The sequence below is a fragment of the Grus americana genome, chromosome 3 (assembly GCF_028858705.1).
Source record: "Grus americana isolate bGruAme1 chromosome 3, bGruAme1.mat, whole genome shotgun sequence".
NCBI lineage: Eukaryota > Metazoa > Chordata > Aves > Gruiformes > Gruidae > Grus > Grus americana.
Genome location: NC_072854.1, coordinates 80,090,704 through 80,230,921, shown reverse-complemented (window position 1 = coordinate 80,230,921; position 140,218 = coordinate 80,090,704). Strand labels below are relative to the sequence as shown.

Sequence of the window (140,218 nt, the reverse complement as noted above, 5' to 3'; positions counted from 1 at the left end):
CCCGCACCGTTCCGAGTGGGCTCGACGGGCCGCAGCCGGCTCCGGCCACCCGCTCCACCGCTGCCGCCGGGCCCGGGGCGCCCTTCCGGGCCCGGGGAGGCCGTTGGGCGGCGGCAGCGCCCCCCGCCGCCGCTCGCCACGTCTGCCGCCCCGCCGAGGCCCGGCCCGCCCCGCCCCGCTCACCATCTCCTTGCGGAGCAGGGCCAGCGCCGCGTCCAGGTTGGGAGGTTTCGGCGGCCGCGGCGAGCCCCGGCCGCCGCCGCTCAGCTCGTCCTGGATGCGGGACTTCTGCGCGTAGAGCCGCTCCAGGTCCCGCCAGCGCCCGCCCTGGCCGCCGCCGCCGGAGGAGGAGGAGTTCAGCAGCCCGCTCAGGCTCTTAGGCAGCGGCGGCAGCCCCGCACCGCCACCGGGCCCCAGGAGCCCCGGCCCGCTCATGCTGCGGCGGCGGCAGCAGCGACCGACGGAAAGAACCGCCTCGGCCCCGCTGCGGGAAGCGCCGCCTGGAGCCCGCCCCGCCTACGGGCCGGGGCGGGAGGGAGAGGCCCGGCGGGCGGGGCGGGGGCTGGCGGAGGCAGGCAGGCAGGCAGGCAGGCAGGGGGCCTTCGGTAGCGAGGAGGACGGGCCGCAGGTGCCCCGGGGGTGCGGAACGCGCTGGGGGCGGGCGTGGCCGCCGCTCGGCACCAGGCGGCTTTGTCGGAGGCGAGGTGCGGCGCGGTGGCCCGCGTCCCCTCGGGCAAGGCCCGGCTGCCTGCCGGCTGGTCTCCCGCCTCAGCCTCGGGGCGCCGGCCGGGGCCAGCGGGCCTGTGCCCCGCAGAAACACCCCCGCGGCAGCCGCCTGCCTAGGGACTGGGAGAGGCGGGAGGCCGCTGCAGGGACGGGGCTGAGCCTCCGGGCTCTTTTCGGGGGTGCCGGGATGGGGGGGATGAAATGCAGTGAAAGCAAGCGTGAAAGCTGATTACATGCTACAAGCGGAGGGTAGCCAGTTCTGTGGCGGTGGTGTTACTTCAGTCACCTGATAACACCAAGGTGCCGTCCCCTTCCCATCAAGGTGTTTCCCTTCACATCCTTACAGTCAAGCTTTTTATCAAAAAGCCTTTGTTTAGTTGCAATACCTGGAGATAAACTTCCGTGTATCTGCTTTGTGAATTAAATCTCTTCATCTGAAAGAGAAATAGCTCTCTGGTTTTATTCCAGGGTTATTGCTCTGCCTTACAGCATTACCCACACGCTTTTGTGAGAGGGTGGTGGGAAGGGTGCCACGCTGCAGGACAGGGTGGCTTTGGCCAGGGGGGATGCAGCACCAGAATCCCTGAAACTGCCCATGTCCACAATTCCGGTATCACGGGAATACAACCTCAGTGTGCCAACTCCGAGTGCTGTTTCTCCACCTTTTTTTTTTTTCCCCTTTTTTCCTTGAGGTGTTTGTATCTCTGGAGTCTCTTGAATAAATTATGCCAATTTCGCATCATTAATCTGACCCTACATCTTTGAGGCACACCAGATGTCAGGGCAAGCGGATATTTGAAAACTGAGAAAAGTTAAACACTAAAAAGCTTGTTGACTTCAAATACAGCGGACACGTTCTTGTATTATGTATATACCCCACATTAACTCTTATGGCTTCTGTTGCTCACCAAGTCTGACAGAAAGATCCCAAGGCTTTTTCCATATTTCTACGGCAATGCAGAGCTGGAGGCTAAAAAATCCAAACTGGAGCAGGGTATAGAATTGGAACACGCTGCCATTGCAAAGCCAGTTTTTTTAAAGGTGTAGTCCCGTTGGCACAACCCTGCTTTGTTTGTGGGTTTTCTCTTCAATAAATGACCAGATATGGCATTTTGAGTTAAGCCTCTACATTATTTTCAGGATTTTTCCCAGACTTGCATGGCTTCTTCATGGTTTAAATTCATCAGATTTTGTGACAATTGTTTTAAACCTGCTTATAGTGGAGGAAGCTTTTGCCAATCTTTAGCTGTGTTTGCACGCTACTTTAGGGATTGATTTTTTCAGATGACCTCATCTACTTTTTAATGCTTTGTACTTAGGAGTCAAGAATAAGTTTTTTCCCATTTGTCATGATGCCACTTCTGCCCAGATTGATTGTGAAAAATAAATTACTGCTGATAGCTTTTATGAAACTAAAGGCATTAAACCTCATTTCTGTTGTAGGTTAAAAGCATCAAAAACCCCTTGTCCTTCTAGGCCAATAGTGCCTGACAGCAAAAATATTGATTTGGTTTGCTAAGGATGTGGGCACTGTATTATCTTCCTGCTTATTAGCAAATACATTTATTTGTTCTCCTTCCACCACTCTCCCCCTTTTTTTCCAGATGACAGCTCTTTGGAAAAGCTTGTGAATATTCTCATTTTATCTAGACCAGCTTATCTTAATTATTTTCTCAGCTTGCCTGATCTCATTAGATTCTAAGTGCATTTTCTTCACACTTGGGTCCTTTAGGCACCTTGTTACCATATCGTTACTATTGCAAAAATCTTTATGCTGGCTTACTGCTCAACTTTGTCAGCTGAAAAATCAAAAAATTTACTTTTTGGGTTCTCAGTGACTCTTTTGTCAGACGGCAACCTTATCTAGCCTTCATTCATATTAAATTCATAACTGTCCTTTAAAATCTAAATCTACTGCTTTATTTAGTCTGACCTAGTTATAACATGGTGATAAGGGAAGCTGGAGTCTTTTGCAGTTACGTCTTTTGGTGATGGTGTAAGCTTTCATTAGCTGTATCAACCTCTCGGTCTTTGTTCCTAGATTTGAACTACAGAAATGTGTTACTTGTCTTAACCATTCTTTGTTAAGGATGTTACCTAAAAAAACCCACATTAAAAATATATGTAGTTTATGTCATAAAGAGTTAGGAAGTGCCAGAAGAGAGGTGTCCCATACCATTTCATTACACAAATGCATTATGATATATTTTTAATTTATATTTGTATATTCATGGGTGATTTTTTTCCTTTCCTCATTCATTAAGAGGATACACAATGCCTGTGTGACATTTGTACATCATTTACTAATATTCCTCTTTCCAAATGTGGTGATGTCTCTGCATTACAGCGTATGTTAAATTGATAAATTAAGACTGTTTCCTACAGCCTTTTCTATGATGCTTTCCACTCTAATAACTGACTTATCTACAAATGTTAATGAATTGGGCAACCTGGTCTAGTGGGGGGTGTCCCTGCCCATGGCAGGGGGGTTGGAACTAGATGGTCTTTGAGGTCCCTTCCAACCCAAACCATTCTATGATTGATTCTATGAATTCTTTCTTATGACATCCCTGCGATAGAAGTTATTGTTATCCACACTGGGAACCAGGACACAGGGCGTTAAAGTCGTGGTAAAAACATCTACTAATTCAAAGTGAATTAGTTTATGATTCTTAGGGATAATTTTCCCCCCGACAGAGCTGGCAGAAGGACGCGTGCCTCTGCTTCAAGCTACCCTGCACAGAGCAGCACCTTTGCTCAAAGCTGCCTTCATTAGAGATTTAAAGTAAGACTCTAGATTTTTCAGTGATGTGCAAAACATACTCTGAACATACTCTGTTTCTCACGAGGCCTATGGTTTTCATCACTGATGTGGAGGAATCACGCCGTTCTGTGATGAGGATCACGCTGTTCTGTGATGCTCTGGGAATGACGTGGGATTCAGTCCTTTGCCTAAGGAGAATTTAGACAATGCTGGGCATAATTGGCACCTGATACACAACTCCACATATTGGCATATCCAAACAGAAATTAGTTTTTCAAGCCAAAGATCATTCAATTCTTAGGCATCGTTTTTCATCAAAAAGTTGTTTTAAATAAAAATGGTCGAGTCCCATTTTTGACACTCCTCGGCAGAGCTCTCTCCTATTTAAGCTACCTGAATAAACAGGAGCAATAGTGGGCTGTTACCTTTTTTATGGGTCTGCTACCACATAGATACCCAAGAAGGACATCTCAGTCGTCGTCTGCGGGGTTCAGAACTAACTGCTAGAAACATAGAAATATGGAGATTTGGGGATCCAAGCTTCAGTTTGAAGTTCTTGATGAAATGTGTTCTTGGGTTATAAACCCTTGTGCATTCCACTTGGTCTCCCAGCTTCTTCCTCTTGCCCTTGTTGCTGGTTTTGCACCAGTTCCTGTCCTTGCATGGACCCTGTTCCAAACCAACATCCCTTAGCTGCAATCTCGATGCCTTAGTTCCTATCCCAGCCTTTTGCTTTTTGTCCCTCTTGCTTCAGCTGCCGTGTGTGCGCTCTCTGATTAGGACTGAGCAGAGCAAGGACAACAGATTCAGAAGGCAGCGGGAATCCGAGAGGTTACAGGTAGGGACTGGTATGTGGAGGTCTGTAAGTGTGTGTAAGGAACAGTTTCGCCACTGAAGGCATCTTCCAGCCAGCAATAATCTGCATGTAGGGTTATTTTTTTTCCCCTTTTGTTTGCAAGTGGCAGCTACTCAAAGCAGAGCTCTGTTGCCTCTCTCCTTTTCACAGTGAGGATGATAATGGATTTGTGAACTAATTTATGCCCAGCGTAAAGCAGTGAGAAGCAGCAGGGAAATCCAAAGAGCATGTGCATGTGGCAAATAGGCACTTAGATTTCTGCAATGACAAGGGCTCTAATTCCTCTCTCTTGCTTGTTTTTGGTGGTTGTTGTTTTTTGGGGTTTTTTTACATTGCAATCAGTTACCAAGTGCTGCTGGTTTGTGTTGTGAAGGGGAGAAAAAGAATCAAAGTCTGTATTTTCATATCAGAATTTCTGGTTCAGGATTAGAGGAAGGATCATGCTCAAGAGAAATAAGGACTTGATCTGATAGTAAAGTTGATGGGACTTACAGTTAAGGTAACCAACCATTTATTTTCCTGATGATGCCAAAATCTGGCTTGTTCACGTCTCTGTTTAACCTTAGATTAAACCATAAATCTTTTCCACGCTACATCACTCAGTGCTTTGCAACATTGGTTTTAAAATCTCCTCACTCTGTCCTCTCACTTTATTAAATTAGATGTAGCAGTATCTGTCTTTTTTTCCTACCTCTCCAGTCTCATAGATTCATCCCCATTATGTGAACTCTAGCAGAAAGAGAGTTGCTGTTTAGACCACACCAAATTCACATTCCTGCAATGTCCTTGTCTTCAGGATTTCTGTTGTAATTAACAAAGCAAGCCATTTTAGTATTTCAGATCAGCTGGTAAAAGCAAATCCACCAAAATTAAATGACACTGGTAGGTTGTAGGAGTTAATCATTTCAGTATTATGTGAAAATTCATAGGCATGAAAGAACCCAGCAGAGTTTCGTGAGATAATTATGTAATAAACTAGCCTCATGCCCACAGCTCTTAATGGCTCTGAACATCTTCCCTTCGTCTCCTTTTACTGTGTCAAAAATACAAAAGAAAAGGACTTCAAAGGGCCTTTTGATATTTTTTCCTCCCTTTCCTCTGAGTTCAATACAGTTCCGATAAGCGTTTGGCTCTTCAAAAAGACGGCTTGAGGGGGCATTTGTTGCTGCTGCTCTGCGTTAGTTGGGTTTGTTAGCCTTACAACACCGCGCTTCTTACTCTTAACGGCACCGACTTGACTTACAGTAACAGCTTTCCAGAATCTGATTACTGAAAGCAGATAGCTGGGGGATCAGAGCTACAGGCTTTAAGGGTATTTGTCTTATTATCCTAGTGACACTGAGCAGACCCTTTCCTTTAGTGAGATCTGCATCGGGGTCAAATCTGGAGGATGCTGTCTAAGCTGGGCTGAGGTCGTCTGAGGTAAAAATGATGGGAGTTCTAAATCTGCAGGCAAAACTGCACGGCAGAAAGCAAGCGCTGCTAAACGGGGATGGCTGCGGGTGTGCAGAAGTAGTAAGAAGGATTTGTGCTTGCAGAGTGCAGAGTATTGTACATTCTCCAGCAGTTTGATATCTGAGTGAGGAGTAGTAGTCAATCGTTTTTTAAAAAGAATTATTTCTCTTTAAAATGGTCAGTTGTAAGCAAACATGGAAGTTTCTATATATTGTTATGTTCAACTAATGTTAATAAAGAGATCGTATTTCTTACTTCTTCTTCCGCGTTCTCCCTTCATAAATGTATATATGAGATTTTTTTCCAGACTGAACATGGAAATCTGTTAGATAACATATTTCCACAAGATAGATGTAGATTACAGTGCTCAGGAGATAAACACTTCTCTTCAGCTATGAATTGCTATAATGCCCGCTGAGGAGGGGGGCATCGTTTTATATTCGGATGTACCTCTGTTCTTGAAAAATGACCTTCCTCTCCCACAATGCAAGTTGACAGATTTGTGCCTGAATTGAATTGCTGGATAATCAAATGCAAAACTGAAGCCATAAAGATTAAAAAAAAAAAAAAAATTCACACCCTTCAGTTCAGCTGGGCCAAATGCCATTATCCCATACTGCCCTCCGCCTGTGCCGGAGTGCTGCCTGGTGGTGGTGCAAACAGCCTGCGCTCCTGTGGGAGCTCTCAGAAGGGGAGAGTGATGAGCAGATTTCCGTAGGGCCTCTTCCTTCCAGCAGCTGGGGTGCACAGGGCGGATGGGGCTGCGGCGATGCCAGAGAGCACACAGCATCTGGAAGAGAATCGAAGCTGAGCCAAAGCTTGTGTGGAGCAACCATCGGGCATCCTTGTATGCACCTGGATCTCTTTGTCTTCTGCTAAAATTGAGCCGCCTCTGAGGTGGGACAAGGGCAATAATTTAACAGCGCATAACATTATTTCTAAACAGTTTAGAGGAGAAAAGTACTCTCTGTAATTGAAAGTTCATTTAGGTAGAGAGAATGTAATTACCTGGCTCAGTTAGAGGAGCAAAGCTATTGTGAGGCTCTGATGAAAGCTGTCATCAGTTATTTAATGGCCAACAAGTGATTAGAATTTTTGTTTCATATTTCATACAAGAACAGCACATTCAGCAGCCCAGTGACCCCTAAATTCAATGCAGGGGCATTCGGTAATTACTGACTCAGAGGCAGATGTTCTGCTAGCTGAACTATGATCATGGCTTCTTGCAGCATTGTAGTACGTGGCACCCAAACAGCAACAAGGCTGAGCCTTATTTAGCATGGGCAATCAACTTTTATAATGGTATAGGCAAAAGAATAACTTTAAAATACTGTTAGGATTTAAAAGTAAAATATATTCCATGCAGCAAATGTAACACTTGAAAATAACTTCTTGGCATAAGTACTTATGATACCAGATTTTTACCTGACATGAACCTGTCAGAGAAATACTATCAAAGCAGTTCACATTTCAAATAGCACAAAAACAATTTAACCACCACCTTCTTTCCCTCCTTTTCTATTAGAAATGTCCCTCTCAGGCCCTGCAAACTGCGTGGTTCCTTCTCTGCCTCCTACCCAAGTGCCTGCCAAGAGGGAGGGAGGATGCTGCCTCCCATCACGTGCGCAGCTCTTGTGTGCTTCACAACACGATCACCCTTCTCATTTTATTGCAGCCAGACATCGTTTTCCCAGACAGAAGCCTAGACTGAGAGAAACACGCCCAGAGCACTGGGGGATCCAAAGGCTCGGTTCATCTTCCCTCCCTGAGGTCCCTCCAGCTTTTCTGAGTTGTTCTTCCTTGGCGGAGCACGTGGGGAAGAGCTGTAATGCCAACAGCCGTCGCTGCTGGGTGGGAATTGTGCTGGAGAGCGATTCCTGCGCACACCTTAGGCACCTGTCCTGTCATCGGAAACACTCACACAGGTGGCAGGATCAAACCATACGATAACCCAGGCATTTCTTTGCCATTTTTCGACTCGGTGCCTTCTGGAGCATCGCACGAACAGAGCCTAAACACAAAAGCAATCTGCAGTATGTGTTAAGGTTGCAAAAGGAAACAAAAAACTAAAGCAAAACAAAACAAAAGACTAAAACCCCTCCAGGGGGAAATGCGATAACAAATATCCGCAAAGAAGGGAAGCTGTGAAAACCAAACATCTGTGCTGGAAATGAGATCAGATCAAGCCGATCACTGCAGCTCTAATCAGTCACTGACAGGAACAAACAGGTATACAAACAAGTTAGAAGGGAAGAACAGGGATTTCTGAAGTATTTTTGGCAAGTCTGGAAAAATAAGAGCCATTCTGCATGGGCAAATGCAAACTAAAGGATTCTTTGTCTGTCTTTGCTGAATTGGCCAAGATGGAAGCCTGAACAGGAGCCATCAGAAATACGATTGCTAACAAATCCAACGCTTACCATGCAAATGAACTGTTGATAACGTGACGTTGTACAAGCTCATTGTTTCATAGACTCCCGTTTCTTCATTTCTGTATGCTTAGTGCATCAGTAACTAGCAACTTTGTACTGATGTAGAAATGTAGGTAATAGTAAAAAATACATCCTAACAGTCATTTTTAAGGCCCATCACTAACTTGATTTCTACTTGCATCCCCAATGAGTGCTGAGACAAAAGTGGTGGAGATCCTTTGCAGCTCTTGAGTTTACAGGTCTGACAGGCAAAAGGAACCTTCTTCTATCACCTTCTTTTTCAAAAACTGTGGCAGGGTAAAATCAGTGTAGTTATACAAGGCCACAAACCCTTACGGTGTGAGAAAGAAGATTTGGAGTGCAAGGTATACAGGCTTTGAGTTCCACTTACCATTTTTACATGGCCACTTTTTGGAGTACAATGGCTTTTTAATTAATTACAGTTTTTCAGAACTTTTTGGAATACCAGTGAACTGAAATAACTTTAAGATACCTCACAATTCTTGTCAATTTTCAACTGTGAGCAAAAAATAATAAGAACCAGCTCCTTTATGTTTCAAAGATTATGAAAGTTTTTAGAATAGAATCAACATAGTTCTGTCAGTGCTCTGAAAACAGGTTACTTGCATCCCCTGGCAGTCGCTCTTTTGATGGAGCCATTTATATTTACCAACTTTATTCTTGCCAAGTCATTCTTTGCTCTGATATTGCTTTGAGGCAGAGACAGAGAGAGGTAAGAAGATGATAATTTTATATCACTTTGGTGAACTGTCACAGATCAGAAGATAAACAAGTAATAACTTCTAAATACCGTGATTTTTTTCTATCATTTCAGAGGTGAAATACTTTGCTGTCTCTGTTCTAGACTTGATTCTGAAAATGAATTAATTCTCATTCATCTAATGAAATATCAGCAAAGCTTAAACAAAGTTAAAACTGCAAGAAGCGTGCAATTGAAGATAGATAGTTTCCAAGATTTTTGTAGGAAGATGCTTCCTAATATGTTCAGGAGACCTCTGGCATCCCTAAGATGAGCCCTGCATAGCCTGATCCAAATCTCCTGGAAGTCAGTGACAGTCTGTCCTCTGACTTCAGCTGTAGAGGGAATCGGGTTAGGTCCTAGGACTGAAATAAGCTCCGTATCGAAGACCTGTGCATGTCCTGCTCATTGAGTAAGTGATACTCAACCTCAAAGACGAACTTATGCCAAGTTTTAGTGGGAGCAGCAGCCCGGTTGTCAAATGCAGCGATGCATTGCAGCAGCGATGGCTCTTCCAGCTGTTCATAATACTTAAGCACAGCGCAGTGTAGAGCCAAATCAATGCAAAGGAGGGATTTCTGAAGCCAGCAGCAGATGCAGCTGTATGGTCAAGGGTGGTATGGCCTCTTTGGCATTTCATCCTGCAAGTCCACACCTTCCTGAACTCCAACTCAGACTGTTCTTCGGGAAAATGGGCTTTGTGGGACTAGGGCAAACCTGTGACATAACAGGCTGGCACAGGTTCATACAGCCCTGCTGAATCAGTGCAGTGAGGGGCTTTGGGGTTTCTTGTTCACCTCTGGAAGAAACAAAGGTAGATTGAGCAGGAAATGGTTGGTCACACAGATCGTTGTCACCAACCACTTCTCCCTGCCCTTAAAAAGCGACTGGATGCCTGTGGTGCCTGAACGTTGAATGTTTCAGAGAAGAGCTGATGAACACACTTGCTGTCACACTCTTCCCTAGAGGAGCTAGGTCCTTAGAGCAACGCTGATTTACCAAATAGAGCTGGGAGGTGCGTAATAGTCACATAAACAAGGATCAGGAAAGAAGGTATCATTTGTGACGCTAGTCTGTGCAAAGATCGTTTTATAAGAGAAAATGTAGGGCACTTGAAGAAGGATTTCATTAAACTGAATATTAATAGGAATGTTTTATCACGTTTCACAATTAGCCACTAAAATGTTCTTTTTTTTTTTTTTTTTTTTTAGCTGAGGGCAAGCACTTAGCATGTGTGAAACATTTGCAAATGCTACTTCCCACAGTGGCAGTGATATGGACGATCTGAAGGACTGCAGGTGACTGTGCCCTGGATTGTTGGTGTATGATAACATCACTGTTTCGCTGCCAAACCCCCAATGTGTGCAGGTAATGTGTCTTGTCCTGATTGGTTTTCATGCTATTATTCCTAGTTGCTGATACAATTGAGTGTACTTCAGCCTTTCTCTGTTGTAATCTTCAGCTTTCCTCAGGTATTTATTTTATTTTCTTCTCTTCCCCCCGCTCCCCTTCCCTTTTTTTTTTTTTTTTTTTTTTGATAGCCATATAGCAATACCTTTACCATTGCAGACCGAAAACCCTGGTTTGATCTAATCACTCCTTTTCCTCAAAATTTCTCCTAGAAGTGCTATGTGTGCTGCCACATCCATTTGAACCTCAACATAGCAGGGCTACAGCAGAGCAGTTAGGTTGCATAATGCACTTCTGTAAATCAGCTTGAGCAGATGGGAAGGAAAATGGCTTCAGCTAGCAAAGCGCAACTCCCCTTGGGCACTTTTCAAATGTCAGTGGAAGCGTGGCCTGGCAATGCCCTACTGTCTTAATTTTGTCCTCTCGGATGACAGAAGCAGCCTAGCCTGTACAAAGGATTATGTTCCTCTGGCTCTTCCCCTCCTCCCAGTTTACAGAACTGTACAACTACATACTTTTAAATGTTGCTCATATGGTAATTTTTCTCCATCGTCATACATTGCTTCATTCCTATTGGTAGTTAGGCAAAAAATAAAATAATAGATAAATAAAAAAATAAACCCTCCAGTGAAATATAAACAAGAACAACATAGGTCAAATGATGATTAAAAATAGTGGTATCAGTAAGTCTTGTTTTATGCTTATCAGGTAGGGAGCCCACAGCTGTAAGAAGAAATTAGACCTTGTCAGTTTATTAAAAACCCATGACCACAACTGGTTAATTTATCAAAAACAGAACAAAGGGAATACTACCAAGCAAGGCTAAACACATCACTTAATTCAACTCCACTGAAGTCATTAAAGTCATACTGGCATAAATTTGTGTTTAGCTGGCATCATCTGTTCTCTGGTGTAGAAGCAAATGGTTGTATACAAACAGTGGAAAAATCAAGTTAAAGCTGACTGTTGTGATGGAGAAACAAGCTACATTTTGAGACAGTTGAAACAGACTCCATTGGTTTTGAGCAAAAACTTCACCTGCAGAATTTGCTAAATGAATCGCATACATGAATGTCAGTGGTGGTGTCATGGGTTTTAAAGTCCCAGGTCAGCGAGTCAGTGAAGGAGGGACATGTCCATGACCTGGATGGAGGTGCTGCTTGTTCAGGCTGCCTCGTGCTAAAAGGAGGAAGAGCTCAAATCTCTTTAGCACCCTTGCCCCAGAGTGAGCCATGGCTGTACCTAAGAACCTGTCCAAAGGGCTATGAGAAGATCACAGACTGTTCTCCTGTCCTTGCTCTGAAAAGACAGCAGCATTGCCTGCCCTCTTTTTCTTCTCGTACTTCACCCGAAGATTCAGTTCCTTTCCAGCCCACTTTCCTCATATAATTTATTGATGTCAGTGGTTGGGAAATTGCTAACTACTTTAAGCTTTTATGATTTTCGAAAAGACTACAGCCCTGTGTGCAAGGATATTCCCTTATGTGTGTCCTCTGTAACTTAAATTATGCTAGACCTAGTTTAGGATGATGGCAATATGGGCCAAAGAACTAATAAAGCTACAGAGGGTTTAGGGTGTCAAATATTTTCTAGTCTAGGGTCAGACATTGACTGTTAGCCTGGGGCAGCAAGGTGCCGAGACAGATTTAAGCCTTTCAAAGCCAGCTTGGTCCTGATTGCCTATATATGCAACAGTTGGGTTAACTTAACTTTGAATTTCCAGGCCCTAACTCCTCCCTGTCTCCTTTTTTTCCTATGAAATTTCGTAAGTTTTATGCCACTGCTCTTTAGCACGCTTGTGCCTTAACCCAGTGCTGTGTATTTCCTTCACATTTCTGAGACTTCTCTAAATGAGTCATTCTGCAACATTTTGCAGTTCTTCCTTGTCTTGCAAGGGTTGAATATATTTATCCCGACCTTTTTGAAGCTTCAGGGTAATGTGAAGCACCAGGGGAGCCCTTCTGGCTTTTATTTTCTCTGCGGGAGTCCATGCTTAGTTTATCGTCTTTGCAGGATACTATGTGAACAGCAGAGCTCATGATTGACACGGAAGGCTCGAAAGGGCTATCGCTATCAGTGCAGGTAGAGCCGATGCATATTTCATCACTTTGACAGGGGTTTCTATGGGTCTTGTGATCTTTGCAGGAGAGGAGAGTCTCGGGACAGGTTGGACGACGAGAAACATAGGGGCAGCTTTGAGGTGGTTGTGTTGGTGGTGGAAGAGCGAAATAATGACATTGAAAAAGAAGCAGTGAAATAAGAAAAAGGTAAAGAGAGAAGTGGTGCCTCTTGTGAGGTTAAGCTGAGTTCAAAGATCACTGGGGCTTTGGCTGGAGCAAAGATAATGGAGAGGAATAAGCAAATTTGAAGTGTGCGTTTGGGGGATGTCGCCCCTGCAGCAGGGTGAGGTGTGTAACCAGTGAGACAAGAAAGAAAGAAAGAACAAGAAAGATGTGGCAAAGGGAAAAAAGAGTTTGCTGGAGACAGTGCTGAGAAAATAGCACCCTTAAAACAGTTATTAAAATGGTCAGCAAGATGTAAAGGAGAAGGCAAAAGAAGGGAGGAAAGAGGAAAACAAGAATGGCTATGCTGAAATGCACGCCGCGGAGAGGGGGCTCTGATTCTCCCCTTTCTTCTCAAATTTCTGTTAATGTACATAGTGAAGAGCTCTTATTTTTCCATTCACATCTCTCTGCATCTTTGCCTGTAGCTTTTCCACGGTTACCCAGATATATGTGACTTAAGGATGGGGTTACCCCATTTTGCGTCACCCTGAGAGTTTCCACAGAAGTTGTGGCCCCAACAGAATACAGCTGTCAGAACCACCCGATGGTTTGCAGCCTGAGCAATCGGAAGGGCAGTAACTGATGGACATTTCTGACACCCTGATTCTCAGCAGTCGTAGGAGTTTCTTGTTTACTTCTGAATATTCCTCAAGATTTGATTTTTTGACTGCTACAGGGTCAATCCTTTCATTAAGAGCTGTTGGGGGTTTACAAGCCATGTGCCAAGGTCTAATGTGCCCACGGCTATGCAACGTTCCCAGCGAAGACCTCCGCTGTGCCACGTCCCAGTCAGGCAAGGACTGTGGAGTGGCCTTCAGGGCAAGGTTACGATTCATCTCTTTCCCCAGGTCTTTGTCTGCAGGAATATGGACGGATTGGGTAGATGGGGGGTGTGTTTATTTCAGGAAATACTGTCTCTTCTTCTGTATCTGAGAGGAAATACGTTTGGCAATGTGTTATTGTTAAAGTATATACGTGCTCTCTGGAGAGTCTTGTACACAATGTACCGTATCTGTCTGTAAGAGGAATAAACAGGTATGTGCTGGTACAAAGCTGGGATCTGTAATAAGAGCTCAGCTCTTCACTGGCAAGGACGGTGCAGGTGACATTTGCGCAGGACTTTGCAGCAGCTTCTCACACAATATTACACAGACCGAGAAAAAAACAGCCCCTGAAGAAAGAGATGAAGACATGTTCCTCAGGGATTACTGTGCGATGAGACTTCAGTGTGCAGCATCGGCAGCCAGCGTCCCGAGAGCAATACCAGTCCTCTTGCCCAAGGCACTGCCGTCACAAATGGGCAGCCTGGCTCTGTAAAACTGGGGAGAGAGAGAGAGTTAAAGGCAAACCTTGACATTTGGAAATTAGTCAGCCGCCCTGTCTCACTCCTGCTTGCCTGCCTGTTTGGCAGCGGAGCAGGCTGGTGAAAATGTTCCTCCAATCGCAGACGGTTTGGAAGCACACTGGCAGATCTACAAGTGGAGCGTGTGTCAGCATTACCTTCAATCAAAATGCTTCACTAAAGGATTCACTTTAGTATCACAAAAAAGAAAAGAAAGGCTTGACTTAATGTTTTGGCCCTCTCATCCTCGTCTTGCTCCTTCCCCCGGAGGAACCTCACGCACACCCCAGTGAAGGGGACGCTGTTTCAAACAAGCCTCTCACAAAAGAGCCACACTCCCCTCCCAGGACTTGTACTTGCCTCCCACCACTTCAGTCCCTTCCCACAAGTCTCCAAGGCATGCAAGTGATGTTCAGGACAAATCAATTCCAATACCCAAGTCTGTTTTATGTCCTTATATAGCCCAAACATGAACTCAAGGCTCTTTCTTCTCCAAGTTGTTGCCCATCTCTCTGTCAAATGCTGCCTTTGCAGAAGGTCTGATCCCAGTTAATCACTTTTCCCTTCTCCCTCCCTGTCCCACCGTTTTCTCTCTGCAGTACCACATGTGGCTCAGGCTCTTAGCATCAGCTCAGCCTCCTTCCCCGTGGAGGTCACAAGTCCTCAGGGTGGAGGAAGCTGCTGCTGAGAGATGAGGAAGAGCGGAGAAGCAGTGAACCCTTTGCAAACGTGAGCTGGAGAGGGCTCCTCTCAGCGCTCTGCTTGCTCTCAGGTGTGCCTCTTGTCAGTCCTACAGCTCTTGGGAGACAGTGGCAGCAGGGCTTTTTTTGTCTCAATTTGGCAGGCAACCAGACAGTCAGGTAGGGAAGAGGAGTGCGTAGCTACAGATTAAGAAACAAATAAATATCTGAAGTCACTGGAATAAAGTTGCATAAAGCCAGAGCATGACTGTGAGAGACAAACTTCCGACAGCTTCACTCTATGGTAACCTTCACCATGATGAAAGCATTTTTTTGCCATTGCTTTAATAGAAGTGTTGGGCTTTGACAAGCACGTCTTTCAACTGCTTGTTTCTTCTTCCTCTGACAGAACTCTCTTTCAATAATTCACATAAATTCTCCTTGGGAGCTGCATTTCTATACTGGAATAATTAAGAGCTGAAATTATTCCCGTGAACTGTTAAACAGCGTGGCATCAATCATGTCTGTCAGCAAGACTTAGCTCTGCCGCAGCAGCAGTGGTCTGCAAACACAAGAGAAGCAACATAGGTAGGGAGACACAACGCTTTTTATTAGACCAAATGATAGACCTGAAGAAAGGCCTGCGTATCAAAAGTTGACCGTTTCCTCCAATAGTGTGTACTGGTCTAATAAAAGACAGGATTTCTCCTTACTCGCCTTGTGTTGTGTTGCTTACATTACCTGTGCTTTGATCGGGCTCTGCGGTTCGCTTCAAACACTTCCCCAGGACGCTCACTTGTTTTAATCACCACTGGCTGTCTCTCTTGCTATCAAAGGAGCTCCTTTTGCTAGCTTTTGATACAGGGAATGCATTACAAAATCAAAGTGATATTTAACTCGTCCCTGAGCATCTGGAAAGAAACCTTGAATGGCAGTTACTGGCTAAATGTAAAATACATATTTATTAACAGCTGTGCAGGCTGAGGGAGGTGGGGTGTGTGTGTATATTTATGTATATAGTTTGTCATGCTGTATTTGTATTGTTGGAATGTGAAGGCAGGTGGTTTTTTATATTCCAGATTCAAGGCATACTATCTCTACTGTTTAAATAGAGATGTAAAATTTAAAAAAAAAAAATGCACAGGAAAAATAGTTTGAATTTCTTATTATATAATACCATTCAAGTGAGTGTCTTAGAACCTCACAAAAACTCAACTTAATACTTTCAGTGATCTCATGATTATCGTTGTAATTATTAGCAGAGGACTGACAAATGGCTCAGTAAAAATATTTGAAATTTTAAATATTAAAGGGGAAGAAGCAAGTGGAAGACAAGAGCCCTTCTGGTCTCACTGGGGTCACCTCAGCAGCCTCGTCCAGAAATCCTGCAGACCTCATTCACCCCCGATTCCCACCCACCTTCTCTGGGTTGTGATGGAGCTACAGAAAAGCAGGCTGAAATTATTCAGAGCTGATCAACAGGTATGTCTTAGGTATATATACTCACATAGAACAGATCTACATGCATGAAAAAAAATTCTACTGCTATTTTGAGACCTCTTTTGTCCCAAATAATGACTTCACTGATGATGTCACTACACGTGGGTAATAATACAGGCCAACCTGTGTATCACCCAAGTTTTAGCTTAGAACGTCCTGTCTTTTGCCTGAATGGGGGGTGTTTGTCAGTGGTAGTTGCACCTTGGATTGAAATATTGATAATTATGGCTTCTGCTGAAGAAACAGTTGAACACATCGCCCTACCCAAGAAGCCACCAAGTGAGCCACCCGGGATTAGTAACAATTTCTGAGAAGAAAAGGAAGACCAGGGGAATGTGCTGCAGCACGCGAGAGGTGACAGAGGGGAGGGGTGCCCTCGATGGGGCCGGGGCAGGACCCGCTCCCCGGGCGGGAGGAAGGCTGTATGGCCCTGCGGCTGCTCCTGGCCGCGTGCCTGCGACAGGCACCACGGAGAACCTACAGTCTCACTGAACCCCCAGGCAAGACGATGACGGGACAGATGAAGGGCTCTCCAGACAAGGATGCGTGGCCTATTTCAGTGTATTTATAGCGTAGCCTTTCTTCTGCTCCGTGTCCTTGAGGGATGAGGGTCAATTAAGTCTGAATGTCAGAGCTAGCATTGCTACCCACAGTCATCGTATGAACAGAAACGGCTGTCAGCAAGGCCAGAAACAACCTGATGCCCAGAAGCAGGCAGGACAGTGACTGGGGATTCGTTGTACTAACTGGTATTTTGCCAAAAGAACGATGCTCCCATCTCCTCCAGCGTTCGCGTCTGCAGTACCTCTCCAGCCCCTAGCCAGGGGTGCTGCTGCCACTTTAGCAAGCAAAGTCTCTGAGACAGCATTTCCCTCATCCAGCTTGACCCACCTGAAGGGTGGGTGTCAGCTCCAACCCCGCCAGCTGCCTGGAGCGGCACAAGAGGCTCCTGTCCCGCAGTGGGATGAGCCACGCTCTCAGGGTGAAATGAATCCCACCCTCCACCTCTTGATTGCGGACCCACACTGCGTGCAGATCATGAATGGAGACTCAGTTTTACCAAATCAGAGAAAAAGAAAAAAACAACCCACAACCCAAAAAACCCCACAGCAGCATTCAAATTGGAGATATTCCAATTATTAGGAGCAAATAGAAATCACCACACTCTCCTCATGCAAAGCTGATAAATGAGCCACTGCAAACATTGTAATGTTCCACTGATTTTCTGTTACTCAGCAACTACTGTGGTGGTTCAGCAGTGAGTAGGCTAAACTGAGTTTTCATAGCAGAAAAATAATGAAAGAAAATGGACAGCTCGAGATGTAGAAAGGGACTGATGGCACCGGTGGCAAAGCAGGACGGAAATGAGGAGCAAATGGACGTTTGGCAGTCTGGAAAGGTTAGGTTGCAGGCAGAACTCCTGGAAAGGGATCGGGGGGTCACCATCCTATTAGGAGATCAAGGGGAGGTAAGTTGTGAAGCCAAATGGAATAATTTAAGAGAAGCCTAGTGAGGAGGAGATATGAGGAGAGCACAGCATACTGCTAGGGCAGAGATCTGCCTGGTTTGGGACAAAGGAGTTTAGTAGGACTGTTACAATCTTAATCTTCCCGTTGGCTGAACCATTGCAGAAGATGCCAACACATACTTTGAAGATACAGGATTTCTGCTTGCAGTTAAAACCGGTTTAATCTTAGGAGCAATATCTCAAGTTAAAAGAAAAATAATTTAGAAACGAATGGTTGGCCAGATCCCCGCTGCTCTGCCTCTGCAGGCAGGAGAGCTGATCTCCATTGCTGCCGTCAGGTGAGGGAGCACTCATGCACAGCTGGGAGCACTGCTCCCTGCGAGCACCGCTCCTGCTCCGAGCTGCCTCTCTAAAATCCATGTGCGCTCATCCATGGGAGTAAAGCCTCGCAGGCACTGATACGGTGCATATACAGCCATCTGCAAAACTAAGGGAATTATTTTAGATCCTCCACCTGCCTTAGCCTATTTTTCCTCTTCCTCAAATTCTCCTTAGCATTTTTTTCCCATCTGTTTGTTGCACTCCTCTTTTGTAGTCTTCCCTCAGTATCCATTACTGGCTGTTGTCAAAGACAAGGTGGACCAGCTTCCTCATTAGGCTGATATGATATGACCTTTTTTAATGTTCTTCCTTGGGTAACAGATTGCTAAAAAATTAAATCATTTAGCAAAAGGACAAATTAAATAATCAACTGGGGTTCTTTTTTCCTTGGGTAACATAAGAATATGTATGTTACATTTTGTTTGAATTAAGGCTATAATCATATACACTTTGCTGAAACTGTTATGTTTTGTAAAGTGGCCTTATTATTTTCTGCATATTTTTCTTTGTGTGAGGAGTTTTTTCTTTCTATTAAATTGCATATCCATGGAGGATTTGGGGGCACTCAGCCAGTCAATCCAATTTGGAGTTGGATGGTGGTTGTAGTGGGCTAAGTCCCTTATCTATCCTCTTCAGCTGTTTTACTTCTCTGCTATTGATGGAAACATAAAATTAAAAGTGGAATCAACTCATAGGCAAGAGCCCAGCAAGAGACTTAGGAGGGAAAAGTTGAGGAGGGAGATTCTGACTAATCTCTCTGCAGCTGGGGTAATGTGCTGACAGGTTCAGTTTTAAATACGCATGCAGTAGATTGGGTATTTCACAAATACTGCCATTTCATTTATCTTTGTGGGTATCAAAGCAAGTATAAGAAGAAAGCTGAAATCAGATTGGTGATTGGTAAATGGTTGGGGTTTTTTTGGAGAAGTAGGATTTATGGAATTCTGTTTTCCCACTTGGTGTGTACTGGGAAATGATGGAGATCAAGGAATGAATAGGAGGCCTGAAAGTGGATTAGCCATTCCTACAGGACGATAGCAGTAGCATAAAGAGGAACTAGCCAGTGTATATACTTGATTCTGTGCATACTTCATGTTATGCACATGCCATGGTGAAAAAGCAGCTCAAGCTATTGCAATCAGTGGTTACAATGGTGCAAAATTGACATAAATAAGAATTTGATGAATCAGACTGCCTGGTGCGTCTGTAGGATTCATAGTTGTCTTTGTACCTTGACTCCGGACCAGAGAGGGCCTTGCATTTCTTCTAGGTCAGTACTTCCCAGTAGGCTAAATGGTGACAGCTTCCTACGTCCCTCGATGACCTACATTGCTGGAGGTGCACAGGAGTCGGGTGATGCTGCTTTCTTCATGCAAACCTCTCTGCTGTGCTTCTGTTTGGGGGCTGGCATTAGGCAACGCACACCGACAAATAAAACCTCTTATGTGAGGAGTTCTCCCCAGGGAGGAGCCTCTGCCTCTTGTATCACAGCAATGTGAAAAAGAAAACCTCACGGTCAGCATCGTACCCCATCGCTGGCTGCTCCCTCCCCAGCAGTGAAGGCAGAAAAAGGGCGATCCTTTAGTGCCTGAGGGACAGGTAGGCAAATCTTCCTTCTCTTGAATGAGGGTTTCTTGCCGTAGCCAGTACAGAGGACTGACGGGATAATTCCACCTCTTTGTGCGGGAATCATGTGCTCCAGGTCTCTTCCCTCTTGTTCGTGGCAGGGACAAAGGTGCACCCGGGGCTGGGATTGGCACGAGGTGGGGAACGAGGGGAGCACTGTGAGACGAGTGCTGGGAGAAGGGCAGAAAGGCTGAGATGGGGGCAGGAGGGGAAGGTGAAGGAGAAAGGGAGTTTCTTTGCAACAAGGGAAGAATGAAGAGTAGCATGGGAAAGCAGCATAAGGAAGAGGGAAGCAGAATCTCTGTACTTATTTAAGTATATTAAAAGATACTGTAATAGATGAAAGGAGAACATAGCAAAGGGAAAGAAAGGGCAAAGGCAGAAACAAGTTGTTTTAAATCACAAAATTTAATGCTCAATGAAGCAATAAAACACATTGCTGGTGCGAGTACGATTGATTTGGCTGACTTCCATTTTCCTCCTCCTACTGGGCAGCTGCTGAAAGAGAGGGACACATAAAACTCAGGTAAAAGTGAGGTGGTGAGTTGATGAAAAAAGATATACAAAGCTTGGCATCTTGCGGACTTGCCTCCCCACTTGATTGATGCTGACGTCTCAGGCCACGGACGTCGCTGTTTGGTTCTGGTACGAATTCTCAGTGGTGCTGCAAGGGGCCACCCCTCCCCACTCCTGTCCTTGTGCAGGCACTGGCATCTCTGAATCAAAGTGCTAACGCTGAAAAAGAACCGTTCCGGGCTGGATTAATCCTTGTGTGAAAGCTACCGTGAGCGCAGGAGAGGTGATGAGAATGGGTGGCTGGGGGTGGTGGCAGAAAGGACCTCCCTTTACAGCAGTGGCACAGATTTATGCCAGATTACAGTGCTCGTCTAATCGCCAACCGGCAGGACACGAGCCCCCGTGCTCGTAAGAGGCCTCTTCTGTCTTGATTCTCTGGTAGGAGTTCTTGGTTACTTAACAGAAACCAAATTAAGAAGAGAAGGGGAAGCCCAAGGCAGTCCCTGTTTCTGCAGCCCGTCAATCTGGGCGTCACTCACAGTCATCATCTCCTACGTTTCTCTGCAGTGATCCTGCTCTCTCAGCTCCTGCCCCTTGTTTCTCCGTGCAGCTTCCAAGTCTCCTCCTGATTTTCAATGCTCCTGGATGACATTGCAATAAATAGAGGAGGTTTTGGTCAAACCCACTAGAACTCCATGTAAATTTTGTCCCCATAGCTACAGCTGAGGCAGGTTTCACAGGTCTCCTGGTGTTTCAAATACGTGTTTGGGGTACAGTTTTTGGAGACCTTATGGGAGGTTCTGATCTTCAGCTACTTGCAGAATAGAAAAGCTAAGCCTATCTCTTAGGGGATTTATAGATCCTTTACGACTTGGGGAAATCTCTGCACTAGCTGTCTTTTGCTAAATAACAACAGCCTTTTTATCTTTTCTTACGTATAGCAAAGCTGTAGAAAAGCTACTTTGGCCTCCCTTCGAGCTAAAAGACCTGTCTCAGTGAGTCAAAATGGATCAGCTCCCTAGCCCAGTTCACAGAATACTGCCTGCCCTTTCAGGGACAAAAAACCACTAGTCCCTTTACATATGTATTTTCTTTACATGGGGAGAGATTGCCACATGGTGGCAATTTACCTCCACTTTACAATTGTATGTACAGATACTTAGCCCAGCCTAGCTTCTTTTCCAGCTTTTTGCCTTCAGCCTGTCCTGTGCTCTTGAGAAACGCTGGCACTTCAATTTTAAGATTATTCGCTCTTCCTTTGTTTTTGTTGGGGGTTTGTCCCTCTTCTATCTTCCCTCCCTCCCCCCAACACTTACTTTTTCCTACCTTCTTCCAGTCTTCCTGCCAAAAGAGAATATTGGGACAGGTTTGCATTTTGTATAACCCTTGACTAGTTTCTTTAAAAGCAAAATAAGCTTCTTTCCCTTTACAGGCATGAGTGGGATGAGCATGGGGACTGCTGGGGAGAGCAGGGAACCATGGCAGGATACAGAGGGTTGAGACAGACTGCAAGTCCGTGCTCAGGACAGCTTCCTATGACCCTCTCCTCAAGTGGGCATGGGGAACAAAATGGGGAGCCATAACCCAGTCTCTGCCATAATACCACTGAAACCAAATCAGCTCTGTGAGAATGTGTTGGGTTTGCGTGGCAGGGTTTTGGTAGCAGGGGGGCTACAGGGGTGGCTTCTGTGAGAAGCTGCTAGAAGCTCCCCCTGTGTCTGACAGAGCCAATGCCAGCCGGCTCTAAGACGGGCCTGCCGCTGGCCAAGGCCAAGCCAATCAGCGCCTCTGTGATAACATATTTAAGAAGAAGAAAAACACTTAGAGAGAGCTTTTGCAGCCGGAGAGAGGAGTGAGAAGATGTAAGAAACTCTGCAGACACCAAGGTCAGTGCAGATGGAGGGGGAGGAGGAGCTCCAGGTGCCGGAGCAGAGATCCCCCTGCAGCCCGTGGTGAAGGCCATGGTGAAGCAGGCTGTCCCCCTGCAGCCCATGGAGGAAGGATGAGGGGGTGTAGAGATTCCACCTGCAGCCCGTGGAGGACCCCACGCCGGAGCAGGTGGAGGCACCTGAAGGAGGCTGCGGCCCATGGGAAGCCCATGCTGGAGCAAGTTCCTGGCTGGACCGGTGGACCCATGAAGAGGGGAGCCCACGCCAGGGTAGGTTTGCTGGCAGGACTTGTGACCCCGTGGGGGACCCCACGCTGGAGCAGTTTGCTCCTGAAGGTCTGCACCCCGTGAGAGGGACTCCATGCTGGAGCAGGGGAACGATGAGAGGAGTCCTCCCCCTGAGGATGAAGAAGCGGCAGAAACACCGTGTGATGAACTGACCGTAACCCCCACTCCCCATCCCCCTGTGCCGCTGAGGGGGGGGAAGGTTGAAGCCGGGAGTGAAGTTGAGCCCGGGAAGATGGGAGGGGTGGGGGGAAGTGTTTTAAGAGTTGATTTTATTTTCTCATTCCTCTACTCTGTTTTGCCTAGTAATAAATTAGATGAATTCCCTCTCTAAGTTCGGTCTGTTTTGCTCATGACAACAATTAGTGAGTGATCTCTCCCTGTCCTTATCTCGACCTACAAGCATTTCGTTATGCCTTTTCTCCCCTGTTTGGTGAATGAGGGGAGTGAGAGAGCGGCTCTGGTGGGCACCTGGCCCCCAGCCAGGGTCAACCCACCACAGAGAAGTTTACACACTTCCTTAAAAAAGGGGCAGCAAACACAACAAGAGCTCTCTATAATAATCGTATTGTGAAGACGCTGACCATGATCCCATCGTCAGTGGTGTTCTGAAACGGGTCCAAAGCAGGGCACAATTTCCTTCTCTCTTTTACATGCAGCTGCTCAGGGTCCAGCGCTCTCATCCTCTCGCCTCTCACATCCTCCTCGCACCCTTCTGAGGATGCTTGTGAAGGAAAGGATCTCACTCCACTGCAGGAACAGCAACAGAGAGGGCTCCTCGCACAGCAGTAAAGCCAAGATGTCCCTGGAGTAATTCCAGAGGCTTGCAGGCTGAGGTATTTTTACAACATCGCAGAAACTTGAGATCTTATTTTTCAAGAGCCCTGATTGTAGGTTAGTGCCTTTTGTGCTTTCTTTGTGCTTTCTTTTCAATACAAATTTGTTAAGAATTGTTGAAACCGACCTTTTACTGAAATTTGTCCCTGCCAACCTACTACTTTTTGTTGGCATATATGTTTAAAGCAGTATTTTCCTCCGTACAGAACTTCGTTCATAGATTGCTGAAATGGATTTAAAAGTGTGAGTATTTGTCAAGCAATGTTTAGGATCAAGCATCATTTTTTGCCATTTAACCATCATAAAAAGCACACACTCAGCAGACAGCCTGAATAAAATTCCATTGTATAGCATTGTCTTCTGTTGTGGATTATATTTTTTATGGCAGATTTACTCCTCTGACAGAGAAAATTCAATATGTAGCTGCATTTCTATTACAGATAGTCTTCTGCTAGCCAACAGATAAGCTTTTTATCAGCAGCCATGCTTCTGTGGCACTCTTCTGGGCTCCTGCCAAGCTCTGCCTTCATTCCTTTCATGAACAGATCAATGTGCAAACATTTGAAAACCCTAAATAACATAATAGCTACTTGAATGCATGCTCAAAAAACCCCTCAAAAACCCCAGAACCAAAACGATTTCAAAACTGTTACACCTACATAATGTACCTAATGCAAATCTACAAAACCACGGAAAGAAGGCAAAGGGGTAGCACATAACTACCATTTCCAAAGCTGCCCTGCCCCACAGACCGTGTACCGTGTAGCTTTTCCTCTAAGCCACGGTGGAAGCCTACCCTCCCATGCCTCTTTGCCACATCACCCCTCAAACAGAACATGCAACACCGGCATCAGCTGGAGCTGGTAATGTTGGTAAAGAATGCGGTGAAGAACAAGCAGAGAGGAGAGATTACAGTGTGGTGTGTTGTTTGTTACGCATAAGAGCAACGCCAAGGTGAGTGGGTGGGGTGTCTGTCAAAACACACAGCCACTGGTTAGTACCCCAGCCCAAAACTTCAGAGGTGACCAGCAGCTGCAGCTGTGTTGTCTGCAGTGGTTACTGAGGGCATCCTCCGCTGATAACTGAGCACCATGCATTTATAATGAGGCAGCGAGACTCTTCGCCTTCCACTGCCACGCAAGCTGCTGGCATCAGCCCTGCTGCATTTTGTTTTCTCTGCTCTTGTGAACTCTCTCTCTATCCTCCTTTTTGTAACGGAGTAAGCACCTGTGGAGAGAAGATCCTTTTTTTTCCTCAGTTACCCTTCAAATGAGAGGATGCGTGCTTGGAGTGATGCCTGTTAGGAGGAATCATGCTGGAATACTGGAATCAAAAAGTTCCCCATGGAGAAACAGCAGTGGTAAAAGAAGAAAACTGAAGAAAGTGAAGTGACCTTGGTGGACAGCCATTGAAGGAAAAAAATGAGAAAAGAAAGAGGGAAAATTAATTGGAAAGGGGTTAATGCGTGAGGGCAATTTAAAATATAAAAAGGTACCTGAAAAGGAAGGGGAAAACAACAACCAAAAAACCCCAACCAAAACCAACAAACAGAAGGAGAAGGCATAAGCAATAAAACGAGAGGCAAAAAGATGAATCAAATCTCTCTCCTTACTCAGGGGTTGTACTGCAACCTGCCCTATCTTTTTTTTATATAAATTTATAAATAAACTTCATTAGCTTTTTTCCTGTCAGGGGGGATATAAAAGCTGCTAATAAGTTCTTACCAAGGGTAAATAGTTTAAGGGGATGATACTAGTGATACTAAAGTACTAAAATAAAGATCAAAGCCAGGACTGCCAGAATAGGGTTTCTAGGTTATCCATACACCGTTACAGCTCTAACAGATTAAAGACTCATTTGAACATAAAAAGAGGAAAAATCATAGGGATCATCTCCATTATAAATCTGGCTCGACTCCAAAACATAGTAAAGGCCCGATTCTATCAGACTTAGACTGAACAGTGCTTTATGAATAGCTCCATTAAAATTAGTGGAATTGACTCGGTGTGATCTGTTCCTCAGAAAGAGTAAGGGTGTCCAAAGTCAGTCTGCTCAAGCTCAGTGGCTTTTTTCAATGCTTAGATCAGGTTCTGTTATGGCTTCTGGAGCAGTAAGGATGACAGCGGTGTTTTGACTGTTGACCTCCATCAGCAGCAGTGCTATATATATCTATATATAGATAAATATTTATCATAAGGAGGAAAATCTGTGCTCTGCAACCTAAACCCATCAGAGCATTGAGTATTGTTACAGCAGGTGCTAGTTCCACCAGCAGTCTCTAGTGCCATGGGGATGAAGGTTTCTGCATTCAAACTCTACAATTCCTTGGAAACGAGAGCTCTGCTGGGATCAGTAGGATAGTTAAAGAGGCACACTGGACCATGCAGTTCTCCCTGCTCTCAAAGCCGTAGCTCTCCTGGGTGTAAACATTTCAGAAAAAACTTTGAAAGTAGGTGAAAAAAGACCCTGAATGAAGTAAAAGTCACATCACAGTACAGAGAAGACCAGACCACTTTTTCGTCTCCGTTTCAAATGTCATCTATTATGGCAATATGCTCTCAGGCCAGATCAGGTTTGTGGAGAGGAGAAGTAAAGTTCAGTTTGAAAAAGAGCGGTTGTACTTCAGAGATGGTTTCTTTCTTGTCATTTCCCTCTGTAGCCAAGCACAAACAATTCTAGGATTTTACGTAAACTCTAGAGTAGCATTCAAAATGGAGATGTAAAATTCAGCGTATTAGAACTGTGGAAGTTGTAAGCCCCAGCTAAAAAGCAGCTATAAAGGGGACCTGGTCAGGTTTGGTGTTCATAGCTTTACATTTCCAGCACTTCCTGTCTGGAATGTCCAGTTTTGCTCAGATGTCTCAGACCTGATGCTACCATTATACACGTTATGATCACTGGCACCTTACAAACAGGACAGCTAAAGAAGGAAAGCAAAAGTCCAGGAAAAAGCTACCGTGCCTTCCTAATTACCTTTAGGATTATGGCTTCCAACACAGACTTGAAATCTGTGACTTGGATTCACCTATAAGTCTGCAAGGCATCTTAGCATCCCTCCGCTCCCGCTGCTGACAGATGGTAGAGCAGAGAACAGAGACTATGAAGGTAACAGCATTTCACCCACAGCTTTTTCTTGCAAAGTAGTAGCATAAGGTAGCTGTGAAATCAATGGTGTTTCAGAACATTTCTTGCACTGCTGAGGTTTCTGGCTGGAGGTAGCCCAAACACACAGTCTATAACTCTCAATCTCAGCACAGAGGTCACATAAAAGAAAAAAAGATATCTACCCAGAAAACAGGCAGGTTTATGTGGGTCAGGGCTGTTTCTTTGATGTGCCAAAGGACAAACCTGGCCCTTTCCACCCTGAACTGGGGAACTACAAAGCTTTAAACCCCTCGGGACTTCTTTTCTCCTCAGCTTGTCATGAGAGCAGCTAGGCAAGATATAAGAAGGAAAACTGCAGAGAAGAAAGACTGAAAAAACTGGAAGCTTTAATATATTCCTACTCTCTGTCCCCATTCCTCCTTTTCTATGCATCAACAGTTTTAATAATCTGGCAAAAGCAAAGCCTGAAACTAGAAAATCCTTTCCTACCCAGAGTTACAAAATGCTCATCATGTACTAAGAAACATTGTGATGAGAGGCGATGCATTTAATATGTTCTCTCTTTTCTTTTTTTCATTTGACACCAGTTAGTTCTGCATTTTTTAAATAGCTGCTCTGAAACAACCTGCTCACATTTTGAAACAAACAAAAAATTAGGATCTGCTTAAGGAGCTGAAGTTAGTAGAGAAGTGGCTTTTAAACGAGATAGACGAATAAAAAAAAAAGCAGTGAAATCACTCTTATGTATAATCTCTTCACTATCAAAATAAACCACTGCTACATCCACGCTAAGCATATGTAGAGTAAACAAAACAGATGGGGGATTTCCCACTGCTGGTTTCTTTCTTCTAAGGATAGTTATTTTCAGTTCATAAACTCTCAGCTGTCATCCCTGATTTATCTTCACAGCAAATTCCTGTTGGGGTTATGCGGCTACGAGCTTGGGCGATGGGCACGTCTCCCTGCTCGCTACACTCTTCTGTCCCTTCCAGCCGCAGCATTTGTAACCGGGGTTCGTGCTTCCCTTTTAACCCCTTTTTCATTCTTTCCTCTAACCGTGCCTGACATTTTGTGCATCTGGGTTGTGCTCCAGCATGGTGAGATCCATACGAAGGAGAAGCACGCTCTTAGTTTGCTGGAAAGCGTCCTCCTTCCTCCTTTCCTCGGGAGGGGAGAGAGGGCTACTAAGGATAACGAAAGCCCGCCTGCGTTCAATCCGCTACCCAAACAATAGCTTTATTTAAACACATAAAGACATCGCTGTATAGAGATCCTTTAAAAAATGTTTTCGCCGTTCCCAGCCGTGGGGAGAGCGATCACTTATTTGCTGGAAAGGGCTCCTCCCGCCCCTTCCTACTCCTGCCCTCCCTCCTTCCCCCGCCTCCCTTCCCCATATATTATTACTCTATGCCACCAACGTTAAAACAGCCCCGCCGCGCTCCCTGCCCGAGCCACGGCCGCGAGTGAGCCTTTCCCTCGCCCCAAGCAGCCGCCAGCCGCCGGGCGGCTCCTCCGGCCCCGGCCCGGCCCCGGCCCCGGCCCCACGGCGCGGCGCGGAGCTGTCTATCCCCGGCGGGTGCTGAACCGCCCGGCGCGGGAGCGGGTACCGGAGCCCTCCCGGCCTCGCCCCGGCGCCCGGAGGCGAGGTAGGCGGCGAAGGGCGCCGCGGGGGATGGGGGGAGCCGGCGGCGGCGACCCCGCGCCGCCCGCCTGAGTCCGCCCGCGCCCCGCACACAAAGCCGCGCCGCGGCCATGGAAGAGGAGCTGAAGTGCCCGGTGTGCGGCTCGCTCTTCCGGGAGCCCATCATCCTGCCCTGCTCGCACAATGTCTGCCTGCCCTGCGCCCGCACCATCGCCGTGCAGACCCCGGAGAGCGAGCAGCACCTGCCGCCCCTGCTCCACCCGCGGGGCACCGCGCCGCCCGCCGCCGCCGCGCCGGGACCGGGAGCGGCCGCGGGCTCCGCCGCCTGCCTGGACTCGGAGTGCGCGGCGGGCGGCGGCGGGGACCACGCGGACAAGCTGAGCCTGCACAGCGAGACCGACAGCGGCTACGGCTCCTACACCCCCAGCCTGAAGTCCCCCAACGGCGTGCGGGTGCTACCGCTGGTGCCGGCGCCCCCGGGAGCAGCGGCGGCGGCGGCGGCTCCGCGGGGCGCCGGCCCCACCAGCTCCTCCCTCACCTGCCCGCAGTGCCACCGGAGCGCCTCCCTGGACCAGCGCGGCCTCCGCGGCTTCCAGCGCAACCGGCTGCTGGAGGCCATCGTGCAGCGCTACCAGCAGGGCCGCGCCGCCGCCGCCGCCAAGTGCCAGCTCTGCGACCGCAGCCCGCCCGAACCGGCCGCCGTGCTGTGCGAGCAGTGCGAGGTGCTGTACTGCGCCGCCTGCCAGCTCCGCTGCCACCCGGCCCGCGGGCCCTTCGCCAAGCACCGCCTGGTGCCGCCGCCCGGACCCCCGGGCGCCCCCGGCGGCGGCGGCGACGGCGGCGGGAAGGGGGCGGGCGGCGGCCGCAAGCTGCCGACGTGCGCCGAGCACGACCTGGAGAACTACAGCATGTACTGCGTGAGCTGCCGCAGCCCCGTCTGCTACCAGTGCCTGGAGGAGGGCAAGCACGGCAAGCACGACGTGAAGGCCCTGGGCGCCATGTGGAAGCAGCACAAGGTGAGTCCCGTCGGCCGGCCAGGAGGAGCTGAGGCAATGCTCGGCTCTGGGATTTGTTCGGCCCAATGCCCTGACATCGGGTTGAGTTTGTGGGACATCAGGACACTTCACATCCATCATCCTCCCAGACTTTTTTCCCCTTGGCATGATGCTTTTAGGTCTCCAGTCCTTCCTGACTGCCCCAGCGACTCCACAGCCTCTGCTCAGGGTTAGAACATCCACCAACTCCCTCCCATATTGGCCTCGCCTTCTCTCAGCCAGCAAATCTCAGGCTAAACCAAGCCCCCAGAGACACCTGAGATTGGCAAGTCGCCTCGCTAACTTGTTTGCTTTTCACAGGGTCTTTGGCCATTCCGTCCTCTTGCAGGTGGCAGCAGCCGCCTGTGAGGAGCAGGAGTAGGCAGGATGGTCATTCCTTCCTTTCATCACCTGCCTTTCACCTGGGGCTCAGTGGCAGCTGCCACAACCATTTCCTGCCACACCTTCCTCCCTGCCATGGTGTCAATGAGAGAGAGTGGCCTGGAACCACCCAAATGTTTTAGATGAGAAAGTGTGATAGGGAGGATCACGGGACATCGTGTTGTCTCCTGGGCCTCCAGGAGGCATCCCCTCCCACTCAGTTCCCAAAGAGGCCAGAAGGAACGGCTGTAGGGACCTTTATGACACAAAAATGAGTAAGGAAGTGTAGGATGGATGGGGTCTGGGGACAAGTAGAGCTTTTTCTGATTCACGTAATGTCACAGTCTGATTCATGCTTCCCTGCAAGCGATGCTCCTTAGCCCTCCCTGGAGCCCCCATGGGAAGACTTCGGAGCCAGAGAGCCAGCTGCTTTGCAGCACAGGCAGTTTGCGGGTTTCTAGTAGAGCTGCTGTGTCACTTGGCCATGCTCTCCTTGTGAAAAATAAGACTTCGCAACCATCTGAATAAAGAGCAAGACATGACCTTCAAAGTTGCAAAAGTGTGTGAAGTTAGCTCATTCTTGCTAAGAACAGTGGACTCTGGGAAAAATATTAGTTAAAACGTATGAATGTCCAGAAGGACTTCAATACCTGAGTGCTGAGAGCAGTCCCGCGGAGCTTCCTGCTGTAGTGGGGGAAAGGACTTCCCCCAGAGCTGTGCAAAGAGCACTCAGCTAGCTCTGCTGGCTGCAGGATTCCCTTCTTCTCACTCGCTGCTACAGTTAGCAGCAAAGGAAGCACAGAGAGATCCTTTCAGACACTGAAGGAGAGGACTTATCACCCCTCAGCCATGGAGTGGCTAAGCACAAGCCAGGCTAAGACATTTGGCAAGGAAAAAAAAAAATGACTTTCGATTTTAAGATTCAAAAAAGATGCCACTTGGGGTGATCTGCATCATTTCTCCATCTGAGAAAGACAAACTTCTTCAATACGTGTTTTAGTTTGGATGCTCTCTGTCAAGGGCTTAGCCTAATGTGACTGATGTTTGTGCAGAGGAGAGTTCCAGGATCCACTTCTGAGCAGAATTATTTTAACGAGCAGGGTCTGAGTTCACTGTGCAAGTGTGGCTGCTGTTTTGGAGTGTGAGAGACCAGCTTGTGCTGTATTATGGTCTACCTTGAGTTAAAACTGTTTGATGCCTTTTGAACAATGTGATAAACTCTGGTGTAATCAAAATGCACAGCCAGTAAATTTTCTTTCCTACTGTCAAATATTGTCAAAAGAAAGAACAGTGCCCTGTTGGTTTGTATTTTTACTGCATTTTTTTTCTGGGAGTAAGGTATCACAAAATGTGATCTTCTCTTGATTTACAGACTCAATCAATGCGAAACTTCTAGTGAAAGAAAAAAATACTCAAAATTAACTAATTTGTGGACTCTAAAATTGTGCTCTTGTGAATAATATTTTTTCCCAGAACCATGCACTTGGCAGAAAATAAATATAATGGAACCATATAGCCAGACAGCCTAAATCATCAGCTCACATTCATTTAGATAAATTGTTTTGGAATTAGATACTTCCACTTAGAAATAGTTCTCAGATACGGCAATTTCTACAAGTTTATTACCTGTACTTACTTTGGCCAAACCATAAATTACTTACATTGAGTGGTATGCCAAATCTAATTCAAGTTTTATGTGTTCTCTCCAGATGCTCCAGGCGTAGCTGGAAGAGGCAGGTGGAAGGGCTTGTCGATAAGCTTTCTTAGCCCAGTAAATTTGACAAACTGACAGTTGTTCATCATCAGCTGATAAACACCTGCTTATCTCCTTCTAAGACCACTGGCTGGTATTTTTCACCGAAGAAAGGCTGCCACAGCCATTTCCCCACCTCGCAGTTTCATCCCACACCATCAAATTTGAATCAGTTTTTCTACTGACTTCTAGAACTGCTTTTCCAGAAGTCCTGCCTGCCTTCAGCTTCAGAATCCATTCCCATTCCACTTCTGTATCATGTAGTTTTGTTCAACCTGTTTGACTGCTCCTTTGTCTGGGCCTTATAGAGTGATTTTGTGGTAAATAGAGTGTGTAACCTTGTCTGTACAGTGCTGCAGACCGTGCGATGAAACGTGCATTTACCCTCAGCTGTGCTGCTGGCACGAAAGCTGTACAACACTGATTGGCCCCTGTTCACGATGCGGGTTTCCCCTTTACACTGCTGTACGTAACTTCTTCAGAGAAATTAAAAATTGTGTGCAATAAAAACAGGGGCCCAATGACATAAATCAGTGTAAATCCACTGACTTAACTGGACTTTATTATAATCACTTGTATGAACTGTGCAGCAAGACCAACAGTTTATGAAGTAAAACTGTGTAAGTCTACTGCCAAAGTGAAGTCCTTTTAGGTCTTCATAACAAGAACAGTGACACTGTTGTCAGATTTAACTTGCTAGGCTTTTTGACCTACTAACATGAGGAATGATGGTGGACACATTTCAGCTCTGCCATTCTGAATGGGTTTATATATATATATATATATATATATATGTGCACCAAAACACCGGAAAAAAACCCCGCAGCTGGATAAGTCTGTGATGGGCAAGCAGGCAGGTGGTCAAAGGCAAGTATCAGAGCCTGAACGCCTGCTTTTATTTGCCAGTCTAAAGACGTGTGTTCCCAAAAACATGAGGGCTGTTTCAGAATTCAGCACCAGGGTAAGCTTATCTAATCAATAGTTAATCTGCTGCTAAAGAGAGATGGAGGGAAAACAAATTAAATGAGCATGAACTGTTTGGTTGAAAAAGGATGTTGGCATTATCTGGTTCATTTTCTAAAATCAAAGGAAGCATCGCTCTTCCATGCCCATCTGGGCTTAATTACTCACCCTCATTATCTCTCTGTTCGTGTATTTGATAGACATAGAAACTTGGTATCCATCTCCAGCATCCACATTTTTGGTTGCAAGATTAGGTATTCAAGTAAAGTGTCATGGTTTAACCCCAACCAGCAACTGAACCCCACGCAGCCGCTTGCTCATTGCCCCCCATGGTTGGATCGGGGAGACAATTGGAAGGGTAAAAGTGAGAAAACTTGTGGGCTGAGATAAAGGCAGTTTAACAGGTAAAGTAAAAGCCACACATGCGAGCAAAGCCAAACAAGGAATTCATTCCCCACTTCCCACGGGCAGACAGGGCTTCAGCCATCCCCAGGAAAGCAGGGCTCTGTCACGTGTAACGGTTACGTGGGGAGACAAACGCCATCACTCCGAATGTCCCCTCCCTCCCTTCCTCTTCCCCCAGCTTTATGTGCTGAGCATGACATCATATGGTATGGGATATCCCTTTCGTCAGTTGGGGTCAGCTGTCCCGGCTGTGTCCCCTCCCAACTCCTTGTGCACCCCCAGCCTGCTCGCTGGTGGGGTGAGGTGAGAGGCAGAAAAGGCCTTGGCTCTGTGTAAGCACTGCTCAGCAGTAACTGAACCATCCCCATGTTATCAACGCTGTTTTCAGCACAAATCCAAAACACAGCCCCATACCAGCTACGACAAAGAAAATTAACTCTCAGCCAAAACCAGCACGTAAAGATAACGCCAGGTAGAATATCGTTTGTCAGGAGTTACTAATTGTTGCAGTCAATGGAGCTTGTAACATTTCAGTTTGGCTTCCAGTAAATATTTCTGCAGCACGAAAGACTGTTCTGAGTGTACAAGGCATTTTTTATGGCTTGACTGGTTTACTGAGGGCTTAGTCATGTAGCTCCATTTGATTTTAATGGGAAGTGCATGACTAAATTCCACTGCTTTGTAAGACAGCTTTTACAAATGGTTGGAAAAACAAGGCTATTATCTCTAAGCGGGTTTCACAAATGATCTGGTCTTCTCCTCGGCTTCACGCTGCAGTTGCATTAATGCAACCACAGGTTTTAATGAACATGGCAATTTGCTTATGAGCCCTTTGAACAATGACATTGTTGAGTTTCTATTGCAGCTCTTTGCAATGGGAGTGTGCCGGGAGCTGGGCATGATTGTGCAAATTGCCATCGTACATATGCTGGTTACAGTTTGTCTGCAGTGATTCAGTTTTCAATGGCTGCTGTGATGCCCACATATAGCTTTCGGCTCTTCTTATCTGGTGAAACGCACTTTGAGATGATTTGGAAGCTAGGGCAGATGTTGGAAAAGTGGAAGTTTTACTTTTGTCGGGACCAAACATTGGTTTTGATTTGAAAGAAAGGAACCCTTGCCTCCCTGGGACAATTTGTTTGGGCCATCAATGGCAGAGCTTACCATGCTTTCACCACCTGTTTCGCCCTTCCTCGCCAGCCACTTGGTCATATGCCACTTCCACCTTGTCCTGCGTCAGCTTGGCAAACCAAAGACTCAAATGCGCCTTGTGGGTGGAGCGCAAAGTGCAGTCAAAAAGGGTGGGCTTTAAACTCTGGCAACCATGATCAGCCTGTGAAATCCTGATTGTCTGATCTGGCAGAAAATAGGGACCCTTCAAGGACTTAGAGTTTGGTTCTGTGACCTCAGGTACCATTCATTTCAAACATCATCGCTTAAAATTTTTGTGCAGTGACAGGAGTTTGTGTAAGAGAATATTAAATATTCAAATACTGCAAAACATACGCAGTAACGTGTCTTCCCGTTACATTTGTTACAAATGACTTGTAGTAAAGCATGTTTTATTTTCAAATTTAGCGCTAATGTAGTACCTACAGCTGGGCTAAAAGGGAGGAGTTTGTGTGAAGATGAGGAAAACAGAGTGGGATTGCTCTGTAGTTCGGTCCCAGCTTCCAGTCCGGGTTTGTACCCGCTTCCCGCGGAGCCGCGCGGGGTCAGGCAGGTGCCTCTGCCTGCCTAAGGCTGCCTGCCTCCGAGCTGGGCTGCGAGGTGCCCACAGGGAGCTGCCAGGGTTTGCTCTTCCCTCTCCCATGCGAATGAGCGAGCGCAAGGGGAGGATGAGTAGGAAGCATTCAGGCGGGAGGTAAGCTCCAAACTTTGGCAGCCTGAAGAAGTGAGCTGTGCCCTTTTCAGGGATGGAGTAATTTGCTTCCCTCCAGGAGCAAGAGGGAAGCAGAGAATGAGTGGTGACTTGCTGAATTTCAATTAGGACTGCTCTTGGAGGCTGATAACCTTTGTGCCTTCCTACATACAGGGCTCTGTCTCGAGGCACGCTCTAGTCCTAAGGAAACGAGACAGCAACCTTCTGAAAGCCTGACGTTAGCAAAGATGCTTCATCTTCCATTTCCTGATGTCAGTTGTCGTATCCATTTGGCAAGGATAATTAACTGGGCATCAGTAATCTGGTAGCTGCCAAGTCCATTTGAGGGGTAGACCCACGAAGAGAGTGTCCAACCTGCAGGACACTCATGCTGGGACCAGTCTGGTCTCTGTGCATTATGTTTGCATGGAGAAGTAATGCTGAATCCGGGCTTGCCATGGGCTGACAAGCAGAGCAACACGGTTCCTGTAATCCCAGCGAGCTTCTGGGGAACCCGCAGCGGGGCTGCTCTGGTCAGACCATGGTGGTTCTGGGTCTCCCGGGGCAGAACCGCCATTTCCTTCCCATCCTGGAAGTCCATCGAGAAGCCTGTGGTTCAATTTAGAGATCTCAGGTGCCAGATGAGGGAAGGGGAGGTTAAGTCTTCAGTGTAGACTTACGAAAGACATATTCCTTATGTCTCACCAGTCAAAAGTTAGAGGAATGTTTTTTTCCAACTTTCCCAGAAATACTCACCCTTTTGTTGGGTTGGAGCATGGGAAACTGGAGCCCCAAAGGGACATTATTATGAAGTCTGAAAATGCAGATTTATCCTAGTGTATCTCAGGTTTGGTAGGATCTACCACATTTAAAAAGAATTCAGGCTTTGATGAAAAAAAGAAGTGCCACTTTGGAAAGCAGTTGGGGATTTTTCAGCATGACAGATGCTACTGTGTAAGTGTAAGACTATTATTTCCCTATATATGTGGGTAGCTGTCTTATAAAAAGGTATTTTGACTTACCAAGTCACTGCAATAAAGTGGAATGTGCAGACACAATACATGACTGCCCCCACATGCATATTTCACCTTTATTAAATCTTATTACAATTAAAATCTTAACTATTCTTTTCTAGTACAAACACTCTGTGCCATGTAAGAATACATGCAACAGCAAGTAAGCCTTTTAGCACATTATTAATCATCAAAACCAAGGATTAGTAAGAAACACATTTGCATTTTATCTCTAATTTTTCTTGCCTTCCCCCCCCCCTTTTTTTTTCTTGCAGGCACAGCTGTCTCAGGCTTTAAATGGTGTTTCAGATAAAGCAAAGGAAGCTAAAGAATTTCTGGTTCAGCTGAAAAATTTATTGCAGCAGATCCAGGTAACTGTAGAATATTAGCTGTTTTGATAATACAGTAATCAATAGAACTGAGTGAATAATTTATTTGATGACTTTGTCTCCTATGCTATTCTCATCTTTCCTGGAATCATCTAACCTTTCTTGAATGGATTTGCTAGGCACAATTATTCATCGAATAATGCCTGCAAGCCCCTCTTAGCTTCTAGATTGTTTGCTGTTTATTGCAAGAAGCTGATACTCAATGCTGGACATCTGAGCTGTGTTGATTAGTATTTGATTGAATCCATTGGTCATGCTTCTAGTCTCCTTCCTGTCTGCAATTGCTTGAATTGGGCATTTTAACACATTCAGAATTTAGTACTTGTTTTTCGTCTTACATTTTCTAAAAATGTATTCATTTCTGGACAGAATCCAGTCAACCTGTTTGTTAGAGTATTTGCAGGAAGTAAAAAAAAAAAAAAAAGAAGAAATGAACTCTGCGAAATCAGTGTGGTCATTTATTGAAGCAGAAGATACTTTCATGCCTATAATTGCCCAGCTTTAATAGTCAGAAAAGGGCTCATGGTGAGTGCAGTAATTGAGGGCACAAACCCCAAACGTAACAAGTCCTGTTTTCAACCAAATTTAGACTCGTCAGTGCTGGAGGTCAGATGGTTCTTAAGGTCCTTCGCATCCTATAAAGTGTGGCTGGAAATGTGCTGCCATGGTTTGTGCTTCACAGCACCCAGGAGGGGACACTTGTTATCCACAGCAGCGGTGCTCTGTGGCAGTGGGGTTTCTATGGGATATACATCATCTGCTCTGCTGCTTGCTCATCTTTCATCAACAAGCAAGTCCCGTTCCTGTTACTAACAGAAAGCCACAGCAGAAGTTCAAAAATCTGTATTTGGTTTAGAATTTAATCCTTAAAATTCCACTTAACTCTCCAGATGATGAATCTGTACCCCAAATGCTGCCCAAGCTCTCAGGTTGCCACAGGGCAGTGTAGCTACCCACCCTCACAGTCTTCTGCGGCCATGTGGAGAAGGGAACAAACCAAGACTGGGAAACTGGTGGAAAAAAGCACATCTAACTGAAAGAAACCAGTGTGAAGCCACCGACTGGCACCTGTCACATGCCATGTTTTAGACACAGTGGGAGGTTTCTCTCAGCTGACTTTACCTATTTAAAAGTTATGTAGCTCGTCTAACCTAGTCAGTTAGGCTTCTTTCATTGTCGAAGGAGAAGGATAGGCACCTCTAGATATGAACAGTTATTTTAGGATGGAATAACTCATCCAAACCAGTAGTCTATCACCAATCTTTTCTTGAGTCACCTAGATCTATTAAAAATGTATTTTTCCCTCCTGAAACCTAAAGGTAGCCCATTACAACTATTTATGACTAAGCTGTAAAATCCTTTAGCGTGTTTCAATAAAATCACTGCCAAATCACTCTGCATAAGGGAGCTGCTACAATTAGATCAAAAGACCAAGCCATTTCTTTGAAGCTGCTCATTGCTTAAAATGCTAGAGGAGAACTCAGAATAGGAAATCGTTTCCAGCAATCACCCTCTAACATTTAGGCACGTCTGGGCGCAAAGCTGAATCTGACCCTTACATGTTAAGCCAGTCTCCAGCATGAGTCTGAGCGAGGACATCAAATTTCAGCAAACCAAAACAGCAGGACTAATCAGCTGCATATGTATTCCTAAGTAAAACAAGGCTGGGGCGCAGCTCCGAGAGGATCACCCACATACTTTAGCCCTTAGTGAGCTGCTTGGCATGGTTTTCTCCCATGACAAACTGCACTCTTCCAAGGTGATGCTTGAGCAGCATTTGATGATAGCACATACCAGGGAATACTCCTGGTAGGCAGCTTTGGTACGGCCACGCTATTTGAGGGGAAGGGGTTTAGATGTGTCGAGCTGATCCGTGTCTTTTGGCATCTGGACCAAAAAAGCAGTTTTTGGACTGTTATTTGGGGGGAATAGATGGAACCTTTGTGCATAGATTTATACCCAGGACCATGTATCTCAGAGCAGGTTATGTCTAGTAGAAGTCTTATGATGGTTGCCACACACATACAGACATTTACCCCCCAGAAAAAATGTCTTTAAAATGTATGTTGTTTACACAAAGGAGTGAGCAATATGTACATTTTATTATCCTGTTTCAATGCACAGCAGACCAGACAGCCATCCGCACTATTTATCTCCTCTCTGAGTTTGCCACAGCTACCAGGAGCTGTGCTTTTACCTTGCCTGGGGCAGTTTGCAAATTCATAATCTACTTTTCTTCTCCCTGCTTTGCAGATCTCGTTTCCTTCCCTTCTCCTTTCTGAGGTCACTTTTAAATCTCTTGGTCTCTTCTTTTCAGAAACTGCCTGTTCCTCATTGCCCCTGTTGCTTCCTTGCTCCTCCTTGTTGCTGTCATTATCCCATCTGCTGTAACAATTTCATCCTTTCTCACTTGAAGGAGGCATATCGCCAAACACCCCGTCTGATGTGTGAACAGAAAATGAGGAGAGAAATGATGCACTACAGCCATCGACTGATTCAGGCTCTGTACACAAACCAGCGCTTCAAGAGTAGCTGGATGGAAACGGGCTTAAGAGGGAGTTGGGTGTGATATAAGCCGAGGAGGGAGAGATGCAAACAGGAAGAGTCTAAGACAAGCCTGTGAGCAGTAACAGCCGTCTGGTGTCTCTCCCCCCACCCATCTTGCTGGCAGGTCTAGGACTGCGGCGGGGGCCTCTCAGGGAAGAGTGATCCTGCATCCCTCAGCTGGAGAACAGGATGCATGGATCACAGTGGGAGAAGGAAATACAGTGCTGAAAATTTTGCTCACAAAAGAATGAAGACAAAGCAATGAACAGAAGAGAAAAGCATAACCAGAAGAGCTAAGAGATAGCGATGAGTTAGGGGCATGTGATGGCTTTCCATAGAGATAATTCTCCTTCAGCGCATGTTTAAAATCTTCTCACATTTAATGCTGCTTCTTTTTTTCTTATTTGGGTATTTGGGAGGAAAGCTGCTGGGACAACTGAACATCTCCTGAAAAGACGAGCTCGAACACTTTCTCCTTTTAGTCTCACGAGCAGAGGAGGCGAGGGAGAGCCTCCCTGTGAATGAGTGCTACAGCATCAGTTCCACGGCCAGAGAAAGCCATCCCCAGGAGGAGGGGCAGCTCAGGACCCTGTAGTACCATCTCCTCAGATTTCTATGGCTGCAGTGGGATTCTGTGGTAGCACGGTTTGTTCCCCATTGATAGGACAGGGGTTTACGATACCCACACCCTGCACAAGGCTCAGTGGGGACAAGTGTTTTATACCTCAGATGCTGGCCTCTGCGTAGCGGAGACTTTTACCACAACGTGAATAAAAACCTGCCATGTATTTATTTTTGTTTAAAGCTAATCAAATATGTGTCTCCACTGCCAAGCACTAGCTATTTTTAAAGGAGTACTTGATGCAATACATAAAATCTCAGGGCTTTGAGTAATTTCCTTGTAATAAGCCTGTAGACCAGTTTCTGGTCAATAATTCTCTTCTAATTGTCATGGTGTAGAGCCAGTGATTTCAAAGTTGTTAAAGTGAGATAATTAAAAGGGGGGGGGGCAGAATTGTCTTATGTACATCTATGCACTATGTTTGTTAAGTTTAGATTTTACATTATGTTGTACTCCATCTGTTGTCCAGAAAACGCCAGTAAATCAGGGTTTCAGATAAGCCCATTTTGTGGCATAGCACCTTACTGTTTCATTTTATAGCATGCAGCCATTACCAGTACAGCTGTAATGAAATCAGAAAGGCAACAGAGATGCCAAAGTCTTGAAAGGAAATCTTTTCTGAATGGAAACCCAGGTAAGAATGAACAATAGCTTAAGATGTAAAATATGCTTTCTTTGATGAGTATGACTCTTGCCGCCTTCTAGGAGAACGGGTTGGATTATGAAGCCTGTCTTGTCGCTCAGTGCGATGCCTTGGTTGATGCGTTAACACGACAAAAGGCAAAACTGCTCACAAAGGTGACCAAAGAACGTGAGCACAAGCTGAAGGTGAGCACAACTCTCATCAGCTGAGCACGGCTGTTGATACCTGGTGTTACTGTGCATTTTGCAAGTCCCCAGCCCTTTGCACCCTGAAAATTCTTGATGACCAAATCCTAAAGTCCTTCAGCACGTTCCAGTTCAGCAGTTTGGTGGAACTGTGCTTATACGCTTAACACGAGGCATATACTTCAGCAATTGGTTGACTCAGGCCATCAGTCTTTATTTATCTGATGGTTTTGGGCTGTCTTTTGAGAGGCGCTTGTCAGTGAAACCTGTGTGTGGTTTGGATTCTTGAACCTTCCAAATGCAAGAAAGCCCTTTTGCCCAAGTAAGATTTTGGGATTTTGGTGTCTCTTGAAACCTTTGAAATTAAGGCAAGACACCTCCAGAGATCCATGTGCTTACTCAAAAGATATTAAAGAAATGTAGTAAAAGGTGGGGGGGAGGGAGAAGAAAGCCATAAATGGTTGAGCAAAGTGGCAGTCGAGAAATGATTAGACTATTTCTTGAAATGTTGAACTGCATATGTGATTTTGAGGTATTATAGTGCCCGTAACATTAACAGTATCTAAGACAGAAGGAAAAATCAAAGTGAAAAGTCTAACAAGGCAAACAACAAATAAAATCTACCTGAGATCAGCATTTAAACCCCCCCCATACTTAACAAGAACCAGCACTTAGGGCATACTACTAACAGCACAGCTAATCCTGCAGTTTATTCCTGTTAGGCTGTTGTACCTCAGGAGTTGTGCTGTCGAACACAGTGCTATTAGGCCTAGTCTACAGCTGTGTGGCAGCGGAATATGTCCAAATTCTGGAGAAATGAGATGCAGCTTTTTTATTTCTTAATCTTAGCAAAGCGTTCTTAAGCAGACCAGGATCAATGGTGAATTGTGAAGAGAATGGTAGAGTATAATCTGCAAGAAACCACTCCTGCAGTTTTCCTCTATAATATTTGCCTTTTAAGTCAAGGATTTTTTTAAAGCTCAGATTTTAATGGAAGTGTGATTGTAAATGTGAATACTGCAAATGCAGGAACACATTCTGTGCTTTTTCTGCCCTCAGCAAGCCTGATCTTTGAGCAATTAATCTGCTCTGAAAAATTGAGATTCCCTGCGCACAACATTTTGCCAAGCTAATTATCGGTATTTACAATACAGAGCAAGTGAGTGTAGCTGATGGAGATATGGCAGTGGCCATATGGCAGCTAAATTAAGCATAGCTTTAACACACTCTTCCATTCGTCGTCTCTTCTGCAATAATCTTATACAGTTCACTGTAAGCTGAGGCAGTCATCAGAACTGTACTGATGCTTGTTTTCCAGGTTGTTTGGGACCAGATAAATCACTGTACACTGAAGCTACGCCAGTCAACGGGACTTATGGAGTACTGCCTAGAAGTTATCAAAGAAAATGATCCCTCTGGGTTTTTACAGGTATTTTCCTTTCCAATGTTCTGGTGGAAAAATGAATAGAATTTAAAGCTAAATCTAAAGATGGACTGCTTTGCTATTTAGCCTATTCCACCCCCAAGGCAGGTTCACCTTAACTCCTGTTAGTCCTGTCGAAAAGCTCAGATAGCCTGGTGATTGCACGAGTGTCCCAGTGAAGGGATGCCTTCGAACAGCTGCGCTCTGACCGAGGTGTGGAGTAAGCGGTCACACCACTTCCCTGACTGCTGATGTTTTCCCTCTTGCCAGCCCTTCCTTCTGGGCCAAAAGAGAGATGCTGTGCAGCTAATACTAACCTCCTGTTTTATTCTCACCTGAGAAACCCAGCACAGGGCCTCACGGAGCTCCCCGGTCTCTTTGGAAAGGTCTATGACCCAGCAGAGTAGTACTTCTCCGCTTTGCTTCTCCCCTTTGCTTTACTCTTTCGCATGTGAAAGAGTTCTCTCCACATCTCCCCTGTGAGGAAATCCAGCCTTAAGGGCTTGCGTGTAGCTTTGCTTCGCTGGGGTTGTTGCACCTCACAGAGCTACAAGACCTGTCTTGTAGCTGGAGGATCCAGGTACCCCCTCTTTGCAAAATCTGGCCTAGCCAAAATTGCCTTAATTTGCAGGATATTGTTTCTTAGGTGCAAGCAGTGAAAATGTCTATTGATGAGATAAAACATAACTGGTTTATTATCCAATTAATTATTTTGCCTAATTAATTATATTATTTTTAGTAATTCTTTTACTTTGCCCTATTAGTTCTGTTGCCTTATTGATTGCCTAAGAAGAAAGGCACATCAGACAAAATGATCTGCACGTGGCTGTCAGCTGAACAGGGCACGCTGCACACATGGATGCATGAGTGTCAGGGGGCTGTCACAGCATCCCTAAAAAACAGGATGAGAATTAGCCAACTTAAACCTATTAGCACTCCAGATTGATTGTTACTGTCACGTCTGGTCTCAGGCAAGAGTGGGAAATGTGTGGTGTATATTAATCTCAAGACTACACAGATTTTAGCAGACTGTCGGTTGAATACTGCTGGACAAATGAAACCTTTAGGTCTTATCTACATGCTAGCTAGATACATGCTTTGTTTTCATTTCAGCTTGTTTCTCCCGTAACCTTTGCGGCTTCATTCTTTGCAGTCACCTTTTATAAAAATTGCTTTTGTTTTTACCTCTTCCTGGTTTATCTAATGATGCTTTCAAGGCAACCAGCAAACGCTGAGGCACTGCATTACTTAGAGCAACCACTCCTGCAGCCAGGATATTGAAACACAGCCAAGGGATCCAGCATCCCAGTAAGTGACTGCAAGGCTGTAGGAAGGCTACAAGATGCTCCTCCACTCATTGCCCAGACAGATTAGGAGCTGTTGATGCCAGGGCTTGGACAGAAGTGTCTTCCAGTAAGAGTAATGAGGAAGGGTATCTGAACTCCTTCAATAAAGAAAAGCTCACTCTGACCTATCCAGAACAAAATTCTGCTCCCTGTGACTTACAGGAAGCTCACTGGGAGAGACTCCAGATATCCAAATGGCAGCTTTGCTGAACTCAAGGACAGTTGAGTTCATTGATTTTGCAGAGCCAGGATTTCACTTCCAGAAGGGTCCGTTGCGATCATCTTAGTCTGACTTTTGGCCTAATTGTCTGTGGGCTGAACCAGAGCAAAGCTTTAAAAATGAAATTCACTTTTGATGTAATGATAGAAAATCCGTCATATTCTTTGAAAATCTATCTGACAACTTATCACCATCACTGTGAGAAATATACACCCCTCTTCCCATTTGTTTTTCTTATTTCTTTCAGCTTTCATCCACTGAATCATCTCTGCTGAATGGAGAGACCCTCTAACATTTAAGTCTCTCTCTGTGCAACTGCTTTTTAAACAGGAGAGCAGAACTAGACTGTGCAGATCAGAGAACAGAGTGCAGAAGTGTATGTGGCATTCAGAGACATGATACGTAACATAATCTTAACAGGCTTTATAAATGCAATTTTTACTTTCCTACCCTACGATGAGATTTGTTTTGAAAAGACGAGACGAAAGGCTGCCACATAAATGGAACTCACCCTAAAATGACCAGATCCTGTCTCAGCTGTCGTGCTGTCGTATTCCTGCTTTCATTGTGCTGTATCTCACAGGCATTCTGTCACTTCTAATGTGTGCCTCTGACATTTCATTATAAGCCCTAATACTCTCTTTCAGATTTCGGATGCTTTAATCAAGCGCGTTCAGGTATCTCAGGAACAGTGGGTCAAAGGAGCCTTGGAGCCAAAAGTGTCTGCTGAGTTTGACTTGACTCTGGATAGCGAACCTTTACTGCAGTCGATTCACCAGCTGGATTTTATTCAGATGAAATGTAGGGGTGAGCTTTCGTGATTTTCTTTTTTCTGATTTTTGTGCATGTGTTGAAACAGTGCTGGGAAGAAGGGGGACATGGAGGGAAGAAAGAGGAATGACTTGAAATTGCTGGGGAGTTTTAAAGGTCTTCAAGCAAATTCAGGTTACTGGGTGTTTCCTAGAAAGGTGTGCTCACCTCACGTGCGGGGACCTGAACAAGCTCAAACAGAGATATCAGGTGCAGTTGAAGATTTGAATAGATAAATTCTTCAGAGTAGGGCTATCTGTCAGCTTTGAAGATTAAAAAGACATTAGCTGCATGAGACTTTATGCCATTTTACAGCATCCCTAGATTTAACATGGTTCATTCAAAATACCAGTTACCCTTGTCTTGTCAGGAACAGCTGGAGTAGTAAATAAATATTCCTCCACACTCACATAGGCTTGAATAGGGAAAACCCCCCCTTTGACTTATGTCTGGACTACGCTACAAACAGTGCCCAGCTTAAAATAAAATCGTGAAGCAGAGGTTCACGAGGGGAAAGGAGCTCCATGGCTATACCCTTCCTTGACTCCAGGTATCTGAATGATCCTGAGGGATGCACTAAAGGGAAAGGATCTTAAAACAATATTTAAAAGCAGAAGCTGATGAACAGAGATGCCATTGGCAAAAAATATGTTAACATCATGTGCTTGTAATGAGCTTGGTTTATATGGTGCAGGATGACAACTGCATCAGAATTAGATAGATCCACAGACTGGCTAGATTTGAAGGCCATTGTGGTCCCTGGGAATGGTGCCATTAGCTTCCCTCAGTGGTGATTCAAGCCTTAATTATACATGTGGGTGACAGGGTAGAGGCTGCCAGAAGTCAATGAACGAGTTAAGGATAATCGTGTCGTGATGCCGAATGTGCTTTTTTTTAACTCCAAACAAGCATAAAGATTTCTGTTCAGTTTATCTGTTCTTTCTGGGCCTAATTCTGAACCTAAGAGACCCAAGATTAAATAATTAGGGTGGATAATTTAGCAAAATAATTTAGTGGATAAGCAGTTAAAGGCCAAAGTCTGCTCACCAAGAATGGTTTGCATCTTGGTGTAAATAGGCTGCATTAAAGTTCCTCAAAACCCACCTGTGAACGGCTCCTTTGAAATGTTAACAGCCAGGAAAGGAGAGTCAAGAGAGAAAGAGTATCACTGGTAAAACTTCCCCAAATGCTGTCTGCACTTGTCTGTTTAAATCAATTTATATTTAATGCTAGCCATACTTATTGTTAAATATATTTAATACTAATCTTCCATCACTGTCCTTATATCCAAAGATATAAAGAATTTAGTTAAACTATCCACTTAGATTGCTAATTAACCCCAGGTCACTTGGGGTGAGAACAGCTTAGGTATTTGGCTTTTAGGCATTCATCTGGCTTAAAGCTTGAAGACTTAGAGACTTTAACTGAGCCAGATTCACTGGAGCTTTATGAAAGATAGTGTTGTCTGCTGATGCTCTCATTTATCGTATGATTGCAGCGAAGCTCTGGTACTGAGCTAAACATGGTCTGAGGTGCAGAGAAGAGGTCAGGGCTGCTGCTGCCCAAACCTGTGCAGAGCTTATGAACACCCTTGGGCTTTCTCCCCAGAGGCACCGCAACAGATATCCCTCAGGAAGGGCTTTTCCTTGAGCTGTTTTGGCCTTGATCAGGGACTACCTGCTGCGTGTCCCATCAGGTTGGTCAGCACACCTGGCGTGACCATGTACATGCCATGCAAAGAATGGTGGAAATGCCATTTACCCTGGCCACCATTCCTTCGTAAGGGACTGCGTTATTGCTCCTCACACCTCTCTGCGTCCAAGCAGTACAAGCCACCGACTGGTCCCGAGCTAATGTTCGTAGATGTGGAGGTTTGTTTAGTATATAGAGGTGTATTTATATTTTTCAGTTTATGACAGCAAATCTATTTGCATTTGAACTGCTCAGCCTGACACTTTGGCATTTCTTTTTCTGAAATTCACCTTCATGTCCTCAACCAGCTCTGCATTATCTTGTCATGCACAGTGGTCTTGCATCTAGAAATATAGTTGTGTGACCCCACACAACCACGGAACCATGGATTAGACGCAAAGAGTAAATTTATTTTCATTATCTCACAAACTGGGGGATCCCCGAAGCAGTGCCCGGGCAGAGGCACACAATCAGGAACGCAGGCACCGCAGAGCTCGGTCCTTGCTGGAGGCTCACCAAACCTGCTGTTTTCACCTGTATATCAGAGATTCACGCAGGCGTAACTTACCACCGTGTTTTGAACTTCCCACAGCAGGGCAGGAATCTGAGGCACGTTCGACAGGGTGCCTCTGAGTCTATCACAGGCCTGTGTTACCTAAACACAGATGTTCTACTTGTCAAGCACACAAGACTAAACAATGATTAGTACAATATGTGTGGTTTTCTACAACCCAGCCGCAAGTCACTTGAGCGTGCTTACAGTCCTCCTCGCCATTCTTCCGTTATTTTCCCAGAATAGGTAACACTGAGTAAGCAACTCAGTAATTCAGCAGCGAGCACCCAGACTTACTGGGAACATCACTTTGCTGACTGTGAGGAGACGCTGGCGTTGCAGGGTGATGTTTTGCTATTTATCACCATCAGGACTTGTATATTTCTGAGCCTCCAGTTTCACAAAGAAAAATCTACGTGTCTCTTCACACATGCTCCTTTCTCCAGTCCTACCTACCCTAGTGCACCGACAGGTCATCAACCTTTGCCAAATGTTGGTGTTGAGGGGAACATTACTAATTAACTATACTGATGAATGGATGCATTAAAGACATCAGAGATGATCTGTAAAGGGAGTTTTGGGGAAACCTAGAAGCATAGGGCCAGCGTGGCTTTTCCAGCAAGTTGTTTCATTCCAAAAGCTTTGCAACGTAAGGTCTGTGCTATTGTTATCGATGTTTAGTGCATGACTGAATTTCTAATTTTTTTTTTTCAAACTCTGGCCTCATTCAACCTCAGTGAGCTTGCATGGGTCATTTAGAGTGAAAGCTTGCTTGTAAGTAAACATTGATTCACTGTGTTAGACAAAGAAGAAGGAAAATGCGAACAAATCACATTACATTTGCTTTCATGACTTGTTCATGTACCTTACTGGTGGACTCTGTATAAGCCCATATCTAAAGCTAATCTCAGTAAATAAAGATCGGGGGGTGGTTTTTTTCTTTTTACAGAAAGAAAAAGCAATTTGGTAACAAATTAAATGTGCAAAAATATGATCGGTGCAGAAGTAATGCTTAAGCAGTCACGTTGACCAAAGGGTCTCACTGACAGCCCTTTGGCAAGAGTCCCCGCTCCCCGGGCTAGCTGGCCTGCTGAGACACGTGCACAGCTCTAGTAATTGCTGGCGTTTTGAGCTTTCCCAGATCCCTTTCCTCTGTCCACATTTTCTTTTCTCTGTGACTTTTTCTAAAAGTGCCTTGGCACAAAATTCCTGTCCTCTTTGATGACTGGCACAATACGTACGTCACATTTCTTCAGTTCAAGCTATGGGCACAGGCAAATATGTGTTCCCGGTTTGTTTTGTTCAAACAGCCGGAACTGTCATGCAATCTTGGTTTGTTGTAAAATGGAGACTAGGTACAAAATAGGAAAAAATATGGCTGCTCTCTACTTTTCTGTACCACCTCGGAATACTCACTCATATGCCCCTTCTCCTTGTCAGGAGTGACTCCTTCCCTCTTCTGCAAACCAGTCCATGAAGATTCCCTACACACATCTCCTGCTGCAAATCTTCTCTGCTTCTCCAGCCATGAGCTGCACAGCCCTGATAACGAAACAGTAACCGTTTCATCATCGGCTTTATCCCTGGTTCTGTTTGCTCTGCATCATGGACCCAGGTCTCTCCTCTCTCAACAACACTGTTTGTAGGGCACTTGCTACAGCAGTGACCTAGGCTATTACAGGGCTGTCCTACAGTTTTGGAGGAGGTCAAAGCTTTCATGTTTCTGAGGGCCCTGTTATTTCACTGCATTTAGTCCTTTAAAAATTAATCTAGGAAGGTGAAGGGCATCATTGCACAATTTGCTTGTCAGGAGGGCAAATAACCGACAACATCTTGGAGCAGCCCTACTTTACCCTGAGAGGAGATCAGCTGTGAGATGCATTGAGCAATGTGGTTTTGAAACTGCTGAGTTGACATGAGACGTCAGTATCGCATTTTTTTAGCTGAGTGTGACCTGCATGAAGCACTTTTAAAATAGCAGGACATCATTCAGATTCATTAATAGGTCTTGCTGTGCCAATGCAGTATCATTTCTCCCTTTATATTTTTAATCTTTTCCTTCAAAAACTCTCTAGAGGACTCTAAGTTGCACAAGAAGTGGGACAGCACTGTAATTTAACATCTGAGTCTTCTATTTTCCTGACAGTTAGCCTATATTTTTCTTTTCTTAGTCTTGTCCCAGTGCTCTTCACTATGAAGTATATCCCAGTGTCCCGATTATTCAACTTGCTTCGCACTTTCCTCTGATTTTACAACAAGTGTTCACCTTTTCTCCTCCCAGAGGGAATCTGAGATCAAGGCAAATCTCTGCCCATCCGCGTCCAGGGGAGGAGGGCAGGCGCAGCGAGCGACATCCAGCAAAGCTGCACAGCTCAGTGGGAGCTTCTGACCTCTCCTTCAGCTACTGTAGGTTGTGCAGTTCAGGCCACAGGCTGTCCCAGGGGGAGTAGGAGGCTGGTGAGGATTTCTCACAAAAACCTACATGTCCAGTGAAACAGTAAAGAAGCCCAGGCACTTCCCCATTCTTCTCACATGTACGGCCAGAATTCGTGCTGCCCCGGGAAGTGGGAACAGCAGCACTTTACCATGTGAAAACATAGTCTAATCCTAGATGGCATTCTTGTTTCCATAATTAAAAGGGAAACACTCATAACACGCTTAGCTTCCTCCAAAAATTCTGCTCTTTTTTTTCCAGCATTGTGCATAATGTCAGCAGTCCCTGAAACCCTCCCGTCAGTGTTCCTAGGAGATTTTTGCAGGGGATTGGAGAGGTTAATGGTTTATTCAGAAGTGAGGGGGTGTTGTTTGTTTTGCGCTTTATGAACTTCAGGAATTAGGTTGTCATCCAGTTTTGCCAGAGGGAGTCTCAGAAGTGGGGAGGACCCAGCGAACGCCTCCTGAGAGGGTTAACCGGTTAGCTGAAGTGGCAGGAGTGCGGATGGCTGATACAGCCCTGTCTTCTCCCAGGCCCATCAATCCTGGACATACACAGGCCAACAAACACAAACAAAACCCCAAACTTAAAATTGTTCACTTAAAAAATCCTATTACCTCTGAAGTCTGCGTTCTCAGGTTTTTGACTCTTGTAATGTCACGTTTCTGTTCCTTCTCCAGACACAAAGTCTCCTAGACAAAAGTCTGAACTTTCCATGTGAAAAAAGAAGCAGGTTTTTATTTATGACACCCTTTGAATCATCCTTAAATATCAAGGAATAGGAACAAGGCTTTTTTTTTTTTCTCTTTTCACAGAAAAACCTTCAAGAGCTAATTTATAAAGCTCTTTTGTTTCAGACCACAGTCATTCTTCTGGGCTACCAACCATCCGTGTTCACTGTGGTGATGGATAATGCCAGCGGAAAGCCACGGTGGCTTCTGCACTGTTTATCACAAGTGTGACGTTGACTTTCGTGTCACTTCCAAAATAGGGATAAAGCCTTAGCCCCGTCACACAGTAGCGTCCACTTTCCCACAGACTGCTTGATACACAAAACGCGAACAGTCCTCTTTTATCCGGAGAGGTAAAATAGGATGAAAGGAACAGCTCAAGGGCTTAGCTCTCACTCAGACAGAGGGAGAAAAATAAACTAGAGGCTCAAAGCGGAGCAGATAAAAGCAGAGCAAACTGACATTGTTCAGAGCGAAGTCAATGAATGCTCAGAGCACTCAGCTCCTGTAAGACACGGTCGAGCTCTGCAGAAATGATCCTGAATGGTGAAGTTCAGCCTTGGGCAGAACACCAGGCAGGGTCTCTGCATCGCTCACATCCCACTTAACCTGTGCCATTTCAGCGGAGCATAAGATACGTGACAGATCTCTCCAGAAGACCAAATTTTCACTTTATAATTTCCAGCACAGGGTGAAAGGTAAGAGTTTAGTTGTGTTTAGCAGAGAAGGTGTGGTGGAGGCCTCTTTCCCACAGAGGCATGGCTGAATGTTTTACTCTGTTTATTTTTGTTTTTAAGATGCCAGTCTGGTCAACAGTCTCTTGGTGTTTCTCCTGCGCAAGTCACTAAAAAGGCATGTTGGTAGATAACTTTGCACCTGTAATTTCTGAGAGGGGAGAGCCACAAGCAGTTTCCCGTGGTGCAGAAGTTCCTTTTGCTATCTGAACCAAGGGATTTAGATAACATTTGCAAATGGAACAATTTCCTTCAACGGTTTCTTTTAAGTATGGCTGCCATAAAGACAACATATCCATGGTGCTTTTGATGAAAAAATGGGGGGGGGGTGGTGGTTTAGATTAGATTTAAAAAAAAATAATACTATGAAGAATTGTTTTCCTGCCGTTGATGGAGTTCAGGCTCTATCTTGCCGCCACGCTGTGGTCCCAGAGGTAGTTTTTATGAGGCACCAGAAGCATGTCCAGATATGTTTCTGTTTATATATTTCAGCCAAATGATTTGTCTAGTTGAGTAACGACATGTTATTATATCATTTTTACCGCCTTTTGTTTCAAGGAAGGGAACGGACCCTCTTCCTAACGAATATTGACTCCCCTGCAAGGGGAGGCAGGTGAGCGGTCGTCAAGGCTGCTTGCGGCGCAGACTAGCAGGGTAGGGCAGAGTTACACTAATCTGTACCCAGTTTCTGTTACAGTGCCACCCGTCCCCTTGCTGCAGCTGGAGAAGTGTTGCACCAGAAACAACAGTGTGACATTGGCCTGGAGGATGCCACCTTTGAGCCACAACCCGGTGGAGGGTTATATCTTGGAACTTGATGATGGAGATGGTGGCCAGTTCCGAGTGAGAATTTCATTCAGCATTTATTTGTGTTTCTTTGTATGTGAGTTTCCTCAGGATATGGGTTTGTGTGTGTCTGAGAGTGGGGAGAGGGGATAGGGAAGATAGGGATACATCCCTGCTCCTGTTGTGCGGGTGTAGAAAGCAGTGCAGATGCTGCTTATTGGAAGGACCCCCAGCTTGGGTAGGAAGTTTGGTTGAGGTTGTTCTCAGGGCTCTGGTGAAGAAGGCCTGGAGGTTCCCGTGGAGTTGTCGGACCAGAGCAGAAAATCTCATACTAGCCTACAGGAGCTGAAAGGGGTTCATTCCACAAAACCAAGATTTCTTTGAAGCCCCTACTCTCATCTGTCCATAGCACCCCATTTCAACAGCTGAGATTCTTGGTCCGGAAATGCAACTGAATTTTTCCTGGTTTTCTGAGTAAAAATGGGATCCTGCATAAAAATACAGGGTATCTAAATCTCTTCTCTGGGAGTGGATAAGACCAGACTGGTGGAAGCTTTCTGCAGATCGGCTGCAATGAGGTTGGTAAGTATGGGAAGGCATCCCAAGTGCTGTCCTTCCAGACGCTTGGGGTGATGCCACAACTGCTTGCTCCTGCTTGCAGGTGCAGGGTACTTATAGGCTCCTGTCCCTTCTTCCCACGTCCCGATAAACAAACTACAGAACTAATTGAATCAGCTTTCTGCCAGCTATGTCCTGCTGGAAGCTGTGGACTGTTCTCCTCAGACAGGCTTCATGCTCCTGTTGCTCCAGGACCAGACTGGCCCAGTGCATTCGCTAGGGGCAGGAGCCTTGAAGGCATCTGGAGATCATTGTGGCGTACAGCTGCTCTCTTCACAAATGGGAAATTTTGCCAAAAACATGCAATGGCATTTCTTTGGGAGCTTCAAACTGGCTTCTCACTGGAAACCTCGAAGTTTCTCAAGCTTAAAATGGCCTGGCACATGTCCACCTAAGGAACTGCCTCCCTGTGCCGAACAGCTACACCCATAGCCAGCAAAGGCATCTGGACACCCCTCATTATAAAAGACAGTGATATTGGCAGGGCATTTTGAAGAGGGCACTGTGTTTGTGGAAGGTCTCCTCAGTTCCTTGGTCCAAATATCATTTCACATGGGTTAGAAGAGGCTGGTCTCCACTACTGAACGTGTGAAAAGGTACCTTTGTGAACAGCTGCTAGGAGCTGCCAATATAGTTAATACTAGTAGGTAAGAGTGTTATCAGTGCATGATGAATGAAGAGTTCGGAACAAGGTGTTATGAATTCCAGTGTCTTGGATAAACCCTTTCAAGTGCTATTCACATCTAAATAAATATTGGTGAATAAAAAAGATTTCAGGCTGGTGCCCATCTAAGCCCATTTGTGTGGGGGGTTTTGTAACTGGCAAAGGTTTTAGGACTGCCAGTGCTGCCACGTCAAGATTTTGGATTGAAAAAGATGATAGAAAACATCTTAATCCTTAAAAATCTAGGGTGACAGCTTCTCAGGGGAACGCTTTGCTTGCTGTGGTAGAAACACCCTCAGTTTTAGCCATCGAAAGATAAACTGCAGGCTTCTCAGCAATGCCATTTCAATAAGAGTTTGCTGACCCTTTTCGTGAAGGATTATATATCTGAAAGCAATAACACTGATTGCACTTTATCAGTATTCGATGGGTGGATTTAAAGAATGGGTTTTGTCTCCCATCATAGCAGAGAGCATCAATCTGAATAAACACAAGCAGTGAACAGTGGTAAAAATATGAAATGGATTAGATAACGTTAGAGTTGTCCTACAAATAGAACTTTTTGCACAGACAGCATATGTTATAACATGGAGATAGATTAAGCTATTCTATTAAAACTCTTCTTTCTATTCATGAAAGATCATCAGCTAACTCAGGACCCAAGAGATTTTATTATTTGTAGCAGCCACCATGGTAGCAAAGTGGACAAACGTATGGCCTGCTGTAAACTTAAGTAATCCCTTTCTTATTCATCACATACTTAATTCACTTTAGGTTCATATCAAAGAGCCTTAATCAACAGGACTACTCTTAGGCATATACTTAAGTGTCTTAACTGAGCTGTGGCCTGAGTGGTTTGCTTAGTCACAGCCTTAAGGTCTTTAGGGCCTTTGCTACCAAAAATCTATGGATTTCACCAAATCAGAGAAATTGGAGGTGAAAGGAATTGTGGTTTTCAACCCACTACCAAGACAGGATTTTTTTCATTTTCTGTCATTTTCTGTTGCTTTGTTCAGTTTTCGAAAAAACATGAGTTTTCTAGACTTCTTCCAGTTCATCATAGATTGTAGAATATGACTGATCCTCTTCATTAGTCTGCCTAGATGTTCTTCCTCCTGAAATATTTCACATTACACAAGTGCTTGCTGTTTAATAAATCTTTGCAGACTTTTATGATGTCTATGTTGTCTAGTTGCTGTTTCATCATGTGATGCATGTGATCCTAATCTTTAGGAGATCAATTTCTTCTGGCTCTGTGTCTGCAGGTTTCAAAGTTATATTTTAATGCAGACATGAGACCACCTTTCCAACAGAATAAAACTGTGCTTGCTTGGGGTTTTTTTTTATTCTTCCATGCTCCTACATAAATATAAGAATGGCCATGGTAGGTCAGACACTGGACTACTGTCCAAAATAGTGTTTTGGAGTAGATATTTAGGAAAAGAGGATAAAAATTAAGATCTTTCTGTGTTGCCCTCTACTGCTGTACCCTCCAACTTCATCTTCACCTTAGTGTCTCCACTGCTAATCATCCCTGATGTCTCCACTGCTGTGGCTGTCTGTGTTACGACAGCATAACTTCTACATCTTGGGAAACAATTCACTTGTGGTTTATATTTAGAAGTCTTAACATGTGATCAAAGGCACAGAGAAACAGTTAAACTATGTCCCTCTTTATCTCGCTCTTTTTTTTTGGAATGTTTAGGAAGTATATGTTGGCAAGGAGACTCTCTGCACCATCGATGGCCTTCATTTCAACAGTACCTATAATGCAAGAGTCAAAGCTTTCAATTCATCAGGAGTTGGTCCTTACAGCAAGACAGTTATTTTACAGACATCGGATGGTGAGTTGCATTTTTGCCAGTTTCCAAGTGAAAAGCTGCAGGTCTCGGTGGCAGGACACTTGCATCCCTTTATACCCACTAATATCTTTGGCACTTACCAGCATGGAGATTTGGGATCATGCGAGAGGAGAGGCCAGGAACTGAGCGTGCACAGGGACTGAGCTGTCCTCCTAGCACTTTTGGGGGTTTTCCATTATCAGTAACACTTCAGGTTTTAAATCATGCAATTTTATTTGGCTGTAGAAGATTGGGGTCTAACTAAGATTCTTATTCGCTTTAGCATACAGAAGCAGTTATGCAACACACTGCATATTTCTGTGCCACTCCATCTCCACTTCTTCATATATCTTTGGAATTTGCCTTTTTCTTCACTACTGCTTCAATTTCACGGCAAGGTTTGATAATACAGAGATGGGAATTCATGCTTGTTCCTCTGTAATTATACTTGACATCCATACAGGCATTAGAAGTTCATCTTCGTTAATAATATTGTAATGAATTGAGAAGTGCATGCTATTATCACTTCCACTTTTATGCTGTGTTGCCAAAATAGGGCAGTATAAAATATTTATACTTTAAGAGCTTTTTCTGTTTTGTTTTTTTTTTTCTTTTCTTTTTTTTCCCTCCTTTGATAAACTAGTGAAGTCAGTCCTAACCAGCATGGACACAGTGGAACTCCATTTCCATTAAAGACCATCCTGAACCGATTCACCTATGTGAGCAGCTTCCATATCATGGGAAGCCTTTGTCTCCTCAATGACTTTCTTGTCACTGTGTGAGAACAGAAAGTCTCTGCCCTTAGCAGCTTATGTTCAAAGGAACAAGCACAGATAATATAAGGCACTTCTGAGCTGAAAAACACCAGGGCACCGGCTCAAAGCAATCTTGTGTAGCTGCCTACAGTAACAAGGAAAGATTGTCTTTATTACCTGAAAGTGCAGTGGGGTCTTTAGGAAGGCAGAATCTCATTCTCCTAACTGAAGTATAGCAGATGACACTTGAACGCGGCCCGTTCTGCCATAATCCTGCCTTTCCTTTTCCCCTTCCACAGTGGCGTGGTTCACCTTCGACCCCTCCTCAGCTCACAGAGACATAGTCCTGTCAAATGACAACCAGACTGCCACCTGCAACAGTTATGATGACCGGGTTGTTCTTGGTACAGCAGCCTTCTCCAAGGGCGTGCATTACTGGGAACTGCATGTGGACCGGTATGACAACCACCCGGATCCAGCCTTTGGCATTGCCAGGATTAACGTCGTCAAGGACATGATGCTAGGCAAGGACGACAAGGCATGGGCCATGTACGTTGACAACAACCGGAGCTGGTTCATGCATTGCAATTCTCACACCAATCGGTAAGCGCCACCTGTGTGCTTTTCTCATTGCTGATGTTTTTTTTCTGCTTTGCATCAGAGGAAGGAGATTCAGCCATCCATCTAATCCATCTCCCTGTAAATGTAGTTATTTTATTCCTTCTTAAAAATCACTAGTGACAGCAATTGCACCTTAGCAATCTGTTGGTGTTTGTTATCCTCACTGTTAGCAGTTTTTTCCTGAGATCTAGCCTAAATCCCCCCTGCTGTGATTTAAGCCCATTATTGCATGTCCCACCCACAACGTCAGCAGACAGGAGCGCAGCACACTGGGATGCAGGATTTCTCTCTCATTGCTGGAGGAGCGTAGGGAGAAAGGTGATGATTGATTTTCTTCCTTAGGAGAAATCTTGGCTGCAGGGTTGCACAATAATTAGGCAAAGCACTGGTGATCACCTGTCCAAAAGGCAGGTGTTTATTGCCAGTCCTGAAAGGTGACTGAAGGTGATGCTGTAGGTCACACCTGGGGTGATTTGGATACAAAGGACTGTTAAGTGACAGCTTCCATCCAAGCGAGCTTCGCAAAGTATCTCAACCAGTACAACCACCTTGCACAAAGGAGGATTTCAGGATGCCCCTAGCCATCGTCACCAAACCCCTCTTTCTCCCACCACTTAGAGGCTCTATGTACTCTATGCAACAGAGTGGTGGGGAGACATCTTCTAACTGAAGCTGCCTCCAGGGATGGATCACACAGAGATGTGTATCAGCACAGATCCAGTGTTGTGCTGACATGGTTGCATGGCTTTCAGCCCTCACGATAGTTACCTCTGCTTAGTGCTGGCTGTGTTTCTTTTTGACGTGACGCTGGACTGTGTAGGGTAGACATGGTCAGCTCCACTTGAAGCTCCCTGAGGTATTACCAGAGCAGAAGTGCAGTGCTCTCTCTCTGTTTCCCATGAGAGGCTCAGCCCTAGCTGAAGGTCAGCTGAGGATTACGGGAACTGAGACCCTTGAGAAGATCTCCACTGAAGAGTGTGATTCAGGATGCCAAGTCCCTTCACAGAATCACAGAACGGTAAGGGTTGGAAGGGACCTGCTAAAGCAGGATCACCTAGAGCAGGTTGCACAGGATGACGTCCAGGCGGGTTTTGAATATCTCCAGAGAAGGAGACTCCACAGCCTCCTTGGGCAGCCTGTTCCAGTGCTCAGTCACCCTTGCTTATTTTGGAAAATGTATTCCTACTCTGTCAGGATGGGAGATAGATGTATGAATAAAGTGACTGGCCAAGGATATGTAGCAGGTCTGTGGCAGAGCGGGAATCAATTTTGATTTAGTTTTCTACTGACTGTCCCAGCAGGTCTTCCACACTCACTAGCTCAGGTGTTGTTTCTGTTATACCAAATGATTAAAAGCAAGGCTTGCAGTGATTTTTAAAATGCTCAAATGCAGGTATTCTCTCCTTAAAGAGATAAGTTCGTGCCAACATTCACTGTATCCTAAAGCTGGTTGTAATGTCTCCTGTTGAATAGTCATTTATACTCTAAAGCATACTTGTATTTTAACTAAGTATACTGCAATTGCTGGGAAATTTTATATTTGAAGCATAGTTTGATTTTGCAGTTCATTACAGACCGGTGGAAGAACCTTGTAGCTGGATCAAAAGCTATCTGAAGTAAACTGGAATGTTTTCCATGGGTCCAAAGACCTTAGAGTAAAATAACATCAGTATAATAAATACATCAAAACGTTCTCTGTCCCTTTAACATCTCGATTTGATTTAGGGCAGAAGTAATGTTAAGCTGTATTCATTTTAATGGTCTGTGAAACAGCTTATGTTTTCTGGAAAAAAGCTGGCAACCATTCTGTGTACTACTGTCCCAGAAACCTATTTTATGGATTTGGTCCTCGGCACGCTCCTCCTGGCAAGCAACACACGAGCTAAGCGAAAGCTTTTTCTACCGAGAAGCACAAACAATGGAATCACTTTGGATTTCCAATCATCCTGCTTAAACAGGAGAACAAAGTGCTTTCTGCTGATGATAGTTACCCAGTATGTACTATGTAAAACACAAAGGTTTTGCAGGCACATCCAAGGCATGGATAGAGCCATGGAATATCTGTTCAAGGGAAGTACACTCACAAAGGGCACGTAGTCTTATGAAATCACATGCGCTTCAATGAAATTAGGTCTAGGCATTATATTTTTGACCATGAAAGTCAAGTAGGTCAGTTTTTTAACTCATTAGCTGTAATAAGTCTTGTGGAAACAGTTATCATTGCCTAGTTGTTTTTCCCCACTGGAGACAAGTGCACGACAGCACAGTATCACAGTCCAAAGGAAATTTATTGTCAGCTTCTAGCCTCTTGGATGTTATTGTGATGGAGGTTACATCTTGGTAATCGTTTCATGCTTCCTAATCTTCATGAGATTAAATTAGGGCAATAAATAAATTACTAGCTTCAAGGGTAAGATGAGGTGGAGCTTGAAAAACCTATTCATGGGACCTGTCACATTTAGAGTACTTTCCTGTTCCTTTCACTCACAGCACACAAAATTGGACCTGTCTACATCCTTAAAAACTATCAAGACTTCTGTAATACTAGAAGAAGATGCATGAACAGAAGAGACTAATGCTATCAAAAACAGAGAGCACCTTTGAGATTAGGTTGAGCAAACTGGTTAAGAAAACACTTTAGGGCAGGGATATAGCTTTGTGAGGTACCTTTCAGCCTCGTTGTTCCTGGAAATAATCAGTTCACACCAGAGGTGTTGTATGTCCTTTGCTAAGAGGTTCTGACATGCATTGCAATAGATGCATTCCTTGGTAAAGTTCCCAAGAGCAGGAGTACCTGGTGCTATAGGTGATACTCCAGCCACTACATGGTTATGTAAAGAAAGACGGAAATCGCACCAACATGTTTTATATTGAAAGACAGTGGGAAGTGAAAATCCTGAGAATTTGGAATGTAGTCTTAAAGCCCCCTGCGATCAGGAGAGTCCCCTCACTGACTTCAGAGATCACAAGACTGGCTTTTCATCACACAAAAATGTTTTAATCGACTGAAAAATACTGTCCTTGACAATAGACATGGTAAAGTTAAGTTACTGTGAAGCTCATGATTAAAATACTGATAATGGTAAGTTAAACTAATTCTTCAGTTTATTAAAGTGTTCATAAATTGTTAAGCTTTATTTTTCAATAATAAACTTATTGCTATTCTTAATTCCTCAAGCCAATCCATGCAGTCTTATCCTGCACATTGTCCAAGCTGCTGTTGAAAGCATCTTAGAATAGCAGCCTCCACTGCCACAGGCAATGGCATTTTTCACGGTAGCCAAATTTCCCTATCTGTACTCAGACCTTCCAGGCTTCTGCACAGCACTTACACACTCACGACTTATCATTGCACACAGAATTACAAATGTGCAGGACTGTGAGAAAAGAAGTGTGAGAAGTGGGATTTACTTGAAATAATGTAAGAGTAGTCCATGTCCAAAATTGGATTATCGTTTAATGAATGTTAAGTATTTATTGAAGAAGTATTATAACAAACAGTTGTATTTTCCTTTTACATGGCCTGCAGGTTACTAGGGGTTTATGGTATAACTGTCATTAAAAGTAGTTTAAAAAATGCATTACAGTAAAGCAGCATCTTTTTCACATGCTGCCACAGAAGTGTACCAGGAGAGAGCAACATCAGTTTGAGTCTCTTGAGCCAGCTGGCTTCTTTTATTGCAATTAAGGCTTTTATTAGAAAAAATATGCTGTAATACTGTCTAAACGATGCACAGAAGAGCGAGGAAATGCCTTGCATTAGTTTGCTCATGAAACTTTGACTCTCCCACTTCTCCTAAAGGAAGTGACCATGACAGTAATCCAAAAAGCGCTGGAGTCCTCAAAGTACTGTTCCCAAGGAAATCATGGGATGCTGGGGAAAAGCAGCTGTTCGGCCTCAGAAGAAGTCCAGCCTCCCTGGTCGCAGCACGGCCAATGTCCCCGGCTTGCCCTTGCCCTGACTTCGTCCTGCCGGAGCTGGTTGCTCGCTCTGAGGAGGTGGCGGCGGAGGAACGGGGCAATCTACCTGCTGAAGTCCTGCAAGACTTGTGGCAGCGAGGAGGGGAGAGAGTCCCCATCCCTCTGCTCTGCCCCCGCGCCCCTGGAGGGGCCTCGGCTGCGTCCTGCACCCACCTCGGCTGGGCTCTGCAGGCACCATCCATCTCCTCTGCAGCGGGGCTGTCCCCGGGGGCTGCGGAGGAGTCACTCAATGTCACTGTGCAGCACACAGCTAATTAGCCCACCAGAAGCAAATTAGCTTATCATATAGGGAAGAGCAGAATAATCTCAAAAAGGCAAAGTTGCTGTTTCTGTTTCCCCATGAGAATCAATGTCATTTAAAAGGATGTCATAAAATCTATTTTAAAACACTGCAGGATATAAAATGTGGTGCCCTGCAATCAAAGCTGGTCCTAAACAGAGAAAAAGTAATGTAATCTAGCTGTAACTAGCTCTAGATCAGAGTACTGTCGCTTCCCACAATGTCATCATGAGTTTTATCATTGAGTGATTTTAATAAAAACAGTCTAGATACTGAAATACTGAGGATAAGTAAGTACCTTGACTTTTGTTGGAAAAGAATTTACTTTATGGCTTTGAAGAAGAGCTCAAAGAGAAACCTAGCAATGCTTATAGGACCAGAAACCAAGTAAAAGGAACCCAGAACTGTATAGTTTGAAATGTAACACATCTGAGAGCCCAGTTCGTGATTCTCAGCTATACAATTATTGTATGAAGAGCTTTAAATGGAGAAGTCAGAATAGCATTCTATACTATTATGCCACGGATAAATCTCCCTCTACCTTCAGAGGAAATGCCTTGTGCCACATTTAGTCTAAAGAAATCAGTTTCTGACACCTAGTGGACAAGATGAAAATTTCTTAGCCTGCAATATATTCTTGCTAACCATATTTTGATCCCTCCCCCCCGCCTTTTTTGATGTTTTGCCTACCTATTGTGATAAATTTTATGTTAAAATTGCATTAATCTTGTGAATGTTGTGTGCCCGAGGGGAGTGCGTGGGACAAAAGACAGCTGCTTCCTTTCCTACTGCAGATTATTTGAAACCTGATTTACCCTGAACAAATTGTGTCAGGCTGTAAATCCATTGCAGAGCCCCCATGATATTAGCAGAGTAGCAGTGCCTGTGGCCAATCTGCATATCTAGTAGGGTTTTTTTGCTCCGTGCTCTTTAAAGTAATACTGTATTTGACTAACCTCCAAATCAAAGTGCATTAATGTCAAATCGCTCAAGCATGTAATGGCTGGCTGAGTCTGTCCTGGCAAGCTCTGATACCACAGTAGCTCTCAGCAGCTGCTCCTGACACAACCAATTATCGCCGGTATTAATAACCGTGCCTGCACACTTGAAACTGCTCTCAGTCCTATAGCTGAGCACCTTGTAAGTCAGGGAGCTACGCTTGGCCCTAACCAGCCCCACCTTCTCTTCCTCCCCAAAAGCAGTATCTGTTGTGCCTGTGCTGGCTCCCTGATCTCTGGAATGCTGGGTCCCCTTAGGGGATGCCAAGGTGAGTACTTCAACTGGAAGTCTGAGTCTCAAGCTGTTAGCAGGCATAACGTTTAGAAATTAATGCCTAGGAGACCAGGTTTCTGCTTTTTCATTCCCCGCTGTGCATCACTTCACTATAGCAGGGATGCTCTGAGGAGCCGTGTCTCCAGCACTCCGGTCCCGCACACTCAGTACTGACCTGACCTGCTCACCTCCCCATCTCTTGTCAGCTGAGGGGACCTGTTAGCTCTGGACCCCGTTTTCAGCTCCTGGATTGCAATTGGAGGAGAGACGGACCTAATTTCTCTTTAGGATCCCCCCATTAAGCTCCAATGAAGGTGGTATATATGCTTCAGATAAAGGTGTGGATCAGTCGTTGCCAAATGCTGCAGGATAATCATTTCGCCATGCTGCGCCGTTCTCCCTTTCCTTAGTAAGACCGCCTTGTCCTAGAGAGAACAGCGGTGGTGTAGCACTCTGCCTTCACCAACGGTGTGGTCCCTTTGTACCTTAGGACTGAAGGAGGAGTTTCTAAAGGTGCCACCGTTGGTGTTCTCCTGGATCTGAACAAGCACAACCTGACCTTTTACATAAATGGGCAGCAGCAAGGGCCTCCAGCATTTGAAAACGTCGAGGGTGTCTTCATGCCTGCCTTGAGCCTCAATCGAAATGTCCAGGTAAGTCTTCAGTCCCGCTTACCCTGCTCATCCAAAGGAGAACGCATTCTACCAACCATGGCTGCTGGGGCTGCTAAGGTCATCTCTAGATAGTCAGTCTGGACAGGGGCTCTTTCCTTCTCAGACTGACACCTAGGCTACTAACACTTTTTGGAAAACTGCATTTGACCTTCTGCTTTGTCTTTATGGTAATGCTGTAAAAAGCAATACAAGTACCTGCACACACTAATTCCTGCACTTTGCTGCAACACTCCACATGGAAAACAGCAGTGCTAAGGCTTCCTCTGCCAGTTTGACTGAAAAACATGAGTATCGTAATTCCTCTTAGATCTTACGTTTGGATATTATTTACATTGGCAAGAGACAGAAATGTGAGCAGCACGGTGCTAAGCAGAACAAAGACAACATAGGTGAGAGAATTAGTGCAACAGAGAAGACCCAATCAGTACATCATTCCTGCTCTTTCTGAATTTTGGAGATGGCTCTCTGTTCTCAAGAGGATCTCCTCTTGGAGGAACCCTTTATAAATATCATGCATTTTTACTTCAAGACCACTTCATATGGCTAGAAACAGGACGTAGTGTAAGGGAGAACCTATGGAAACACGCAGGAGCCTGAGGACTGAAGGAGGTCAGCTTAAGTCAGGCAGGACCAATGCAGCCAGGATGGAATATTCATCATTTAAAACACCCAAACTGAAACCAGAAACTTCGCATGGCCTTATTAGTACATGAACATTTAACATTAGTTACTGGTGGCATCCAAACCTTTCAAGAGGGTTTCATAGCTTTATTGTCTCTGATGCACCAACGTGGAAGACACAAGCACTTCTCTAGGCACCTCACTGCTATATTCAACACAGATTTTTACTCACAACCTACCTTCAGTTTTAGCTACCTACATCCTTTAAGTACCCAGCTTACATTTCTTAAGGCCAACATTTTGCCCCATTGCCAACAAGGGGGCAGGGAGAAACTCTGAGTTTAAGCTTGTGTTTGCTGTTGAATGGTGCCCTAGTACCTCTGTGCGGGGACTCTGACCTTGTAGAAATGTCAGGTTATAGAAGGAGCACTAAAATGTCCGGTGCTCTGTCCTGCCAGAACAGAAAGGAAAAAAGATTTTCATGTATTTATTACATGGACTCCACTGCGTGATCTCTTTCCTGACCTACTTGGCGTCCCTCACACAAAGGTGCCATCCACCTTGCATCTGGCAAGCAGCACTGTTGGACACCTACAACTGGTGGATGGATTTGGGAAGAGATGTGGACACCTGGTTTCTAGACCCCAAGATATTCAGGAGGGAAGGGGGAAGGACACCTGTTCATTTCCAGGGCTCAGTATCATCTCCATTAATATTCTTGATGACTTAAACCTGGACCTGAAGTCCCATGGCCCTTCCCCTACCATTTACTTGCTCTTGGCCTTCATGAATGCTTTCTGCCGAGGATGTCCCAGTTTTGACTCTACATGTTGTTTCTTCTTTGTGCAGGTGACCCTGCACACGGGACTGGAGGTGCCACAATGTGTAAAACAGCCCAAGTTGCCCAACAACTAAGGAAGCCCTTGCCTACCCCTGTGCTGGATTCTGTAAGCTTTCTCGGTGTGATTTGGCACTTCTCAGTAAGTCAGTAAAAAAACCATTCTCTTCCCTGACTTAAGGCATTGTACAGCATGTTGCTCACCGAGTAACTCACTGGTTACAGCTACCCCCCTTCACTTTTAATTTAACAGCCATAGCAGGCATACCCACTGAACTGGCACTCGATTGCAGATGGGTACCCGAACATATCTACACTGCATTGCGTAAGTCTGTACACACACGTGCGCGCACACACACACACGTATATTTATAAAGCGAAAGGTTAGATGAGTGTATTTTCTCTCTCATGGCTGGATTTGTGCTTAAAGGAAATTAGGGATGCAGGAAAAAAATGGGTAAGACTAAGACTGGGGAACAACAGCTGTTGGAACAATTCACCAGAAGGTGAACCGGATTCCCTTGCCACCTGAAGTCCTTAAATCGAGACAGCATATGTTTTGACAGCTGAAGTGGAGGCTGTGTGTTCAGTTAAAATATTCCTGGTTGGCCATTACATTTAGGGGCTCAAAATGACCATTAATTATTCCTTCTGGCTCTAGACTGCAGTAAGCTATGGGATAACATTCCCCTAGAATTCAGTGGCAGAACTTATCTTGTTATCTTCAACAAGAATTAGATTGGTTTCCAAACACTGCCATGCAATAATTGTGTTCATTTTAGCTAGCACCATGATAAATGCAGAACTCAGATATGAAAAGAAGAGAGAAAAATATCCTCAATACATTTTAGTGTTTCTTATTTAGGTGTGATCATGGAGGCCATCACATACAGATGTGATTGCAATTATCAGCACAACTCTTGAAAAACAGTGCAAGGGAGATCCCTTTGAATTGAATTGATAAGAGATTTATTTAAATATGGCACATGCAAAGAGTCCCATGTAGAGAAATGCTGCTTTCCAGCCTTGATCCTGATAAGTCCTGGGCAGCTGAAATTCCAATGTAACTTTGAGATCAGAAGCCTTAATTTTCTATTAGGTTAGTGTGAGCTAACTAATGTCTTGATCCTAATGAAGCACTCGAGCGAGAGAGATTCACATAGCATTCATGTGAAAGCCATCCCTAAGAATTTTTCTGGATTGGGACATAAATCTTTTGTGAGACCTATCTGTGTCTTGCACCTCCCATGAAAACAGGCAGCCGTTTCAGGTCCTGTCCATGACAACTGGCGCCTGACTGACGGGGGGCTTCCCCCAGCCGCGGCGCTGTCACCTGCGTGCTGTTGTCAGAAAACACATTGATTCGTGCGTGTGCTGCTTTTCCTCTGAACCCAGCTAACGTATGCAAGCGTGTGTGTGTATAGCAGCAATGCGTAAGAACAAGATGCAGCAGACTGCGTGAGCCCGTCACATCTCGGACTCTGTCACTCTAATCCTATGCAAGTGCAGTGCTATCAGACAAGAAAAGCATAAACTCTTACATCCCGTCCATGTACTGTTTCCTTTTTTTGAATCCTGCTGCTTACACACATTTTCCTCTCCAAGCATACGTATACGCACACGCATATATACATACCCGACATGTAATTATTAAACCCAAAAGCAAATACTCTAACCAAAACCCAGCTTACTGCCTTGCATTAAACCACAGCCACAGGACAAACAGCCCAGGCCTGCCTTCGGGCAGCCTGCCGGCCCCCAAGCATCCTGCTGCAGGTCCCCTTCTGCTCTCTGCCCGGAGCACATCACTCAGGTAGTGCTGAGCGATGGCAGGGCTTCCCTGTGATCCTCCCTGGGCTCATCCCACCTCGCAGCCGTTGTGGGGAGCGGGAGGCAGCCCAGAACGAAACAGTCCCGGGCTACTGCACAGACAAAAAGCACTCTGCCATCACGCTGCCCGTAACCAACCAAGCATCCTGTAGCCCACCTCTCCTGCAGAACAGCCGTGCACCTTCAGTGATGTCAAGACTGAAATAGGAAACAAAACCAACGACGGGAAAAAATAACATAAACTTTTAAGTGGGAAAACAACGGTACTTTCTGCAAAGTCTGAAATGGATTGTATTAGTAAACGTGTAGACATTGGAATAACTGTGCTATGCTCATTTTGATTTCTTAAAGAATAGCAGAGACCAAGTGTGTTATAGTTTTTCATTATGTTTAATGCCATATGAACTCGTGCAGGATTTTCTAATTAGTGGGTCTGTTTTAACCTACCTCAGCTAGAATGCTACCAGACCCCAAATTTCCCCTCGAGTGTGCTCGTTGTAAAGTTGTCTTCTACAAACCTAACAGTTGTAATCATAGCTTTGGCTTTGAGTATTGCCTGTCAGAGCAGTGTATGGGAATACTGTACATAAGTTGCACATAGTTTTTTATATTGGGAAACATCCTGTGGTAATTTTAATACAGAAGGCACTCCAATTTCACTTTTCCTATTAAAAACAAAAGGGCATTGTTTGTTTTGGGACTGAACCTTTGTCTTTACTCCCAACTTCTGTGAAAGAAACTCAAATGAATTTACATCTTTCCAATCTTCAACCATTGCCAGATGTTTAAAATTAATTCTGAATGGGTTTTAGAAGGGTTTGCGGTACTCAGTTTTGGTTTTCATAGTTGCTTTGGTTTTCATAGTTGCTTTGGTATGGGTTCCCGGTGTGTTATACCTTGGGGAGAAGGCATTGAGCGATACAAGTTACTAATTTCTAATGGAAATACGGACAGCAGGTAGCAACATGCTTCAGAGCTGTAGAGAAGCTTGTTGTTATCCTCTAACATTCATAAAAGTAGGATACAGACTAGTTACCATTACAGTCTCCTAATAACCTAGCAGAAGTGCAAATAAATTAAAGGACTACAGTTAGAAGTAGGTATCCTGCATTAGTAAGACTAATTTAGCCTAGGTCTAAATCAAAACTAAGTGGGTGTATATGTTGATTGTGCACATGTTCAAGGACTTGGACTTGGCATGGACCATAGCAATAAACCAAATTAGCCCACTAGAGTGTGGTAGTTCGATTAACAGAAATAATGCTTAAGTAGTTAGAATTATGCTAGGAAACTAATTACTCCATACGTGAATATTTATGCAGAGCATCCAGACAGCAGTAGCCACCTGAACGTAGGCAGAGCAGAATTTTCCTTTTGCAGAACAGCATCAGGTGGGGAGAAGTGGAGCACTTCCACCTCTCTGCTTGGGGCTGGAGGTAGTTTATTTCTCTGGAGGTAACTCGCCCGAGGTCCATCTCATTATAAACCTAGCAGTTCACATGTTCTTCATCTACAGCATCTCTCATGCAAGTTTTTGCTTCCTCCAAATCCCTTCTTTTGGAAGGAGCCAGCCTTTAGTAGTTTAATCCTCACAGAAACTGTGTTGCTGACTGCCCAGGGAGAACCCAGGGAGCTGAGGAGCAGCGTAAATACCCAAGGGGACCACTTTGGATGTCTCTTGCTTCCTTTTCATTCCTTGGGGTATTGGTGCAGCTCTCTGGGACTCCAAGCCCCTCCGGCACCCGGACCTGCACAGAGCTGCCTTTCACGGGACTCTGCTGCTCCTCGAGGCCAGGCCGTTCCTTGGAAGCAGGAGAGCAGAGCCTTTTGCACTGGGATTAATCTCATCCAGGATGGCGCAGAGTCCGCACAAGGTAGCTATAAATTGACTTAATGTTTGGGGAAAAAACCCCAAACCAAGCCCTCCTCTAATAAACATAACAAAGCTTGACTTCTGCATATGCTGATTTGAAACATCTGCTGCACAGCTGCTAAATAAATACAGCAGGCAAACTTTGTCTTGCAGAGCAAAGAAGGACTCTTGAACCCAAACCTTATCCTTTGTGAACCTTCTTCCTGGCTCTTTCCTCTCCAAATTTCCCTGTTAAACTTAGTGGGACCAAACAGAAGCAGCGTGCCATCAGGAGCGTTGTCAGACTTCCCGAGGCGTGCAGTACTACACAATTTCCACTCCCTTCTTTTCTCTCATCAACTCAAAAAGAGCTCACAAGAAGACCTCTTACTAAGACTTAGTATCAATATGAGCACAGGTCTAGTTGACAATCCCTTACTACTTCTGCTGTGGAAAGGTATGCACTATAAAATAAGCGTCAGTGAGGGCAGTAGCATACTGTGACGTGTCATGAATTTGGAAAGCAATTTGGCTTCTAAAAACATAGAAAAGACAGGCAAACAGCATTGTAACCTCCCATACTTGCCTATACAGTTAAGATGCATGGAGGAAAATATATTGGACTGAACAAAGTAAATAAAAGACACACAAAAAAGCATGAGTTCACATATATCAGAGTTTAAGAGGAAAAGTATTAAATGTAATTTAATATATGAATAATGTTAAATTGTGTTGTAAATAACGCCATGATATTGTATTACTGTAGTTTGTTCTTGGCTGGTGATAGAGCTCTGTCATAGTGCTGTGTAAGGGTTTATTTTTATTTGGTTTTGGTTTTTGTTTTCTTTTTTTCCCCCAAGTGTAGTTAGTAAAGATGGCAGAGAGCACCCAATACTCTAGTTTCCGAGTTGTTCTAGAGCAAGAAGAAATGTGAGATGCAGATTTTTTTTCTTTCTTTCTTACATAAGAATATTTCTTGAACAAGGTGAAAGAGAGATGAGATCAAGGCTAAGCTGCCACTACCACCATATGAAAACCCTGTTTGCGACTGCCAACCACAATTCAGATTACCCGCTCCTGTGAGAAGGGATGCAAAGTACCAACAACCTGGTAGCAGCAGCTTTCTGGTGCCATCTAGTACATCCTTAGCTCACAAACAGAAAGATGAGGAAGGAGAGTTGTTAGACCTAATCTCAGGCTTTACCAGCTTTGCAGCATTCTGCTTAAACAGCAAAGTCAAGAATTCAACTTTGAACCAGGCAAAGATAACATGAAAACCCCAAGCATCTTGGCTAGATCAACTTTGGAAGGGAGATTACGGCTTCAGGTCCTTTAACAGGTTATGGTAACAAATCAACCACACCATAAACGTAAAGGGCACTTGTCACTGAAAATTACCAAACAAAGATGGAGAGTCTTTTTTTTTTTTAATAGATTATTTAGGGAAAAAAAAAAGTGAGCTGCTTGTAGTTTTTACTGACAACATTTTTGACAATTCCTCTGCCCAGCACTACTGAACGCTGCACACACAGAGAACCATCTGGAGTGGCAGCCTGAAGCACAAATCCATCACAAATAAGACGCACTTGGTCTTCTTACGTGCAGAAGCCCATACGCAAGCCACAGAGACGAGATGTGTGGGGCTCCTGCATCTTTGCACAATACAGGAGATAGACGTGCGTTTTACTGACAGAGGCACTCGGCAGCACTTTCCCCTTCTGTTAAGCAACCTTTTGTTACATTTGTTATTGCAAACAGATCCAAGCAGAATTAATTAAAAAATTATTTTTTATGCTAATTGGGTTTCTAACATTTTCTTGTGAAGCAGTAGATAGAAATTTTCCTGGATCCCAGTTGCATTCCTTCATCCTCCATCTCCCTTAAATGTTGTCAATAAAAACACTAACCTTTCTAGGTAGCATGGTAAGAAGACATTATGTGATGAATATTAAAAATAAATGCATGAGGTAAACCTGCTGTTATTTCTGATTGTTATATGAAGCATGAATAACATTAATTTAAATGTTGGCAACCCAAAAAGTGCAAAGGAATAAGATAACAGTGTTCACTTCTGGTTAAATGAAAGATGAGAAGCTGTTTCTGTGTTTTCTTCTTAACCAGGACATTTTTTTCTTTATTGCCATTTCCCATAGCTTATATGAATTTGGAGCTGGTGAAATATACATCTCTGCTGTATGTGTCTGTCACCAGATCAAGAGGAAAATACAAACTTTTTATAATTTTGTACCTGTAGCAAATGTTTGTATTTTTTGAATTGGAAACAAACTGCTTTTTGTCTTTTGGTCCAACTAAAACTTTGTGCATTATTACTACTATTACCCTTTTGGAAAACCTGACTTATGAGTTTATGCTGTTTTACAGTTTCTAAATAAATTCTTAAAACATTGCCAACAAATTCAGCATCAGCACCCTATTTATTATTACAAATTATTATAAAAAATATTATGTCATAATGTAGATGAGGCACTTGCAGAGGGTGCATGCCTGACTCGAACTGTTGATACCTGCTTTGTTACCACAGTCAAGAATAATGCAGTAGCTGGAGAAAGCCAAGAGTCCTCCCTCAGAGCAACCATCCCTGCCTCAACTTCAGACATACCCTGGATTCAGTGGCACAAAAGACCTCTCTTTCTCAGCACCACTCCGTTAGCTCTGGCTTACGTTGGTTATAGAGTACCTGGGGATGTGTGACTTAGCTCCAACCCACCTTAGGCACTTGGGGTGATTTCACAATCTCCAGAAGGTTTTTACACTGGAGTAAGCAGAGCCTGGAAATAACTGTGACACCAGTAGGATCCCACTGGAGAGACCTTCAGGTAAGCGCAAGTCAGACTTGTCCAGTAAGCTTGTCCGGGCAGGAAAGACAAAACTTTGTGAGATGGTTTAAGATGACATACCATCTCGGAGCGGCACACCTCTATCAAGCAGATGCCATGTGAGGGACCGAGCAATGCTACAGAGGCAGCACACTCAGCCCTGGCAGGAAGGCACTCATCGAAGCTATGTGACCCTCCTAAATGCCTGTTAATAAAGCAGAATAAAGCATGGCGACACATGAACAGCAGTGCCGGGGTAAGAAACAGACACCTGGCCAAAACAATCAGAAGTACAGACAAGAGTGTGGAGACATCGTCCATCATGGCCTTTTTCTTTTTTTTTTTTTTTTTCTCCTGCAAGAGACAAGAACTTGAGGTCAACTCCTTCATTGCAAAGGGTTTGACTGGGAGGAAGGATAATCACAATGTTTTAGCATACGGGGAAATGGAAATAAAGCTAACAGTCACAGGAAAAGGCGTGCGAAAGAGTACAGATGAGGAGAAATCCTTGCATTCTTCCCTTATCCCTTATTCCTCTATTTGACCGCAGGTGGAGGGAAAAATAAGATGGTCCCTGCTCTCCCTTGCCCATAATCAATCAGTTATTCAGTCAACACCAGCTTTTGTATATGAGCACATGCTCCAAAAGCATCACGGCTTGCTGCCTGAACATACACTTATGTACTCTGTTAATTACTAACACACACCCCTCCACGGAAACACTAGGTGCATAACAGGTTCGCAACAGTTTTGTTTGCCAAATGTTGGTTGGTTGTTACCACATTTGTTAATTCATCTAGTAACAAAATAGGTACCACGTTTAACTGAGAACAGCATCCTACAAGGATGTAGCACGGCCAGCTCAAATCACCTTGGGGATTTGTTATAAAAAAGCAACCTATCACCATATAACAGAAACCTGTCATAATGCATACACACCAATGTTAAACAAGTGAGAAAATACAAAATTTTGAATAAGCTTTTATTTTAGTGTTTTTCCCCAAGCTTTCATGTTCCATTGTCAGCTTGGCATTTTAGTTTTCAACTTTTTAAGAACTGAATTTTTTTCAACTCTTCTTCAACAGAGCTTACAAGCTTGAGACCAGGACTGCAAAAGTTAGACACACCATTCTGACCAAGTTTCACTCCTTAATAGGTTTTGGGAGCTGTGGAGGTGGAAAGTGAACCTTTTAAATTACCAAAGCTGATTGAGGACATAAACTCCCACAACACATTATACCCAAAGGCAGCTGAACAAAACTTTATCTGGAAGCGAGCACTGAAAAACCAAGCTCAAGGATTAACCAGGAATTAAAAAATACAGGTTATCCCACAACATCCAAAGCCCATCTGCTGCCTCAACAAGTCTTGACGCTCTGTATTCAATCCTGCTTAGCGATTACACCTTCACACGCAACCATGATTTGACATTTCTCTAAGTCTACGTATTCGGTAACCAGATAGGATTGTTAACTCCGGTTTGAATCTACAACCAATACTGAATAAGAAGAAATCAAATTACACAATTATGAAATGTGATAACAGTATTTAGCAACCCAACTCCTCCCACATGGCTCCAGAAACGCTCCCTTCTGTTTCCCTCCTCCCGGGCTCTCTCCTAGTCCTCCCTGAGCTGGCAGGGCACTTCTCTAGGACCTGAAAGTAAGGTGGAAGGCATGCGGGAGGGAGCGCATGAGAAGGCATCCCTTTCTGCGCTGTGGCTGTCCCTACCCCAGAGCACGTACTTATCCTGGGGGGGGGATAAGGGGGCAGCAGCCCCCAATGCTGCTGTCCTTGTGCTAGCTGCGAGCTGACTCGGACCTCACCGCCCGCGCAGGGTTAGAGATGCCCTTCTTCAGGCTCCCGGGCGGCAGCCAGGAAGCGGGCTTTGCCAGCCGCGGGGCTACGCTGAACGTCACCAATACACCTAGAAAGAAGTTACTCCAGTAAGAGCTATTTTCCTTCTCGTATACATCTGCTTCACTGCCAGAGCTGCTCAAACAAGCTCCAGAGGACCTTAGGTATAAACACCACGGCGTGAACTTTTTCCTCTGTTGTTTAACAGTTAACCTTTCTTTTGCCTCCTCCTAAAATATTCAAGTTCATTTAGCTTGAGGTAGAACAGAGATGGCATTTTGGAAATTTGCTAACAATTGCTGTTTCTAATGGAAACACAAACTTAAAAAAAAATAAAAAATTAACTACCGAGGACAAAACTGTTCTTTCAGAAACACCAAACTGCTAAAATCCAAATAGCACTAAAACTTCAGTTTTGATAAAGATTTCATAGAAAAGCCTTGTGAGGCATGGGAACACTGATCAAAACAAACACGACTTAACCATGAACAACCAGTAGCTGTTGGGTGTCTTATGCATCATTTGGCACAGGTCTCAAGTCTTAAACGTTTTGGGGTTTGTTGCTTTTTGAAAAAAAGAAGCACAAACTAAACTAACCCACCACTTGAAATGGTGCTTATTTGGAGATCTCTGCAGAGATACACAAATTATATCTTACCTGAGACAAAACTTGAGAAAAATCTCGTTTTCATTCCCAAGTGGATAATTTTGAAACCTTAAGAGGTTTTGCTGGCCAGGAACACTGTTTGTTGTGCAGTTCCACTATCCACTAACTATTCATATAGATACAGAAACAGATGGATAGACTGATAAGTGTTTGAGAATACCTATGTTAGGTTCACAGCAAGTAAAGTATTGCTTTTTCCATATTCCTTCCAGATGAAAGCAGAGCACTGTATATTTTAATCCATCAATTAATGGATTAAATTAATATTCTAGAAAATAAGCTGATTCTAGAAAGTGAAATGCTTTCTTTAGCACGTATTGACTAATAAAAATAGCCTGTGTAACCTTCTTAATAAAAGGTCTTATTTTTATTTATAAAATGGTAAATTCTCATATTCTTCCCAAGGCAGAATGGAAGATGGGAAATCCTGCAACAACAAATAAAAATTAGGACATGGTGGGAGGGCGAGAGGCTCCATAAATCTGTGTTAGCAGCACTGTGAATTCTATCTTATGCGTATTGTCCATTACACTCTGTATCAGAAGTTCATTTGATAACTTTAGAGGATTTAATTTTCTTTATGTCATAGCTTTGCAGGATCAAGGTCCCATCTCTGAATTTTCCAACTTGTCCTGCAGGCCAAATGCTAGGCACCGATTTCTTCCTTTTGGCCTTCCTGAAATACAAAGGGATAAAAAAAGAATTAAGAAAACCACCAGAAACTCGTGAAAATGCTGAATATGATGAAAAATGTCACCTATTTATGCAATCAGTATTTGGTATTATGGAATATCAAATCATAGCAGATAATGACCCACAGTATTTGTTACCTGCATAGCCATTCAAATTTTGCAGCACATTACAGAATGAATTACTTTTCTTTTACCATTATTTGAAAAAAAAGAGTTTCAGATAGAAAAAGAAGATAGAGTACATTTCAGTGAACCTGCTACAGTATAATTAAGAATGCCACTTCACCTTTCAAGCCTCTGTATACTGTATCTTGTGTTTTGCAGAAATTATTTCTCAAGCCTATGCATGAGTGGCATATCCTGAGTCCACACACTCCGGCTGCAGTCATAGACACGTTGGGGCAGAACTGACACATTTTCAGTTACGCTGCCTAGCTAAGGCTTCAGAAACTGCTAGACACAGAGCAAGGTCAGCATTTTGTAGCTGTAAGTTCTCCTGCAGTTGGAGAAGTTCCTTCCACTGTGATCTGCATGACTTCTGGTGTAAGACTGTCCATAGTTATGTAGGGGGAGGCTATAAAAAGTTACACTGGGGAGGCTATAAAAAAAAGCAAGTTAATTTTAACCATGTTAAAACCAGCTCACCTCTCCTTCTGATCTTTCTTCTTCTTCTTAAGAGAATCACCTTTATGTTCCTGTTTTTAAAGAAAGACACACATTTTAATGGAAAAGGAACAGAGCATCTTGGCTAAACAACCATCTGCACACAAAACACGTGGTAGCCTTTGCTCCACAGAGCAGCAGACATTTTAAAGCAGATTGGGAGACCTTCTGACAGGCCAAGTGATGCAATGTGTTACAGAGGCACTGTTAGGAGTGCCCAGAGCCCTTCCTGTCACCTTATTGAAAGTACAGCCCTCTCGTGATCAACATGCTGCCCCTGCCACGTGAGGAGGCACAAATCCAGCCACACGAGCAGAGAGGCTTGCCTCTTGGGCGTGTGGCAGATCCTTGGGTCAAAAGATGGACTTACTGCCAGGCAGGTGTGCCTAGTCACCCGAGTGTACCTGTCAAATGAGAGGGTTCACCCGTGGCTGGTCATGCAGTGGATGTACTTTGGGCCACGTAACAGGAGAAGTAGGTCCCCTGGGAAAGTGGGTGGCAGGAAACAGGCTGACAGAGCAATTACCCACCCCGCAGCCTGCTCCCACCTACATGAGAAGGCTCCATGGGGAAGCAGGGAGTAGGCTTGAAGCCAGATGGGCCATGCTAGAGGATGGATGCAACAGAAACCCCACCCTTGCTTTACATAATAAGCAAGATCCTAGATGGAATTGTGCTGATATAAAACCAGCTGAAGATCCGGCTCCCTGTGGTTAGACAACATGCAACAAACTTTAATTGAAGGCCATTTTTTTCCCTTAAGAGGCAAAGAAGAAAAAAACCAACCAACTGCTGATTTTGTGTCATTGATCTGTTGGCCTCAAAGGTGAGGCAGTGAAACCCACCACAACACAAGCCTAACTCTGTGCCCTTCATACTGCACACAAGCAGCTTTTTCTGATGAGATCAGTCCTGCTGGAGCCAGGAACCCACTCCATGGGGAGCAGCAGCTGTCAAGCTCGGGCACTCCTCCTGTGCCTGAGGCATTATCTCTCAGGCTCTTGGGCTGGCTCTTACATGCTGTCTTTATACAGAGAAAATTTCACACAAACCTTTCCCTTTTCATCATCCTTTGCTGTTTTTTTCTCTTTCATTTTCTCTTGGTAAGTCTTGTAGTTCACGTGTTCCTTTTTTGGGGGCTGCAATAAAAATTGGGAGGGATACCACTGATGAAATTTTCAAATGGGTTCAAAAAATATTCACACACTCACATGGAAAATATTTTTCAGGTGATGGTGGGGAAACATTAGAAACAGTTTACTTCCTTCTGGGTGAGACAAAGGGACATAAGACATGTAAGGTAGACACACAGAAACCATATCTTTCTTGGTGGAGAAAGTAGAGAGGGATATTTATGCTCTGTATCAGTCCTACAAGGTTTCCACATACATACTGAGCTAGAAACAAAACTCATACCCCTCCCCATCCCCCAAAAAAGCCCTAGAATTTTTCTTTTTTTATTTACACTACTGATGATAAATAAAAATGAAAAGTTTTCTCCATCTTTAACTCACTGGGAGAGTGAAGCTTTTAAAATGAAGCCCCTCCTTCCAACAATTTCGTTTTGAATGGCCCAGTTAAAAATTAGTAAATGTTGTTTTCCACCTCAATCAGTCCTATTTCATCTAAACAACATCTCTGATAACACAACCATACTAATTTTCCAAACGCCTACAGAAAATAGACAAGACAGAATAGAAAATGTACAAGTAAGGATGAAGTGGGACAAGGGTCAGGGCAGAGCATCTTGTGTTTTAAAGAAGTAGTGCCAAAACCCCTCAAGAGATTTTTACCGCTTTCCTGCACTGTAACAGCTGGGTGACAGCCCAGCGCAAACCAAGTGACAATCACCTTGGCTCCCAGCATGATAGCACGCTCCTGTTCCCATACACGCTGTTCCTGCTTCTTGTAGCCAGTGATTCCAAACTTGTGCACTTCCAGACGAGCCTAAAACATTACAGCAAATTGCAAACATTTTGTAATTTGTCTAACCTGTTGTAAAATAAGTCTTGACAGACCACTCCCAAAGAAACCCTGGCTAATACCTGAAATCAACGTGCTATAAAATAAAACTGAGTTCGGAGCTACTCTGCAGAACAGTTAGCCACTGTCCATCTAATCTCTGGACAGCGAGGACTGTCAGGGAGACAATTTTCAGTTGTCCTCATTTCACATAAAACAATGCATGGAATGGATCTTCTCCATATAAAAACGAATCATGTTGTGCTGCACAAAGGAGTACAATGAAACGTGCTACCCACAGCGCCCAACGTTTACAGAGCATCCTCGTTCTTTGGCTGCAGAGCACTTAACCAGTGAGAAACACAGAGAGATAGATGGTGAAGTGGTTTCACTACCTACATAAGTATAGTTGACACTATACAAGAATATCCTGGCAAAGCCAGGTGTGAATTTATAATCTTTTTAAACGCAGCGGTTAAATCCTCACTGTTCTCAGCAGTACGGAGCTCCACGCAGAATCACCAGTGAGAGACTTCACTGGATCCCAGCACATCCCTGAGCAGAGATCAGGTGTATAAAACAACTTGCGCAGATCTGTAAACCAATCAGTATCTAAGAAGGCAAATGCTACTTATGCTCATATAAGAACAGATGAGAACAAAAAGACAAATGGAAAAAAGTCATCTGCTGTTTCAAATATAGATGTCATTATGCTTTTTTTTTTCCCTCCCACACGAGATTGGAAATCCAAGATTACCACCATGGGCCTGAAAGAGCTACGCTATACATTACGAGTACTCACGTAGCTTTACACAGCTAACATACAGTGATCCTCCTCAAATTCTCACCAAAAGATCAGAAAGAAAGACCACAGGGTTGTAACACACCTCTCTTCACACAGAGCAGTGGACAACAGCCATCACGCTCCTCCTTTGGCATGGCATCCAGCCAAAATTACCTATTAGGAAACCCTCACCTACAAGAGATAACCTTTTCTGGAAATGTTTCCTAATCGGTCCCACCGTAGCTTTCCCAAGGATATAAATACACACACCTGCACACTAAAATAGTGAGATTAGATAGGTCCCGCTGACTTACTTTTTCAAAGTTAAATTCTTGTTCGTTTGCATTTTTCTCTTCATCCGCTATTTTGGTCTATAAACAAAATAAAACATTTCAAATTAATATAACAAGTAACACCAGTTTAAATGCTGATTGCGATAGTTTTTTGGAAAGCAGTGAAATGTAAAATGAGAATATACAGTTTTCCAGCAGTGTCTTTTTCTACCTTTATTACCTGGATTTATTAAAAGAGACAGTCTCAATGGCATTTTTAATATGTAGATATTATAGGATCTTACTGGAACAATCTTGCACAATTTATAGGGTATCATTACAGCACAGTGCATATAGCTTTGTCCTGCATTTTCTTGCCTGGATCATCTGCTAATACTTATAAAGAGTTTCATAATTCAGAAAGATATTAATAGCTGCAATTAATTTTTATACTTTCAAGTATAAATTACATTTTATAACAGAAAACCCACCACGTGTGAGCTACATATCACATATATTTCCATTTCCAAATCCATACCAAACTGCTAATGCAGGATAGGACATGAACTTTAAGTCATTTTATTTGAGACAGAGGGAGTAGTAATAGCACATGTACCGTTAGCTGGCAGCAGCATGCAGAACAAGCTTAATTCGCCACTGCATGGACATATATTAGTGCACATATCTGGTGTATCTAATGCAAGAGAAACAGCTTCAAAGGAAACACCGTCAGCAAACAGCAGACCTCACTTAATGCTGTTTAAATAAACTACTTGCTCAAAACGAGGTCAGCAAAAACTACATCTTTTCTACTCCACGATTTACACAGAGACGTTCCATCAGCAGTTCTCAGTTTGGAGGGGAACTCTCCAGGAGGGACAGATTGTATCCTAGGAAGAAAAAGAAGCACAAAATTCCCAGGGAGAGCTCCACATCTGTTCGCTACGGGAGTGTCCCACACGGTACACTTCAAAGCAGTAACAAATCTCCCAGGGTTATTTTAGCTTGTGTTCAACTCCTGATTTTGGGGAGGACGTGCTGAACCACCTCTCTGAGCGAATGCTCTGCCTGCTCCCAAGCATGCTGATGCAGGCAGGTGGCACTGGCAGGGAAACTGTGGTCTGTCCAAGAGTACCATCCACTCATCTTCCCCTGTTTGCTCTCAAGGGCACTATCCCATCTGAGGAAGCAGGAGTACTACATATGTATTAATACTGAACCTGAATGCTTGTAACGCATTTCCTTTTCACTCTCAGGACGTTAAGTCACGTTGAGTCACAGGTTCAGGTCCCAGGGTTACATCAGGGCTTCCCTCTGAGTTCTACATAAAATTGTCCACTTAACCACAAATAAACCTGGTTATGTTCAGAGCATTTTACTAACAAGCCTAACACCAGCCTTTTCAGACAGAAAAGTTTAATTTGTAAAAAGCATAAGAAAATAAATAGCTAGGCATTTTTTAGAGGAAAACATGCCAGAAAAAGCACAGAAGTTTATGGATTCAACCAACTGCTTGGCCAATCTCTTGAACTTCCCAATTCTATGCAGTCAAACCCCAGACGCCAATAAGTGTCCCGGAATTCAAGACAGCCATGTGTTGGCCCATCAGAGGTGATTTTAGAATTGGGCTTCTGATGTTATGGCCATAAACACCCTCGGAGAAAACAACCAGAGAAGCTATAAAATCTGGAGACCAATCAACCAGCAAGGGACCCTCTGCTCGGCATGGAAGGCAGCTCAGCTTCCAGCCAAGCCTATCCAGGCCTCTCTGTTGAAGCAACTCAGCTACAGTTTTTTGGTACCACAACGGAATTTAGCACCAATAAACCAAATCAGAGGACCAAGATCTAATGCCATCATGCCTCCCCTCATCAGCCATCCAACACTGATCCTCCAAGACGCACATTGCTTCTGAACAGCTGAGTGTTGCTGTGATGCCAGGGAAGACAAGAAAGTTCAGGTACCTCACATCCACACTTAGTGACAAGAATAAAGCAGCACACAAACTGCTTAGGCAGAGAAGTAGCCAAGAGGCTTTGCTTCCCATTTCATTCACTTCTTACTGTATCAGCAGTCCTATCTGCAAATCAATTTAGTTTGTTGGGCTACACTTATCTCAAATATAGGTTATTTATCCTTGAAATTGGAAAAAGAGTCTTTGAGTCCTGCCCCCGCCCCTGCTTCAGCTGGCCGCTGCCAGCGGCCCTGTCAGACGGGAATCAGCAGGGCTAGATGACATCGAGCTGAGCACGCAGACCTCGGAAGGACCCCGGATTTTACAGGCAGCTCTACTAACAAGAGGGAAGAAACCAGGCACGGGATGGGGGGGAATTACAGAAGGTGTCTCACAATTTATGGTGGCAGACTGTGGAGATAGCAAAAAAACCCAAAAACCCCCAAACATACAGAGAGGGTTTTGGTTGTTTTTAACTGTCTCCGGAAAGGGGCATCCCAGCCCAGTACCTGCTCAATGGAAAGTCGCTGGAACGGCTTTAAAAAAAACCCGTACCTGTGCTCTGAAAAACTGAGCTATGCCCACCAGCACTGGTGCCGTGCCCGGGGAGCGCACCCCGTTACAGGACGGCCCCTGCTAGGGGCCAGCAGCACCCACGCCTGCAGGAGAGGGCGGGTCCGGGGCAGAGGGGACCACCGGGCAGCCCACCCCCCCACTCACCCACCGCCCGGCCCTACCTGGACACCGCCGGTGGGTGCTGGCGAGGGGCTGGGTCGCCCCTTCCTCTTCCTCCCGCGGAACACCACGACCTCCACGGCCGGCGGCGCGGCGGGGGGCGGTGGGATGGCGGCGCCCAGCTCGGCCCGCAGCTCCCCGAAGAAATCGCGGACTCCGCGCCGCCCGCCCGCCGCTGGCTGCGGTTCTCGGGTCTCTGCCGCCGCCCCTGTGCTCGCCTCATTGTCCTCCGCGATGCCCCGAGCGCCGGGCTCCTCACCTGCGCGACGGAACACACGCCCCAGGTCAACTGTGCGCGGCCGCCATCGCTCCGCTTCAGAGTGAACGCGCCCGGCCCCCTGCCTCCCCCGGGAAGGCCGCAGTGCCTTCGGCCCCGGCTCACCGCCCGGTCCGGCCACGCTCCCCGCTGCTGGCGGCCACGCTCACCTACCCAGGTCGTACAGGGCACCGAGCACCGCCTCCAGCCGGCGGCAAGGCTCCCGCGACCCCATGGCAGCCGCGGGGCAGCGGGCGGAAGGACGTTTGATCCCGAGCGGCTCCCGTCGCCCCTAAGATGGCGCCGCCCATCGCGCGGTCCCCCCGCCCTCCCCCGCGCCCGCCGCAGCGCGCCGGGCAGCTGAGCCGGGGCGGCGCGGAGCCATGGGCGCCGCGGGAGGCGGCCGCGGGCGTGAGGCCACCGCGACGGGGTAGGGCGGGCGAGCGGGGCGCGGGACGGCGCGGCGGAGCTCGCAGGGCCATGGCGGCAGCGACGGCAACGGCAGCGGCGCCCGGGCGGGCGCGGCGAGGGGCGCCCATGTACTCGGTAGGCGGTGGCGGCGGTGGAGAGGGGGGACGACAACGGGGCGCGGTGCTGCAGTGGGGAGGGAGCTGCCAGCTTCACCCCCGCGCCGCGTCTGTGCTGTTCACTCTGAAGCGGAGTGACAGCGTTTGGCGCACTCTTCCCCCCCACTTCTCCCCTCTTTTCCGCCCTCATCCCGGTTTGGGGCCTGGGGGAAGCGGGGCCGCCCACCGGAGGGAGGTTGCCGGGGCCTCTGCTGGGCACGGGTGTGTCGCGAACAACTTCCCCGGCCCTGTGCCCTTCGCGGGCCGGGGGCAGGTGGCGGCAGCGCGGCCCTAGCACGGGGGCTGCGCTCTGCGAAGCCCGGGAGAGGCCGAGCTCCAGCGCGGGCAGGTCGCCGCCAAGCGGGAACCGGACGTTTCCCCTCACAAGTTCACCTTCCCCAGCCGCTGCGGGCCCCAGATCCGCTTCGTCTACCCACCTGCTTCCCCACTACCTGTCGTGTCAGTCGCGACAGTCGAAGCTCCTGATCCCGAGAGCCCCTTCTCCCTTCAGACAGGCTGTGAAGGACCAGCCGGCTTAAGGAAGGTTGGAAGGGGCTTGGGCTCCTCATTAGAGAGGTTTTGTTCGACAGCCCCCAGCTAGGCCCGGCAGAGAGGCTGTCTGGGGTGGCAAGTGTCTGAGCGCCGGGCGCTTCGCAAGGCAGCCTCACGGCTGTCGTGCGGGACAGAAACTCGCCAGCAGCAATGAATTCAGCGCTAGAAAATTGTCACAGGGATGGAGAGGCTGAAGCAGGTTTTCCTGTGTTACATGGTGGAAATGACTTCATTGACCTTGTTTCTTCCCTGCAGCTGCTATGCCTGCATCAGACACGGAGATTTGAGTGTGGGGTGCTAAACCCCTCTTTGTACTTGGATTTAGGGAAGGGGGCTGGGGAGAGGGGGAAACAGTGCCTGGTTTTGGCAGAGATTCCCAAACTTCTGTGTCTCCTTGGCTGTGCACTGGTATCCCAAGCGCATCATGAGCGCTCCTATTTTGTTGCTTTCAGCGGTGACATGGAAGCAGAGGAGTTCCAGGCTCCTGCTGTTCCACTTTTGTACTTTACCAATGTCGCAGTAACCATGCACATCGCTGAATTGTCTGATGTCGAGGTTTCCAACAGCATATTTTCTAAATGCGTTCTCTACCAGTTGGCAACTGAAGCTGGAACGACAGTTTTAGTGGTTGGTAAAGTGTGTGTGTTTTGGCTCCCTCATTGCTACTTTAGGACAGGGTGTAAAAATACTTATTGCCATGAAGAAAAATCAGTTGCACATCAAATCTGGAAACAGCAGCAGCAAAGAGGTGACTTTTCAATCGGCCGTGGCCTTTGCAAAACTCCAGTCACCAGAGCCGTGTTGGGGAATGGCTGTAGCAGCACGGTGACTGCTATGTGGCTGATGATACCCGAGCTGAGTGCTGGGTTTCTTTGGGCTTTGTGTAGTAGCAGGATTTAAACTGTAATTGAAATAAAAGTTGCTTAGATTTTCTGAGCAATGATTTGTCATGTAATGATCTAAGTAGGTGTATACTTAGAGCAAACTAACATTTTCTGATGCTATTCTGAGTTATCTTTTTTGCTATTACAGAGTGTAACTTTTTTTTTCTGTTTTACTTTTAATCAAGGGGGTTGATATAAGGTGTCAATGGCAACAGATGGCTAATACAAACTATTTCCAATCTTCTTAACAGTTTTTAGCTTACTTGGCTCTTGCAAAACACCAGCTAGTTGAAGAAAAAAGATTGGAAACTAATGCTAAACCATACATGCAAAAAACCCCTGAAAATTTTAAATTAATATGGGCCTGGGTTTAATACCTTGTATAGGATTGTTTTAAAAGTCCCTGGAGAGTTGGTTCTGCAGTTACTGTGGGACAATTCTCTAAACTACAATAGTGGAGAGAGAAGTTAGATGATCTACCAAACGCTGCTGTAGTAGAAGGATGGTATCCAAATTTGACTATACTTTCTGGGGAAAAGAATGAGAAGGTCAAACATTATAGTAGGCTTTGTGTTCTCTCATAAAATGAAATTGGCTTTCGATACAGTTGAGTCTTTGAAGGATTTTTTTTTTTTTTTGTGGTTCTTAAGTGGAGATACTAGTGATCTGGGTTTTGTGTTTTGTTTTGCCAAATTCTTGTGTTGTTGAATGGATGGGAACTAAATGTTTGCTCTCTACTTACTTCAAGCGTCAACTGATTTTGAGTGTTGCTGGTGTGGCTGTGGTCAGCTGGCAGTGAAACCTGACTCCCTCTCCCAAGGTTGAAAACTCAGCCGCCACTGCTGGGCACTCTGCTTATCTGTTCCTGGTGTTCTCCCATGTGTTTGCTGGCCAGGCTTTCCTCTCTACACCAGAAAAGGTCACTGTAACAGCCCACGAAGGAACATGTTTTATCCTTCATTGTCAAACTGGTTCTGCACAGGTTGTATATAGAGAAAGGAAACTGAATGAATGAAAGGGATGCCTGTGCTACCCTTCAAGTGGTGCTGTGAAGGTGTAAGCATTTTTATTTTAGCATCTTCTTCTAATAAATATGCTTGATCATAACCAATACTTTTATATTTGTGTTTCACAGAGGCTTGCTCCAGTTGCCTTGCTTGTCTGGTGGCTGTTGCTGCTGTTTCAAAGTTTAGATAAATACAATTTTGGTTTTGGAAAGACTGAGGGGTCTTTCATATGGACTGTGGTGTTAGAGGAGATAATAGGAGACATCTCTCTCCAGTGCAGGGGATGCCGATTGGCTCAAGGGGAAGACTTTTGTCACTGAGATTTCTGCAGCAGGATGGATCCACAATTAGTTCTTGATGTACCATTTTCCTGTTCAGCAGTGGTCTTGGTTACTCAGAGGCTGTGTTCTCTTTTTACCTATGTGTGCACCATATTGCATTTTGACCTTCATGTGGCTGGTAATGGGTTGGGGTTTTTTTGTTTGTTCCTGCCTGGCTGTGTTTCATGTACCTTATGTCCAAGCTTGATGAAAATCAGCACAAATCACCAAGGTCCCAGATGTAACTTAAAGTAGCAGGGATTATATTTGTGCGTTGATGATTGTGTTTTTATAATGTTGTTCATTGTGTTGTCTTCATGCAGCTGTGAGAGTTGGAATCAAAGGTGTTTTAGTTAATACCTATTAATCATGGAGAGGCTGGAGGCAAGGCACTTTAGCTTTCAAAGCCTGGGTGTTGTCTCAGCTTCTTCCTGTTGGGCAGAATTAAGTAATGTGGCATAGAGTGATTTGAGGATCTTTGCAGTTGGAAAGGGTTGAGGTTTTTTGTTGGGCTTTGGTGGTTGGTTTTTTCCTTTTTAGTTTCTTTCTATTTGCAGCATTGCTCCAAGCAAGTAACATTTGTTCACGCACTCAGAATGTGGAATGCAGATGCTGTAGAAAGCTAAAAAAAAATACCAAACATTGCAAAAGTATTGGACGCTGTTATTTTGGTACTGTAGCCAAGCAGACCACTGAATGGCTCGAGACAGTGTCTCATTCTTTATTTGTATGTTCCCAGCAGAAAGAGCTCACATCAAAGAAAAGAGATGAGTTTGAAGATATCTTGGAGGAAAGACGATTGTCCAGTGACTTGAGATATGCGATGAAATGTTATACTCCTGTGATCTACAAGGGACTTTCACCTTGCAAGCCAAACGCTATTAAAAGTGCTGTTCTCCAGTCAGAGCAAGTTCAATATGTTATCAAGCAGGTGAGGCTGGACACTGAGCTGTAAGAGGAGGTAGCCTGAACACAGCCAAACTGCGTGTAGCAGCAGGGAAAAAAGGGAAAAAAAAATTATTGCTGACCTTGTCAAACACAATAGCTGTAGTTTGAAAGACGATCCGATAAATCAGTAACTTGAGAGCCATATTCTTTCGGCAGGAAAAACAAATACTGATTTACCATGGAGTTGCCACTAAAGCTGTTAGATTGCTAGTTCTTAAAATATTGTTTTGATTTTGCATATATGGCACTTTACCATCTAACTTCTCCAATGGGCTTGACTTCTTTTTTTTTTTTTTTTTTTTTTACTTTTCTTCCCCTCCTCCACTGTCCTCACCACAGAGCAGCATTGTGAAAGACATAAGCACTCTCCTCCTTAGTAGACGCTTTTGTACTTTGAGGGTGTCTTGTACCAATTGTATAGGCTAGTGATCTATTTATGAATCAGTCATAAATGCTACATTCCCTAACATAAGAGTTAAATCACAGAGAATTCTTTGAATTAGAAACACTGTCTAAGATGAAACCGTATTTTTGTTTTAAGATGAAGGGCAGCTACTACTTTGTAATGAATGAAATATTTTATATTCAAACTGGCTCATATTTTATGTTGTGTTGAAATGGCTGAAATAGGGGTATGTGTTAGTTAGAGTAACTATTTTCAGTATTCATGAAAAATCATTCCAGGACAACAGAAGTATATGAGATGTTTTTGGTTAAGCCTGGGTGAGTGGCTACCGTAAAATTTTTCAATTTTTTTTTTTAATGGTCAGTGTTACCTATGATATATCAAAACCTGTTACAATGTGACAAACTAAGCCATATCCTACAAAGTAGTCCTGTTGCCATCATGAATTGCTAAGTAGTACGAAATCCAAAAACCCCGAATCTTTCAACTTTAGAAACACTAAAACATTTACTGAAGGAAAATACTTTACAGAGGATTTGACAGAAAGACATTTGTGTGATGTTTTCTGAAGTGCTGCTTTTTTGATGGAAAATTATTTTGATGGGTGTTTTCCCAGCTAGCATCAAGTGGTTGAAGGGGGTTAGCAGACCTGCCATTGCAACCTAGGTCTGAGCTTTGAACTAGAGATTACCGAAAGTCTCTAACTAAGACTGTCTTGGGCAGCATGCCTGACAGTCTCTTATCAGTGTGCCTCCTGTCTGGGCAGAGTTTACACAACCTTACACAGACCTACTAGAATTTATTCTTGTGACAAATTGCTGAGGTTACTGATGTTCAGTATGTGAAATGAAGTGTGTTCGTTTGTTTTAGCTTGCTATATGTGACTGGTCTGGTGTTTTTGATTCCTGATTTTGGGGAGTAAGTGCTTAGCTCTATAGTGGATGTGTACTTAATTCACAGAGGATCAACTGTGTGGTAAGCCTTTTACTGGTGAAAGAGAACAGCATCTCTTCCCCTCGTGAATTGCAAGAATAATTTTTTTGCTTAGATTGATTTTCTCAGGCTCAAGTGGAAGCAGATTTTGGGTCCCTTAAGTGGTTAAAATAATCAGTTATAGCTATGTGTGGAAATATGCAGAATGAAAGATAATGCATTTATTAAAACACAATTGAATCAATAGATATGGTAGTAAGATGGTATAGGGAGGTAGACTGGAGGAGATGGATTTTCTCACATGTCACAAAATAAAAATAATAGGTAATCAGTGCTGGCCTCTAAACAGAGCTATGCTGTTTTGGAGGCTTTTTCTTCTGCCATTCCTCTTCTTTCGTCCTCTGTGTTCAGTAAAAGGCATGTTCCTCATTCCATAACAGTAAAAGACTAACTTTTCAATTAAATGTTTCTAGATTGAAAGTATCAAATAAAAAACAATGACCATTATTTAGATCTGTTTTAAGAAACTGCAAAAGGGTACGTGCACAGCAACAGAAAAAAGATCATTGATATGCAGAGTTGGTAGAGAGTACTTTGTATGCATTTCAGCTAGCTATTGCCAAAGTAATACATTACAAAGAAATTCAAGCATGATAGGACTGAGGTTTGTAGCTAAGTCTTAAAATCTAACCCAAATACACTTCAAAAATTTACATTGTGAATATATCTGCAAATGTAGGTTTCATTTTACTAGTAAAAGAAAATTGCAAACAACCTTTAGACCAAAGTACAGGAAACGTTCTTTGAACTTAAATCTCCTCTGATGATGCTATAGAGTAAAACATTCAGATGGTGTATTTGGGGGGAAGCAATTGTTGCACCCCACCCCCCACTAACATCTAAACTAATTCTTGATTTTGAATGGCTTTAACTTCACTTTCTCTTGTTGGCTGACATTGAGCAGATTCTTTATGATTAGATGCATGCCTATCACATGAAATAAAATCTTGCTGACTATTGCAATAGTTCTGTCATAATTGCTGTGGTACATAGAATGGTGTGCATAACCAAAGAGAAGGGAACACCACCTGACTGCTATTTTGGTTGTTTTGCTTCCCTTTAGTTAGCAAAAGAAATGGGAGAATCACCTGATATTATTCAAGAAGAAGCCACAGAAATCCTGGATGAGATGGGCCACAGTATGCAATTAGGAGCTGTCAGATTTTTTGCCTTTACTCTGAGCAAAATATTTAAGCGGCTTTTCCAGAGAGTTTGTGTGAATGAAGAAGGAATGCAGAGAGTAAGTGCTGGGGAGGGGGAGGCATGGAAGACTGCACTTGTACTTATTGCTGCATTTCTTAGTAAGTGGGGGGAAGACAGATGATATGTAAGTACTTTAGAAGGAAAGAGTCAGCAGGACTTTTTGTATGTTTTCCAAATGCTTCCTATGGTAAGGAATACTTGCAGTCATGTGTCACTGATTCTGTTAGATCAGCTACAGACAGAGTTTTTCAATCTGATATTATAAATTTAATAATGTGTTTAGCTGAATTGGGAGTAAAAACCTAATGTTATGTGGCTGAGTGGGTTGGCTGTTCTGCAAGACCCTCGTACAGCTAAATGCCAGGAAACATCATGCACCTCTGAGGCAGGAGATGCTTCAAATTTGCCCCAGTTCCCTGAAGAACTGTTGTCCCCCTGTTTCATTGCAGGATGCTGCTGTTCTGGAGGGCGCAGTGCATTCCCTAGAAGACAGCACTGTCAGTCCTGATGAGCACCTATTGGGTTTCCTATTCCAATCAAAAAGGATTTGAATTATACTATCCTGTAATGAGATGGCCCTGGATTTTGAGTCCTGTGATGCTTTTGAACCACAGGTTGCTAGCCTGGAAACTATTGCTCAAAATTTCTTATGGTTCCATGCCGAAAAAAGTATAGAGTATGTGGTCAGAGAAGCCACCCTCAAACAAATCAGCTTCTGTTTGTCGTAAGCCCTGTGAAGGTCTGTATTTGTAAATTGCAACAGTCAGTCTGTAAATACTGAAACAATATTGTTTGTGCTCTTTATTTGTTGTATTTTTTTAGTTGCAACACGCCATTCAAGAGCATCCAGTTGTGCTGCTGCCCAGTCACCGAAGCTACGTAGACTTTTTGATGCTGTCTTATTTGCTATATACGTATGATTTGGCTTTGCCTGTCATTGCTGCAGGAATAGGCAAGTATGTTCTTTTAACAATGTTGTCAGGATTCAGAGAATCGGTAGTGAGGGGTCTGGTAGCTGCTGCTACAAGTAGTTGTGTTTAACTTCTGTTCCAAGTATGTCTTGTTAAAACCTCCTTGGGTGAGATGCTTACAGCATCTGAAAGCCTCTCATCTGCTCTGAGTCAAATTGAAGGCGATTGTTTTCATAGCCAGTTTGCTCAGAAGTACCCTATCTGTAGACCCGAGGCTGGGCAAAGATCGTTATTGTGAAGGAGACTTCTATAATGCTTTTTTTTGCCTGGGAGCAGGCAAAAACTCGCCCAAGAGCTACTGTGTATGCAGAACTTTTAAATGCAGTCATAATAGACAGATATGAAGTGCCAGGCACCTCGTGGTAGATGCTGATGTGACTCATTCCCTTGAGGCATTGTCAGAACTCCATTATTTGAAGTGCTGAGAGCAGAGCTGGCTGGGAAACAAAATCTCACATCAGAGGAGAAATCCAGATTTTGGACATACTTAATTCTAAAGCAGATGAAGCTGGTTTTATTTGCAGGAAAGAATTCTTGAAGACTACCAGTAAATATCTTCTGAGTTAATGTGCTTTTTGGAAATCCTGACTCTGGTGGCATTTAACTGATAAATGTGATCTTGGAAGTCTTGGGTATCAATCAGGTAGACAACAGCCTCAGATCTGGGGCAGCTCTGCATGCGCACAGGCAAGCTATCAAAGATCTGGGAACCTGCTACTCTACTATCGTCTATTTTTCCAGTCAAGAGGTTGGGAAGACTGGTAGACAATCAGCAGAAGCTGGGAGAATGTGCTTGGTAGAGAAGATGAGATTCTGCTGGTCTGTGAGTTAGTAGTATCTTGCCTCTGGGTGATGCAGGTTAGCTTCTGGTGAATTCTGAAGTTGATGTCTCATAGCTACCTTGATCAAGGTGTTGCTTACCTGTTATGTATTGTTCAGAATCTGCTCACTTGCTCTTGTAGGTATGGGTATAATCCTTTGCTGACTTTTGTATTAGAGCCTTTTTGAGTTTGGTGCATTAAAACAGTATGTTAAGATACTATTAGTTTAGCTTAGAGGGATTTTTTTAGTGATTAACATTTTTTTAAATGTTTTGAGTATTTTGAGGTCAAAGTTCTACAGAATTAGGGGCTTGCAGCTTGATTACACTGCTGCATGTGTGTGTTTATTTTAAATTCCTCTGGAGAAAACACAGTTCTCTATGGTTGTAGTGGTATTTACTACATACTGTGTTAGAGGTTCACAAGATGTGGTGTACAAACTTACTCTCAAAGTGTTACTTGTGCTGAGTGGAGAGATGCTCTCTTGATATAGGTAATAAGTGCCTCTCCTTTGTAAATTATCGCTTGGCTTCAAGGAGAATATGGATAGATCTCTGGGGATTAGCTATGGGGAGGCTAACAGTAACACCATAGTACATGCTCTGGGGGAGTCTGGCTGGTGCTGGGATCATGTTTCTGTCTCAGGTCTTGGGAGCAAGTCAGATTAGAGGCGTAGAGCTGGTGAGGTGGTGTGGGTTTGAGGTATGTGAAAGGGTGCGTTTGAGTCCTGATTTGTGGGGTGTCAGTGTATGGTGGTGAGGAGAGGTGTTGGGCATGCAGCCAGCATCCTGTTTAGGGGGTTGAGTATGCGGCAGGAGGATGGAAGTAAGGGAGGCGATAGAGTCTGTGTTGTGCTGAGAGAGGAAGGGTAGCAGGAGGGTAAGGGAAAAAGATGGACCTCTGCACATGGGAAGCTCTGACGGCTACTATTGCTGCCCTGGGTCCTGTAGCCAGTTTCCTTTTTTCTGTTTTTTTATGTGTGTATATATATCTCATGAATATATGTATGTGACATACATATATGGAAATATGAATTTATTTTACTGGGTGAATATCTGTTCTCAATCTGTTTCATGGATTGAGGTGGCAAGGAGGTTGAAGTGGCACATGGCTAGCTGCTGTACAGACTCATTTTAAATTCCTCCCTAAGAAATTTGTTAACATTAAGTGTTTCCTGGTTTTGACAAGCTAAGCATTGACTCTGATTGCTTAAAACTAGAAGACTATAAAATATTTTAGCTGTTTTGGTCTACCCCTTCTGAAGTGATGAGTCAGGATCTCAAATGGTATAATATAGTGTAATTGGTGAGTTAATTTCTGTGTCTTCTAGGATATATTCAGTGGTAACTGATCTTTCTGAAGATGAATAAGACAATGTACTTCAAAAACATAGTCTTTATTACGGCTGAAATCTGGCCATCTAAAGAAAATAAATTGCTCTAAGTGAATGCTATTTACAAAAAAAATGAAAGCATATTATGCAGTTCGTGACTACGTAAGTCTTATTAGATGATCTGAAAGCAAATAAAGCTTTTTGCAACAAAAGAATCCCTGAAAGAGAACTCTATTCTGGTAATTGAATCAGTGTATTGGAGAAAGTGGTTGATTCTGCTGGCTGATATTAATAAGTTTTGTGTGTGTGGCTTTGTTTTTTGTTTGATTGTTTTTCAGATTTCCTGGGAATGAAAATAGTTGGTGAGCTGTTACGAAGGGCAGGTGCCTTTTTTATGCGACGTTCTTTCGGTGGGAACAGACTCTACTGGGCAGTGTTTGCTGAATATGTAAAAACAATGTTAAGGGTAAATAAATTACTGAACATTTAAAACGTATGCTTAAGAAATACATGAATTGTTGCAATAGAATGAAATATGCGCAGTGTTATATCTGTGTGATTGAAAGTCTTCACTGATCTGAGGAAATGCATTATACCTCAGAATTGAAGTAGGTGAAGAGCATGTGTGCACTCTGTTGTTATTATAGTTCAGCAGTAGGTGGTAAACGAATTGCTGCTCATCGTGCAGCATATGGATTTTAGATCATTTGCCTTTATCTCATGGCAGACAAAATATTGTCATTAATTAAACTATATGGTGTGGCAAATTCAATGGATGAATGTAGGCTTAGAGATAACTGAAGTTAGACATGCATGGCTTCCATTAAAAAAAACTTAATTAGATTTTAAGTACTTAAAATTACTTGTGGACAGAAGCGTTTTTATTTTTCTGACCAGCTTTTGGTATTGTTTTGTTTTTTGTTTTTTGTTTTTTTTACTTTTGAAGAGTGGCTATGCCCCAATTGAATTTTTTCTTGAAGGGACTAGAAGCCGCACCGCCAAGACTCTGACTCCAAAGTTTGGTAGGTTTGTTGAAAACTTGTAACTTTTTATGATCATTAGTGGTTATGTGCTTTGTAACTTCTTCAGACAGGAAGGGATGTTAAAGTGGTGGGAAATTGGTGAGGTCTGTCAGAGTAGTGGAAAACACTGTGGTTGGAGTTCCAAGGCCATACAAAGAACGGCAATACACGTCTCTTGCACTCTACTGCTTTCTCTCCCTTTGCCCCATTGTGTACTTCATTGCATAACTCTTCATCCTTTTCTTTCTAGAAAATAAGCATCCCCTTACCAGCAGAGAAATACCGTAAGCTAACTGTAAAAGTAGTAGGGAATCCTTAGAAGGAAGATGATGTATGAGCACAGAGCAGTGCTGCTGAAAAGAGCACAAACAGTTGTCCAAATGCATTGTTTATGTTTACCTCTGTTTTAAAGTTTGGGCAATGTCTTCTGCTTGCTTGAAGAGAAAACAAGCATAGTGCGCACCTATTAGCAGTTTCTGAAATTTGCAAATATCTTTTTCAAAGTTAAATTGCGGTTGCTTTACCCTCTTTGAAAAAGATGAGTGGTCAACTTTCCCCCCCCCCCCCCTAATTTGCAGGTCTTCTCAGCATTGTGATGGAACCATTTTTCAAACGTGAAGTCTTTGACACGTACCTTGTTCCCATCAGCATCAGCTACGAGAGGATATTAGAAGAATCTCTCTATGCATATGAACTCCTAGGAGTCCCAAAGCCCAAAGAATCTACATCGGTATGTAAATTCCTTAAGAACAGAACATAGCTGGATGTATGCATGCCCTGTAGCGCCAAAATTTGCCTTTTGCTCTTCCCGTTTTCTTAGGGGTTGTTAAAAGCCAGAAGAATCCTCAGTGACAATTTTGGTACCATACACATCTATGTTGGTGAGCCGGTATCACTTAGAACCTTGGCATCTGGGAGAATCAATCGGTGCCCATACAATTTGGTTCCCAGGTATCACATCTTCCCATGGTTCATGTATGGAAAAAGCATGTATTTAGTGCTCACCTATGTAAAATAATTAAGATGTTCTCTTGTACTTTGTTTTCAACTTCTCTTACCTCCCCTCCGTCTGACTCTTTAGACTGCTGAACTGTTTTTGTCTGAACAGAGGGGTTATCACACTTGTGATTGGGTGTTTCTGAAACAGGTTGTTACTTGCATAGCTTTGTATTGTGTTGAGAAGATGCCGTTTTAAAAGTTTATGATGATGCATGAGCCAGGCAAAGCTGTTTTCTGAGAATTCGGTGGGTTTGTCGCTTAAAAATTGCATCTTTCTCTCCTTTCTTGCTTTATTACTGCAAACTTATGCAGTTATGTGGTGGTGTGCCAGGAAGCTGTATCTATGATTGGATTGGGTGGCTTTTGCAATTTGTTGTATAAAACTATATAATGCTTTTGAATTTTTTTTTGAAGATAGCAAGTGTACAGCATCAATACAGAGTTCTGTGTTTCAAATACTGTCGTGAAGCTACTGATGTTTTGCTCTGTACATCTGTTCTGCATAGCACATAGATAGAATCACCCTCCAGATGTTAGGTGCTATAAAGTAGTTACAAATCTGGGAGCAATACAGAAGAAATAAGGAAGGGTGTGATGTATATTCCAGTTTTTGGAGGTCTTTACCTTGAACTGCATTGTTCTTTTCAGGCATCTTCCCCAAAAGCCATCTGAGGACATCCAAGAATTTGTCAGTGACGTAGCTTATAAAATGGAGCTCCTGCAAATAGAAAACATGGTTTTGAGCCCGTGGGTGCTAGTTGCTGCTGTCCTGCTCCAGAATTTGCCAGCCATGGATTTTGAACTTCTGATAGAAAAGACCCTGTGGCTTAAAGGCTTAACACAGACTTTTGGAGGCTTCATTGAATGGCCTGGTATGCAGAGAAAATGTTATTTCTATTCCTTTTGTTGCTTATGAAGGATAAATTACATTTCTGTGGAAGCAATGCATGGTGACAACTTTACAGCATGTTTTCCTCAAAAGTTGTAACTGCATTTTAGGATATGCTAAAAATTATGCCAAAACCTGACAGGTTTTGACTTAGCCTGTAGAAGATAATGATTTGAAAAACAGTTAGGTGGAAGCAGAACAGATATTTTAATGTTATATCCTGTGGAATGAGGGGGAAATTAAAAGGTACTTAGATTTGAGTACTGAGATTTGCCTAGTGTCTATCTTTCTGATCCCTATGTAAGTCATAGGCAATTACCTGATCTGCAGCAGTTACCTTGGTGTAATGCTACGTTTATTGCTTGATATTGACTAGAGTCTAAGTTATTACTATGGCAAAGAACTACTGGAAACAAATGGGTGAGAGAAAATCAAAATTATAAATTGTCTATTTATTTTTAAATTCCACTTTATCCCCAGAAACAGTGACAACTTTGGGGGAGAAGGCTTCTTTGGTGGTTTTATGTATATATTTATACACACACATGCACGCTTTTTTTTATATATGTAATGTATATATTGGCTGCTGAGAGGTTGATTCTCCTTCCGAACGTTCTGAACAACTGTTTTAAATGTCTCTCTGTGAGCCCAGGTGACACAGGTAATTAATTTTAGAGCCTCAGGACATAAGTGCTGAAGCTAGCAAAGAAAAACAATGTGTAATACACGTACATTTACCTTTTCACTGTAGGCAGACTTAAACGGTGGATCTTTGCTGTTGTAGTCATGTGTATAATCAAGGATCCCTCTCAGTACTGCAATAAAGAAATAGGGGCAGGCTACAGTTACAACAAACACCATAATTTCTGGAAGAAATCCGCTTCTCCTTTTGGGGATCTGTACTGCAGTGAATGCAGACAAGGTCTGCTCCTGCCAGACTGGTAAAAGGAAGAATTTCATGGCAATATTTAAAGACCATTTAGAATCTTACTGCACAGTAAACTGAAAAACATACCACACTGAGGTTTGCTTTTTTATTTTGTTTATTTTCTTAGCAACAATGAATAAGCTTTTGCTTTAGTAGAGTTGTGATGTAGTCAGGGAATAGCAAATAGGCATGGTCATGGAATGACAACAGCTGAGCAGATTTTGTTGGAGTGTGCTGGCCCTGCTCTAGGCATCAGTTGCATAGAAACAGGGTTCGTTGTTTTGGATTGTCAATAATTTGAAAGAATAAGTATATTTTAATGGCTAATTTGGTGACATCACCAAGTCGGCAACTGCATGTACCCTGTCCTTTATTCTGTCTCCAAACAGCTAGTTGTTTCTGCCTTTGTCATGCTGGTTGGTTGTTACAGGCAGAACACTTGCTGGCTGTTAGAAATGTTACCTTAAAAAGAGGAACTGCAAAATCACTTGCTCAGACTTCTGCTTCTTATTGCAATGAGAAACTTGTGAGCTTTAGAAAATCTGGAACAAAGTAGGCTGAAGGAGCAAGTAAGATGGAAGGAGATTCTGTGTGAAATCGATGTTAAGGGGGCAGAATATGATGTTTGGTTTTTTGGTTTTTTTTTTTCTGTCAGAGGCTATATTGATTTGATATGCTTGTGATGCTGTGAACATGCAAGGTGTATTTTAGTGTTCAATAAGAAGTCTGTATTGCTTCTTTCCTTACTTGCCAAAGAGTTCACATTTGATGCAAGGAATGTTTTGGTAGTGTTTAAAGTGTAAGGTATTCTAAAAAGGTGAGTGTATTTTCAAGACTTGAGATGCTGCTCTTTATCTGAATAAAGTTTGCAGTGTGTCACACTGACAAAAAAACTTGATCGAAGCCCACAGGTTTGTGAAACTCATATCTGCCTTACAAGAACTTTGTCATTTTAAAAAAAACAAACCCACACACTTCCTTGATTTAGGCATTTTAAAAGGATTGTCTTAGGAAAAAAGAGATTTGGGGTTAAGTACAGTCTGGTTTCTCTGAACAGGTATGTTATGTAACAATACTTACGTTAGGATTTCTTTAAGCTTAATTTGGGATGAGGCCTTCCTTGTATATGACAGTTGAGGAAAAACATTTCTGATTCAAAACTTGTAATGTCAGAAATGCCTAAGCAAAAGTATGGTCATCCATAAACAGATCCTCTTTTATTTGGAGGCTCAGAATACTTGCTGCAGAGACAAATAAAGTATTCGTCAGTGTTAGCAAGTGGAAGAATTTAAAATGCTTAACTACAGAAATGCCTAAAATTTGTTCTCTCCATCTCATACTATGCCTAGGCTGCCAATTCCTGCTGTGGATTATTTTAGAACATCTCTCTAACTGAATGTTTGGTGTAATAATTGGTCTTCAGTGGTAAAACTTAATGAAATACCGGTACTGTATTTTTTAGGCTGTTTCAATGTGTTCCCTTTTGCATCTTTCTTTTTCCTGCTAGATAACCTGTGTGCCAAAAAAGCAGTTGTGTCTAGCCTCACCCTGCATTCCAACATTGCTCGCCTTGTCGATGGCCGTGTGGTCCTTAATGACAAAGGAGTGGAAGATGGAGCCGTAGGGGAAATTGTCTTTAAGCGTGCTCTGGCCATCCTCATGTGTGCCACCTACAGAAACCAGCTGCTGAATGTGTTTGTGCGTCCGTCTCTGGTGGCAGTTGCCTTGCAGATGACACGCAGCTTCAGGAGAGGTATGTTTGGGTAGCTCTGAGAGCCCGCTGGCTTTTCTTCTTGCGCTGTCAGATGCAAGAGGAGCACGAGGTTCCTGCGACTGCTAGTGGGAGCTACCTGAGAACGATGTACTCTGGATAAGGTCCCTGGCATAAGGCGGATGTGTTGGGAGGGGATGGAGGTATTTTCTGGCCTTTTTTCTTTGTTTACCCTTTGATACTCTTGAAAATAGGTATATTCTGCTGAGAGGGCAGGGTTAGGATGAACTGATCTCAGTTCCTAAGTGTCTTATTTTGTTGGTGTTTAGCAGACCAGCTTTTTAGGTTACAAATTACACACAGCTCACACTTGCGTACAGTGCAGCCAGTCTTCTCTTCCCACTACTGTTTCTGAAGTATTTCAGTGTTTTCCCATACTTGGGTCTTAAAGAAACTTTTCAGAATACATACCTCAGTTTTGTGCAGCATCTGATTACGTGGTCCTTAATGCATGTTCTGAGAAGGTACAAGCCCTGCTCTTCCCTTCTGGTAACAATTGAATCAAATGCTTTTGAGTACTTGCTGTTCTGTTGTGGTGGTTTCTGCTGTATATGGATATATGCTTTTAATGTCAAGTCCTAATTTTATTTGAAGTAGGTATTCTCTCTAAAATAAGGAGTAAATAGCTTTTCACTTGCATGTTTTAAATTACTTTTTTTAAGCAACAGCACTTTACAATATTTTTTTTCAGAGGAAGTCTATAGCTGCTTCAGCTTCTTGAGAGATGTTTTTTCTGATGAGTTCGTCTTCTTTCCTGGCATTTCATTGAAGGTAAAAACATCCTTTATACAAAAATACCAGTGGTCAGTAATACAGCCAACTAAAATAGCATCTGATCTCAGGGCTCTGCCGAACAAGTCCTTTGTGATAAACACCTACAGTGATATCAACTTGATCTGTAAGTGGGAGGGAGAACCTAAAAGGGGGTCAGAGTGGAGGTAGTCATTTGGTCAGTTGCAAAACATTGTCTGAATCCACAAAGTTGCATATGCAATCTTTTACTGGAGGGGAAAAAAAAAAACCCAAAACCTAAAAATCCTGAAATTGCCCAATTCTGAACTATTAAAATGAATTGTACCAGAAGTTTAGCTTTTTTTTTTTTTTTTTCTTAATAAAACTACCAGTCTTCCAGCACAGATGTAAAAATATATGTAAAGCAGTCTTTTAAATTAAGTGGAAATACTGTCCTCTTCCTTTGTGGTTATGAAAGAGACCTTAGACTGTGAAGAAAAAAGTGTTAATGTAGATTTAATTGAATTCTTTCAGAGTGGGTATGTTCTGTCAGCATATAAACAAAACTGGAATTCTCACTGAGGACATACCAGAATCATTTTTCCTAAAAGCTCTTGCAGACTGTAGCAGAGGGGCACTGCTGCTCTTTCAGAAAGTTCAGCTATTGGTGTTATACCAATTAATGATCAACCATTGTATGCCCTTGTTATCTCTGACAAATAGAGTATGCAATTCTAAATTTAGGTACCAGTTGTCCTCTGGTTGAGGACTAGTGCAGCTGTGATCAGTTGTTTTGTGTAGCTCCATGTGTGTGGTCCATGATGGCAGGGCTACCAGAGGACTGTGCTGACACCCAGTGCCTCCTCTGTACCCACCTCTCCTTGACTGCACAGCATGGCAGTATCTACTCTGTAGCATTTATACAATGGCTAATGTTCCTCTTATACCTTGAACTCTGAAAGCTTTGGTATTCCTGTGCATTAGTAAATTTTTTTTTAATATTTTGATGGTTCACGGTTGAGCCATTTTAGCTTTTTATTACTGGCATTTGTCTCGCGTAGATTCAGCTACATAGAGTACTTAGAGTAAAGCCTGATTTAAACTTCTGTGGCCAAAGTCTTCTAGACCTGAGGCAATGCAGCCTGTGAATGTTTTTGAAGTGAGAGCTTTCCTAATGGCATAACAGTGTCCCTCGTAGAGTCTTATGGAAGCTTTAGTTGCATCCTATTTGCTTGAAAAGAGCTTCCCCTCATTTCACCCCTGCCCCATACAACCATTGCTCAGACAAAGCCAGTATTGTTCATGCATACTGCCTTATTACAGGGCTCGGTATGTCTGCATGCTCTCCTAGCACAGCTGGACATGGGCAAGCTGTGAAAGCTGCCGGCAACACTTTGCTCTCTGCAGGACTGACTGTGTCAGTTTGTACACATCCTGCTGGGCTGGCGCTGGCTCTGGTCCAGCCAGCTTGAAATGCAAGTGAGCACAAGTTTTATTACTAAAAAAAAAAAAATGGTTCCACATCATACCAAATATAACCTGGTAAGTCCAGGTGTAGTTTTTATTTTAAAACTTTCTGAAAAACTGATTATTTTTTTTTAAGGCTGATTGGTACCCTTATGTGTAGTTTTCATTGTTAGCAATTGTTAGCTCTTGCAGCTTTTTCGAAGTACCAAAAGCAAGCAGGGAACAGGAAGGTGACTGGCTATGACTGATTTTACTGGAGTCAAATGAAAGAGTTGCTGTGATGTTAAGGGATGTCTGTGTCCCATCCCCTCCTGTCCTCTGTGTGTGTCCTGTGTCCTCTCCCTGCGCCAATATTGGTAGTAAAATGGTTTTGTCATTGATATTTCCATAATTTGTAACTTTTGGCCATTGTGTTGTCTCTCTTGTAGAGGGCAGGTCAGTGAACTATGTTATCATTTATTGCAAACAGTGAACATAAGTTAAAAACAAACCCTGGCTTTAAAAAAAATAAATAAAATCTCCACAGAAAAAAACCCTAAACCAGACAACCTGACCCAATTCTGACAAAACCCTGAGGGTGCTCAGGCTGGCTATTACAATAGCAGCCACAGCCGCTTTTTTTGCTCCTGATCTCTTGTGCATCAATCCTGCTATGTTTAAGAACATGTTCCCACTGCCTTTTTATAAGGGTGTTTCTGGTATATAGGAAAATTTTGGTTCAAGTCTCCTGAGAACTGAGTTCAGAAATGGAAATGGTGTCCTGCTGTGTGGTTTTTGTTGTTGATTTTGTGGGGAAAGGTAGCTGCACTTACTGTAGATGTTAAAATTTCAGTTATGCTTCTCTCTCCAAGGATTTTGAGGAAGGATGTTTTCTACTCACAAAATGTGATGCCATTCAAACAACTCAACAGGAAATCTACCCTACCGACAAAGGAAGTGCTATAGTATCTTTCTTGTCAGCTATGTTCAGACCTTTTGTGGAAGGTTATCAGGTATGTTGTTGAGAAAATCATCTTTTTTTTTCTCCTGTGTTTTTTAGGGAAACTATGAGAGCTGTGATACTCTTTGTAGTATAAATAGTTGACTGTTTTCGTGGCTGGGGAGTGCAAGAGTGGAGAAATAGCAGGAACAAATATCTTAAACATCACCCTCCCCTCGAGATCCTGATTTCAGCTTTTGGCTCAGACTTTTCCAGTTGACTAAAGCAGTAACTACCTTGCAATGTGATGGCCTGTTGTGGGTTTATAAGCTTCACAGGGACTGTGCTGCTACCAGGTTCATTGCTCTTTCTTATGAGGAGCTCTTGCTTAATCCCTTTTATGTGGGCTGTCCTGCCAGGCACGGAAATGAGTTTGCATCTCATATCAGATATCTTCTTTGGGGAGTCATTAATTCCAACCCTATCTCTTTAAATTCCTTGGGTATCCAAGGTTTTAAGAAGGCTAAACACTTATGCTTCTGTAATAAGCAAAATGCAGGAGGCTAAAATCTCAGGTATGTCAGGATAACATTGGTGGGAATGTAGAATGTAGACGTTTCAACCTACTGGAATCTGTTAATGATCCGGTGTATGATTTGGGCTGCCCGGTTTTCCCCATCTGTAAAACAGGTATTGCTTTAAAAAAAAAAAATACTGTTTTTGACTGAGAACAGGAAGATTAAATTAATGTCTAAAGTAAATATTATAGTAATACTGAATCTTATTTTAGTAGTAGGATTCTCATGCCTGTGAAACAGTAATAAAAATTTGAGATGCTCTATGTAATGATACCTTTTCAGTTCCTCTCCAACGCTTTTCAAAGTGTAACAGTATTACTTACTTACACGGACATGTCTGGAATTCATAACAAGCTGACAATCAAAAGGAAAGAAGTGCTAATTTTTTTTTAATTGTTAGTTAATTTTCAGATACCTCTCAAAGGAAACAAAAGAAGCCTTTACCGAGAAACAGTTTATACCTGGAGTCCGCAACTTTGTTTTTCAACTTCTTGAGAAGGGTATGTACAGCCCTTACGCAATCTGATTCTTACAATTGTAGCCTGAATGGATAGTGATAAAACTTTTAATTGTGTTTCTGCTTTCACTGTAGGGAAGACACAGTGTTACGAAGTGCTGTCTTCTGACATGCAGAAAAATGCCTTAGCAGCTCTTGTGCAACTAGGTGCAGTGAAGAAGAAGAAAATGTAAGTACCATTGGCTTTGCGGTGTATAGGGGTCAGTGTGCGGTCTTACTGGCAAGTCTTAATGACTGAGCTATTAGTATTAAGCAGAACAGCACAACCTTGACTGCCTGAGCACCAGTCAACTGGTTGATTGGATTTACCGAGTCATGGTGAAGGCCCAGGTAGTTCCTTTCTGTAGATGTTATAGAAGCAGGATCACACCCCCTCATAGTGAAAACACTCCTGTGGCACCCAGCAGCAAAATCCCTTAACCCACTAGTAGGCTGCTTCTGAGTCCCTTTACCGTTTGGTTTTCAAAGTTTCTCCCAAGGCTTTGATAAGCAAATAGAAGAGTCCTGCTTGTTTTTAACAAGTCCCCACATTGTCTTGGCTCTTTCACAGAATGTAGTGTGCAGCTGATGGCCCTGAGTTTTTCCTTATGTCTCTTCAGGAAATGAATTGGTTAAGGTTTGTAAGTGCTCTTGGAAAGTGTGCAAAGTACTGTTGTTGTTACGTTCCCTGTGTCACTGTACTAAATAGATGTCTATAGCTAAATTCCCCTTTCAGGTAAAAGGCATAAATCAATTGAGTGCAACAGAATTTGACATCAGCTGAAGATTGGTTCAGTTTCAGAGAGATAATCTTGAAAATTGTACGATTGAAAACAAACATTCTCTTCCTGCAGTTGTCCCTAATTAAAAAAAAATCAAGGGAAGAGAGAGACAGGGACTGTGAACAAGAAGAAGGATAAAGAAACTGTAACTGTCCTTGACAGTAACAATCCTGCTTAGAAGTCTGCCATGTCCTTAAAATTAATATGTGTGCTGGTAGGATGAAAAATAAACATTTTCATAATTACATCATAATTCAGATTATTTGTATAAAAATGACTGGAATAGGAAATAGTCATTGAAGAAACAGGGTTTTTTTTCTTTTAACCGTAGGTCCAATGGATTCACTTACAATGTAAATCAAGAGGCTGTTAATAAAATCCTGGACATGTTTGGTAAGTGTTCTCTAATTTGAAGAGAGCTTCTCAAGTTATAAATTAATTTGGACAATGCACATACATTAGATGTAGTGGGTTTTTTTTCCCTAGTAGTTCCTTAGATTTATCTGTATAAAAATCCTAATGATACTTTTTTTTACAACTCTTTTTTTTGTGGTGTCATTGACTGCAGCTTTGAATCTCCCTTCTTTATTTGAAATACCGTGCAACCCAATGACAAAGGAAAATAAAGCAAAAAGTAGTTTACTGGAGTGGTATTTACACCATTATTTTTTTTCCATGTTAGATGCTCGGATACCTGTACAGAAACCCGTGGCTGCCCGACTCTGAGTGGTTCCTCATGCTGAGACTGGCTGTAAGCGCCTGCTGAGAACGCCGACCGACAGAGCAGGACGGGAGCAGGCGATGTTCCCCTCTCGCCCGGCGAGTTCGGGAGGAGAGGTGTTCTTCAGCGGGGCAGCTCTCTGCTACCACTTAGAAACTGTTGCTGCCAAAGGTTGCAGCTGTATTTGTATCCTCGCTGTGTTTTGTTTTTTAAAACAGATTAAACACTGTCTTTTTTTTTTTTTTTGATAAATATTTAAAGAGATGTGCACAGTAATGGCTAAATACCTTTTTTTTCTAGACTTGTAACAAGGAATGTGATTGGTTTCAAATATTTCATGGATGTGAAAATGTAACAGGGAATTAAAGACTTGCTATTAAAAACTAATATTTAGAAAAATGCGTTGCTCGCTGGCTAAATATAAGATAAGGCCCTTATGAAGGAAGAGCAGAAATCACAGCTTGGGCAATAACCAGAAATGCTAATTGTGTTGGGGTTTATTTTATTTTTAGGCAACTGGCATTATTTTAATTACTTCATGAATGTTATATTTTAAAATTGAATTAAAGCGGTATCGTTAAGGTGCCTGTTAGTCCTCTTCTCCCCCCCCCCCCCGCCTGTCTGTGCCCAGCCCTTTCCGTTAAGAAAACCGAAGGAGCGCGAACCGGGAGGAACGGGGAACGGAACACGCCGCGGCCGTTGGCGGCGGGCGCTTCCGGCGCGAGACGAGGTCCGACCCGCCGCCCTTCCGGCGGCAGCATGGCGGCAGGCGTGGAGCTGGGCTTCGCGGCGGCGCCGGACGGGGCCTGGCGGCTGCGCAGCGCCTACTTCCCCAGCAAGATCGGGGGGCGGCCGGCGTGGCTAGGCGAGGCCGGGCTGCCGAGCCCCGCCGCCCTGCGCTGCGGCCGCTGCCAGCAGCCCTGCGCCTTCCTGCTCCAGCTGTACGCGCCGCTGCTCGACCGCCCCGACGCCTTCCACCGCACCCTCTTCGTATTCGCCTGCCGCGGCGCCGCCTGCTACCGCTTGCCGGGCCCGCGGGGGCCCCTCTGCGGTGAGGCGGGGGGCGGTGGGTGAGGAGGGGGCGAGGGCCGCCGGCCGCCGCCCCGCTGACCGCCGCCTCTCGCCCGCAGTGTTCCGAAACCAGCTGCCGCGGCGGAACGACACCTACCCGGAGGAGCCGCCCCCCGAGGAGCCGCCGCCGGACCCTTCCACCGCGCCCCCCCGCCGGCTCCGCGGCGGCGCCGCTCTCTGCCGCGTCTGCGGCTGCCTGGGGCCCCGCGCCTGCGGACGCTGCCGCCTCGCCGCCTACTGCGGCCCCGAGCACCAGGCGCTGGACTGGCGGCGGGGGCACCGGCGGTCCTGCGGGCAGCACGCCGCTGGAGGTGGGTCTCGGGCGGGGCAGGGGGCAGCGCTGTGAGTTGGCCGTTGGCTCCGTCGCGTCTTGAGCCGTGGGGGCACGCGCTCGCATCGCTCCGTGTTCGCTAAGAAACGTTGCCGTTGCGAAGGCAGCGGCCCTTTCAGTGTGCCGAACTTGCTTGTCAGCGGGGTAAGGGCCTGCAGAAGAGAGAAAAAAGAAGCTCGTGTCCATTGTGTTGTTCTGTGTTTTGTAAGGAAACCGTTAGTAATTGTCAGGTGCTTTTTTTCACCTCAGCGGCATAAGAATGTAGGATCTTTGTTGTTCCTGGAAGGCTAATAAGTTTAAGTCATGCCTTTGGTCTATTTCAAAGACCTCTTTCTGTCTGCCTTATGTCATAAAAAGCTGAAAGGATGTGGACCGATTTTTTCCCTTTGCAAGCTACTTGTAAGATGGTTTATTCATAAATTATAAAGGAACATAGGAAGGTGATGCATTCACAGGATCCTGTGAAGGTCGCCACGAGTGTGCTGTGTTAGAGACCCTTTTCTTAAGCCGTCCCCTCTCTTGCTGTCTTGCCTCATTCATGTGCTTGTTTGTTTGCTGGTTGTTAAAGGGCCAAGTACAGAGTATTTGAAGTATTTTTTTAGTCTTCAGAAGTATCACGTTAATAATGGTGCAATGAAACTTGGGGGGTGTGATGCATTTTCCATTGTGCATTGTGGGATGCTAGTCCCAAAAGCTTTGATTGTAGAAGTGGAAATAAGCAGAACATTAAGTGTTGATTTGTGCAAATCAAGTTATGGGTCAAACATTTGAAACATTTAATTGAAACAGCAGAAACCTGAAACATACTAGCACGTAGTTAATACTGCCAATACGGAGGGTATACTTGATGCATTTGTGGAAACTTTGCCTACTCGTAATATGCAAAGGAAAAATAAGGAAAAATGGTGTGGCCTCAGGGCACCTGGTACACGCTTGACTTGTGTGCGTATGCTAATCAGAATGAGATATGCACAGAGCTGTCACACTGCAGGTTTGAGTTTTTCCAATGCAGCTGCTAACACTGTTTAGTCTGTCTTCCATGTCTTGTAGATTTATGATGATTCAAAGCAAGGCATCACCTATTGTAGTTTTCTCCTGTCCTTAATACAAATCTTCCTTATCTCTAAATGAGCTCTAGCAGTGATGTAAATCGCCCTTGCTCATGTTTGCGCTGTGTTTTTGCTATGTAGTTTGCTGTGTAGCTTTTGGGGCGAAGGACATGTAACATGAGATGACGTTGTGGTGTCTGTTTTCTGTTTTGTAGATGACTCAGCGGATGCAATTCCAGAGCATAATGAATTCCTTTTTCCAGAATACGAAATTTTGATAGAACCTGAGGAACCAGAATTTCCTGCTGACAGCAGTGTAGGTCCCGATGATGAGCAAGGAGCTGCAGATACATCAAAGGACCGAAAAGAACAAGAGGACCTCAGAGCTACAGGCAGTGCAGGTAAGAAATAAGATGCTGTGTAATTCTTCCTAATGAAGCCAGTATTACATATTTAAAATAGAAAATACTATGATTTTTAGGTGTTCATTGTTAACCACTGGTGACAAAGGGCTACATCTACAGTCATTTGTGATGCAAGTTTTTTGTATGCGTCCCGTAATATAAGTTGCTTTTAGGGGAGAGACTTACTAAGCCCCAACCCCAGGAGCTGTTGAAGCGACTGTTGCTGCCCTGAAGCTGGAGGCAGCTGGGAGTTACACTGTGTCCCTGTGTGCTTCCCACAGGTAAGGAACAATGCCAGTGTGAAAGACAGGGCCCTGAGCATCTGCTGCTGGACACTGTTGGGAGATTGAGTTAGATGGTCTTGGCTTGACTTGGTTCAGTTTGTCTTAATTTACAGAAAATACTTCACAAATCTCCTCGTCTGTGCTAGAAGAAAACTGTTCTGAGGCTACTTTGACCTTTAATGAAGCAGCTGAAGTGCAGGCATACACACACCCCAACCCCCCCGCCCCAAATTCACGATGTGTTTGCAGCTCACCACACTGGCTTTGCACGCCCGGCGTGGAGAGTCTGTGGTGCTACAGGGTTCCAGCTGTCCCTTACTGTGGTCTAAAGTGGTCTCGCGACTGCTCAGTGCCCCACGTTGATGTGAACATGGGAGTGTAACAGATACACTCTTCAGTGCTAGAAACTGAAGCCTGGCACGTGCACGGCACAGGTGGCCTTTTCCAGATGTCACATTCTGAAGGTTCAGCAGCCTCAGCGATCGCTGCTGGGAGCCATAAACTTTGGTAGATTAACTCCTTCCCTTTCCAGCATTCTACTACTGATATCTGTGTTCAAAATGCAATTAAAACTAGTAAATGGATCTGTGTATGACTGAATCTTAATATGGCCCAGAAGGAAGAAAAAAGTCTTAGTGCTTTATACTGGGAATGATTCTCGAGAGTAAAATGCACTTACTGGTGCAATACTGTTTTTAATTTGTGGCTGTCTTGCATTAGCCTGTAATCTTTTGGGTTTTTATTTTTTCTTGCTTAGGTGAAGCATTTCAAGCCTTAGATGAAGAGACACTGGAAGCAATGGCAAAACATGAGACTGAAGAAGACAAGATCTTCCAAATGTTCAAAGAGCAAGTAGCTGCCGAACCAGAGCAGGTCAGAAGATGGGGCAGCCTTAGAACTTAAGGGTTCTGGCACAGCATCCCGCTGCACCTGCAAAATGTTTCGCTGCCTTTCATACCTGCGGTTAGAAATGGGGATGGGGATGCCTCCTCATCCTCCACACACCTTAACCAACATACCTTCATCTTCCTTGCATGCAGAACTTGATTCCTGCTGACGTAAGAATTTAGTACCTGCTTATCTAACTCAAACAGAAATTGGTCAGGATGAGAAGGCACAGGGGTGCTGAAGCCAAGGAGGACCTGCTGTCCTGTGAAGTGGTCCTAATCAAAGGAGGTGGTGAACCATTGCACTCTTCCCCAGCCTTTGGCCCTGTTGGCTTTCCTTCTCAGCAGAACCAAAACTGCAGTGAGGAGCTGTGTCGCTGTCACCAGCTGGGGCAGGGGAGTAGTGTGGCTTTTTCTAAGGTTTAACAAAGTAGTGATGACTTTAAAATTTCAACTATTTAAAACAGAAATCTTCCCACCCACTATTTCTTGCTAACAAATGAGGCTGAAAAAAGCCACGTTGTCAAACAGAAACAAGGTTTGTGGTTCCATTCAAAGGAAACACAGGCCTAAATCCGTGAAAGTGGTGGAGGAAGAAGAAATTCTCTCTATGATTTACCTGGTAGCTGAGGGGGGAGGGTGCACATCCAGAAAGTTAGAGACTTTGAGTCTGTTCCCTCCTCTGCTTGGGGTGGGTGCATCACCTCCCTCCCTCGCCATCCCCATGCTGGCTCATCTGTGAAAGTGTCCTCTTGTTGATAATCCTCATTTACTGTATAAATATTTAGATAGTAACAGAACAACAAAGGATACAAATGCCTGAAAATGCCTCCTTCACGGATGTTAGGACAGTCCCCTTGCATTTAGGTGCAGCACTGCAAACAGAAAGAGCTGGGTTGCATTCCTGACTTTTCTGTACGCTTCTATGTGGTAATTATTGATCTGCGCTTACTCCATCTCAAGACTATAAATTACATGATGTAGCATTCCTGAGTCCCTTCATTACAGAAATACAAATCATTGCAGTTTATCCCTGGACCATTGAAAAAATGCTGTATGAATACTTGCATGATTCAAATAGTTAAGAAAACTTATATAAAGAACCTGTCTTATTTAGAATACTGCATTTGCAACTGATAGGCTTTGCCATGGGTGTTACTTAAAGGAACTGACCTTTTTCTGCACTGTCTCACTGCTTTGTCTATGTTAGTAGATAGCAATTTCATACCAAGATGAAAAGACAATCTTGAGAACTTAAACTTGTGCTCTATTTCAGATTATTAGATACTGCAGAGGAGGAGAAGGCCCAATTTGGGTATCAGGTGAAAATATTCCTGAAGAAAAAGATATCCCGAATTGTTTATGTGGTGCCAAAAGGATTTTTGAATTCCAGGTATGTAAATTTATTTAAAGGTAATATAGGTAATGTAGTTCAGACTTAACAGGTTCTAAGTGTTTAGGTGCTGGCTTGTAATTAGAGCAGGGTAGTTGAAGTTGCCACAAACTAACTATGCTAAATTGTAGAGAGCCCTTATTTACTATTGTCACTGCTTTTTCCTATAAGACTTTCACATATAGAAGGCAGGTTCCTGTCTTGATTAATTTGCCATAAAATGGCAACTTCTGAATATGGAACCATCTCTTAAGTAACAGGAGTCTGGTATTGTATATTTTTTTTTTAAAAAAAAAATCCTGCACGATGTGAATTGGAAATCTGGCTGGCTGGAAGTATTCAGCTGTAGAATTTTGAGTGCTAGAAGCGTATATATGGTGAATACACTTAATGTCATGCAAAACCAAAACATATTTATGAAGATAATTTCAAATGGAAGGAGGCTGACAAATCAGGCAACACTTAGTCAAATAAAAGTCCTATAGATAAAATAGGGCCATGCTTTTAATTCTGTGTGCATCGACTATGCTGTTTTGGGAATTCCAGATGGGTTTTATTTGAGCTGCTGTGTTACTTAGTAGTTTTGATTGGGATTTTGGTGTAAGAGAACACAATGAAGGCTGGACGCTTCTTGGGGAGGAGATGCAGGGAGGGGGTAGAGAGCTGCGGCCTGCCTCTAAACCCTTGTTTCTCCTTGAAGATTATGCCGCAGCTCCTGAACCATCTTCAGGTTGACAGCCTTGGAGAGAGCATTGACTGGGGAACACTGGTGGTTTACACATGTGCCAACAACTGCGGTGAGGGAAATGCATACCTGGAAGAGTTCATATGGAAACAAGACTTCTCTGCAGGCTCTGTTGAACTTCCATCAAGTTCCTAAGTTGAACCAGCTAAATGGAATACTTGCCTTGTTTCAGTGCACCTCTGCACTTGGCAAACAGGTAATTGAAGTCACCAAGATCTCTGCGTCTTGTAACAATGATAGAACTACTAAAAGTAGACCTTGGCAGCCTCTCTCTTGTGCTGCACAGGAGCTTTTACTTCAGCCTGGTAGTGGAGCCAGATGCATTTGTTCAGTGTTCTGAATGTTTAAATAAAGATTAAATATTTTTTGGATTGGTGAAAGTATCATTTGTGGGCGACTGAACTACTCAAAAATGACCATTAACTCACAGAGAAGAGCAGACCACGGTAAGATCATTCAAGCGTTCAGGCTCAGAAGGTGTGCAGAAGTCACAGCTATGACAATGCTGTGTAGCCTTTCACTGTGGAACTTCTTCACTTCTCTTGCTCAAAAGGTACACTGAATCTAACTTGGTTCTGATTGAGTGGTTATTCTAGATAAAATGCACAAAAATGAAGTGTTTTATCTCACTTGAAACTATTAACTAACTGAGTTAAACTATTTCTGCATGGGAGTCTGCGGTGCAGAAGCAGTTTAAGCAAAGCCAGCCACACCAGAACATGTTTGTGTTGTTACTTACTGCCTGGAGCAGCACGTTTTCAGCCTGAATTGTACCTTAAGTCTGCCTTCTTTGGTGAAGCACAAAAATAAGTAAGTGCCCTCTGCAGGGATTTTTCTGATATTTGACTGTCATATAGCCAAGGCAAGAGAAAAATGAAACCATAATGCTGAATTTACTGTGGTAGTTGATTAACTGCTCGTGTGGATATGGCTACACTTGCAGGAAAGATAAGGCTTTTCTTGTGTGTGTGTCTCAGTATAACATTTACTTCAATTAGGTATTCCTTTATCCTGCTCAAACCACTTATGTCTGCTTGGCAGCGATTCTGAAGGTGATTTGATGAAAGCCCTAGGCCCACTGTTGGGTTGTTTTATATTAATTTAGATGTTGGAAATAATACTCAAATGAGCAGGCAGGGAATGCTTTAATAATAAGCTGCTTGGTCATCATAGAACTTAATTTCTAAAAAGGTAGTTTTAAGCCTTGGTATATGTCATGGAACAGCAAACAGTATCTTAAGTCACTATCGTACAGCTTTACTGATTTTATCAAAAACTATTTCTTAAGGCTCCAAATTTTCCTGCAGAGGTAAGAGTTTTGCAGGTGAGCTGGTAATAGTTCAGGGTCCTGCAAAAGCACAGGCATACAGTTCTGTTCGAGAGCCCTCGGGAATGTTCGCTAGCTGACAGCACACAGTGGATTCAGTGGCACTGCAGGTGATGCACTGTGCAGGCAGCTGGAACTTAACCTGGCAAAGCTACATTATTAAACAGCAGCTTTCTGATAAGATCAATGGAAACAATTATTAAAATGCCTGGAGAAACACCAGCGTACACCACTATGGGGGCTGTAGAGAAGACTTAAGGATTAAGGTAACTCAGGATTTGCAAACAGAGCAGTAGCAAAGCCAGTCAAAACTTCATTTTGTCCGGAATGAAACACCAATTTCGTAAATAAAGACGACCACGGTCACATTTGGGTTAGTTTTAGATAAAAGCTGTTTAAAAGAATGTGCAAGTCATAGAAAGGAGGTTACTATTACTGGAAATTTACTGGAGAAAAAAAGTTTATTTTTAGTTCTCAGCCCGTTAAGCTTCAAGCACAGTTCAGAGGGAAGATTATGTACATACTGACTCAAGTTGGAAGGGCTTTGACATTTTACAGGAACACTAATATAGTGAGACTGTCATAGTTGGTAAAATACAAAAGTAGTAACTGAAAGAAATTCTAGAAGCTAAGCGGGGATCTTTTGTTCCAATTCAGTTAAGTGTAGCTATTTAAGACTTGCATAAATCCCATCTGCTGAACATGAGGCAACACATGCTACTTTAACCAGTCATCTCTGTTGCTTTAACACACTAGAAATACTCAAGCTAGACATTGCCAAGGATATGGCTGCTGGTAAGCAAGCCACAGCATTGTTGAGATTCTCTCAAAAAGACAAGTCACTGACAGTAGTGCATGTGCTACTGAAAAATCCAGACTAAATTAAAAAACAGTTTTCAACGTATTTCACTCTACCAGCAGGGTAAATTTAAAATTCATTAAGACAATTCCCATAATTGTATAAACAGGGTTTATTGTACATGTGGAGCTGAAGGACGAAAGAGAAAGAAGGTATATATTATATATATATGTACAGTGAGCCATTTTCATTAATAAATTTATTCTGTCTTGCTTAGTACTGGAAAGAGGGAATGTGTCTGGCACCAAAGAAATTTCAAATTGAAAAAATTTAAAACCTTAAGTTCTGAAAATTATAAAAACCATGGTCTTATGGAAGGAAGTTAAAACTTATATACATGGCAATTTAAGTGGTTTATACACTTGAGTGACACAGTTGCATTTGTCTTTTAAACCAACTTACAGATTTTCTATTAATAGAACTGGCATTAAAACTATTTAAAAGCTAGAATATAAATAAAACTTGGAGGGACTGCTCCAGGAACAGCCCAGTAAAGCAACTCACAGTAACTCAGTAGACATAATCAGTAATACAGTTCCCCTTGAGTATCAGGGAAGTAGGCACTAACTGGGAAATAGTCCAAGTCCTGGTGTTGCAGTTTCACTGGAAGTCCATCTCTTGTTACTGCTGTGCCATATGCAATACCATTTCAAATATACCCCCGATTTCTCTGAAAGGTGTAGAAACCGTTACGTTGTCTTTCTGAATCCCTTTAAAATAGGATAGATGTTTTCAAATGCTTCATAGATTTCTGCTCGTACTTTAGCACCTGAAAAAAAAAAGAGGGAATTAAGTTAGTTTGTACCTTTCATCAAATACTTCATTTTAGCTTTTAGAATGTTTATTTGAATGTGACTCTATATAAAACCTATGCATAGCCATATATACCTATTTTTATGATCTTTTTTTTTTTTTTTTTAACATACATTTCACATAGACCATCCATTACCAGCCTTCTCACTGTTTAGTCTGATAACCGGTAAAACTTTCATTAGCATCTTCATGCTTATGCTACACTTGCAAATGGGATTTTTCTATACTTAGTTTCCGCTGGAGACCCAACTACAAAGCACAACCCTATGGGATGTTTCTGCAGAAAGGCCCAACTGGTGGAGCTTTCTTGGAGAGTGTGAACACCTGAGGAGCACAGCCTAAGAACACAGAGCCACACTGCAGGGGCACACTCCTTTTGCCTGCGAGTCTTGTGGGGTTTCTTTTCTCCACAGTGAGACTCGGCGCAAGGGGATAGGTGGAGTGTCTGAGGTTGAGCAGGTCCGAGAGCTCGGGTATCTCCCCTTCTTTGGCTGCTGCATCAAAGGAAGATGGCAGCAGCCCCCAGCCAAGCTGCCAAAGAACAGTCAGCTCAGGCACACAGGCCCAGCACACAGAAACACTTTCAGATTTTGCCAGAAACATTACCTGTGCTCTTACAGCTTTTTGGGCACCTGCATGCTTGATTAGGATTCATGACCACGGCTTACATGGATTTAGTCAAATGTGTGGTTTGCTTTGTGTGTTCGCATCCACAGAAGACTACACTATCCGTCCTTTCTCAGTAGTGTCATCTCTAAAGGAAAGTAACTAGCAGCTTACACAATTTTGGTATCATTGTGTGTTCTCTCTAACACAGCCTAAATCTAACCTGTGGGAATTAGAGACTGTCTTCACTTACCAGTTAAAACCACTTTTCCCGAAACAAAAATAAGCAGAACAATTCTTGGCTTGATCATTCTGTAGATTAAGCCAGGAAACAATTCTGGCTCGTAGCTGTAAGAGAAGAGAGTGACAGTGTTTAAACATGCTTCCAGTCTTTCATCTGGCAGGACTGCAGCAATTGGCAGAGCAGATGTAGACTGTACTGAAATTTGGAGACAGTAGCAGGGAAGATCCTTGCAATAGCTCATATTGGGCAACTTCAGTTACACCCAAGGCAGAGCAGCAATGGCAACAAGGATGCAGGTTTCCCTCTGGTGCAAGGGACTAATCTAAACAGATGTCTCAAAGCTAGTCAATGTGCAGCAAGAATGAAACATAAGCAAACCTTTTTTTTACCTGCTGAACTGCTGGTGTGTGAGTACCAGTCCTTCTAATCTGATGGGAAATTTCACATCACAGCTGCCCACCATGTTCTGAATTTTAAAATCCAAAAATTTTGCAGGAAAACCCAGTTTCTGAACAACTCTTGCATACTTCCTTGCTGCCAGTCTGGATTGCTCCTCACTGGAGTGAGAAAGAGATACCCGTATTATTTCCTCAGTTAAGTATTACTTGAAGCAAATAGCATTAAACCACAAATATTTAACTGGGGGGAAAATATATCTGTGTTGAGGGGGAGGGGAAGGTCACATGCAAAATTTTTACATCCAAAATGAACAACTAGCACTGGTTTTCATGCTAATTTTGGTACTAGGATCCTGAACGCCATTACTGTTGTACTCGCTGTTCATGAGGCAGAAAACAGTAGATGATAACTCCACGTTTCATACTCTTAAAATATCGACCCGAGTCTCTCTAATGTGACAGAAAAACTGTTTCTTAAGTTTTCAGTGTAGAACAACTTTGAACTACTACTGCTAGAAAATGCTTATTTCTATAAAAATCTGTAAACTGCCAAAATCCTCTGCTTGATTCAGCCCAAGCATTCAAACCTGGGTTTAACACAACTGCACGGCCTTACATGCTGTTGCAGACTCAGTTTGCTTCAGTTTTGTAAGTGGCTGAGGATCTGGTTGCTCCTATGGCAGAATAAGACAACTTGAATTTCAAGCGTCACCAGGCAAAGAAAGTGTCTCCGGTACAGCTCTAGTCATTCATCTCTGCTCATTAGCTTATTCCTTCTGGATTCCTAACAGACTTCTTCAGAGCAGAATTTGTCTCCTGCCCGCTGGAGTTAAGCTTATGTTTAGTTTTCAATTCTTATGCTTCAGTGTTAAGAACAGATCAGACTATGGGGACCAGAGACTTGGAGCTCTTGTCCTGTGATGAATGAAACTATTCAAATATAAAATCACTCTTCCTCTGCCACCCGCCCTACCACTTAAGCGGTTCCAGTGCATAGTCATTGAATTTTTTAAATTATTAGGAAAAAAAGGTAACTGCAAAGCCAAAAAGTGAATACAATAACCTCTGCAAACCAGTTCATCAGCCTGTATGAAAGAGCTGCAGAAACAGAACTATCATTTCCCCTTTCATAGGGAAGTCCTTTCAGTAATGAAAAGACATAGTGTGTAGAAACATCTATTAGTCTGTTTGAAATAACTGGGAAGTACCTGTACATCTTTGTTGTATATATACAAATAATAGTACTTCTAAAACATCACAGTACAAGAGAAAAAGACAGCCTGAATTAGTTTGCTTGTAATGCCTAAACATACCTTTTCGCTCCTGTGCACACCATTTTGCCAGAGCTGAATATAAGTGCAGTAGTACGTGGTTCTCTTATTCTCATAATAACAGCAGCAAAACGCTGAAATGTGAGCGTTGAGACTATTAGTGATGTATTGCTGTAATCAGTACATTAAAACCAAATTTGCATAATCTAAGTAGCAAGTTACACTGTATTGCTAAGAAAGTATACTAAGTTCAAACATACTTATGGATCACTAAAAATTTACTTGAAATGCTTAAATCATAAGTAGTGTCAAACACACACTAAGAGGTAGAGTCAGACAGGAAGGATATTTGTCATTGCATTCCTATTTTACTAAGCTGATCTCTTGCTACTGTACATGCAACACATAAGTAATGCTAACATTCGCAACAGAGACAATCTTAATAAGAAATTAAAATCCTCCACATCTTGAAATCTGATCTGTTATAAGCATGATGGAAGACTATCTGCAAATATTCTATGACCTGTTTTATTTCTGTGTCTTGAAAAATTGGACGGTGTTAGAATACCGGCAAACAGAACAGCTGGAGATCAAAGTTCAGTGTAAAGAGAAGTCACCTCCACTACCGCAGCAGAACACAGCAGCCCAGTTAGCTCTAGCTTTTTATTCTAAGTATTGTAACATCTCTGCCTGCATTTACAAATATTCTTAAACTCTTTGAAGCAAGAGATACTGGAAACTGATGTGGACAGACACAAACCTCTGTTTGCCTGTTTTATTTAACTTGAAACAGCTCACCATGCAGTCCCGTAAACTGTTCTGCTGACATAACCAAGGCAGTAGCGTGGGTTACCTAACAACACATTTGTCAAACTGTGGTTTAAATAACACAGCCAAGCACCATCTTTCTCCGATAGATGAATGTACTGACTAAAAGTCAGGAGTGTGTTACATAACCCTTCTTTCTCTCCACTGTGGAAAACAGCATTTCGTATTGATTTTTCTAGCCTACAAGTTTTACACAGCCACCTACCCCTACCTTAACAGTTACCACAGCATGCTCAAATTTTTGCTGCACTGATACCTTACTCACATGCAATTATGTAACAGCATCACTGATAAATAACTGTTACTGTAAGTTTCTATCACATATGCCTGCAAGCATGCTTTAATCTGTGAGAGCAGAGTTCAGGTAAACTGTAGCAAAATCCCAAATATTAAAACCACGACAAAAAAAACCCCACACCCCAGGAAAACTGAAGCCTTCCCAAGGCAAGCCAATTCAACTACACATCTAAACTTTTATTAGTGTCCAACTACTGTGGTTGCAAAGATAACATTTCCAAGAGGAGCCACCCAAATGAAAAATGAAGCAACATAATTTTCTTGATTCAATGCTCCAGGTCCTCTCCTGTTGTTCAGTTTCCCAAGCTAAAAAAAACCCCCATGATTTAACAAACTGCTATTTAGAAGCAGCAGGAAACTTAGAAGTCAACACAAAAAGAAAAATCAATTTAATTTTGCTGTTCCACCAAACCTAGCCATTGGGAGCAAGGAGATGGCGGGAGTGCTGGGGCGCAACAGGTAGGAACGGAGCTCAGAGGGGAAGCAAGACCATAAAAACCCGGTGACTGCGCTGCAACTGCAGGAATTCCAGGGGAGCAGCCAGGTGGTGGAGGAAACCACAGCATACAGAGACCAACCGTGGCTCTGGCAGGAGTCCACGAGTTCAATTCTTCCTTCCTTTCTCCTTGTTGGCAGACAGGGAACAAGACTTCATCATCAGACAGTTCACAGTCATATGAAAAAGGAACTTTCTGAGCACCATGAACAAACGTGCCCATATGAAGAGTAGCAGAGGCCAGCTCTACAACAAACAACTCTGCCAGTGTACTGCACTGTTGGTTAGGTTCTTCCTAAATATGCCGTGTTCTTTCTAAAACTACTAAATTACAACCAGGTGTAAAACACAGCTACATCAGTGTAAAAAATGCTTTTTACCAGTTTGACAGAATGTTATAAGTTTATTAAAGACTTCTTCTTTAACTACAGTATTAAACTGCATCCATAGTAGGAAGGTCTTTCAATTGATTTCAGCAAACTATACACCTGTGCCTTTGACTTATCTGTTATAGGATGAACTCCAATACATTTCTCTTACCTTGGGATTGTATTCAGCATTTCGGGCACGAAGCGCAATAGTTTTTAGGTCAAGTTTGCAACCAAGATTTACCGTGGACACAATATTCCTGAAGATAGTTCAGAGAAATACATTAAAAAGACAATAAAGAATTCATGCGTCTTCCTCATTTTTAACCAAACTTGATTAATTTTATTTGGGTTTTTGTGGTTTTTCTTTTAAATTTGTTTCTCTGAATAACTTTGAATGACATCTTTCCATCTTTCCTGACAGGAGCACTGAACTGTGTTTTGGCTCAGGAACCTCCTTTTATAAGGCAGCATCTCCTAAGGCATGATTGCTGATTCCTTCTCATCTGCCAGCTATTATGAAAAGTGTCTCCTGAGAAGAATCTCTATTTCAGTTTGGCAGGAGAAATTCTTGATGCTGAGAGCCCCCACCCCAATCAGGGAAGCTGCTGGAAACAGGAGAAAATGAGGTAGCAACAGTACCATCTGACATTTTCCTTAGTATGCCCTTCAAAGGGGAAGAAGGGGTGCAGGACAAAGTGGGAATGACCCAGGAGGTAAACGCACTGCCAGGTGATATGATAGCAGGTCTCTAGAAAGTTTAAGAGAAGTTGCCAGATGCAAAGTTTCCTTGGAAACTTGTTTTCTAGGAAAACCCTGAAATCTGAAGGTCCTCAATGGGGGAAAAAAGAAATACAAGTAACTACTCTTTCAGTGCAAAACTCACATTTCTCTTTGGGCCTTCCATAAATTGCTGTAAAAGTCTCTTTAAAACTAAAGTTCAGTGAAAATACTTTCATACCTAAACCCAGAACTCGTTCTAGGGTTTTTCCCCTTATTACAAACTCAGCTGTAGCCATGAACTATAAAAGGGAACACGGGATATTAAGTACAACTCAGCTCTAGCTCCTAGACTAGCAACTGGTTTCTTCCCCTGGACCCTTCTAATTCCCTTTCAGCTGTGATAGTTCCTGTATTCTGCTTTAATACCTCACCAATGCAGTTCTATGCACAGTGGAGCTATTTGCTTTTCTGTGAACAGGTCACAAGTATCCAGTAAATTACAAATGAGAATATGTTTCAAGTTACACGTATTTTGAAATACCAGATTATCAACCCAGACTACTTTATAGCTGAAGCACGACGCACTCCTAGAGTGCGTAGAGTTAAAAGTTACAGTGATGCTAAATGAAGACATATATAACGTCCTCCACTGGTAAGCTTAAAAGATGTATGGCTGACAAATCGCTAAGAAAATGTTTATATTACTACGTGGTTTAGTAACAAAGCTAAGCTAAAAATAAAAGCAAAAATTACTCATATTGCTAGAGGAGACCTGTAAATTGTCAGGACCTCCCTTTTCACGAACATGCAGTACCCAATTCCTGCTGCGGCTTTGGTCCCAAGTATTTAAAGGGCTATCTGAGAAAGGACAGGCTGCACCAACACATGGGACACTCACTGTAGCTGTGGCACTATCCCAGAGCTCTCGGATGCCGGTGTGGCAGGAGTTATTGGAGTCATCGGAGTCATTGGAGAGGGATACAGAGGCGTGGTTCCCGGTAAAGGGGCTGTGGTAAGAGTCTGTGAGTGGAAGAGCTGGGGAGTTTGACCAGATGTTCCCTGTGTCGCTTGCTGTGATGTCGACTGCTGCGCTGCTTGTTGCTGCTGCTGCTGCCGCTGCTGTTCCTCGAGGATGGACAGACTGTTGGTGCTCTGGACAGGCTGTGGTGTCAGTCCTGTGCCATACGGCATCATTGGGCTAAAAATTGGAATTCCTGGAGTCATTGCGCCCTACAGAAGAAAGCATGAAACAAACCACAGATCCTGTTGACTCCACCTTGGTTTTAAGAGAAAAAGTTTTCAGGAGGAATCTAAAAATAAATCAACGTAAGTTCATCATATCAAAACTGAGGTATATAGTAGTAAGTCACTAAAAACAGAAAGCCCTTGAAAATGCAGTTCTTGTATAGAATAAAATATTACCTCTAGGAATCTGCCAGTTCTAGCATTGTTCATCTCCAGCCAGTGATGCTGATACGCTTCTCACACTACCTTGCAAACATGTCTCAACTTTGATCCACAATTTAACTTGCAATTGTTTGAACAAAGACTGTGCTCATCATACCAAATGCATTCACAGCACTGCTACAGTCCACTATCTATAAGTTAGTTTAAAGGGCAACCACCAAAATTAAATTAATATTTCCAACTTGTCAGTCATGTTTCAACTTAAAGGAATCTCATATATCTGCATGTTTCTTGTACCTCTGGATATATAAATTGATGGTTTTCAAATTGCGCTTTATAGTTTTATTCTATACCTAGCAGAATTTTTTCAGATCTGCAAACAAAAAACTTGAAGTTACATGCAACAAATGGAAAACACTTTCACAAAGAAATTCAGATCACAGTTGCACCATTTGTTTTTACCTGAGGGGAAGCTAAGCCTTGCGCGTAGGGTGGCAAGCTGTTGTTCTGATCCATGATTCCAGTTATTTCTTTGGTGAGGCCAGAAGTATTTTCTTCAATTAATTTAAATTAACTTCAAATCCTAGAGGGTTTTTAACCCTTTAAAACATTCCAGCAAAGTAGCTTTTTAAGCCAAGCTGAAAGTGTTAGGAAAACATCAGCTCCAGAGAAATGGGCGTTATGAGGCTAAAATACTAATCAAAGCCTGAAAAGAGAAAGAGTAGTATGTTGACAGTAATACCTACACACAAACCCGAAAGCAAACCTATCAGCTGCTGAGTTAGATAAGAGACACCCACATACAAATATATATAAGAACATTCACACGCATGCACGCACACACGCAATGCATAAAAATAACCTTTTTCAGGCACGCTCTACAGAACCTTTGCAGCATGCTTCTGTTGAAGTTCCTGGCAGGTAACCTGACTCACACGAGCAGGCCTCTGTCTAAGCGAACCCTCCTGCACAAACAACTCAAGCTGTTAATGCTCATTCTACTCCAAGCTCTGCTTTAGCTGGAAAAGCACTGATTTTTTTTTTAATTGAATTCCACTGACTACTAACTGACAAGCTTACTGACACACTGCTTCTAAGTCTCTTTCTGGCCATTTTAAGGCTTGGGCTTTCACAAATATTTTTTATTCTATGGGAGAAGCATCGCTGGTCAAATCAGAACTAGGAAATCCTCTTCCATCCACTTCCACAAAACGAAGCACTAACACATTTCAAACAACAATGACATGTACTTTATGAGGAAAAAAGAAATACATGAAAACCAATTTCAGGTACACAAGTGAAATGTATGCATGTTTTTTTATCTTTTTTTTAACTACAGCTCTGTTGCTGTGTTCTGGAAATAAACACCACAAGTGGAGAATTTAAATGTTATATGGAGAATTTAAATGTTTAACATTGATATAAAATATTTTTCCATAAAATTATAGCTGTCTTAACTAGATACCTATTGCCCAAAAATACTGAAGGCCATTTTTAGGCAAGAGGTAGACCACCTCAAAATTTGAAGAAAGCCTATTTGGCTTTTTTTTTTTTAAGGTATGAGAAGTCAGAATTACATTAGTATTTATAGTGCAGCTGAAAAGGTATGGTTTTTTTTTTCCCCCTGTGACCATAAGATAATATTATCTTTATCCTCACCAAAGGTTTCAAACAGAGCAGCCAAGTTTTACAACATGGAGAAGGGGGTAAATTAGATACCTAAACATTACCGCAGAAGAAGCAAAGTCAACTCCTCAACGGCGCAGCTGTTTAGTAACAAGTCTAGAGATAGCAGGCACGCCAGAACCCGCAGTTAGGACACCACTTACGCAGAGGTCCATCTTGTAACCATCTAACCGTGGCTTGCGCCCATCCCCACTACAAACGTTGGGGAACGTTTTTGTCGAGCCAAGAGTCACCCCGGAGAAGGCCCCGACGCACCCCCGAGCCCCCTCTCGGGATCTCTCCCCCAACACACCGCAGCGCTCGGGAAGAGACCCTTTGGACACGAGACGACCCTTCCAGCTTCTTCGCGCCGTCCGGGCCCCCCACCCGCCCGACGACCGGCCGCAGGAGCGCGCAGCCGCCCCCGCCGGCAGGGCCGCGCCCCGCTTCCCGCCCGCCCTCGCCCGGGGATGGCGGTGACCGCCGCAGTCACACCGCTGCCCGCGGCCATCCCGCCCCCGGCACCAACGGCCACCGCTCGCCCCCGAGACGGGCCGGAGGCCCGCGAAGGGGGGCAGGGGGCAGCCGCCACCTCCCCGCCGCGAGATCGTTTCCCTGCTTCCCCGGCCGGCCCGGAGGGCTCCGGCCCTACGGCGACGCCGGCGGGGAGGTGCGGAACGATCCTGGCCCCGCGCACCGCCCCCACCCTCCAGGCTCGGCCCGGCCCACGCCATCGAGGCCCCGCTAACGCTGGCACCCGTTGTCCCCCTCCTCCCCAGGCAGCGGGGCGTGCGGCGTCCCGGGAAGGAGCGGGGGGGGAAAGGCGGGCGCGGCGCAGACGATACCTGCCGCTCCCGGCGCCACCCCTCCGTCGCCGCCGCCGCACAACGCCCGCGGGAGCCAAGCTGCGCCCCGCGCCCGCGCCGCCGGCGCATCCCGAGAGCGTCACTTCCGCCGAGCGTCTGCACCGCCTTCCCCACCGCCATCTTCATTGAGGGCGTAGGGAGGTGGGCGCTGGGCTGTTGGCAGCCTGCGGGCCCTCCAGCCCAAGCAGCGGGGCCGGCCGGCGGTTCGCCTGGACGGGCAGGGGCCCTTGTTCCCTGCAGTGCTCAGCGATGGCACACCTGGCTCCTGCACCAGACCTGGCCACGGGCTCGTGTGCTGGAAAGTTGTTCCCCATTTTCTAGCTGTACGCATCGCCGCCCCTTGCTCGTTGCCGCAGAGCCACGCACCCTGCAGCGCCACCGCCTCGCGGCTCTCACTGCCGGCAGCGCACAGCTCCCACGGGGACTTAGGCAACAGCAGCTCTTCTTCCCAAGCAGAGGGATGCGCTTCTCCTCTAGGGCATCACACACGTCCCCTGCGACTCCCTGCTCCCCCATCCTTCACCCCTGGCGCCTCTCTGCTCTTCTACCCCAGCCCTTCCTGCGTGTTGCTGCTTGTGCCGTGGTGCCTGGCACCGCGCCCCACGGCCCACCTCGAGGACCCCGAGTGCCTCCTGGCCCTTACTCTTTGCAGCGTTTCTGGACGTGCTCCCCCCTTTTCCAGAGCAGGAGCCACCTCGCTCCCCGTCTGCCCGAACACAAGGTGGTCTCTGATCACTTCACCCGCCTGCTATCAACGTGGAAGCAATTCCATGACCGGACACTCTGAACACAGGGGCTGACAGCGCTTGGAACGGGCAAGAACCTGCGCGCCGTGCCTGGGAGGCCCCGCCAAGCCGAGGCTGGGAAAGGCCCTGCGGGGAGCGGCACACAGGGAGCCCACAGGCCGCCGGGGAGCGGCCCGGTGAAAGCAGAGCACGGGCCGGCGCGGCTCCCAACGGCCGCGGGCGCGCGGGCATCCCCGCGCCAGCGCCCCCCACCGCCTGCCCACGCGGGGCTTGACGTCCTCCAGAGCAGACGAGATGAGGCCACCGCTGGCTTCCTAGAGCGGTAGATCGCCACTTCCGGCTCCCGTGCGCCATTTTGCCGTGAGACAGCACCGAGGCGGGTTGTGAGGATGTTGTCCACTGCTGGTTACGCGGACTCCAGGCCTGACATGGGCTACGAGCTCGGCGGGCCTGTACAGTACCGCTTCTCTCCCTACACCTTTAACGGCGGGTGAGGAGTCGCTGGCGGGGGGGTGGGGCGGGCTGAGACACCCCCTTCCCCGGGGGAGAGGGCCTTGAGGAGAGTGGCGGTAGGGCTGGGTCTTCCTCGTCTTACTTTTGCCTCCCCCCGGCACTCTGTGAGGGTTTGTCTCCTCTTGCGAGCGTCTCTTTGCAGAGAAAGGGGGGCAGCCCGGGGGAGAGCTGGGGTCGGCCTTGCCGTGGGCTCGACCTTGTCCTGGGCTGAGCGTCCCGCGGGTCCTTGCAGCTCTTCTGGGTGTTCTTGTATGTCTGTGTGGCTTTTGGCACACTCGGGGTCCCTGAACTTTTACCAGTCAAAATAAGCACCTTCCGTTCCCCGCAGGGTTGTTTCTTTATAGTGACTTTGGAAAACCATGCAATGGTCATATTACCAGCTTTTAAACGTATAACTGGGTTGAAAGCTACTTTGTCGTAGCTGTTAAAGGTGGGTGATGTTTTACAGGCACTCGCTCTGAGTTGGTGACAGGATCTGGCCAAGATAGTGTTATTTTTATTTTTTTTTTATAATACCTAACTGCTTTTTAAAGGACATCTGTTTGTTACTTAATGGTAGCACATATGTGGCAATCACAAAACTAGTTATTTAGAAGTAAATAACACAGGATAATATCAGATTAACAAAGCAATGATAATTTAAGTATAATGATACTAATGCTTAGTACTTAGCTGCAGTGTTTTTGCTTGGAGAGCCAAACTGATTTAGAAAGATGAATCTTTAATTAGCAGGCAACTGAAATTGCTAGTCCATTGAGTCTGGTTCTTGCATTGTATAGAAATTCTGCTTTATCAACTTTCCATACAGTTATTCGATTAGAGAATCATGGATGTATATTTTCTTCAGTGTGTCTGGTATCTTTTTCCTCCAGTCTGAGTCACATGTAGGGATGTGCATAGTGGGAAACATAGCAAGGAATATAAGATGTTTGACAAAATGTGAGTCTGGATATAGAACTACTATCTAGTCAGTTCCTCTGTTGCCTAAGAAAATGTTTGTGCTAAAAGTCACAGTTATATGAATACCCTTCTTTAAGGACTGTGTTGGCGATTGCTGGAGAAGACTTTTGTGTTGTTGCCTCTGACACACGACTGAGTGAAGATTATGCAATTCACTGCCGAGACAGTCCAAAATGCTACAAACTGTAAGTCCGGATCTTGTAAAAATTGATACAGATCAAAGATCTGTGGTATTGATGAGCATGTCACCTGCCTGGAATGATCCATCATTTTCTTTAAGCAGAATTGTCAGAAAAAAAAGGATAGTAATAAAATTGATTTTGGAGTCATGGTGACTCTTGCTATAATGCAAGATATGATGTAAATACAGCCTGATTTCTTGTTGCTTGCTCTTGAAGTTAGCTGATAACAGAATGTTTTTGCATGATACAAGGCTTAATGTAAGCTAGGTAGTTTTTTGGCTTGATAATAAGAACTTTTATCTTAATTGTAGCAAAACTTAATGCTGTGGTAACTTGTTCTGCTTTGCAAGGACTCCTGGTGTTGGTGCACCAGTGTGCCCACTGCTGCCAGTCGTACTGTGTCTCTCTAGTTAACCATCTGGCACTTCAAAGAGGTGTTTGTCTTAGGAGAGGTAAACCTGTCAGAGTTCCATTATTGAACTTTTTATGCTCATTGTATGCTTATCTTGACTCACCTAGATAGCGTCCCCTTGGTTTAAAAATACATATTGTTGACATTCTTTTGACTGTAGCAGGTGCTTACCTAGTAGACTGCCATCAGCTATGTAAATAATATTTTTGTTTATGGTGGGTTCATTTGTTGATGGCACAAGATCATGTGAACTTAGGTTTTTCCTGGTTAACTCCTTACTACATCTTTGATACTGTCCAAATGGAAATTACTGTGGTTCAGTGTGCATACTGCACATGATCACTTTCTGTAATTTTTGTGACAGACTGAGAGAAGATTTCAATTTAAATTGTTTTCTCAATGACTGCTTTGTGTTAGTCTGTAAGTATGTGTGAATGTTTGTAGACTCTCACCAATTTACTAGAATTTAAATTTCAAATGTGTGTCCCTTAGTGTTCATGAAATGTTTTGAAACTAAACAAAGAGCTAACCTTTTCCAGTGCATCCACAGCCAGATAACTTCTGTTGTGCTGACACAGAAAACCACCTGCAGCATAAATGTTACATAAGCATTGTACAATCTTAAGGCAGTCTTCTGCCCAGGTGGAGTAGAACTGGGCTGAGTGCTACAATGTAACAGGCTCCTCATCTCAAAACAGATCCTCTAGCAAGACTGGATGGTAATAGCTAGAGTTAGGGGTGCATGAAGAAATTAAGAATTTCTTTTTGTCAGTCTTGCTGTGGAAGTCAGAGGATTGAAGAGAGACATCTGTGTGGTCCTGCACGTAAGGAGCCCTCTCCAAGATGTAGGTTGCAGTTACCTTTTATACACAGAATATCTGTTACTGCACTTTAGACAACTGATAGTGTTAGAGAAACTGAAAATACATTTGGTGTTTCCGTAATAATCTACTGTGTAAGACAGTGGTATAGTTCATACTAAATCTAAAATCACAACAAAATTTTACATTTTACAGAACAGAACAAACGGTCATTGGATGCAGCGGTTTCCATGGTGACTGCCTTACCCTTACTAAAATTATCGAAGCAAGATTAAAGGTAGCTAACTATCTTATTGTATTTAGAAACCTATATTCTTAGTATCATGTTTGAGACCAATAATATGATATATTTTAAATATATTTTTTGCTGTTTTTCTTCAAGTGTTTATATCATAACCATATTGCTAGTGAAAGATCAGGCGGGGGAAATTGATGCTGTGCTCTTACTAAGTGTAACATCACAAATTCAAAGAATGGAAGAGCTGGAGACGATAACGTTAATGAGGCAACATCTATTCTTTGCAAAACTTTGGAAAAATGTTAATTTTTGGCTTATAAGAAGGCTTTACTTTTAGACCAGTGTGTTTTCAGTAATCATGATAGTTAATAATCTTGCTTAGCATCAGATTCTTCTGTAGTGAGGTTACAGAGAATGTAATCCTGATTGAGTATAAAATTTAGTGTGTGACTTTCTTCTTGGATGCGCTGTACCATTTGCAGATGTACAAGCATTCCAATAACAAGACCATGACTACTGGGGCTATTGCAGCAATGCTGTCTACGATTCTGTATTCTCGACGTTTCTTTCCTTACTATGTTTATAACATAATTGGTGGACTTGATGAAGAAGGTAAGACTTTAGCCTCTCTTTTTTTTTTTTTTTTTTTTTTTTTTTTTTAAAAGTTCTGCAGGTGAATAGCTATCCTTTTACATCTTGGGTGTAGTGATGGAGTAATTAAGTTTGTGTTCCTATTTCTAACACCTACCTTTAGGCATTATGGTACTTACACAGGTCAAATGCATATTATGCATCTGACTTGTTTCCTAGTTCTGCTACTAACTTGATCTTTCATGTCTGAAGGTCTGAAAGTCTAAAAACTATAATTATTTGATTACAAGTGAAATCTGCTAACATTGCTTACCTCTCATACTTTACTCTGGACTGGAACGCTTTATAACAGCTTTTCTGGATTTCTTAATTCTGTCTTTAAAGGAGGTGTTAGCAGTGAAATTGTATGTATTTTACTCAGGCCTGTAAGTGTGGTAGAGGTTATTAATATGAAGATTTACTCTAGAAACAGGTTTCTACAAAGTGATTTTTAAATGTTAACTAACTTCTAATGAAAATCATGACTTCTAGATGGAAGCTGTAGTTTAATGTACAGCCCTTCTAGGACTTGCTGGGCTCTTGTCCAATGATTTGGTTGAGTTGCTAAAATACAGTGTTCTCTGGCTTTGAGCAGGAGCTCAGAGGTGGTCTCGTTTGAATAATTTCAACCATTCCCCGTGGTTTGTTGTTACCATTTATACTGCTTTCCCAGTCTTGCTAAGACAAGTCTACAGTATGTGGAGTCTGGAAAGGGATTAATCTCCCCCGCATAATGATAAATCTTGGATTATGAGGGTGCTGTAGCAACTGATAAGAATCAGAGTGCACGTTTGCGTGTGTGGGCTTAATTTGCGTCTAGCAAGATTGATTTGGTTTGATTTAGTGTTACTTCTTGGATCTGTGCTAGCTTTATCAGGGCTGCTCAGCTACCTGTGCTGTGCTGCCAAGTGCACTGACCAGTTTATTAAATCAGGTGCAGCCTGTCTGAATGGAAAGGCCAAGCTTGGCCAGGTGCTGTGCTTTGACTAGCATGTCCTCATCAAACCCAGATCATAGGATCATAGAATGGTTTGGGTTGGAAGGGACCTCAAAGATCATCTAGTTCCGACACCCTCCACTAGACCACGTTGCCCAAAGCCTCATCCAGCCTGGTCTTAAACACTTCCAGGGATGGGGCATCCACAACCTCTTTGGGCAACCTGTTCCAGTGCCTCACCACCCTCACAGTAAAGAATTTCTTTCTAACATCTAATCTAAATCCACCCTCCTTCAGCTTAAACCCATTACCCCTTGTCCTGTCACTACACTCCCTGATAAACAGTCCCTCACCATCTTTGCTGTAGGCCCCTTCAGGTACTGGTAAGCCACAATTAGATCTCCCCAGAGCCGCCTTTTCTCCAGGCTGAACAGCCCCAACTCTCTCAGCCTGTCCTCATAGGAGAGGTGCTCCAGCCCTCCGATCATCTTTGTGGCCTCCTCTGGACTCTCCAACAGCTCCATGTCTCTCCTGTACTGGGGCCCCCAGAGCTGGACGCAGTACTCCAGGTGGGGTCTCACCAGAGCGGAGTAGAGGGGCAGGATCACCTCCCTCGACCTGCTGGTCACACTTCTTTTGATGCAGCCCAGGACACGGTTGGCTTTCTGGGCTGCAAGCGCACATTGCCGGCTCATGTGGAGCTTCTCATCAATCAATACCTCTAAGTCCTTCTCCTTGGGGCTGCTTTCAATCCATTCCTCACCCAGCCTATAGTTGTGCTTGGGATTGTGCTGACCCACATGCAGGACCTTGCACTTGGCCTTGTTGAACTTCATGCGGTTCGCACAGGCCCACCTCTCCGGCCTGTCAAGGTCCCTCTGGATGGCATCCCTTCCCTGCAGCGTGTCAGCCACACCACACAGCTTGGGTCGTCGGCAAACTTGCTGAGGGTGCGCTTGATTCCACTATCCATGTCTCTTCAGAGCTACAGTGTGTCTGCATCGCTGATGTCGGTGCGAGCTGATAAGCTTTGCACAACCTGGCCTATCTCCAGAGGGAAGTGTGTAAGGGACAAGAGCATCGTCCCTGGTTCTAGGAAGGCGATGCAGAGGCATCTGAGCATGTGCTCTGGAGGTAATTCAAGAACAATGGCTAAACTGCCTCTTCGTGCTAGCTTTAGAACCAGCAGAGCTCTTTGTGCAGCACTGTGCTCTGGCATGTTCTCCTGCTTTGAATGTTCTGCATCAGCAATTTTTCTGTGGTAAGTACTGTAGAAAGCATCTGTCAGAGCATGGTTATAGCTTAGATATTGAAGATAACCTTGTGTAGAGCACCAGGCCACAACCACAGTGAGCCTACTGTACAAAGCATGGTCTGAACATACTGCACTGTTTTTTGGTAAAGGTTTGCTGGGATTTGTGGTATTCGAGAGCTAGTTTTTGATTGAAGTGCTTATCAGTATTGAGAATCTTTTTAGATTTTTTTTTTTTTCTCTCCAGGGAAGGGAGCAGTATATAGCTTTGATCCAGTAGGCTCATACCAGAGAGATTCTTTCAAAGCAGGTGGATCAGCAAGTGCCATGCTGCAACCCTTGCTTGATAACCAGGTAAAATAGTTATCTTTTTTTTAAATGTAGCTTTAATTTTGGGGAATATTACTTTTGAGAGAAGTTTTAAATGTGTTACAGGTAGGACTGTTAATCCATACATTTATAAAAATTGTGTGGTTTACCTTCTCAGGAGAAATCAAAAGTTTTGCTTTAGAATCTGTTCAGGTTTCTAATATACTACAAACAGCAGGCTACCTGTTTAAAATACAGATAAATGTTTTGATTGGAGGATTATGTTTCCCATACAAGCTGTTTGGGGTTTTTTCTGGTTGTTTTTTTTTTCCTCCTTAACTGATAACATAAATATGCCTGTGTCCTGGTTTCATGTTACTTAGCATGAAATAATAATAAATTAAGAAGATAAAATGTATCATATACACCTACTAATTCTACTTAACATAGACTTGTTAAAAGTCTTAAGGTTTGTACAATTCAGACACCATTTTCTAAGAATGTTCTTACATAAAACTGCTGGAAACTTATTCAGTTAAATCCGTCTAAAAATACTTGAATATTATTTTCATATTTAATTGAAGCTGTTAACTGTTGAATGAGAGAAATACCAAAGCATGTTTTACTGATTTTATTCTCTGACATTGGTATTGGTATTGCTTGGTCAGTTGAGCGTGATGTCAACACAACTTTTGTGCTTAAAAAAGCAATAAGCCTTGGTTCTTATCAGCTGAAAAAGGAATAGAATCTTTCCTTCCTTTTTTTTTTTTTTTTTAAACAATTCCAGGTTCTCAGCTTTGACTCAGTTTTGAACTTTAGTTAATAAAGAAAATAAAAATATCTTCTGCAGAAACAAAGTTGTCATAAGTTGCTTTTTATCACTTATGAGTTTGAGGCATAGTAAGTGACTCTTCCCCCTCCTTTTCCAGTTCTGATGCTTAAGTGGACACTGAAGTTTATCAGCTAAAATACACTATTTAATAGGACTAGTTATGCTCCAATATAGATTGTTATTTTTTAATTCTAGGTATGTTTGGGAATATTTTCTTTTAAGAAATGTTCCTAACTACAGAACGTCTAGAAAAAAGGCTTGTGTGCCATTCTGATACTGCTAACCCAGTGAGAAGTTTCTGAAAAATTAGATCAGATCTGAATGCTCATTGCGATCTTATGTATGCTGAATGGGTGGGAGGAGCTGTACTTGCTTTAATTGGATCTACTACTAGTTACTATTGTAAGATCAGCATTGGCAAAGTTCTGATTGCGCATCTGTAAAGTGTGTGGAGGAATAATACTTTTGCCAGCTTTGGGTTTCTAAGCCAGACCAACTGTTTCTTCTTTTTAAGTTGTCTAAATTTGCGCATTCTAGTGCAGAGACTGAAACAGCTTTCATGCTAGATGGAACGTACTTCCTTTAAATTGCATTTTCTTCTTCCTTAGATTGGTTTCAAGAACATGCAAAATGTGGAACATGTACCTCTGACGCTGGAAAAGGCTTTGCAGCTGGTTAAAGATGTCTTCATTTCTGCTGCCGAGAGAGACGTGTACACTGGAGATGCACTTAAGATTTGCGTTGTCACAAAAGATGGAATTAAAGAGGAAACTGTCCAGTTACGAAAAGACTAATTCAGTTCACTTATAAACATGTAATCTATGATGTACAATTTACCTGTATTAAGATGACATTTGTCTTATTAAATTTTTTCAAGAAGTAATGCTGAATATTTTCTATCTTTGGAAGTGCTAGTGTTTCTTAGAAAACTCTCTTTACCAGAGCGGTTCATGGTGAGGATGAAGCTGAGTGTTAAGAGTCAGTTTGGTTCATCTCATCTTAATCTATTGATCAATCCAATTCCAATGTCAATTTAGTCCCCTTCTTGCAATCTCTTCTGCTACAACATGGAGGAGTACAAACTTATAAGTTAGGTTCACATACTTTCAGTTTGGCCTCAGTTTAGTGATAAAAGCATTTGTTGTGTTCGTGCTGCCTTCTCTGCACTTCATAGCTTACTTTTCCTTTCTCCTTTATCTTTCTGACATGCTGACTTGGCATTTGACCTCTCTGCACTTACATACAGAGACTATATAAATGAGTCACCTGAAACCAACTTGTCTGTGTAAGGAGGAAAAATGTTAAATGGCATCTTCCTGGCTCTGCATCAGGGCTTACCTCTACGTGTTTCTATTCGGTTAACGTCCAAAATTTGAAGCATCATCTTTTTCTGGCTAGTGATGGAAAATAACTTGGTATGGAGATTCCTGGATGCTTGTTACTCTCTGGAGGGTTTGTTAGCCCTACTACTACTTTCAATTCTTGGGAAATTGCATCATGTGTAGACTGTTTATCTGATGTGCTGTATTGCACTCCTGGAAATTGGCTTGAGTACTAGGACCTTCAGAGTTGCATCATCAAGGGCAAAGTAACCTCATGCCCAGGAATCCTTTCACAGTCTGTAGCTATTTAGAAAAGGACATATAAAATCATAGGATCATTTTGGTTGGAAAAGACCTTTAAGATCATAGAGTCCAACTGTTAACCTAGCACTGCCAAGTCCACCACTAAGCCATGTCCCTGAGCACCACATCTGCACATCTTTTAACCAATCTAAACCTCCCCTGGCACGGTTTGAGGCCATTTTGTCTTGTCCTATCACTTGTTACTTGGGAGAAGAGACCACCACCCACCAGGCTACACCCTCCTTTCAGGTAGTTGCAGAGAGTCATAAGGTCTCCCCTCAGCCTCCTTTTCTCCAGGTTAAACAACCCCAGTTCCCTCAGCTGCTCCCCGTAAGACTTGTGCTCTAGACCCTTCACCAGCTCCATTGCCCTTCTTTTGACATGCTCCAGCACCTCGGTGATACAAATGATATAAAATACCTTGTTGCTTCAGGTGGCATACTTGTTTTTTGTAAGAACAATTTTGCTGATGTGTTAGACCCTGCAGTACCCTTGTCTCCTGCACCGGGGTGACTGACTGCCTTCTGTGCAGCATTTCCGGCACTGTGCGTTTTTCCTAGCTCTGGCTAGTCTTCACCAGCGATGGTAGTCTCGGGCTTTCTAGACAGTTTAAATAGCGGGTAATTTTTTTGAACCTCGATAGTTGAACAGCTAATGCATTTAAACTGACTCCCGCTGTGTTTAGGAAATCCAGCGAGTGGGAACGTGAACAGCAGCCATTTGCCAAAGCATTCGTGGAAACAGCTGACCGCTGGGTGCCACTCTTGGGCAGTGTAAGGGGGAACACCTCGCCCCTGGGTCCTTAGGCAGTAAGGAAGGAGTACAGCATCCCAGTCTGAGTAATGCTGGGGCTGAAGTCACTTGATCGCGTAAGTTGGAACTTCGATGCACTTAGGTAACTTAATGGGATGTTTAATGTTATTTGGAAAAGTCGTCTTGAATAGTAAAGGTTAGCTGTATGAATGACAACTTAGCTATACGCTGTTCTGTACTGAGCAAACTGAATGCGCTGCAATAATTCCAAGAACAGAAAACTTGTGTCTTTTTAAAGTACAAATCAGCAATACCAAATTAAATACATCCTCTGTTACTTCTGTAAAATGCTATTAAAGCACTTTAAGCTTAGCTATCTTTGATATCAGATTTATGTTGAATTGCTCAAGTGTTTCACAATAGATTGCTACAGCTTTACACAAAGTTGGTGAACTCTAGTGGAACTGAGTAGTATTTAAGTTGCAGTGAAAAGCAGCTGAGGGTAAGGAGTTGACATGCCTGCCTTTGGGATGGGTCTGTTTGCAATATGTGAAGGGAACAGTGAAGGGAAGGGGAACTATCTAATTTGTACCTGCATGAATTTAATGTTCTTACAGGATGACAAATATGTAGGAAAGTTGGACTGATTCAATTTTTTTTTAATTTTGATGTTAAGTTTGGATGCTTTTGTATTTAAGGGTAAAGTTTACATCCAAAATAAATGTACGTCCAACAGATTTTAGGAATTACTTGGTTTAGTTTAAGGTGCCTAGACCTGTCTGTGTAAGTTCTTTCAGGAGAAATATGCCTGATTCGAGTGTTGAGGTCTCACTTGCGATCTCAGAAGAGATACAACAGCAGGCACCAGGGATGCACTCTTTCCTGCCACTGTGCGTCAGTGCTACGCTGTTGGAGCACTGAGCAGATGAGATGGCCGTTTTGTATCCTTTTCAGTTTTCCATTTCCCTGCAGAGTACATCTGGCTGAAGAACCAGTGGGGGATGCAAGCTTTTTCACAGGCCCATCGGACTGAAAATACCCTCTCTTTTATGGAAGAAGGTAGCACTACATTCACTCCCTGTGTGGATGGGTTTGGAACCAGTGATATGGGAAGGTTTGTTCCCAATTTATTTTTTAATTTTGTGGTTATGCCCTGCCCTGATGTCATCACCGCTCATGCTCAGAGTCGGGAGTTGCAGGAGTGACAGAAGATGTGTAAGTAGAAAAACGTTCACAGGCTGCTTAGCTAGAAGTTATTTGCTTGCTCATTAGTATTAAAACACATTAAAAAATTTCAGATGTCTTACAGAAAAAAGGCACCAAGAGGGGTTTTTTTAACCAAGTTCCTTAGCTGTGTTTGTGAAGATCATCACCACCTAGGGCTAGAAGGTCGGAACACCCTGACTGTCCACAGCTCCCCTTAGTTCTGTGCCCGTACTTCCTATGTATAAATCAGGTCAGTAGTCATCTCGCGCCGTGTCTACAATGTAAATTAATAGTTTATGAAGCACTTTGAGCACTATCTGGTTACAAAACTGTCTTGGCAGGCGGACTGTAGAGGTACGGCTAGGCAAAACAAACACAACAATGACGCTTACAGCTGCTGGCAGCAGAGGTCTGGGTTTGGCAGATCTACTTGGCCAGGGATTAGATATCTTTAATACAATTTTATGTAAGAGAAAGGAGGGAGAGGGGAAAATGTTTATCTTGCAATACTTTCTCTTAATATTAAACAAGTACAAGTTGCATGTGTATTTCAAAAGAGAGCTGTACTGCAGGATTTGACTAATCCTGGAGCGAGCGTTTCTAACCGCCTTGTTCCAAGAACTTGCAAGTGTCAGGGTGTGTAACAAGAGCAGTGCACAGGAGCAGCAACAGCTAGCTCGACTGCATCTGCAGCGATATTAAGGGCCGCCTTAAGATGGCAATAGTTAGTTGCTATCACAGGCTTCAACACAATTACATGTGGTGTGGGTAAAAATAGTCATGCATACTTTACCAGTTTCCCACTATAATGTGCTTTGCAGTAGTGTTTATTGAGGAGACGGGAGGCTTTATTTTGATCTCAGCCAAATAGCAGCACATTGTTGCTTATATAAGGGACTGTATAAGGTCAGAATCGTCCTTAAAAACTAGTTTTGTAATGTAGACTTGGCTTTATTTTTGGACGGGTTTTCAGCAGTATCGTTTATGCATCAAATCCATTTTGTGTACAGAGGAGGGGGCTTGTTACTATGGGAAGTGAAAGTGCTTGACAGGACATATATATATTTCATATCTGCTTCTAAAAGTTTAGTTCACTATATTAGTCAAGGATAAGTTTAAGTTTCCTTTAATTAAAACCAAGACTTTCTTAAGGCTGAATCATAAAATGTTGTTTTATAAACCAAATATTGAGCTTTCTCTCTCTAGGACGATATTTTTTCCTTTTACAGTGAGATATGCCTGTAACACTACATACGCCTCAGTGTGATGGGAGTCAGGAGCAGGCTGCTTCTATTTTATTGCCATTTCCTAGAGAAAACCATTTAAATGGAAATTATAAAACACTATTTGAAGTAAAGCAGTTTGTAGTGGTCCTACTACAACTTACTCCCTTACATTATTTACTTAGGGGATGAAGTTGTAATTTCCCACACTTGAAAAGCTTTTTTTTTTTATACCCCAGAATCAACTATCCTGGAAAGCAAGAGAAAACTGCCTTGGTGAGCGATCTCAATTTAGCAATTCAGGATTTTACAAACCTAAGCCTAGGGAGAAGTGGCAGGAGCAAATGGGGAATGATTAAAGCAGCATTCATGTGAGTCTCAGCAAAATAAAGCGGTCCTGTTTCTCCCCAGTCTAGCAGAAGATAGTTTTAAGAGCATAAAGTAATTGCTGCCTTGTTCAGGGTTCCTGATCTGGAGTCAGGAACCAACTTTTGAGTAGAAGGGGTTTGGAAAGGACAGCTTTCAAATTCTTCTCTCTCTTTCTTTCAGCCATTGCTTTTGTTCAGTGTGAATATCCCTTGCTTTTAGGCCATTCGGGGCAGTCGTAAACCAGACAATATGGCACACGGGCCTGAAGTTAACTAAGATTTGTCTCCAGATCTGCCTTCTCAAGCCAAATTCCTTTTGAGAAGGGGTTTTGACTGTGTGAGTGCGTCAGAGTGAGACCAGCCTTATATTCTTTCAGCGCTCATATGTAGTTAATTTAATTGTATGGACCATTTTACGTGTACTTCCTTTTCTAAGCAATTTCAATAAAGGATTCATAATTACAAAAACATGGTTTAGCAGAAAAACAAACAAAAAATCCTCAGTATCTTTCCCGTTAGGCTGTTCTTGGCCCTTTTCCTAACAGTTGCTGGCAAAGTTCAACTTCACTGTTCATTTCAGAGGCTCAGGTGGGGGTAGGGATGGACTTCACTGTAGCCTACGATAATTAATATGCTTTGGCACAAGACACGCATTAAAGGGGTACTGGCAAAAGAGTAGTCACAGTACCAGAAATTCAACCAGTCCTTTGCACTTTAGATCAAAGAACCATAAAAGGAAGGTTAAAAACCAGGATTCCCATTTTTGCTGAGGAAGAGGAACAAGATGTGGAAGACTGCAAGTTGTACCGCAGCGTTATAGATACTTCACGGTTGGGGTAAAGTGCTTTTGGATTGCCTGAGACCTGACTTCTCTGAAATGTAGATATTCCCCGTTGCTTGGCTTTCTCCAGCCACTCAAGTTTGGTTATATCCTCGGTGGTTCTACCAGAAGTCACAGATGTGCTGATTTACCTAGGTGCCCATCCAGGTACGGGTACATGACATCTGCGGTGGCTTAGTTGAACAGGATTACAACTCCACTGGGGGCGGCGGGGGGGGGGTGTGTAAAAAAAAAAAAAGGGGGGGGGGAAGGCTTTTTCTCAGGGTTTATGTAAACGACCATTTTGGAGAAAGCTGCATTCCAGCGTCACTGCCTTATGCTTGATCTGAACTTTTCCTGACATGTACCCTCGAATGCAGAACAGTTAACACAATCTCCGTTAAGTCCCATGGCAAACAAACATTTTGGTGCGGCTGGTATTTGTTTGCTAGTTGCAGACAAGTCGATCTCATTAGAACTGCATTTACAACTTTTGCCAAGCTTTTTGAAACTGGTTGACACGCGCAACAGCTGCCTGAGCCGGAATGGCATTCCATTCCCCGCCTCCATCTTATTAGTGCAGGGGATGGCTTGATTAATGACAATTAGATGGGATTTTTAAAAATTAAAGATAATTTGTCTTTGGAAGGGCCATGCAGTGTGTTTTTGGTCTCTCATTTAAAACAAACCACAAAATCTGGGGGTTTATGGCTTTTCATAAAAGCCAAGAGAAGTACTCACCCTGAGCTAACCCACAAAATTTGAAGTAAAAACATTTTAAAGGGTGATGCAAAGTGTTTTCAGCTGGTACTTAATGCGGCTTTTACATTAAACTACTCTTTAAAAAACACAACCACACAAGAAGATTTTTTCTCATGCAACTCCACCACAGGGATCGCTGTGCGAGGTAGGGGAAGGAAAACTTTGCTGTCCACACCCTATTGCACGTTAAGTGATGCTGAACAGAATTCACACAGGCTCATGAAAAGACCAGTGTGATGCGTGGCTCAGCCTGGGCTACGTCTTTGTCAGACTGCTACATAACAGAGTTTATCAACACTCCTTAACTCTCCAAAGATGTCACCTGAGCAGCCAGTGTCTCCTGGCCAGCCATCCTGTTTCAGCCAGAGCACGCGCTTGGGCACAGCCGAAAGCATTTCCACAGGAAAGTGAGGACTTGGTTTCCCCCTTGTTTCTCCAGGCCCTTGGTGCAGAGCTGTTGAGCTGTAAGCCTTGAATAGAGAGGCTCTTGATTCAACACAGGCTATTACATCTAAACCATCAGATGCATTTTGTTTGGCTCTTCAGCCTTTAAAATCGGGGCTGCTGTGCCCTTCACCTCTGTTAAGTCTCTATCAAAGGGACACTCTCCACCGAACTCAGTGAAGCACCAAATAGCCAAGATGCTCTTCTCTGAGCAGCTGGGGAGTCACAGTGGCCAAAGCAGCATCTATATGCAGGTGTTCACATGCTTAATTTAACCCATAAAACTCCTGCACAGACGTTTAAGAGAAGTTTCTGGCAGTTTAGTTTAAACCCCATGTTTAGTGTAAGCCCAGTGTTGGCAGAAAAGCCGCCCTTGTTTTTCACTCTCTGCACAAAGCTGGAGCGCTGGGCTCCAATTCATGCTCCCAGATAAATTTAACTATGGTGCTAGAAGTCATCATTTCAGTTAAAATAAAGAATCAGACTTCCGAAGTAAGTAAGATCCTTTTGCCTAGTTGGCTCAGATTAAAACAAAATAAAAAATAGACTTCTCCTTCCCCTAAGAGAATGCACTTGCAGTGGTTTAACTAATATTTTGACCTGCACAGGTAGAGAGTTTTTTTCATAAACTCCATTCAAAGCCAAAAATGCATTTTGGTGCTACTCCAAGAATTTAGTTTCTCTTAGACTACACAAATCTGCCCCTTTTCTTGCACCATTTCCTCCTCACAATCTTGCTAACAAAAAGAACATCAAGGCCAAGCAGGGACGAACGGATGGTCCTTAAGTGTCCAGTTTGAGATCCCAGAAATAGTCTTAGCTCTGAACTGGAGACTAAAAGCCACCTATTTGTTGATTTTAACTGAATTGCTCCAGTTGGTGTCATTACAGAGAAGGTAAAGTCGGAGGTGATCTGATACATTCAAGCTTCATCGCAGAAGCTGTGGAATGAGTTCACAAGAGACGCAGGTTCCCATTGACCTCCGCATCCGCATCCCAACCCACGTGCAGGCGCTCGGCCAGCCAGTGTAGCTCTAGCTACAGTGTTGGATTACAGGATTGCTGCCTTGTAAGCACTGATTGTAAGTTTTAATGAGACAACCCGATTAGATGGCTTGACAGACCATCACAACAGTGACGCAACCGCGCTCAAACCCCATTACAGAAGCAGCAGAATTTCAAAGAACTGCTTTAAAAGAAAAGTCACAGAATAGCTCGCACACAGCCCTGCAAACAACAACATCACCCACAGGCTGTGCGGGGCAAGGGGAAGGGCTATGAGAGTAAAGGCAGAAACAAGACAAGTCAAAGGAATTAATCCAAATACTAGAAATCCCTTCCTAACACTCAGCATGGGCACAGCTGAGGTTTCAGGTACCACCTATGGAACACAACTGCTTCATGTAACTCCCACCGTAGTGGTCTAACGGTGCCTACAGAGAGTTATAACATGGCCTTTGCACCAAATATGCGTGTACAAAATCACTTGTGCCGGGTGGTGCATTACGTTGTCTTACAGGTGCTGACTGATGCACAGGGCTGTATTCACTGCTCCTCCCACAGCTTCAAGGCTTTTCCTATCTGAAAGCCAGAGGAAGTTTTTATCACCCCACCCCCTGGCTTCAGAGGATCAATAGATCTGGATTTTGGAATTTTCTCTCCTCTTCATCCTCCAGTTGGGAATCGTTCACACATCACCTGCTGTCCCTCCTGGTTTGAACTGGGAGGCTGGCCATCCCCACAGCTTGCCACAGGCCAGTTCTGTGAGTGCTTAGCCCCAAACCACTTGGTTTTAGCAGGTTGAACCAACACCTTAAACGTCTCCAAGCCACAAGCCAGCTAATGGAGCATTTGGGTGACACTCCCAGGACTAAATTCCATTTGCAGACTGTGCATTGAGCGATTCTCAGCAGTTACAGTTTTCTCCTGTTGACCAAAAGAGAGGCCAAATAGAAGGTCCAGCAGGCTTAGCAAGGCCCGACTTGTCAAACCAGAGAGCATTTTACAAAGCTCTTCTCCTTTCCAAAGGAGCCCCTTTTCCTCATTTTTACATATATGTCAAGGAGGATCCAAGACTAACAAAGTAATGAAAGTTGCTGGCTACTGGTACCGCTGTGGCTTGTCAATGTTATATTTTCCCTAAAATGAAGACCCATACACACACCCTGCTCAAACTGCATGACAGGCCTATCAGAGAAAGAAATCTCAGGACCTAAGCTGATGCTGAGAGCAGCATTTGTTTGTCTTGCCCGTGAGAGTGAAGGAGATCCCTACATGCTGCTGCAGTACACTGAGAGAGATGCAGGCAGCGGGGGCTCGTGCGGCTGTGTGGAACATCTGCTCTGCCCTACAGATGCTGTCCAAGTCTCTCTTCCCAGCCTACTGCTAGTCGTTATTCAAAGAATTATTGCACAGAGACACCTCCTTTGCCATCAGCTCTGACTGAGCCCTGTCCCAGTAAGCTGTTGGTGGGAAGCACCCACTGAGGACTGGGAGGCACCATGCTGTGGTTTCAGTCTCAGATCCAGTAACCATAATGCAGCTGGAGCTGCAACGCAGGCCACCACAGGCTGCAAACTCAGTTTCACAGAATCATAGAATGGTTTATTTTCCCTCCCTGCCTGCTTTTCATGTTAGTATAAATCACTTGACACCATGTGAAATATCACTGCCAGCTCTGACAGCCTCTCAGGAAGATCCAACAGACTACGACATGTCAGTGGGAGTTTTGCCTTAACAAGTCCAAACTGAGCTACCCCAACGCTTCCAAGCAAAGAGCAACACTTCAGGAGAACAGATGAACTCTGTAGCACTACAAACGTGTCCGTATTTGTTTCTGTGGGGTAAAATATCCTGTCAAGCAACAGGTCATTAACACATAGCTAGCTAAGTTTTCAATAAACTGGTACCCGACTACTGTAGTATTAAATGACAACCCAGTGCCAAATAGCATCAGTGGAATCAAAGGACGTCCCTCTCCTAGCCACTGCGTAGTCATAGCTCTGAAGGCTGTGACATGCACGGCGATACGTGATACGCTTTAGGGAGAGGGGAGATAAGGCAGGGCAACGTGGTACAGAGCAGAAAAGCGGGTCTGCAGACACAGAGCTCATGGTAGGTGCAAGGCACATAAGGGGCTGGCAGGGCAGGAGATACACACCGTGGAGCTGCATTATAGCCCTTATCCTAGTGCCAGAGAAAGGGATGCACCTCCGCACCTTGAGAACACGTCTGCTCCACACACGTATTACACACATGGGTGAAGAGCTGCCATCACAGGGAAGTGGTCAGCAGCACCCGCAACGACTGCTTTCTCGGGGCATGGCCTGGTGGAGGGGAGACAGCTGAGTGCGAGGAAACAAACGCCTTGTTTTCCACACTCCATCCAGAGCACTAGAGTCAGGTCAGACCTCTGCAGACATATGTCAAGGGTTAAAAAAAAAGCCAAACCACTGTCAACAGCAAAGTAAGCCTACAACCATATGCTGAAACGTGGATGCAGGTCTGTGGCGTGCCTCCCTCCCAGAGCACCCTGGCACCTTTCTGGTGACAGAGTCCTTGTGCCACTGCCCAGGAGGCAGAAAATCAAGCCAAACCAAACAAAATCAAGTGTTACAAGTGGCTTACAAGGCCACTAATTGCAAGCTGAAAGTCCCCTCAGACATAGTGCCTGCATGGCCGCGGAACTCGGAGCAGCAAGCAGCAATGCCACAGCGGAGGAGCAGGGCAATGGCACGTACTGCGGTTTACAAGGCTTTCCCTGGCCAGAGCTTTGATCCCTACGTCCATCAGCCAAGTGACTGAAATATGAACTGGAGATAACACACAGGCACAGCACAAGGTTCCGAGGCCTTTCTGCCCGCAGCTTTTTCCTCCCTGTTTCCGCGGGCACCTGTGCAGTAGCGTGTCACGACACATCAAAACGCAGCATCGCGGCTCGGTGCTTGACGTGCATCTCCCCTCTGCCCCCCAAAACCTGCCCAGATTTGTCACAACGGCTGAAGAGGGAGCGAGGCCGGCCCTCCTCCACCAGCCCCCTCACAATAGAGGATCTCCCTATTTGTGTGCAAAGGAGAGGGGCTGCCGCCCGGCCTGCAGCCCTCGCATCTGTAAGGGCTGGAGACAAGCCGCACAGATAGGCAGAAATCAATAAGCTGTCGGATCAGAGGGCCCGGCGGAGGAGCCGCTCCGTGCACACGCACAGGGGCCGAACATCTGTCAGGCAAACAAAAAGCAACCCAAGCGGAACAAAAGAGAGGATTATTTTCACTCAAGTTCTTCTTCAGTCTCAGCAGGCAACGTTCAAGCCGCCCTCGTATTCAGACACTGAGGCCTTATGGAGTACGGGCTGTCCGGGAAATGCCAAACGCTGTTACCAGAAGACAAAAGAGGGGGGGAAAGGAAAAAAAAAAAAGTAGATATGGAAAATTCAGACTGTCTTGTTGGGTGCGATTGAGCAGGGGTAAGGTGGAGGGGGCATGGATAAGGGGGTGGAGGGCGGGGAGGGGAAGAGGACAGCGCGATGATGCGCCGAAGACGTTGATGACAAATCTCCACTGCAGTACTTGAAAACAAAGCTGATCATATCAGACATGCCACAGAAGCATGAAATACTGGCGCACAGCTTTGGATTCGCAAGCACCGAGGCTGTGCCCCCCGCTCCCTCCCTCGCGTGGAAGGGCAGAGTCGCTGCAGACCTTTTGCTTGCGCAAGTGAACACCGCAGAGTCGGCAGAGCTGACCCCGCTCCCCCACACCCTCCTCCTCACCTGGAGGGAGCCGAGCTTTGCCTGTGAGTCCCCGGCACTTCTGGGGAGCGCAGGATTTAGGATAAGCTCAGAAAGGAGCTGCAGTGCCTCTCCCTTCTGCTCGGTGTTAGACAGCGGACACGGTTACTTTGCAGCTTGGTTCTCCAGCACAGCTGTCTCTTCTAATCGGTGTGCCGTATACATCCTAGAAATATGTGCAAAAAAGTGAATTCATGATGAAACAGATTAAGTAAAATCAGATTTGGGCGTAAAATGTTAGAAACTTTCACCCTTTCTGAAAGAGAAGACTTTCATCCTCTGAATCATTTTACAGTTGAGAACTCCCTGAATTGCATTCACATGCTGCTGCTCTGTGCCCTTATGCTGCTGTTGGCTTGGTACATTTTCAACCTGAAGTTTTATTAGCGGGGGGGGGGAAAAATACATCTAGCTTTTGGATTTTCTTCAACAGTTTCACAGTACATCGGCTATCTTCACTGCTGGAAGCAGGAGCTCTTCTGGGTAAAGGTAAACTTGCTCAGCTGAAGATTCAGACTCTGACCTTGCGGCTCCATGCCCAAGGATGCATGCACCTGCCAAATACTAGCCCACAGCATCCCGCAAAATAGATATATGTCTCACCCTCAAAGTGACTTGCCATAGAAGACATGGGGTCTTGATGGCATTTTAGGGAGTATTACACAGGTACTTCGAGCCCACTTCATTTTATTACATTGTAGTGGGCAGGGCAGGAGGGGGCAGGGATGTGAACTGGAAGAGGTTTTGACTTTGGGAAAACAGGCACCTCTGTTAAAAAAAATCCTAAAGTAACAACTGAAAAACAAACAAAAAAACCCCCACAAACCTAAAACATGTACTTAGCTGTTGCCTTATCTTAGAAGGTCCTAAATTTCCTTTGCGTAATTTACAGCACCAGACACAACAGGGTCGGCTGCCTCAGTGAGTGCTCCAGAATGACCCTTAAAAAGAGTAAGCCCTGTTTTTTGTTTTGCTTGAGAGAGTGAAGGAGAGGGAAGGACTGCCTTCCCCATCCCTGAGAAGGGTCTGGGCTCTCAGTCCCAGCTGGCCACAGGTGGCTTCCTGGACCTCTTGAACTCAGCCTCTACATGTCAGGGAAGAGTAAGAAAGGCTTAGAGAGTAAGGCTTCAGGGGACTTATGCCACCTGTGTATTTCGCTCACACATACCACCCACCTGAGAAGGACCAGAGGCAGCAGATGAAGGGCTTTGCCCGCAGCTGGGGGCAGGCACAGCAGCCTGGTGCCAGCAGTGTGTTCCTCCATCACCGGCAAATGAGGACATCTGCCATTGACACAACTCTTTTTCCCCAGGAGCTTTGCTCCAGTGGACCGTGAGCATTTCACAGCTCTTAGGCAGGACAGTAACCTCCGCCAGCCACTGCAGATGCTGCAGACTCGGTTACTTTCACCACACACACCCCCGGAGACTCCCCAGCATTCACGGAGAAGACAAACAGAGGTTCAAGCAGCAGCAGACCCAGCCTGCATGCTACACTGTGGGTCTGTGCATGAAGAGCATATCCAGCCCCCTGCACAGATCACGCACACCTACCCAGACTGTCTCTGTCAATACCGGAAGGGCTCATGAGGCCAGAAAGATCAAACTCTCCTCCTAAAACACAGTAACTCATATGCTGGCCTTGGGCATTGCCTTATCCAAGCTGTGTCAGTCTTGAGCCATCACCTCTTCTACAGGGAGTCTAGCCCAGCTTCCCCCTGGGAAGACACCCAAACCCAGGAGCAGAGCCT

At 44.1% G+C, this 140,218-nt stretch overlaps 7 protein-coding genes across 18 annotated transcripts in view; 4 read left to right on the top strand and 3 right to left on the bottom strand.

The window, feature by feature from the left end:
* FAM89A (family with sequence similarity 89 member A) overlaps positions 1 to 607 on the bottom strand; it is a 7,522-nt gene extending 6,915 nt beyond the window's left edge. Inside the window, exon 1 of the mRNA XM_054822695.1 lies at positions 184 to 607. Within this exon, the coding sequence (XP_054678670.1) occupies positions 184 to 435 (252 nt within the window). The 5' untranslated portion in view covers positions 436 to 607. The remainder of the gene's footprint in view (positions 1 to 183) is intronic.
* A 27,142-nt stretch (positions 608 to 27,749) lies between these two features.
* TRIM67 (tripartite motif containing 67) lies at positions 27,750 to 68,733 on the top strand. Of its 4 annotated transcripts, none has more exons than XM_054822679.1 (10): positions 27,750 to 28,974; positions 35,644 to 35,739; positions 39,632 to 39,754; positions 41,073 to 41,183; positions 43,391 to 43,544; positions 50,395 to 50,540; positions 53,471 to 53,609; positions 54,661 to 54,964; positions 61,006 to 61,168; positions 62,660 to 68,733. In XM_054822679.1, the coding sequence occupies exons 1-10, from the start codon at positions 28,069 to 28,071 to the stop codon at positions 62,723 to 62,725; spliced, it is 2,208 nt and encodes a 735-aa protein (XP_054678654.1). In that variant the 5' UTR covers positions 27,750 to 28,068; the 3' UTR covers positions 62,726 to 68,733. The 4 variants fall into 4 exon arrangements, with proteins under 4 accessions (XP_054678654.1, XP_054678652.1, XP_054678653.1 ...); XM_054822677.1 differs by having other exon boundaries at positions 50,383 to 50,540; XM_054822678.1 differs by having other exon boundaries at positions 43,391 to 43,550.
* Positions 68,734 to 70,141: 1,408 nt separating this feature from the next.
* On the bottom strand, positions 70,142 to 79,315 carry C3H1orf131 (chromosome 3 C1orf131 homolog). Of its 3 annotated transcripts, XM_054822693.1 has the most exons (7): positions 78,756 to 78,770; positions 76,107 to 76,163; positions 75,496 to 75,563; positions 74,898 to 74,993; positions 74,099 to 74,185; positions 73,029 to 73,078; positions 70,142 to 72,367 (listed from the first exon to the last, which is right to left on the bottom strand). In XM_054822693.1, exons 3-7 carry the CDS (start codon positions 75,559 to 75,561, stop codon positions 72,238 to 72,240), a joined length of 429 nt encoding a protein of 142 aa, XP_054678668.1. In that variant the 5' UTR covers positions 75,562 to 75,563; positions 76,107 to 76,163; positions 78,756 to 78,770; the 3' UTR covers positions 70,142 to 72,237. The 3 variants fall into 3 exon arrangements, with proteins under 3 accessions (XP_054678668.1, XP_054678667.1, XP_054678669.1); XM_054822692.1 differs by lacking the exons at positions 76,107 to 76,163; positions 78,756 to 78,770 and adding an exon at positions 75,896 to 76,099; XM_054822694.1 differs by lacking the exons at positions 70,142 to 72,367; positions 73,029 to 73,078; positions 74,099 to 74,185 and adding an exon at positions 79,184 to 79,315 and having other exon boundaries at positions 74,959 to 74,993; positions 78,756 to 79,012.
* Positions 79,307 to 100,899, top strand: GNPAT (glyceronephosphate O-acyltransferase). 4 transcript variants are annotated; one of them, XM_054822673.1, is made up of 16 exons: positions 79,307 to 79,555; positions 83,081 to 83,269; positions 85,749 to 85,925; positions 86,711 to 86,840; positions 89,352 to 89,479; positions 89,960 to 90,035; positions 90,614 to 90,765; positions 90,856 to 90,986; positions 91,683 to 91,906; positions 94,359 to 94,604; positions 95,314 to 95,393; positions 97,673 to 97,813; positions 98,719 to 98,818; positions 98,911 to 99,004; positions 99,928 to 99,989; positions 100,279 to 100,899. In XM_054822673.1, exons 1-16 carry the CDS (start codon positions 79,307 to 79,309, stop codon positions 100,320 to 100,322), a joined length of 2,223 nt encoding a protein of 740 aa, XP_054678648.1. In that variant the 3' UTR covers positions 100,323 to 100,899. The 4 variants fall into 4 exon arrangements, with proteins under 4 accessions (XP_054678648.1, XP_054678646.1, XP_054678649.1 ...); XM_054822671.1 differs by having other exon boundaries at positions 83,078 to 83,269; XM_054822674.1 differs by lacking the exon at positions 85,749 to 85,925 and having other exon boundaries at positions 83,078 to 83,269.
* Positions 100,900 to 100,977: 78 nt separating this feature from the next.
* On the top strand, positions 100,978 to 106,852 carry PDCD2 (programmed cell death 2). Of its 2 annotated transcripts, none has more exons than XR_008576695.1 (6): positions 100,978 to 101,368; positions 101,448 to 101,699; positions 102,984 to 103,169; positions 104,214 to 104,329; positions 104,497 to 104,632; positions 105,620 to 105,736. XR_008576695.1 is itself a non-coding variant. In XM_054822688.1 (6 exons), exons 1-6 carry the CDS (start codon positions 101,077 to 101,079, stop codon positions 106,614 to 106,616), a joined length of 1,143 nt encoding a protein of 380 aa, XP_054678663.1. In that variant the 5' UTR covers positions 101,013 to 101,076; the 3' UTR covers positions 106,617 to 106,852. The 2 variants fall into 2 exon arrangements, 1 of the variants encoding a protein (XP_054678663.1); XM_054822688.1 differs by lacking the exon at positions 104,497 to 104,632 and adding an exon at positions 106,437 to 106,852 and having other exon boundaries at positions 101,013 to 101,368.
* A 1,382-nt stretch (positions 106,853 to 108,234) lies between these two features.
* TBP (TATA-box binding protein) lies at positions 108,235 to 119,606 on the bottom strand. 3 transcript variants are annotated; one of them, XM_054819501.1, is made up of 8 exons: positions 119,293 to 119,606; positions 116,581 to 116,824; positions 115,610 to 115,941; positions 114,161 to 114,248; positions 112,042 to 112,133; positions 110,720 to 110,887; positions 110,340 to 110,434; positions 108,235 to 109,436 (listed from the first exon to the last, which is right to left on the bottom strand). In XM_054819501.1, exons 2-8 carry the CDS (start codon positions 116,632 to 116,634, stop codon positions 109,357 to 109,359), a joined length of 909 nt encoding a protein of 302 aa, XP_054675476.1. In that variant the 5' UTR covers positions 116,635 to 116,824; positions 119,293 to 119,606; the 3' UTR covers positions 108,235 to 109,356. The 3 variants fall into 3 exon arrangements, with proteins under 3 accessions (XP_054675476.1, XP_054675475.1, XP_054675477.1); XM_054819500.1 differs by lacking the exon at positions 119,293 to 119,606 and adding an exon at positions 118,629 to 118,744; XM_054819502.1 differs by lacking the exon at positions 119,293 to 119,606 and adding an exon at positions 117,838 to 118,045.
* A 118-nt stretch (positions 119,607 to 119,724) lies between these two features.
* Positions 119,725 to 127,364, top strand: PSMB1 (proteasome 20S subunit beta 1). The gene is made up of 6 exons (XM_054819504.1): positions 119,725 to 119,885; positions 120,946 to 121,053; positions 122,479 to 122,560; positions 123,004 to 123,133; positions 125,588 to 125,694; positions 127,090 to 127,364. Exons 1-6 carry the CDS (start codon positions 119,785 to 119,787, stop codon positions 127,273 to 127,275), a joined length of 714 nt encoding a protein of 237 aa, XP_054675479.1. The 5' UTR covers positions 119,725 to 119,784; the 3' UTR covers positions 127,276 to 127,364.
* Positions 127,365 to 140,218: the final 12,854 nt, after the last annotated feature.

Coding starts and splice junctions, on each gene's coding strand:
- TRIM67 (XM_054822676.1), top strand. CDS start 28,069: ATGGAAGAGGAGCTGAAGTGCCCGGTGTGCGGCTCGCTCTTCCGGGAG. Junction 41,184..43,390: donor ATCCCTCTGGGTTTTTACAG/GTATTTTCCTTT, acceptor ACTCTCTTTCAG/ATTTCGGATGCTTTAATCAA. Junction 43,551..50,382: donor TATTCAGATGAAATGTAGGG/GTGAGCTTTCGT, acceptor ATCTGTACCCAG/TTTCTGTTACAGTGCCACCC.
- TBP (XM_054819501.1), bottom strand. CDS start 116,634: ATGGATCAGAACAACAGCTTGCCACCCTACGCGCAAGGCTTAGCTTCC. Junction 114,249..115,609: donor GGGATAGTGCCACAGCTACA/GTGAGTGTCCCA, acceptor AACTATCTTCAG/GAATATTGTGTCCACGGTAA. Junction 112,134..114,160: donor ATGCTGAATACAATCCCAAG/GTAAGAGAAATG, acceptor CTCACATTTCAG/CGTTTTGCTGCTGTTATTAT.
- C3H1orf131 (XM_054822692.1), bottom strand. CDS start 75,947: ATGCCAAAGGAGGAGCGTGATGGCTGTTGTCCACTGCTCTGTGTGAAG. Junction 74,994..75,495: donor GCTCCGTACTGCTGAGAACA/GTGAGGATTTAA, acceptor GTAATGTTTTAG/GCTCGTCTGGAAGTGCACAA. Junction 73,079..74,098: donor AGGATGATGAAAAGGGAAAG/GTTTGTGTGAAA, acceptor CTTTAAAAACAG/GAACATAAAGGTGATTCTCT.
- PSMB1 (XM_054819504.1), top strand. CDS start 119,785: ATGTTGTCCACTGCTGGTTACGCGGACTCCAGGCCTGACATGGGCTAC. Junction 122,561..123,003: donor TTATCGAAGCAAGATTAAAG/GTAGCTAACTAT, acceptor TACCATTTGCAG/ATGTACAAGCATTCCAATAA. Junction 123,134..125,587: donor TGGTGGACTTGATGAAGAAG/GTAAGACTTTAG, acceptor TTTTCTCTCCAG/GGAAGGGAGCAGTATATAGC.
- GNPAT (XM_054822671.1), top strand. CDS start 79,307: ATGGCGCCGCCCATCGCGCGGTCCCCCCGCCCTCCCCCGCGCCCGCCG. Junction 95,394..97,672: donor TTCCTGGCATTTCATTGAAG/GTAAAAACATCC, acceptor TCTCTCTCCAAG/GATTTTGAGGAAGGATGTTT. Junction 98,819..98,910: donor TTTTCAACTTCTTGAGAAGG/GTATGTACAGCC, acceptor CTTTCACTGTAG/GGAAGACACAGTGTTACGAA.
- PDCD2 (XM_054822688.1), top strand. CDS start 101,077: ATGGCGGCAGGCGTGGAGCTGGGCTTCGCGGCGGCGCCGGACGGGGCC. Junction 101,369..101,447: donor CCCGCGGGGGCCCCTCTGCG/GTGAGGCGGGGG, acceptor TCTCGCCCGCAG/TGTTCCGAAACCAGCTGCCG. Junction 101,700..102,983: donor CGGGCAGCACGCCGCTGGAG/GTGGGTCTCGGG, acceptor TCTGTTTTGTAG/ATGACTCAGCGGATGCAATT.